General features: G+C 43.0%; 6 protein-coding genes and 1 pseudogene across 9 annotated transcripts; 3 read left to right on the forward strand and 4 right to left on the reverse strand.

Moving 5' to 3' along the window:
- Nucleotides 1-6767: 6767 nt before the first annotated feature.
- On the reverse strand, nt 6768-15281 carry WFDC8 (WAP four-disulfide core domain 8). The gene is made up of 6 exons (XM_061125713.1): nt 15262-15281; nt 14934-15043; nt 11152-11292; nt 9695-9862; nt 7939-8079; nt 6768-6907 (listed from the first exon to the last, which is right to left on the reverse strand). The coding sequence occupies exons 1-6, from the start codon at nt 15279-15281 to the stop codon at nt 6768-6770; spliced, it is 720 nt and encodes a 239-aa protein (XP_060981696.1).
- Nucleotides 15282-38564: 23283 nt separating this feature from the next.
- WFDC9 (WAP four-disulfide core domain 9) lies at nt 38565-39513 on the reverse strand. The gene is made up of 2 exons (XM_061125714.1): nt 39423-39513; nt 38565-38713 (listed from the first exon to the last, which is right to left on the reverse strand). The coding sequence occupies exons 1-2, from the start codon at nt 39511-39513 to the stop codon at nt 38565-38567; spliced, it is 240 nt and encodes a 79-aa protein (XP_060981697.1).
- A 5088-nt stretch (nt 39514-44601) lies between these two features.
- LOC133044528 (WAP four-disulfide core domain protein 10A-like) lies at nt 44602-45755 on the forward strand. Of its 2 annotated transcripts, none has more exons than XM_061125909.1 (2): nt 44602-44689; nt 45607-45755. In XM_061125909.1, the coding sequence occupies exons 1-2, from the start codon at nt 44602-44604 to the stop codon at nt 45753-45755; spliced, it is 237 nt and encodes a 78-aa protein (XP_060981892.1). The 2 variants fall into 2 exon arrangements, with proteins under 2 accessions (XP_060981892.1, XP_060981893.1); XM_061125910.1 differs by having other exon boundaries at nt 45625-45755.
- Nucleotides 45756-47518: 1763 nt separating this feature from the next.
- On the reverse strand, nt 47519-55943 carry WFDC11 (WAP four-disulfide core domain 11). Of its 3 annotated transcripts, none has more exons than XM_061125873.1 (4): nt 55804-55943; nt 50686-50835; nt 49246-49387; nt 47519-47665 (listed from the first exon to the last, which is right to left on the reverse strand). In XM_061125873.1, the coding sequence occupies exons 2-4, from the start codon at nt 50781-50783 to the stop codon at nt 47561-47563; spliced, it is 345 nt and encodes a 114-aa protein (XP_060981856.1). In that variant the 5' UTR covers nt 50784-50835; nt 55804-55943; the 3' UTR covers nt 47519-47560. The 3 variants fall into 3 exon arrangements, with proteins under 3 accessions (XP_060981856.1, XP_060981858.1, XP_060981859.1); XM_061125875.1 differs by having other exon boundaries at nt 50686-50832; nt 55804-55860; XM_061125876.1 differs by lacking the exon at nt 47519-47665 and adding an exon at nt 48626-48725.
- A 6634-nt stretch (nt 55944-62577) lies between these two features.
- Nucleotides 62578-69347, reverse strand: WFDC10B (WAP four-disulfide core domain 10B). Its single transcript, XM_061125877.1, has 3 exons — nt 69296-69347; nt 63634-63773; nt 62578-62714 (listed from the first exon to the last, which is right to left on the reverse strand). The coding sequence occupies exons 2-3, from the start codon at nt 63719-63721 to the stop codon at nt 62578-62580; spliced, it is 225 nt and encodes a 74-aa protein (XP_060981860.1). The 5' UTR covers nt 63722-63773; nt 69296-69347.
- On the forward strand, nt 65163-69557 carry WFDC13 (WAP four-disulfide core domain 13). The gene is made up of 3 exons (XM_061125715.1): nt 65163-65250; nt 67884-68034; nt 69515-69557. Exons 1-3 carry the CDS (start codon nt 65163-65165, stop codon nt 69555-69557), a joined length of 282 nt encoding a protein of 93 aa, XP_060981698.1.
- A 245-nt stretch (nt 69558-69802) lies between these two features.
- On the forward strand, nt 69803-103454 carry LOC133044322 (large ribosomal subunit protein eL18-like; annotated as a pseudogene).
- The last annotated feature ends 28792 nt before the right edge of the window (nt 103455-132246 follow it).

Raw genomic sequence — 132246 nt, forward strand, 5'->3', positions numbered from 1 at the left:
AGGCTAGCTTTGGAGTGAATGCCACCATCAGAGGTCTTCCTCTTGATAACTTTGAGAGATGTTGTAGGCGGACCTCATTCTCTATTCATTTTCCATTGTAACTGGCATACCCCTTCTTGTTTTGTTTGATCCATGTGCGTCTATTGAGCTCTTAGTATCTCTTTGTTTCTGCCGGTCTCCCATGGTCCCTATGTTTCTTTGTCTCCCTCTCCCACACTGGCCTCCCATCCTGCTTTATCTCTTTGGCTCACTCCACTCGAACTCTTTGACTAAGACCACAGAGGAAAGATGTTGCCCCAGAGGGATGTGGGGAGGAGGAAGCAGGCTGATAGCAGAGTTTGCAGATAACGTTCCTCAAGATTGCATTGTCCTGAGAGCAGGAGGGAAGGTCAGGAAGGTCGGAGCTTGTACAGAGCATCTACCACCTGGTGCAAACTCCCTGTTGTCTGATGGGGAACTGTGAAGGGAAGAGACCTGCCTGAGAGACCGCAACTCAGGAAAGGTCAGTAACACAGCAGAGTTTCTGGTTTCTAACTAACGGAGGGGCTGTGGGAGAGAGAGAGAGGGTGCTGTAGGACTTGTCAGCTTTCCTTCAGCTACAGAACCCAGAAGCCCAGCCCGTCAATCAGTCCTGGTAGAGGGAGAGACAAATGTCACCAGTAGGGTCCCTGGTTTCTTCCTTATATAGATGTTGCACATTTGGGCAAAGCTTTATTGTCCAATTGTCTTACCTGCTGGAGAAGCCAGACAAAAACCAACGTTATTATCAGTGACTGACTCTATAGACACAAAACCTAGGATCACGACAAAGTCCCTATGGAATCTATTGTGTGGGTCTGAGCCTACTGATACTGATGTTCTTGACCAGGACTGCCTGAGGCACTCAGACAGCCTGTATTTTCTCTTGTAGAGCCCCAGAGACATTCCTTCCATCATCATCGGGGCCAAGGTTGGGTCTGGACCAACCTTTGTAGTTCTTTGGGTGGTTGCAGGACACATCTCTGCAAAATCTTCAGGGAACTGTTAAAAACCATGGGCCACAAATGGCATCTTTTATGCTCAAGTCTATTATACCAAGCCTAGATTTAATACCTAACCTAACTGCGGTTTTGACCTTCACCAGAAATGTAGTATTAATCAGTCTGGAATTCCTGGGTCAGCACCAATGAGGCTATCTGTCACGTGGGCCGTCTCCATGCGTCCCACTCCCTAAGAACAGGCAATCTGTGTGATAAGGACCCTTGATTCTCTTTCCTCCAAAAGCACATCCCGGCCTAAAAGTAATCTTTTCTTTTCTTTTGCTTATAGCTCCCTTGCCTCATAGCTCTTCCAATAAAAACCCTCCATTTCGTACAACCCCTTGGAGCACCTTCTAGCACCACGGTGGATGCTACTCAATTCATCAGTCAGCTAAGAAAGCCAGTTTGACCTTCAAATTTACTCAGCTGAATTGTATTTTTATAATGGAACTTTGCAGAACAAGGTTTTTACTATTCACAAGTCCTGGAGGGTACATGACAGGCCCGAGGGTCACACAGTTAAGATCACAAGCAGAGAAAGATGAAGAACGTGTAGACCCGGGGATCTGCCTTTATTAGGGTTCAAGATGGAGTGTCTAAGGTTTCACTCTTTTTGTAAAAAAAAAAAAAAAAAACAATTTCTGCCCCTCTCCCCCCCTCCACCCCACTTTTTTTTCTGCATTGCATGGGCTCAGTAGCTGGGAATCTCTTGTGGAGCATGGATTCTAGAGCGAATGGGCTCTCTAGTTGCAGCATTGGGCTTAGTTGCCCCAGGGCATGTGGAATCTTAGCTCCCCAACCAGGGATTGAACCCACATCCCCTACATTGGAAGGTGGATTCTTAAAGACTGGACCACAGGGAAAATCCTAAGACTTCAATCTTTATTGGTGAGTTTAAAGCATGAAAGCATGCATGGAAGGGAGAAACCAGGTCACGCAGTGGTTAGTCATCTAGGTTATGTTGCCAAAACTCAGCCTCTGTTCACCTGTGCCGAATAGAAAGGCAGAGACAAGAGTTTTGGGTAAAATAGAAAAGAGTAGCTTTTATTGCTTTGCCAGGGGAAGGGGTCCACAGGGGGCTAATGCCCTCAAGACTGCGTAACCCACCCTGGGCGAGGTAGACAGGAGCTCTATAGTGTTCAAGGAGCAGGGCCTAATCAGCTTGTGGACCATTCTCAGATTGACTGGCATCCAGGTGAAGTTTCAAGCATCTTCAATGTCCTGATTTCAACCAGTCTAGGGTCTATGTTCTTGTGGTGAGCAGTTTTCATCTGCTTCCTGTAAAAACAACTTAGGAACTTGTGCCAGGCCTTCATCTGTATCTTTCAGGGAACTGGGAATTGGGGAGTTCTGCTATGTGACAGAATTATAGTCAGTAATGTTACCAGTTCCCCAGTCAATAGCTTCTTTGTTTCTGCATCTTCACATTTCCCAACTATTAACTCTTGAGTCAGTATTTCACTTCAAAAGACCAGGACACAGGGGCTTGAACACAGTTTCAGTACTTGGGCTTTCTAAGAGGGAAACTTCACAGAATGGGGCAGCCTGGCTCCTTGCCTAGTTATTTTGCTGTGTCAAATAACTGGCAACATGTTTATTCAAGAGGGATGTCGTCAAAATGGTTGCCTCAACAATCAAAATCTTAACGTCAGGCACTACAGTATACTTTCCCACCAACTACATGATCTCACTAGATCTCACAAAGAAACTAGGGAACAGAATTTTTAATGAACCGCCAAGATGTCTTAAGCAATAGTGTCCTTCTTATTCTACTACTTGCATTCTCCCAAACTCAGCCTGGGGGAATAGAAAGCTGAAATACTTAAGTGGAAAAACTCTGGGGGCCCATCAATTCCATTTCCTCAAATTACAGCTAGAGATCATATGGTCCAGAGAAGTGAAGATGCCGACTCAACGTCACCTAGAAAGTGAGTGTCAGAAATAAAGTTAGGAGGGAGTTGAGTTTCTAAGCCCTTGCTAGAGGTCATGAGAGAATCTTCTGCATTGGTGTGGATATACTGTTTTAGTAGAGAGTTGAAGGTAGAGAGGAATGGTGAGTCTAAAGAGGAGGAAAGTTAATATTTTAGTGGTGACACAGGCTAAAGACAAGGGCTTCCCAAGTAGTTCAACAGTAAAGAATCTGCCTGCCAATGTGGGAGGCGAGGGAGACGCCCGGTCGGGAAGATCCCCTGGAGAAGTGAAGGGCAACCCACTCCAGTATTCTTGCCTGGAGAATCCCATAGACAGAGGAGCTTGGTGGACTACAGTCCACGGGGTTGCAAAGAGTTGGACGAGACTGAGCGGCTGAGCAAACACAGAGAAACTAAAGGCCAGCAGAGTCTGTAAGTGTCCAAGCGGTTCCCAGGGTTCCCAAATAAGACTGAATTTTTCTCTAAATTTTCTTAAAAATAAATCTCAGAATTTCTGGTTGCTCTATCCCATTCTGTCTTGTTAAATTTTCAGCCTTATCCAAAAGTCTCACTTTAGAAGCAGGTGAGATGAAATTTACATTTTGGGGGCCTTGGATCAATGTTGCTTGGGGACCATTCCTTCATCTAATTTCTTGGAGAAGGCTGAGTAAGGATCCACCTGGATTTTTGTCCCTTCTTCCCTATGGCGTCTCACCAATGGGCAGCGTGCCCTACCTCTGCCTTAGCCACACTTCTGTCCTAGGGCCAATCTTGTGCTCGGAATGAGGGACTCCAAAGGACACCAAGGTAGATGGCCTCTACCTGGAAACTTCGGCTTCTCCACTAGACCAAGACTTATCACATGGTGACTTCCAGTCCCTGGCTTTCTATCTTGTTCCCTGTGCCTCTGACTTAATCACTGAGTGCCATGTTGGTTTCCCAAAGAAACTCTGAGCTCCTCTGAACAGGTCTGTGTCTAGATCCTAGTGCTTACATTTTTTTAATCTTATTTATTTAATTTATTTTATTTCCAGTTGCACTGGGTCTTCATTGCTGCTTGTGGGCTTTTCTCTAGTTGTGGTGAGCAGGGGCTACTCTTCATTGTGGTGTGCGGGCTTGTCACCGTGCTGGTTTTTCTTGTTGGGGATCGCAGGGTCTAGGCACATGGGGTTCAGTAGCTGCAGCTCAAGGGCTCGGTAGTTGTGGTACACAGACTTAGCTGCTTCACAACATGTGGAATCTTCCTGGACCAGGGATTAAACCATGTCCCCTGCGTCGATAGGCAGATTCTTATCCACTGTGCCTCCAGGGAAGTCTGGGATTTACATTTTTTTTTTTTTAAATTTACTTTATATCAGAGTACAGTTGATTAACAATGGTGTATCAATTTCAGGTGTATAGCAAAGTGATTCCTAGTACATATGCATGTATCTATTCTTTTTCAAATTTTTTTCCCATTTAGGTTATTAGAGTGTATTGAGCAGAGGTCTCTGTGCTGTACAGTATGTCTTTGTTGTAGAACCTCATATTTAGAACATGAATAGGCCCAGAATAAATATTCAGTACATTCTGTTGAATGAGCTATGTAGGTGCAGGATTGGTAAGTGGACATGTGGATGGATAGATGGACCATGGATAAATGGGAAGGTGGTTGGATTGGCAGGAAGAAGAAAGGGTGAGGGTAGCATGAATATTCAAGCGCATGAATGCATGGATATGGATGGGTCGATGGATGGCTGGGCCAAGAAGTAAATTGGATTGGATAAAAGAATGGATAGGTTAGTGATGCGATGAATGGGTCTATTGATGAAAGTTGTTTGAATGGAAAGCATATGAGTGATTGGTGGGTGTAAGGAAGAAAGATGGATGTAGAAATGATGGAGAAGTACCCTGATGAATATAAGAGAAATGTGTGAGTGTGAAAGATAAGTAGGTACATAAATAGGTAGATGGAAGAAAGATTGAATATAAATTGGGCAGCTGAACAGGTAGAAGGTAGACGAGTGAGAAGGGTAAGTTGGATGGATATATGGGTGAAAGAATGGGTGCAAAGATAAATTAGTTGAAACGTATGGCAACAGAGGGCAAAGTGAGAGGATGGTTGGGTGAATAAATGGACGGAATGGTTGGTGGATAGGTAGGTGGGGTGGAAACATGAATGAAAATATTAACTAAAGTTAAAGAAAAGAAAAGGACTGTATACAGAATAATTTATACTGCTACAAAGTCATACATTTATAAATAGGGAGAAAACTGATCAATTTTAGCAAAATAGACCAAAATTTACAGATGAGGTAGAAAGCCTGTACAAACTCTAGGATGAAGTATCAAAAAATAAGTAAAAATATACCATTATGATATTCACATATGTATGTATATATAACTGAATCACTGAAACTAACATTGTAAATCAATTACATACCTCAATTGAAAAAAATCCTATCTAACCTAAAATATATATATAATATGTACATATACTATTATAGAAGGAACCGAAAATAGGCAAGTTTCGCATAGTCTTCCATGCCAGTTTTCTGAGGTAATATGACTCAAATAGCAAAGCACACAAAAATCATAGACCTAGTTTTTTCTTTTAACTATAGATATGGGAATTCTAAATAAACTATTTGGTAAAAGAACCAACAATGTATTAATTCAATTATACCTTCAACATGATTAAGGTCATTCTAGGAATATGAGGATGGTTCAACATATGAAAATTTGTGTAAGTTTTTTTGTCTTTCTTTTTTATTTTCTAAATTATGAAAGTATGATAACACATTTACAGGAGACTTGGAAAATACAGAACAAAGTTACATATAATTCCACTATAATAATTGTTTGTTTTAAGTAGATAAATTAAGATTTTTAGTTGTGGTTTCAATATCAAACTCTTAGAAATTAATAGAATGAATGTACAGAGAAGTAGATGAAGATAGTAGACTTCTAGTTGAAAAGCATTATGAACCAACTTGATGTAATTAAGATTTATACAATTTTCACACAACAGTAGGATACAGATTCTATTTAAGTTCCCATAGACTATAGATAGGAGACACTGGAACATACCCAGAGGCATAAGACCAGGTGCAGAAATTTCATGGTTTAAAGGTGTTGAAAAAATTGTATAAGTTTTTATACCAACAAATTAGAAGAAAAAAATAATTGCATCACTAGATGCTGAAAAAATATATGACAAAATTTAGCAGTAATTTTCAACAGCAGCTTTAAATGGATTAAAGAGGAAATGACCCAAGGGTAATAAAACCTACTTGTCCCAAACCCAACAACAAATGTCATTTTATACAGCCAGAGCCACTGACTTTAAAATAAAGAACTGGACAGGGCTAGAGCTTATTGAATTTATTCTCAACATTATTTCAGAGGTTCTATATGATATAAAAAGCCCTGAAATTTTTTAAAAAGTAAGTCATGAAGTAGGAAAAAAAGAGTCAAATTTATCATCATTTTCAGATTATATGATTGTGTATAAAATCAAAGTAACCCCAATAAATATTGTTATGCTTAATAAGGCCATTTGGCAAACTAGTCGGATGCAAGACAAAATTGATAGCTTTTTATCGTAACGAAAGTGAAAGTCACTCAGTCGAGTCCAACTCTTTGCAACCCCATGGACTATACAGTCCATGGAATTCTCCAGGCCAGAATATTAAAGTGGGTAGCCTCTTCCTTCTCCAGGGGATCTTGCTCACCCAGGGATAGAACCCAGGTCTCCCAAGTTGCAGGCGGATTTTTTACCACATGAGCTGCAAGGGAAGCCCTTTTATTATACTACTCATCATGAATTACTTTGATGATAACATTTTAAACTTACTGTTCATTTCAGGGGTTCCACGCACTTCAGTCCACAGCGTGAACAGCACTTTGCCGTCAGTGGGCAATCATCATCCAGCAGGCACCTGGGTCTGTCAATCGTGGTACATACTGGCGGCTTGTTTGGGCAGAAACCTGCTTTGACTTTGTGGGGTAAAACAAAGACACTTGACCTTGAAATACTTGACTATACTTTGAGATAAATTAGGGGAACCTTGGGAACCTTAAATAAGATTTTCCTCTAATTAAGTCTCTTACCCTCCCCCCTAGAGTGACAATAAGGTGGAATAGGTGGAGTATCGACTTCTATTTGATAATTTTAATAATTATTTGAGGAGAATCAAAAAGTCTTGCCAAGAGGGAGGAAACATATGAGTACCTATGGCTGATTCATGTTAATGTTTGGCAGATATGAACACAATATTGTAAAGCAATTATCCTTCATTTAAAAATAAATAATTTTTTTTAATGGGCAGAAAAAAAAGTCTTGCCATCTCTGATTTATAAAATCTGATAGGATTCCTAATTGACTCTACAAAATTAATAGATTTGGGTTATCTAATCCCAGAGTACCAGAAGTAGGAGTATTAGAGAACACCAAGAACTTCCTTGTTTTATAAACTGTAGATACTAAGGACCATATAGGGGGAATTGAGTTGCCTAAGGTCACACAGAAAGCAAGCAGGAAAGTTGAAGTCAGCCATACCATGTTGTTCCTCAAAACACTGACAATTCCTGGGACAAGACCACAGTATCTTAGCACTACATGAGAGAATGAATAGCATCTATAGAGGAAGAGGTCACTTCTACTCAACAGCACTTTGCTACCCATCTTTTCCCCTGCACACTTTACATGAAGTTCTGTGCAGACATAGGAATTATACCTATGAATGGTTATGAATTTTCTATGTGAATAAGTGGATCCTGTCACCTTGTAGGACACTGAAGAATGAGACTTGAAATAAATACATTTTCATTGAGAAATATGACGAGGGTTACCATGCAAGATTGGCTTGGAAGAATAGCACAACAGTCTCCCAAGGTCAAGAGAGCAACATGAGAGCCCTGGTTGGCCATTAAGTGAGGAAAATTTCCCAGAGGACCCCTGAGCTAAACTAAGGGGCATTCTCAGGGTTTGCCCAGTAGACTTTGGGAAGTATATCCCCAGTCCTTACCTGTCCAGGCCATGGCACAAGCAAAGCCGCACATGGATTCGCAACATTTTTCATTTAAGGGGCAGTCGTAGTCACTCTTACATGAAGCTGAACACTCCATACGGTTCTTAAAAGGGAAGAGTGGGCACTGTCCATCCTTGACTGCAATGAAAGCAGGTGTGAGTTCCTGCAAACCCCATCCTCTCCCATCACCCTTCAAACAGCTTTTCCTTTTCTTCAAAACCAGTATCTCTTTCTGGGATGTGGTTCATTCTACCCTGTCCACAGGCACCTCTAGTAGGCTGTGGAGTGATGAAATGTCCCTCTGTATCAGGAGATGCAGTAGAAAGAGAGTTAAACGTGGTGTTTGAAGCCCCAAGGTAAAGTCCCGGTCCTGCTACTTAATAAACGATTTCGGTTTCCTTCTCTACAAGGTAGGATTAATTATGTGACATCCACACTAGATCATGTGAGCTATTTTAGGGGACATGCTTTACTTTGCAGGAGGAGTGACGTGATCCGACTCGAATTTTGAAAGAATCACTGTGGCTACTGTGTTCATAACAGACTTGTAAGAAGGGAAGGAGAGGAACAAGGAGATCTATTAGGAGGTCATTGCAATTAATCCAGATGAGAAGATGGCACGTCAGGTTAGGGTGGCAGCTGTGGACGCAGTAAGAACTGATCAGATTCTGGATCTATTTTCCAGATAAGTCTAAAATGACTTCTTAACAAAGGATGTTGGTTGAGAAAGACAGACATCAAGGATGCATGTACATGTCTCTGTTTGTCCTCATCTGATTGTAAATTCCCTGACAACAGGAAATGTTTTTTCTCCTTGTCCTCATCATTCTTCCTGCTCTCCTCCTCCTCCTCCTTAGTGAGCCCACGTAACCTTGTCAAATCTTTGTGTCCTTGATAATACATGATCCTGTCAACAATTCAATGAGGTACTATTCCAGTATTCCAATACTATTATTCCAGTATTACAAGGGGAGGAACTGAAACTCAAAGAGGTAAAGAAATTTGCAGTGAGAAAGACAGATTTCTAGCCAGTATTTTGACTCCTAAGCTCTGTATCACGCTGTCATCCAACATTACTGGTCATTGCACAAGAATTAATCCACAGACTTTACCTTTAGCCCACTCTGAAAGTGAAAGTCATGTCCACCTCTTTCTGACCCCATGAACCCCGGGGCTCCTCAGTCCATGGAATTCTCCAGGCAAGAATACCGGAGTAGGTTGCCATTCCCATCTCCAGCGGATCTTCCTGACCCAGGGATTGAATCTGGGTCCCCTGCACTGCAGGCAGATTCTTTACCATCTGAGTCACCAGGGACACCCTTGTCTTGCTCCACTCTTCACCTCCTCCCTGCTCCATCCCTATTTCATGGAATTCCAGAGCTGGCCTGTCTATGCTTCATTCTTGGGTGAGTCCTTAGGTAATATTCAGCAGGTCAATGTCATGAGAAAATAACCTGTTTCCAAAGTGTTGGCCTGACTCTCAGGTCCCACTGGCCAAAGTTTACCAACAGTTGATGTGCACTACCTCATTTTTTGGCACAACTCCATTAGGTAAAGACTACTATTATTTCCACTTTATAGACAGGAGAACTAAAACTCATGAAGACACAAAATTAAGACTACCCAGCCAGTGAATGACACAGCAGAGATTTGAACCAAGGCAGTTTCACTTCAAAGCCTGAATCTGCAACTGGGATGGTGTACTATTTCTCGTCAGGCTAGGCTCACAGATTGCCAAGGGTATGAGTCTTACCAACTGATGAGCAAGCCTTCATGCAGTCCTCCTTCTTGGAGAAGCTGTTGGCATTCCCAAGGCAACCTCCGTAAAAAAAGGGTTTGCATACACGCTGTTCGGTGTTAAAATACCACTGCTTGACTGTCTTCTTGCAGTGTCCTGTGTCTAAGGGTAACAAGCAGGGTTCTGAGACAGGAGACAGAGAGGGAAGAACATAAGGGTGGCAAAAAAGGAAGGGGTTAGGCCCTCAACTTTTGTATAGTTCAAGGTGTTATTATCCAAGTTATAGAAAGAGCCATGATCAATAAAAGTTCTGGTCCTAGCTCTATATGGTCACTCTTTAACATCTCTGAGTGTTCATCCTACCTTGCAAAGGAGGTCACAAAGAGCATATAAGAAAGATTCAGAGCTGATATTACTTCTTCACTGCTTTGAGTTTTGAGAGGGAAAGACTTGTTCAAGAACTATATTCAAAATTCAAAGCATCTGGCACATAGGAAGAATGAGGTACTGAGACAGAAAAAGAGCAGTCCCTCTCTGTCTGGAAATTGATCTGATGCTCACAGCTAAGCCATATTGTTCTCTTGTTGGACATAATCCCACAGGACATCCACATCAAACAAAGTTACTCTGAGGTGATAGAGTGGGACCAAAAAAAAAGAGATCACTGTGAAACCTACAAAATACCAAACACCTATGAGTGAAGTATGTTTCTCTGCCAATTACGGCTTTATCCTCATTCTAGTCTTCCCACTGTATTGAAGAGATTTACCAGGATAATTACACAACTTCCCCCACTTTCTGACAGCACCCAATCTAGGGTGAATTCCCACTTCCTTAGATCTTCCCCCAAATTTCCCAATCAAAGCCTTAGTCCTGTAGTAGATACTTCCTAACAGCTTCTTCTTGAGAAACCTCAAATTGTCTGTGGTGAACTTTCTCCCTCACTGCAGCAAGTAATTAGCTCAACTTGTTCAACTACAGGTCTGTTCCTGGTGGCCTTTAACCAAAGGGCATTGATACTACTTATTTGTTGAAGGAATGAATGAATGAATGAATGAATCTACACAAAATGCACAGTTCCTTATTATTAGATACTTTGAATTACCAGAAAACCTTGTCGAAGGGCAAAGAATCAGAAAATAACTCCGCCCTCTGAACTGACTGAGGCTGATACTTGCCACAGTACCAACAATAGTTTCTTGACACATAGTGAACAAGCAGCAAGCATTAGTTACTGGAAGTGATTGGACGTTGGACCAAAGAAGAATACCTTCAAGAGCATCAGTTGATGTCCACCATGCCTAGACTCATTGTTTGTGCTTGAGGTCTGGGAGTCTCATTAGAAAAGGCAAAAAGCTTGAACCCTGGCCTCCCTATCCCAACGTTCAAGGGAATCATTCCACCACGTCTTGACAGGGTAGGAAATAGGACACCTCACAAAACACCGTTGCTCTCAGCCTGGATGGCACTACCTTCAGATGGATCCATGCACTTCTTCCCACAGGCAAAAGAGCAGCACTTGAGGTGTTCATCGCAATTGAAATCTGTTTTGCATAAGTCTGGGGCTTTAGAATTACAGGTGATCCTTTCTTGGAGGCACGCTCCTGGCTTCTCTGTAAGAAAGAAATGTCCAAATTCACATCTTTTGAGAGTTTCAGCTCTTATTGGCCCATGGAAAAAAGTGGATAGTGAGACTCTTTCAGTCCTATACTCTACCTTCAATTCTTAGCTGTCACTCTGCTTGTATTCAGGGTCTGCCTCTCACCACTCTTCACACATTTAGGTAGATCTGAATCAGGAATTTGTGTCCAGGTAGAACCAAAGGGGAAGCACCTTTCAAAATCTGTAAGTCTGTCTCTGTTTCATGACTAAATTCATTACATTATTTTTAATTAGATTCTACATATAAGCAAAATCGCATCTGTCTTTCTCTGACTTACTTCACATAGCATGATCATCTCTAGGTCTATCCATGTTGCCACACATGGCATTATTTCAGTCTTTTAATGGCTGAGTAATAATAATACATATACATATATCACATTTTCTTTATCCATTCAGATTCCAGGGCAGGGGGTTTTATAGGGATCAAGACCCTAGTCTTAAATTCAGGATCTCCTTTCTCCTCTTAAAACCAATTATTTTAATGCCTAATTCCTCTGCCTCCTGTATCTTAGTTGATAAGGGAAGTTAATTGGTGAGGAGTGGTGAAAATACCATGGACGTAGGAGTCAGGAGCCCTGATTTTGGTTCCTGACTCCTTGTGAATTCAAGACCAATCTGAGTTCCACTATATGACTCTGCAGTTATCTCTAAGGGGAAAGAAATGGTGAAGTGGAAGAATCACTATAAATAAGACAACTCTGGCTTAGATGCTTGACTCTACACAACAGCTAAATAATCTTGGGGGAAATGTCTTCCTTTGTCTGAGTTACAAATTTCCCATCTATGAAAGGAGAATTACAATCTCTACTTTATAGGCTGTTCAGAAGGATTAAGATAGCAGAGTAGGAAGACTCTGAGCTTACCTCCTCCCATGGGCACACCAAAATTACAACTCTTCATGGAGCAACTCTGCATGGGAAAGACCAGAAGACTAACAGAAAAGATCATCTACAATGAAAGATACAAAGAAGGAACCACAACAAGATGGGTCGGAGGGACAGAGATGTCTACTCAAGACCTATACCCCAGGTGGGCAACCCACAAACAGAAGGATAATTACAATTTGCAGAGATTATCACCAGGAAGTGAGGGGATCTGAGTCCCACATTGGGCTCCCCAACACAGGAGTCCTATACCAGGAAGACAAGACCCAGAATGCTTGACTTCAAAGGCCAATGGGGCTTACTTTCAGGAGAAGCAGAGGGCTGTGAAAAAGATTCTACTGTTGAAGGGCACACACAAAATCTCACCTGCTCTGGGACCCAGGGCAGAAGCAGTGATTTGAAAGGAGGCAAGGTCAGAACCCCCTGCTGATTGTAGAGAGCCTCCCGGAGAGGCAAGGAGCAGCTAGAGTTCAGCCCAATCTGTTAAGTCTTTTAAAAAGAAGGTTTTTTCCTGATTGGTAGAGAAGAGATCAGAGGTATTCGAAGTATAAGAGGAATCTGGCCTGCTATTTGCAGCTTTGAAGATGGAAGAGGCTAATTGTCTAGGAATGAGGGTGGCTGCTAAAAGTTGACAACCAGTAAGGAAACCTCAGTGCTAAACAGTTGCCAGGAATGATTCTGCTAACAACCAACGAGATGGGAGGAGACCCTTGAGTCCCATATAAGAATGGCAGCCTTGATGGACACCTTGATTTCAGTCTGGTGAGAACCTGAGCAGAGAACCTCAACACTCCATGCCAGACTTCCAACGTACAGGTAATTTGTTAGGCAGCAAGATAACTGATAAAATATTTATTGTGGCTCCATGTCTCAAAACTGAGCATCTCTCTGGTGGAATCTGACCAGAGAGACATGACTGTTTTGAATACTACTGAATCTTGGAATTACAGAAGTTTAGAATTAGAAAAAACATATTTATCATTGATATCAACTTCCTAATCTAATAAGTTAAAATAAGAAAGAAAGAGGTCACATAGAATAATATAGTGAATTGGGGACAGATCTGGGACTTCCAATCCATGGTTTTTTCCAGAAGACCCACTTCTTTGGTGAGGACTGGCCACTGAGACTTCTAGTGCTTTCCAAATATATTTCTTGCCCTTCATACTACCCTTTTTAAAAAGATTTATTTATTTATTATTTTCTTGGCCAAGCCTCAAAGCATGTGGGATCTCAGCTGCCCTAACAGGGATCGAACCTGTGCCCCCTGCATCAGAAGTGCAGAGTCTTAACCACTGGACCACCAGGGATATCCCCCTTTCATGCTATCCTTAATGCACTCTCCAAGGATGGCCTGAAGCCAAGAAAAGAAGATGGTATCAGCCCTCTCCTGTCATTCCTTCACTCACACTTCCCAGGAGATCACATCCATTCCCACAATCCCAACTGTGGTTCCTATAGCTCCTAGACCTAGCCTCTCTTCCAAGCTAAGACACTTTATATCCAACAGCCTGAGGAAAACACCATTTGGGCATCTAATAAACACCTCTGTTCCAACATGTTTAAAATGGAACTAATCACTTACACACGGAATCTAAAATATGGCACAAATGAACTTATCTACAAAACAGAAACAGACTCATAGGCATAGAGAACAGACCCATGGTTGCTAAGGAAGAGGGGGAAAAGAGGGAGATGGAGTGGGAGTTTGGGGTTAGATGCAAACTATTACATTTAGAGTGGATAAACAACAAAATCCTAACATAGCACAGGGAACTATATTCAATACTCTGTAATAAACCATAATAGAAAAGAATATTAAAAAGAATGTATATATGTGTGTATATATATGAGTCATCTTTCTGTACAGCAGAGATCGGCACAACTTTGTAAATCAACTAAACTTCAGTTTAAAGAACAATAAGAAGACAAAATGGAATTAGTACCTCCCCATGTCCAAACAGCACCTTCTCTCTGTGTCCATCTTGATATTTGGCATCAACAGCCCCCTAATCTGTTATTAGAATCCTGAGATTCAGTTCCCTCACTCGCCATCACCCCCAGCATCCTACCAGTCATGGGCTTGGGTCAGTTCAACTTCCTAAATCCCGTCTCTTCTCCCTCTTTGCTCCACTTCCTCAGGTCAGCACCTGACCTCTCGCGTGCGCTTTATGTGTTTAGTCACCAAGTCACGTCCAACACGTTGTGACCCCGTGGACTATAGCCTGCCAGGCTCCTCCGCCCATGGGATTTTCCAGGCAAGAAAACTGAAGTGGACTGCCATTTCCTGTTCCAGGGCATCTTCCCAACCCAGGGATTGAACCTGTGTCTCTTGCACCTCCTGCTTTGGGAGGTGGATTCTTCACCACTCTCGCTACTAGGGAAGCCCAACCTTCTCCCATCTCCCCCTTCAACTACTGCACCAGCCTCCTCATCCATCTTCTGCCCTCAGAGTCCTGCCTAGCAACTGACAAGTTTTCAAAAATTAAACTTGGAAAAGACATGTATCAGGAAAAGTCAGGGAATAATTTGGGGGTAAGCAGGTGAGGGAAGGATTTAAAGGGCTCAGGACAGGTGAGTAAGGCTAGTTCTCTGAAGCCACCATCACAATGGCCTCCTCTGACACAAGTCCTTGCCTCATGTCTAATCCTCAGTCCCTAAGATTGCCTTCTAAAGAAGAGCAGCTGCAGCTTTTCCAAACCCACTTTTGGCTCTGTTGCTTGGTGAGGCAGATGTCTGCTCCAAAGAGAGGAAGAGAAGCAGCAGGAGGGCGACATTCCTCCAGGAGAAGGTGGAGCTGTGAAGAGGAAGATGCCTGTGGAAGGGGAAGAGAAGAGGGCAGGGATCAGGCACAAGCCAGAGAGACACAAGCATCTGCAGATGAACCTTGGAGCTGATCCACCAATTCCCTTAGTTCACAGAGGAGAAAACCAAGGTGCATCACGTGAGGTCGGTCACATGGCAAGCAGGGCAGGTCCCTCAGCCCCAACACCCTCCCAGGGGCCCCACGCTCTGCTGGGGGCTGTACATTACCTACCCAGACACTTGCCCATCGTCTTGCTCCCAGGTGATAGGCCACACATGAATGATCACAGGGATCTGTCTGGAACGCAAAGTTGATTTGCCCACAATCAGTCCTGGGGCAACCCAGACACTAGTGAGAATCTTTTCTTTGCTCCACTGAGCAAGAAACTGATGATGGTATGAGATTTGCAGGGAGGTCTGGGCTTATCCCACTGGGTTTTAGTGCCCAAAGAGCCAAAAAGATGCCAGTTGATCTGAGGTTAACAAAGTGAATTGAAAGTCGCTCAGTCATGTCTGACTCTTTGTGACCCCATGGACTATACAGTCCATGGAATTCTCCAGGCCAGAGTACTAGAGTGGTAGCCTTCCCCTTCTCCAGAGGATCTTCTCAACCCAGAGATCAAACCCAGGTCTCCTACACTGCAGGCGGATTCTTTACCAGCTGAGCCACAAAGGAAGCCCGGGGTTAACAAAGGGGTCCCTCTTATCCCTTCTGGTGTTATCCAAGCCTAGGAGAGCCTATGATATGCCCGGACAACCAGATAAATGGACATTTCCCCCACTTACTTAAGTCTCCATTTTCTATGTATTTTCCTGGCCTTTATCTATATTTTTTTAAATAATGTGAAGAACTGATAATGTCTTACTGTATTGCCTCTCTTAGAGTAAATTTCAAAAATAGCAAGAGAAGGAGGAAAGAAGGAAGGGAGGAAGACAGAAAGGAAGAGGGGAGGGAAGAGAGAAAGTTTTTATGCCAAAGTGTGCTGTTGTTGTTGTTGTTGTTGAGTTGCTAAGTCAGATCTGACTCTTTCGTGACTCCATGGACTGTAGCCTGCCATGTTCTATGTTCTTGAAATTTTCCAGGCAAGAATACTGGAGTGAGTTGCCATTTCCTTCTCCAGAGACTCTTCCCAACCCAGAGATCGAACCCAAGTCTCCTGCATTGGCAAGCGGATTCTTTACCACTGAGCCACCAGGGAAGTAACACCTATTAACTCTTGAAAGTTAGTTGATCGGATCAGCCTATAGTCAGTTAGTAGGAAGCAGAACTCCTGAAAAGGGGTAAAGGGAAGGATACAGATGAATAAGATTGCCAAATATAATATAGGATGTCCAATTATCATTTTTACTATAAGCACATCCCATGCAATGTAAGGACTGTAGTTACACCAAAAATTATTCGTTGCTTATCTGACATTCAAACTGAGTTAGTTGGGACTTCCCTGGAGGTCAAACGGCTAGGACTCTGCACTTCCACTGCAGAGGGCATGGGTTCCATCCCTGGTTGGGGATCTAAGATCTTGCATGCTGTGTCAATCTGTTCGGTTGCTCAGTCATGTCTGACTCTTCGCGACCCCATGGACTGCAGCACGCCAGGCTTCCCTGCCCATCACCAACTCCAAAGTTTACTCAAACTCATGTCCACTGAGTTGATGATGCCATCCAACTATCTCATCCTCTGTCGTCCCCTTCTCCTCCTGCCCTCAATCTTTCCCAGCATCAGGGTCTTTTCAAATGAGTCAGTTCTTCGCATCAGGTGGCCAAAGTACTGGAGTTTCAGCTTTAGCATCAGTCCTTCCAATGAATATTTTGGCATGATTTCCTTTAGGATGGACTGGTTGGATCTCCTTGTAGTCCAAGGGACTCTTCAAGAGTCTTCTCCAACACCACAGTTCAAAAGCATCAATTCTTCAGCCCTCAGCTGTATAACACAGCCAAAAGAATCCCCCAAATTGAACTGGCCATCATTTATTTGTACTTGTTAAATCTGGAAACTTTAAAACAGAATGAATTCATTTTGATTGGAAGGAGACTTGCTTGGACAATAGAATTAGAATTCAGAAGAATGATGGTTGCCAAAGGGATGTGTATTAAAACATTTCAATTGAAAAATTAATTCTATCTTTTAATAGAAAAAAGTCATTTGATTTGGTTGACTGAGGACTGACTTTGCCAATTAGACAATTTGGTTAACATTTTTCCACAAACATAGTGCATTAAATCTGTAGCATCAAAGATTTTTTTAAATGTACTTAAAGACTGCACTAAGATTAATGCATTTTATGAAAATATGCTATCAAAGTTCAATCAGGTTAATAGTATTCAAGCTTTCCAACATCTATAGAACGTATAAGATTATATAAGGTGTCTAAGAGGAATGGGTGTAATCAATAACATCTTTGATCATTTGGCAAATACTCTTAAAACCTTTTTGGTAAACTTTCCAGAAATTAAGAAAATCACTTGTGATTTGTGATCAGTATTCTAATTACCAGGAAACAAATTATTTTCAAGGGTAAGGTTTCCAGTTGTATGCCTAAATAAAAATTGAAAGAGGGCTTAATAAAACTTTCTTAAACATTTAACTAGATCATTAAAATAAATTTTTGTTACACAGTATTATGTGATTGGGGGGCAACTTGCTAGAAGTTCAAAGAACCAAGTGACATACCTATAACAAAACTCCATTTGATCCCATGTACTTACATATCATTGAGTTGCATTACCTATGGAATTTGTTTATCAATAAATTTTTATTTATCCATAATTTCAATGTATTTATTTATATATTCATTGCTATTATTATGTTATTTAAATAACAAATGGAGTGAAAAATCAATCCAAAAGAAAACATTTTACTCCTACAATCTTATGATCACAGTAAATAAAAAGGCTAAATTTTAATTTATACTCATGTTCTCATTGCATAGCAATATGAAAAAGTCATGAATAAAATGCTTTTGAGAATGAGATTATATTTCATCATATTAAAAGTCTGTGGGGTAAGAGCAATGGAAAGAGAAGTTCAAGGAGAGGTGTTTTAAATTTTCCAACTGTTCAAGTGTTTTTCACATATTTTTAAAATGAATGATGTTGTATATCAAGTTAGTATGGTATTTTGGCCCCAACTGATTCATTTGTTATGTAGCAGGGTTTTTGTAAAGTCTTAATATTTACAACAGAGAGGTTCCCTGGCAGTCCAGTGGTTGGTACACCATGCTCTCTCTGCTGAGGGATGGGGTCTAATCCCTCATCCACAAACTAAAATCCCACAAGCCTCATGGCATGGCCAAAAACAAGTTTACAACATGTTTGCATAATGCATTTGAGATTCATTCATGTTTCTATGTGTTGTTTGTACCATTTTATTGCTGAGTCCTAAGTCCACTATATGGATGTTTCACAGGTTGTTTATCCATTCACTAAAGGATATTTGGACTTTCCCAGTTTATTATGAATAAACTTCCTACAAACATTTGCATATAGGATTTTACATGAATGTAAGGTATCTTTTGACTTCCCTGGTGGCTTGTTGGTAAAGAATCCGCCTGCCAGTACTGAAGTTGATCTAACCTGCCAGATTCGATCCCTGGGTCTGGAAGACTCCCTGGAGTAGGAAATGGTAACCCAGTCCAGTATTTTTGCCTGAAAAATCCCATGGGTAGAAGAGCCTAGGGGGCTATCATCCATGGGTTCACAAAAGAGTCGGACACGACTAAGCAACATGCACACACATTTATAAGGAACTACCAAAATGTTTTACAAAGTGGCTGTACTATTTTGCATTTCCACAAGAAGTTGATGAGGGTTCCACCTGCTCCACATGATTGTTAGAACTTAGTATTGTAAATATTTTTTTGCTTTTTTAATTGAAGTATAGTTGATTTACAATGCCATGTCAGTTTCAGGTGTACAGTCAGTGATTCAGGTATATAGATATAGATATGTGGGTTAGGACACAATATTGAGTATCCTTCCCTATGCCATCTGTATCAGTTCAGTCGCTTAGTCGTGTCTGACTCTTTGCGACCCCATGAACCACAGCACGCCAGGCCTCCCTGTCTACCACCAACCCCGGAGTCCACCCAATCCCATGTCCATCGAGTCAGTGATGCCATCCAGCCACCTCATCCTCTGTCGTCCCATTCTCCTCCTGCCCCCAATCCCTCCCAGCATAAGGGTCTTTTCAAATGAGTCAGCTCTTCACATCAGGTGGCCAAAGTATTGGAGTTTCAGCTTCAACATTAGTCCTTCCAATGAACACCCAGGACTGATCTCCTTTAGGATGGACTGGTTGGATCTCCTTGCAGTCCAAGGGACTCTCAAGGGCCTTCTCCAACACCACAGTTCAAAAGCATCAATTCTTCAGCACTCAGCTTTCTTTATAGTCCAATTCTCACATCCATACATGACCACTGGAAAAATCATAGCTTTGACTAGATGGACCTTTGTTGGCAAAGTAATGTCTCTGCTTTTTAGTATGAAGAGGTTGGTCATAACTTTCCTTCCAAGGAGTAAGCGTCTTTTAATTTCATGGCTGCAGTCACCATCTGCAGTGATTTTGGAGCCCAGAAAAATAAAGTCAGCCGCTGTTTCCACTGTTTCCCCATCTATCTGCCATGAAGTGATGGGACCGGATGCCATGATCTTAGTGTTCTGAATGTTGAGCTTTAAGCCAACTTTTTCACTCTCCTCTTTCACTTTCATCAAGAGGCTCTTTAGTTCTTCACTTTCTGCCATAAGGGGGGGTGTCATCTGCATATCTGAGGTTATTGATATTTCTCCCGGCAATCTTGATTCCAGCTTGTACTTCCTCCAGCCCACCGTTTCTTATAATGTATTCTGCATATAAGTACAGTAGGTCTTTGTTGGGTATCTATTATATATATAGTAATGTATATGTGTTAATGTAAATGCTTTTATTTTAATCATTCTCATAGATGCACAGTGGTAAGATTGTAAAACATTTTAAGATATTAAAGTAGTTCACTTAATTCTAGAACCCTAAGAATCTAAGCCACCAAGAAGGATGACAGGGAGATTTCTCCTATTTTCCAACTTTCCTTAGGACTCTTTCAAGCCCAGCATCCTCCTTGGTCCCTGAGCCTGCTTGGTCAGGAGTTTCCCCAGAGCCTCATCATTGAACCTACCTCTTTGCCCAGCTTCCCTGTGTGGCTGAGGTTGCTCTCGGCAGTAGACTGAGGAGCATTTTGCAACTGAAAGGTCTACAGATGGCCAGGAGCTGCGGGAACATGTGAATTTCCAGGTTACAACCTTTGGAACCACAGGTAAAGGCTCCACCTTGTCTCCACTATGTCCCACTACACTCTAACTCCCCTACTGGGAGCAAACCCAGCCCTGTTTCCATGGCTGAGAGCTCCTTGCTCACATCTTCTTCATCCCAGTGGTGTAGTGTGTCTCCTGCACGGCTACTCAACCAGTAAAATGCCTTGAGCCTCTGTCCCTGGGCAGGAGACTTTGAGAAGGACAGTTAGCTCTGTGGATGGGCTTCCCAGGTGGTGCTGGAGGTAAAGAACCCACCTACCAATGCAGGAGATGTAAGACATGTGGGTTTGATCCCTGGATAGGGAAGATCCCCTAGAAAAGGGCATGGCAACACACTCCAGTATTCTTGCCTGGAGAATCCCCATGGACAGAGGAGCCTGGAGGGCTACAGTCCGTAGAATCGCAAAGTCGGACACGACTGAAGCAATTGAGCACACACACAACACACCCTAAGCTCAGGTAGAGTAAGTAGATGCCTCTTCCAAAGACACAGCCTTCTAAATAACTCCTGCTTAGCGATCTACACTGTGATACTGAGGGAAGGCAGTCTCTAGGGTGGAATGCAGAGCACTATGTATCTCCATACTGTGTTAAGGATCTTAAATCTTTCTAATTTTTTGTCTCTTTAACCTATCAGTAATTGAAAAAAATGTGTTGAGGGCTATCAATACAGCCATAAGCTTCTCAGTTTATGCCTGTAATTCCACTAATGTTTGTTTAATATATCCTGACTCTATTTACTTATTGTTGCTATTGCTATTTTAGTCGCTTAGTCATGTCCAACTCTTTGCAACCCCATGGACTGTAGCCCACAAGGCTCCTTTGTCCATGGCATTTTCCAGGCGAGAAAACTGGAGTCAGTTGCCATTCCCTTCTCCAGGGGATCTTCCTGACTCAAGGACTCCTCATCTCCTGCATTGGCAGGCAGATTCTTTACTTCTGACCCACCAGGGAAACAATGCATTCCTTGTGAATTGTATCTTCTGTCATTATATAGTGACCTACTCTCTATCTCTAAAATAAATATTCACCTTAGAATTTTTGATTGTCTGATATTAACCAAACTATACCGTTTCTTTTGTTTGCAAGTATCTAGACTTTGGGGCTTCTCTAGTAACTCAGTGGTAAAGAATCTGCTTGCCAATGCAGGAGCTGCAGGAAACTCGGGTTCAATCCCTGGGTCAGGAAGATACCCTGGATGAGGAAATGGCAACCCACTCCACTATTCTTGTCTGGAAAATTCCATGGACAGAGGAGCCTGGCAGGCTACAGTCTATGGGATTGCAAAGAGTTGGACACGCCTGAGCCACTGAGCCCAGACACACCTTGACTTTTTTTCATCTTCTTGCTTTCAACCTTTCAAGGCATTTATGTGTTTTTTAATTGAAGTATAGTTGATTTACTTATATGTTTTATATTAATTTCAAGTGTACAATACAGTGATTCAAATTTTTATTGATTATGCTCCATTTATAGTTATTATAAAATATTGGCTACACTCCCCGTGCTGCACAATATATCCTTGTAGCTTATTTATTTTATACCTATTAGTTTCTGACTCTGAATCCTCTACCCCTATTTTGCCTGCCCCCCCACCGCGCCCCCACCACTTTCCTCTCCTCACTGGTTGCCACTAGTTCTCTATATCAGTATTTTGTTGTTTGTTTTGGCCCAACCACACAGCTTATGGGACCTTAGTTCCCTGACCAGGGATCGAACCCTGGCCCACAGCAGTGAATGTGCTGAATCCTAACCAACTGGACCGCCAGGGAATTCCCCAAGTGAGTCTTTTTTGTGTGAGACTTACTAGTTTGACTTTTTAAAGATTCCACATAAGTGATATCATACAGTATTTGTCTTTCTCTGTCTGACTTACTTCACTGAACATAGTATTCTCTAGATCCATCCACGTTGCTGCAAATGGCAGAATTTCATTCTTTTTTATGGCATATATATATATATATATATAAATATATATCACATCTCTTTATCCATTCATCTGTTGATGGATATGGCTTGCTTCCACATCTTAGCAGTTATAAATAATACTTCTATGAACATTGGAGTGTGTGTCTCTTTTCAAATTAGTGTTTTCATTTTTTCCAGCTCTATGTCCAGGAGTGGGATTGCTGGATCATATGGTATGCTAATTTTAGTTTTTGAGGAACCTTCATACCGTTTTCCACAGTGGCTACACCAATGTACATTTCCACCAACAGCACACAGATGTTCCCTCTTCTCCACATTCTCTCCAACATTTGTGATTTGTATACTTCTTTATGAGAGCCTTTCTGACAGGTGTGAAGCGATACCTCATAGTTGTTTTAATCTGCACTTCTCTAATAATAGGCAATGCAAGCTTGTTTCTGTGTGCCTGTTGGCCATCTGTATTTCTTCTCTGGAAAAATGTCTATTCAGGCCTTGAACCCAATATTTTACTGGGTTGTCTATTTGTTTGTCTGACATTGAGTTGTGTGAGCTGTTTACTTATTTTTTATATTAACCTCTTGTTGCTCATATTATTTGCAAATATTTTCTCCCAGTCCATAGGTTGCCTTTTTATTTTGTTGCTGGTTTCCTTTGCTGTGCAAAATCTTTTAAGTTTAATTAGGTCCCATTTGTTTATTTTTGGTTCTATTTCTTATGTCCATAGGACACAGATCCAAAAAAAAAAAAGGCATTGCTATGAGTTATGCCAAAGCGTGTTCTGCCAACGTTCTCTTCTAGGAGCTTTATGCTTTCAGATCTTGCATTTAGATCTTTATTCCATTTTGAGTTTATTTTTGTATGTGGTGTGGAGAAATGTTCTAATCTCATTGTTTTTACATGTTCTCTGTTGTTTCTCTTTATTTTTTCCCCCATATTTTCTTGTTTTCTTAAACTGTGTGTGAATGTGTATGTCTATGTGTGTTTGTATGTGAGCTCTTATATTTAATGGAAGCTTACCTCTAATGGTACTTTATCTGTAGAATTTCTTGGAAGGCTGTATTTAAGTAAGCATTTTCAAAGTTCATTTATTGTCCATATTATCCAAACAACTCAAACTATTTTGAATTAGACCCATTGCTTCAGATTTTTCAGACTCTATATCACATGTACTAATTCCTGCTTCACTGTCACTAGGAAACTAGTTTGTAGAACTCTTGTAGGGGTCTTTTTTCCCCCACTCTACTGAATGGATAAATAAAATGTGGAATATATATATAATGGAAGGTTACTCAGCCTTTAAAAGGAAGGAAGATTTTGGCATATGCTATAATATGGATGATCTTCGAGGACAATATACCAAGTGAAACAAGCCAGTCACAAAAAGACAAATATTCTATGATTACACTTACAGGAACCACAAAGAACAGTCAAATTTATAGAGACAGAAGTAGAAGCATGATTTCCAGGAGCAGAAAGAGGGAGAAATGGGGAGTCACTGATTAATACATACAGAATTTCAGTTCTGCAAAATGAAAAGAGTAACAGAAGCTGCCCTCCAGCTACCAATTGCATTTCAGTGAAGAAACGTCCTTGCTGAAAGGGCCATTTCTTCCCTGCTTCAGAGATGACTGGGTCATGATGTTGCTGATATAGCCAGAAGAGTTAGCTATTTTCTGCCACAAAAAGTAGTGAGCGCTTGTAGTTGCCGAGGGGGAAGGGAGAGGGGGAGGAACGGGTTGGGAACTATATTCAATATCTTGTAATAAACCATAATGGAAAATAACAAAAAAAGTAGTAGATATGGGTGATGATGACAGTTGCACAACAAGATGAATGTATTTAAAACCACTAATCTGTGTAGTTGGGCTTCCCTGGTGGCTCAGATGGTGAAGAGTCTGCCTGCAATGTCTGAGACTGGGGTTCAGTCCCTGGGTTAGGAAGATCCTCTGAAGAAGGAACTGGCCACCCACTCCAGTATTCTTGCCTGGAGAATTCCACGGGCAGAGGAAGAACCTGGCGGGCCCCAGTCCATGGGGCCGCAGAGAGTCAGATAAGACTGAGCAACTAACACACAAGGGTGTGTCTACTTTATATATGTGTATTTTACCACAATTGCAAATAATTTTAATAATAAAAGGAAAGAGACTCTTGCTTTATGCTCAGAGATGCAGAGAGCTGAATAAACCTCTCACACTTACCTTGAAAAAAAGCTGGACAGCTTTTCTCGAACCCACCAATCAACCCGTCCAGGATCTAGAGAAACATGGGCACCTGTCAAGGGAGACACACAGTGAGCTGGATTACCTGGAGACAGGCAGCAGTCACCAGTAAGAACAGCATACCTCCAGGGGTGGCAAATGGCTGGAGGCTGAGTGGGCACTGGCAAGATAGCGCAGTCCCTGAGGCTGCAAATACAGGGGGGAGTCCACACCCTCTTTCTCTCCAGGAATCTCACAGGGCCCTCATAGAAAAAATATTAGAGTTCTGATAATGTCTCCTGATGGGGCAACACTGGGGAGGGGAGATGAGACAGCCCCCACTATGGAAGGGCAAGAAATTCCACCTGAAATCTTTCCTGTCCTTCCTCCAGAGGGACTTTTCATTTAGAGAGAATGAAACAATACTGTTACCCTAAGGGTACCAGTGAAATCACAAAGCAGCCGGCGGAGGGGCCGAAATACTGGCCAGATTCAGAACTTTGTCCCTGGGGGTGGGGGGAAGGGCAAGATCACTAAGACCACTCCCCTGAGACTCAGGACAGCGCATCTACTTAAGACTGAGGCTTCAACCAGAATGGCAGAGAATGGACCCCAATCACACCTCCTCCTGCCTCACCTGGCTAAAAACACTGAGCAATAAGCAACTTGCAAGAGTGTCATTCTCAGAGCCAGCACAAAGCTGAAATCAGAGCAGTTGTTGCGGGGGCGGAAACCACATAAGCCCAGCTCCACCCTAAACACAGACACTATTTCTGTTTTGAGGATGGAATTTAAAATTCGTGGTGCACTCAAGGGCAACCACAGTAACCATCAGCCAGTCACCCCAAACTCAGCCCTGCTCTGAAATAGATTCACACAAACTCAAAGCCTAGTAGAAGCAAAGGCGAGCCTATTTCCAGGGATGAAAAAGCTACTTACTGGTTCTGGTTCCTTGTGTCTCCCACTGAATAGAGCTATAAAAGCTGTAAAGTAAGTAATAGCCGGCAGACTGGGAAAGACTGCGAGGGCCATATTACCAATCATGAGTTTACTGGCATTTTTTCCCTCCATCAAATATTCCTGGTTAACCAGGAAATAAGCACTAAGGTGCAGAGAGACAGAGCTTCAGAAGAAATCTTCTAATTTTGGCTTGATGCATGTGAAAGGGAACTTGCAATGTTCAGAAGAGGTGCAGAAATGCCCAGGGTTTTTTGTTTTTATTTTTTTCCTTTCTCTTTTTTGTTCTTTTGCACCCTGGCCCCTAAGAAATTCTATGCTAGTGACAGCTGCAACTAGTACAGGAATTAGAAGGAGCCAAGACCCTGAAAGAAGGGAAATCTTCCTCGTGCGGTACAGCCGTACTTTTAAGAGAGTGGGTGGACCCCTGCTGTCCTCCATTTCTTTCTTTGTTCTTCTGCCACTTGGCCCCGAATATGGATGCAGTTGTGGAAGTGGCTAGAGGAGCAGGGTAACCAAAGCCCCAGCTTTTAGGTGTTTTGAAGAAACAGAAGATACTGGGGAGATCAAGGGAAAAGAACTCAGGAAAGAGAACCCATAAAGTTATTTGGTTACTCCTAGTCTCCCCTCTAAGCATGTATGGAATCCTATTTAACATACCTTGAGAAATGAACAAATACACCACTCCCTAGGTCCCAGACTAGCCACTAGGTGGTACATGGGCAGGGAAGTTACTGAATGAACTGCAAAGCTTTAGAAATTGTACTGACACTGGAACCACCACCCACAGAAGACAGATGGAACTTTTAAACCTGAACCTAACCATTTCAATGACTTTTAAAAACAAAATATCAGCCTTTTCCAGTGGATTTAAACAAGACCCAAGAGTCCCATAATACAATATTCAAAATGTCCAACATATAATCCAAAATTATTTAGCATCTCACATGCTAGCAAAGTAATGCTCAAAATTCTCCAAGCCAGGTTGCAACAGTACATGAACCGTGAACTTCCAGATGTTCAAGCTGGATTTAGAAAAGGCAGAGGAACCAGAGATCAAATTGCCAACATCTGTTGGATCATAGAAAAAGCAAGAAAATTCCAGAAAAACATCTGCTTCTACTTTATTGATTACACCAAAGCCTTTGACTGTGTAGATCACAAGAAACTGTGAAAAATTCTTCAACAAATGGGAATACCAGACCACCTTACCTGCATCCTGAGAAATCTGTATACAGGTCAAGAAGCAACAGTTAAACCAGGCATGGAACAAGGACTGGTTCTAAATTGGAAAAGGAGTATGTCAAGGCTGTTTATTGTCACCCTGCTTATCTAACTTCTATGCAGAGTACATCATGAGAAATGCCACGTTGGATGAAGCACAAGCTGGAATCAAGATTGCCAGGAGAAATATAAATAACCTCAGATACACAGATGACACCACCCTTATGGCAGAAAGTGAAGAGCAACTGAAAAGCCTCTTGATGAAAGTGAAAAAGCTGGCTTAAAACTCAACATTCAAAAAACAAAGATCATGGCATCCAGTCCCATCCTTTCGTGGCAAATAGTTGGGGAAACAATGGAAACAGTGGCAGACTTCGTTTTCTTGGGCTCCAAAATCACTGCAGATGGTGACTGTAGCCATGAAATTAAAAGATGTTTGCTTCTTGGAAAGAAAGTTATGACCAACCTAGACAGCATATTAAAAAGCAGAGACATTACTTGGCCAAAAGGTCCATCTAGTCAAAGCTATGATTTGTCCAGTATTCATGTATGGATGTGAGAATTGGACTATAAAGAAAGCTGAGCACCAAAGAATTGATGCTTTTGAACCGTGGTGTTGGAGAAGACTCTTGAGAATTCCTTGAACTGCAAGGGGATCAAACCAGCCCATCCTAAAGGAGATCAGTCCTGAGTGTTCATTGGAAGGACTGATGTTGAAGCTGAAACTCCAATACTTTGGCCATCTGATGCGAAGATATGACTCATTTGAAAAGACCCTGATGCTGGGAAAGATTGAAGGCGGGAGGAGAAGGGGACCACAGAGGATGAGATGGTTGGATGGCATCACCAATTCAATGGACATGCGTTTGAGTAAACTCCAGGAGTTGGTGATGGACAGGGAAGCCTGGCATGCTGTAGTCCATGGGATCACAAAGAGTCAGACATGACTGAGTGAGTGAACTAGAAACTGGATAAAGGAAAAGGAATATAACAACTCATAAGGGAAAAGACTATCCACAGACTCCAATGCTAAGATGAAATAAATGTTGGAATTATCTGACAAAGACTTTTTTTTTATATTTCTTTGGCATTTTTTCATAAGATAGCAAGTAATAAAAAAATAAAATATTTAGTATGCACATGTATACATGGATGTACCAGTGATATTTTCTCGACAAATTCACTGATATTCTTGAAGAAGAGCAAAAACATGAGTGGAAGTTCTCTTGCATTCTGTTGATTCACATAGTAAAGATCAAAGATTACTGTACGCATCTAAAAACTTCTCTCTGTAAATAAATCATTTAATATTTTTTCAAAATTTTTAAACCTTCACCACACCTTAACTGTTCCAAAAACATCTATTCTTAGTTGATGAACAGCTTGTAGCCTATTACAAGCTGTTCATCAACTAAGAATAGATGCTTTTGGAACATCCTAATCTTTCCTATTTCTGCAACTTACTTTGTATTGAATGACAAAAGTCTTACAATAAGAGTTGTTCCCTCTTCTATAAAGTTGGGAGAGGCAAGGTAATTATGATTGAGGAATTTTGTTGTTTTTTTTTAATATTTTTTCACTGGAGTATAGTTACTTTACAAAGTTGTGTTAGCTTCTTCTGTACAGCAAAGTGGATCAGTTATATACGTATGTATCCACTCCTTTTTAGATTTGCTTCCCATTTAGGTCACTGATGAAGACTTTAAAGCAGCTACTGTAGAAATTCTGCAGCAAGCAATTATGAACACCCTTGAAACTGATGGAAAAGTAGAAAGCCTCAGCAAAGAAATAGATGAGATAAAGAAGACTGAAATGGAAACTTTTTAAGAGAAGAATATGATAACCGAAATTAAAAAACTCACTAGATGGGCTTAATATCAGAATGTAAATGACAGAGAAAAGAGCAGTGAACTTGAAGACAGAACAATAGAAATTATCCAATTTGAACAACAGAGAAAAATATATTGAAAAAGGTATACAGAGCCTCAGGGACGATAATTGAAGTTCTGACATCTGTTGTCCTTTCTTTCCTAGGGAGGAGAACTCTTCTACCTGTGAAAATTTCTCTCAATGTTGGGTACTGAGCAATGCCTGAGCAATTATTGCTTCAGGGATGGGATGATGTAAGCAAAATACAGCCATTCTCCCTTCTCCTTTAAAAAAAAATTTTTTTTTTCTTTTTTTGTCAAAGTATTGGGCTCCCTTGATGACTCAGCGGTAAAAAAAATCTGCCTGCCAAGGCAGGAGACACAAGAGACTTGGGTTTGATCCCTGTTTGATCCCTGGGTCAGGAAGATACCCTGGAGAAGGAAATGGCAACCCACTACAGTATTCTTGCCTGGGAGATCCCACGGACAGAGAAGCCTGGCGGGCTAAGTCCATAGGGTCACAAAAAGTTGGACACAACTTAGAGACTAAACAACGAATAGTTGATTTACAATGTTATATTAGTTTCTGGTGTGCAGCAAAGTGAATCAGTTTATTTATATTTATGTGTATGATATCACTTATATATGGAATCTAAAATATGGCACAAATGAACTTATTTACAAAGCAGAAACGAACTCAAATACAGAAAACAAACTTACGGTTCTCTTCTCCTCTTAGGTGGTTCTCTCAGGTGGTGTTCCATTGTATTGCTCAAGTTTTCTTGCTCAGATTTTGTAAGTGGACTCCAAAGCTCCCCCAGAGCTGTTTTTGCTCACAGATAGCTGTCTAATTATTGTCCTTTGTAGGGGGACAGAGACGGGGGTCTCCTAGGTCATTGTTTTATTGACATCATTCTGTATCCATATGTTTTGATATGTCATATTTTTATTTTTCAGTTTAAAATATTTTCTATTCCCTATCATGATTTCATTTTGACCCATGGTTCCTTAGAATTGCCTTATTTTTAATTATATGGATAATTTTCTAGCTATTTCATTTTATTTTCCAAAATGTGGTCACTTTGAATTTCCACCATAGTCAGTTTGATTTCAATTTATTGACATTCACTGAGACATCCTTTAATGTTCCCATCTGGCTTTCCTGGTGGCTCAGTGGTAAATAACCTTGCCTGCAATGCTGGAGACACAGTAGATGCGGGTCCAGTCCCTGGGTTGGCAAGATCCCCTGGAGGAGGAGATGGCAACTCACTCCAGTATTCTTACCTGGAAAATCCCATGGACTGAGGAGCCTGGTGGGCTACAGTCCATGGGTCGCAAAGAGTTGGACATGCCTGAAGTGACTGAGCACACACGCACGTGCTCTGGGCGGGGGGGGGAGTATATTCCGCAGAAATGCTGAATTCTTTATTATCTACTTATTTATTTGGGGCTGCACTCAGTCTTTGTTGCCACACTTGGGCTTTCTCTAGCTGCGGAGAGTGAGGACTACTCTCTGGTTGTGTTGAACAGGCTTCTCGCTGTGGTGGCCTCTCTAGGTGCAGGGGCTTCAGTAGTTGTGGCACATGGACCTAATTACCCTGAGTCATGTGGAATCTTCCTAGACCAGGGACTGAACTCATGTCCCCGGCATTGGCAGGAGGATTCTTAACCACTGGACCACCAAGGAAGTCCTGAATTCTTTTTGATATAAGTTGAGTAGTCACTTTTTGTTTATGTATATATACAGACCCCATTCTCTCAAATATTCTGTCTCTTTGCTGATTTTGTGGGGGAGGGAGCAGACATATTGTCCTATTTTATCAGTTACAGAGAGAAGGATGTTAAAACTGTCTGCTGATCAATCTTGCTTCTGGCCATGGCAGGCCAGTTTACTTAGGACCAATCCTCTCAGTAAAGCCAAAATGAGATCCCCTGGGAGGCTCTCAGTACACATCTTTGGGTACCGATCACCACCCATTTCCAGAGTGGGTTGACTCCACTCTTTGAAGCTAGATAACCAGGTGCAAAGGCTGTTTCAGTGTGTTCCTAGCATACCCCAGGGGAAATGAGAGTGTTCTTTCTGACAAGTGATTCCAGAGATTTTTCTCAACTTTCTTTTTCTCTAATCACTCAACAGTGACTAGCTCATTGGTTTTGTCCTAAGGCAATCACCCCCTGCTTGTCCAGGAAAACATTAAGGACCTGTCCTCCATTATGCATCTCACTTAATGCTTTTTCTGCACAGTGCCCCTCTCTAACTCTATTCCCCACCAGACCCCTTCTTTGAAGCACATCTTTGTCCCCTGACACAGATATACTTCTGTAAACTCAAGTACAAAGGTGTTTGGAGAATGGGGTCTGTATATTCATTCATCATCAAGTTGCCCAGTGAATTTGGATAGGTTCAGTCACCTGTCAGAGCCTGTTTGTTCTCCTTTACTAATTTTGGCAAACAGGATGAGATGGTTGGATGGCGTCACCGATTTAATGCACATGAACTTGGGCCAACTCTGGAAGATGGTGAGGGACAGGGAGGTCTGGCTTGCTGCAATCCGTGGGGTCGCAAAGAGTTAGACACGACTTAGCAACTGAACAACAAAAACAACTTATTCTCTGCAGGCTTTATGGGGGTAACAGCACAGGTCAAAAAGGAAAAGTTGGCAAATCAGAAATGCTAGGGTCATAGAATTTAATACCAAATTCATGATCCAACCCTTTCGGCAAACTCGTCTGTTGCTATGGGAGGCAGGGGAAGGATAGGGTAGCAGGCTTTCAAGTCTTTCAAGCTCCCTTTCCTCTCCCCACCAAGTCTATATTTAATCTACTCAAGGAGGGAAAATAGCTATCATTTGGGGCATTCCAGTTCCTCTCTATCCTTCAAGATAGGACCAAGCATTTCTTCTTGAAGAAAGCCTGATTACATCTACCCATACCAGCTCCCCTGTCTTCTGTACTTTAATGCAGTGACTGTCTGTCCATTGGCCCCTTCTTGTCATGTCTCATTCTGGTTTCTACCTGTTTGGATCATACCTCCTTCCTTGGGTAAAATGCTAACAGATAGAGTTTGTGACACCCTCATTTGTGAAGCAGCCTTGCCACCATCTTGGGCACATGGTAGACTACCACCCTCCAAAGGTTGCTTACCATTTTGGGGAGTATTTACATATGAAAATATCCCTGTAGATGCCAAATGATTGAATAAGTAATGGTAACACATTAGGCATTGTTCAGGAAAAGAACTTGGGGAGGCCAGTGGTACTTCCTTTCATTCTAGACCATTGGTGCGATCCCCTTTAGGTAAGATTGTAATTTCATGTGTGTGCATGTGTGCTCAGCCATGGCCTACTCTTTTTGACTTCATGGACTGTCAGGAGCCCGTCAAATTCCTCTGTCCATGAAATTCTCCAGGCAATAATACTGGAGTGGGTTGCCATTTCCTATTCCAGGGGATCTTCCTGACCCAGGGATCAAACCCCAGTCTCTTGCATCTCCTGCCTTGGCAGGCAGATTCTTTACCAACCGTGCCACCTGGGAAGCTCATGAACTAATTAAATCACAGGCCTGAGATTATAGGAGAATGGCTACACCAAGTGATGGGAATTTCAGAGGAACAGTGTTTTCTATAGCCATAAGAACATCCACGGAGGTTGGTTCGTGGACAAAGAAGAGTAGAATCCAGAAATCTTGGCCAAGGACATCAAGTGCCTAAAGGGGGAGGAGGTAGGGGGATCCAAAGTGGGAGGCAGGGACTTCCCTGGTGGTCCAGTGGTTAGGCCTCTGTCCTTCCACTGCAGAAGATACAAGTTCCATCAGTGGTTGGGGAGCTGAGATTCCACATACTACAAGATGTGGTCAGAAGGAAAAAACCAAAACTGGGAGGCAGAAGTTGAGGACTTGTATAAAGTGGGGTGGGGATGGTCAGCGAATGATACGGACATTATGAAAGAAGAAAGAGATGTCTCCTTTACTGTCACAGCTTATTTGTCAAGGAATTAAAGCTGATAACATAATAGCTTAGGGAAGAGGGTTGGCAGGTGGACATTGCCCTAGGCCCACCCTCCTCACCCCCATCCAGAGCTGAGTCAGGAAGATGATCCTACTGGAGGTCACAGCACATTCTTCCAAGGCCTCCCAGGTATCCTCCGACTCTCACGGGTGCTTTGTGGGCTGAACGGTGGACAGGATGTTGCTGATTTTGTGGTCTGTATTGCTGCTTACTAGGAGAGAGTAGGGGTAGATACTCAGTCATCACACAATCCAGAGAAAACAGATCTTCCCAAGCCATAGGGGCAGGGATGTGTTCTGCGGTGTAGGGAAGGGCCACACAAGGCTTCTCCAGGGATGTTTTAAGTCAGCCATGAGCAAGGAGACATAAATATCAGACCTCCTGAAGTCTGGATGAATCAGGTAGGCCCACAAGCAGACAGTGGGGACTCAGATGAATGAAGAGGCAGGGGAACCCAGGTTTGATTAGTTATTGGAACTGGGAGGGGAGGGGAGGCTGAGTCTCCTGCTGTCTGTCTCCCCACAATTTGGAATCCATAGTCTTCTGGTTTTCCTTTTTTAAAAAATCTTTTGGCTGTATCTTGGGGCATGTGGGATCTTATTTCCCCAATCATGGATCAAACCCATGCCCCCTGTGTTGGAAGCGCAGAGTCTTAACTACTGGACTGCCAGGGAAGTCCCAGGAGTCCATAGCCCTTGAGAACCAAATGGCAAGGCAAGGAAGGGTGCTTCTTAGACCCTACCGTTCAGCTTTAGAAGCATGCAGACACCTCCGCAGAAGGCACCGCAGCAGTAATGACCGAGCTGACACTCCGTGTGAAGCTTGCACTTGATGGTACACTGCTCATTAGTGGGGCTCTTGTTGCAGGGTTTCAGTTTCAGCTTTGGCTCAACTTAGAAGAAGTACATGAGGACTGAGTCCCAGAAGGAGAGTGTTCTCAGGATTATCAGCCCCTCCAAGACCCCAGGACCTACTCCACTCATTTCTCTTCTTCCTTTCCCTGCCCTGGGGTCTAGGTGGGCTTCCTAGTGCCCAGACCCAAGATCCTGCTCCCACCCCTTCCCCCAACAAACCCAGCCACCCTGAAGTCACCTCTGTGGAATTTAAACTCACAGAACCTGGGTCCTGAAACCCAAGTTTCAAAACAAAGAATCCCAAGAGATCTCCTAGTCTCCCACTCTCGTTTTACAGAGGGAGGGGAACAGGGTCCCAGAGCAGAGACTCCACTGTTCCACCTCTGGTGGAAATGGCCCTCCACACCCGTTCTTCCCTGGAAACATCTATCACTAGTTATTCACCACTCTTCTCCCCTCAATTCTATTGATTTCAATTTTTTTTATACCAGTGGTTCTAAATTTCTCTTCATGGAACAGAATATTTTTTACTGGCCTTTAGTCTTGGAATATCTAGGCTTGTTTTCCTCTCAATCTATCTTTTATATATTTTTTCATTGGAGTGTAATTGCTTTACAGTCTCATGTCATTTTCTGCCGTATAACAGTGTGAATCAGTTATATGTGAACATATATCTCCTCCCTCTTGAGCCTTCCTGTCACTTCCCCCCGGTTGCACGCCTCTGGGTCATCACAGAGCACCACCTTGAACTGTCTGTGCTATTCAGCAGCTTCACACTAGGTATCTGTTCTACACATGGTACTATGTTTATGTCAATGCTATTCTTTCAGTTCATCCCACATTCTCATTCCCCTGCTGTGTCCACAAGTTCCTTCTCTATGTCTGCATCCCTATTCCTGCCTTGCAACTAGGATCATCCGTACCACTTTTCTAGATGAGCTTGTGTTTTATTTCTCCTCTCCATACCCAATGTTCTGAAATACTCAGATCTGTAAACAAAGGGCATATTTCAAGAAATTATTACCAGTCCTTTTCCAGTTTGCTGCTCATCCTTGAAACTCCTGAGAACATGAACTCCTGGTAGCTCAAGCTAAGCTCTAGACCTCGTGGAGCTTTTCACTGCTAAGTGCCCTCCTGGACAAAAACTCTATGTACACACGTTTTTTTTTTTTTAAATCGCATTACTTGTAGCACCAGAAGACACTCAAGATGAGAACAAAACATTCAGCCTTCCTCTAGTATCCTGACTTTAAAAAAGAACCAGTGCTTCTATTACAGACCCTAGTTCTTCTCTACAATTGGACCAAGAAAGGCCCTTTTGTTTCCTATTCCTTCTTCATCTTGAAGCCCAGCCCGAATACCTACTGTAAGGTGGAAGTTCAAAGGAAGAATCTACTTTTTCTTTCCAGCTTCCTGAAACTGGCAGGATTGCCCCGCAGGAGAGCATCAGCAGCTGGAAACCCAACAACTTCATGATGCTGAGCCTGGACATGCGAAGGTGAGCCTGGCAGAAGAGCCAGCACTTGGGCCAGGTTCTGCAGGGGCTCAAGAAGGGTTTCAGGGTGGGGAGTTGGGAGACCACGTGACTGTCTCTCAGTGCCCCGTCTGGTTCTTCCTCCTCTCTGTCTTCAGCCACCACTCCTGGGCTGGGCATTGATGTCTCATGAAGCTCTTGCCTTCTCTTATACATTATGTACTCCTCTCATTGTAGAAATGGATTCTTTGTACTTTATTAATTTTTATTTTAGCAATTTTAAAAACACAGAAAAGTATGAAGAAGAGTAACAAGGTATTATCAGTTGGTTATCCATTACCTAGATATAGATAGATACTAGGGCTTTTTGTCTTTCATAAAAGAGAGCTGTAAACTCCCAAATTTTAAAAATTGTAATCCTATGATAAACTTTAATGGAAAAGAATATTTTTTAAATGTATGTCTGTATAACTGAATCACTTTGCTTTACAGTGATTTACAGCATTGTAAATCAACTATGAAGTGAAGCGAAGTGAAGTGAAGTGAAAGTTGCTCAGTCATGTCCGACTCTTTGAGATATAGTCCATGGAATTCTCCAGGCCAGAATACTGGAGTGAAAAGCCTTTCCCTTCTCCAGGGGATCTTCCCAGCCCAGGGATCAAACCCAGGTCTTCCACATTGCAGGTGGATTCTTTACCAGCTGAGCCACAAGAGATTTTAAATAAAACTTAGTTCATTAATCCCCAAAACACTTGCACCTGTTTATAAGTATTTTACTGACAAAAATCAGGCCCTAGTTTCATGGTGAGAGAGTCTGATAAAAAATAAGGAATTGCAGAAATAATGATTGAAATAGGGATCTCCCTGGTGGTCCAGTGGCTGAGACTTCATGCTCCCAATGCGGGGGGACCCATGTTCAATCCCTGGTCAGGGAACTACATTTCACATGCTGAAACTAAAGATCTTGCATGCTGCAACTAAGACCAGGTGCAGCCAAATAAATATATTTTTAAAATATAGTAGTGATTGAAATAATTATTAATATTTCAAAAATAAGACAACCACAGTGCTATTTTTACTATTAAGGCCTTGCAGTTATTCCTCCTCAAATTTTAAGGCATAGCCTATTCCATTCTCCTCTAGTTTTGCTATGCTTTGAATTTTCTTACTCTGGCTTAACTTTTTAATCTGCCTGAATTTTATACTTGGTTGAGGGGGATATCTGATATCTTGCTCAGTCCTTGTGGATCATGAGGCGACCTTAAAAATGGAAGCATCACGACAAGGACAGTGGACCAAAATGAGCCTGGATCTTCTAAAGTGTTGTGGTAGAGGATCTTGTTCTGGATACCTAAATCCTGAATCTTGTGCCTGAAAAACAATTAACATCTCTTATTTTTTTTTTTTCTTAACATTTCCCTCCCTCTTCTCAAACCCCTGTCCACCACCATTCTCCTTTCTCGATAAAGTTGTCTAAACTGTATACCTCATATAAATTTAAATATACAGTATTTGTGTTGTATAACTGGCTTATTTCTTAACATCTCTTATTTAAGTCACCATTTTCTTCCAGGTCACTATTAACCTGTAGTTGAAAATCCAAAATGATACCCAAGCCAAACTATGTATTAAGATAAAGGTAGAACGAAGGCATGAAAGCTCTCAAATTTTTTCATTTACTTCGTTTAATTAGTTCTCAAACAATCTCTCTGAGGAAGCCCCTGTCGGGTATATATATTACCAAAATGAGGTTGTTAAGAAAGAGAAGTGGGGTCTAGGAAACAGGATCTCTAAGCCAGGAGAAAGTAAAATACTACTATGATGATGAAGGGAAATCCCCAGGGGCGCTCCACAGTGGGGACCCTAGCACCCCGCTCCTGAAGGATGTTTGCCCAAGCCCCTGGCCCATTACCCCTTTTCATTGTTCTGAGTTTTAAGGCACTAGCCAGTGTGCTAAGTCGCCTCAGTCGTGTCCGACTCTTTGCAACCCTACAGACTACAACCTGCCAGGCTTCTCTGTCCATGGGATTCTCCAGGCAAGAGTGCTACAGTTGGTTGCCATTTCCTTCTCCGGGGATCTTCCTGACTGAGGGATTGACCTCAGGTCTCTTGAATTGCAGGTGGATCCTTTACCGTCTGAGCCTCCAGGGAAGTCCAACAACAGAGGTTATCAAGGGTGCTTGCTCCTGGGACCAGAATGATATGGAGGCCAGGGTCTTAGGTCTTACTTCAGGAGTCTGGCTTTTCATAAATAGGCAGGTGAGAGTCTGTCGTGTGTTCACTAAATCCATTTTCCTATTCTTATTGGGCATACAGCTAGACTATAATTCTTAGTCTTTTTTGCCAATAGGTGGGACCACAGTATGGCGAATAGAATATTGGAGAGAAATAATAAGCTTCACTTCTAGGCCTGGCCCTTAAAAGCCTTCCATGTGAGCCTCCATCCTAGCTTTCTTCTCCCACCTGCTGGCTGGATGCAGAAGCAGCCCTAGGAGATGATGGAGCTATAGATGGGAGGGGCCAGGGTCAAAGATTCTTGACATGGGTCATTCATTGATCACCCTGATGTATTATGAATAAGGATAAACTTTACTGTGCTGACCACACAAGTTTCTTTAATCATTTTTTAAACTTATTTGTTTATTTGTTTATTTATTTCTGACTGAGCTGGGTCTTCATTGCTGCAAACGGGGGCTACTCTCTAGTTGCACTGTGCAGGCTTCTCATTGTGGTGGTTCCCCTTGTTGCAGAGCACACGCTCTAAGGCCTGCAGGCTTCAGTATTTGCAGCATGCAAGGTCTAGAGCACGTGGCCCCACAAGATTTTTATAAACTCTGTATTTTTGCTACAACCATGAGCATGCCGGACTAACACATGGGTCTAATTGAAAGGCAGAGTTGAGTGCCTGTGCCCATGATGGGATGGGAACACCTTTGGGGGCTGTTGAGGGTTATAAGGAAAGAAATGAAGTCACAGGGATAAAGTACCAACAAACACAGAACACTCAAGTTGGTGGATCAGTTTATTTGGCAAAGACATGAGCCTTCTCAAGATTGAAAGGTCAAGGAAGAACAGAGATCCTCAGATGGAGCCAGTGGGTATCCCAACAGAGAACCAGGCAGCCCTCTTCTTGACCACATAGCCTCCAGCCCACACTAGTTTGGAGGAGGTCAGCTAGAAACTAGGATTTTATCATGAATTTAAAAGGTTCCCTGGAAGAGAAAAGTTAAGTGGTTAAAAGTCACAGAATTATGAGGGGCATCCATTCCCAAACTTAACTGCACCCTTAGTCCCAGTTAATGGAACCAGGAAGTCTTCCTAGAAGATCAGGAGTTACCTGCTTTTAGTCAATTTTCTCAAGAGATTTGCCAGTTGAGCAGACAAGTAAAGACCTGGTCTCCTTGGGCCTGGCTAAGAAAAGGGGCCAATGGAGAGGCCAGATTGAGGCAATAATTGGAATCTTGGACAAGGGAAGGATGAACAAATTGATGGGTGATGTTGCGGGGAATTGAATGAGAGTGAAAAAATGTGTGGTTGGCCCCCATGCTGGTATCTTGGTTTACTTTGCAGTGAGTGGCAGCATAGGTGTGGAGGCAGGAGGACGTTGCCTTATGCTGCTTGTTTCTTTGACCAGGGTTTGGGTGATGATGTCTTCTGTCCCAGGTCACACCTTCTGAACTAGGGCTAGCAGCAGTAAGGAAGCATCCCCACGCCAACCATCCCACCCCAAGCAACTCACTCATTGTCCAGGCAGATGTTTCCGCAGTAGGTCCAGCAGCATGTGTGATTTGGAAAGGAACATTCCCTTAATTTAGTGCATCTTTTTACACAATACCTTAATGATGGAGGCTGTACCCAGCACTGATCAGTATCTCTTATTTCATCTGGAATCAAGAGGGTAGAAGTTGGCAGTGTCTATCCACCCACCACTTGGACAAGAAACCCTTTCTCAAGTTGAAATATCCCTGAGCTCTAAGCCACAAAGTATTTTTCTGCCCTTGAAGAGAATCCCTCTGTGAATCCTAGCCAGTGGCTTTTTACAGAAGACCATCCTTATATGGCATGACTTCCCTCTTACCACATGTTCCCACAGCATTGCAGGGCTTCGGGTTCTGTCCAGGTTGCCTAAAGATGGGATCATCCTTCACTAGGACAACCCCAATACAGATAACACCACCTCACCAAGTCTGTTCCCATATAACTTTAGATTGCAAGGTCTGCAATAGTCTCTAGCTCAGATTTCCATACCCGATTTTCAGATTGGAAAACTGTGGGTTCAGACGGAAGCTGTGTTGGTCTTTCCTCCACCCAAGGTGGTCTGACATTGGCCACTATTGTAACCTGCTAGGTTATGGACTGTGGGCAAAGCTACATTCCCTTTCCATGTACCCACTATGGCTTTCAGAGCTGGGGAAGGAAGCTTGAGGAGATGCCAGTTTGGAAACAGCCAACCTAATCTTTCTTGGACGTCTCTTGCTTGAAGGAGGACTATTTTCATTTAAAGGGTGATCCTAGAAATGTGGGCTCTGAATCAGTTATACCAGACACCCCAGACCTGGGCAAAGCACCCTCCTCCCTGGCCGCACCACCTACAGGGAATTTTGTCCTTGAGGCCTCCCAGCACAGGCAGAAACATCACAAGCTCAGAGGTGAGAAGCTCGAGGAGAAGAATCCAGGGCTTCATGGTCGTTTCTACGTGTGTTTGGGTTAGGTTTTGGCAGAAGGCAGGTCTTTTCCCGATGCTACTAGAAATAGACAGGAATTAAGGGGACAGGATAGGAAAGAAAGAGAAATGCTTGTGAATATTTTATTGTTCTTCTCCTACTTTTCCTTTCCACCCGCTGGCATCCAACAACACAGCAAACTAGCCAATGACGTCCCCAGACTTCTTCCCCATTCACATTAGGTACCCCTTCCTTTATGAAATTACTTTTTTTTTTAATGCGTTGTTTTTTTCTGATCAAAAAGCGATCTATCTTCAGGTTGTATTGTTAAAACAAAAAGCTACAAACAGGAGGGCTTCCCTGGTGGCTCAGGGGTATAAGGAATCCGCCTGCCAATGTGGGAAACACGAGTGTGATCTCTGGTCTGGGAAGACCCCACGTGCCACAACTACTGAACCTGTGCTCTGGAGCCTGGAAGCTGAAACTACCGAGCCCCCGAGCTGCCACTGCTGAAGCCCGAGCACTAGAGCCTGTGCTCGGCAACAAGAGGAGCCGCTGGAACGAGACGCTCATGCACTGCAGCTAGAGAGTGGCCCCCACTCACCAAAACAAGACAAAAGCCAGCAGAGCAACCAAGACCCAACACGGCAAATTAAAAAAAAAGAGAGAGGAAATGGGTAAGCGCTATCCATTATTCCACCATCCAGCGACAACTGCATAATGTGTATGCTTTTATGTTGTGGTCATTATTTTACAAAACTGGAAAAATAAGAATGCTTGAAATAATCTGATCTGTTGGTTAAGAACACAGGTAACAGGATGATAGAGTGGAAGTTCTAGTTGCGACCTTAAGACAGAGTGGATGAGCTAGATGACTCAGCAGGACTTGAGAAGAGTTGCTGACCAAACTTAGAAGCAAGACTTTCACACAATGCTGTGAAGCAGCTATACTCCAATAAAAATTAATAAAATTGCTAAAAACTGAAAAAAAATTTTTCATCTGCATAGATGATCCAAAGTTGAAGGAGTTATAAGAGAGGGTGTTGTAGGAGATCTCATTGGTCAAAAGCTTTGCCCAGAGAAGTAGACATGCTGTCTTCTAATTCCCAGTTGGGAGCATAAGCTCTGTGGATGCCGCTCCGAGTCTCCAGTATGTCCCCAACATTGGAGACTTGTATTCCAGTCATGACTGAGGACTCTGAAGAGCCAGGAATTTGTCTAAAGTGACCTGTAGTAGCAGAGAAGAGGGCTACAGTTTGACAAGTGTCTGAATTGTAAATGGCCTGATGCCATTTTGTGTCTCCAATGAACTCTTGAAATCACCCATAAAAGGGGACCAAAAGCCCAATGCCAGCCAGTGATCACAGCTACTGTGTAAGAACTTTCCCAATCTCTCCTAGTGGTCCTTCCTCCCCCTACTACTCAGGAGCCAGAAACTTTTTTAAACCAACTGGGGACGGAGGAACAGAATCACAAAGAACCCAAGAGAAAGATGTTGGCCACATCCTTTTCCACAGCTGGAGCCTCTGAGAAAAAGGAGGATCCACAGTTCTAAACAATTTAGGAAGTTGTGGCTAATTTTGTGGGCCTGCACATTTTAATGATTAGGTTGAGAAAATGTTTTGTGACTAAAGTCACAGAAGTTGTGGGCAGCTACCAAAGTTTTCCTGAAGAAGCAAGGAAAAAACTAGCTGTTTCCTGAATAGAATAAAATCTATTCTGAATAAATAGATTCTGAATAAAATATAACGGAACGGGGTGGGGGGAACAAAAATAATATGACCACATCACACAAGTCATGCCAACAATACAATGATAAATATTATGATCATTCCCTGTGTCATGAAGAAAACAGGCAAAAATTCATTCATTTGTAGAGTTGCCATTCTAGTTAAGTAAGAGAATAAGGAAATACATATTTGATAGTAAGCACTCAGGAGAAAACAAAGAAGCAGAAAAAAGATGAAATGGCCTGCTGACAACTGGCAGCTGAGGGGTGAAGGGAGTTGGGAGGTAGGCGGAGGAGACTTAATTAGAAGTCCCCGCCCTCTCCCATCTGCTTCCTTCACCCTTTATCTGCTATCTTGCTCTCTTAAAACCAAACAGGAAGGAAAATGAAATAATCTAAGAAAAGGATAAAATTCTGATATCATGAATTACATAGTAACAAGGTAGAGGTTAGAGGTTGTTTCTCTCCCTGAAAGTCTTTGTTTAGACATTTTCAATCCAGCAGGAGACTACACTGTCCAATATGGTAGCTACTGGCACCTATGACTATATAAATTAATTAAAGTGCAAGATAAACAACAAAGTTTTACTGTATAGCTCAGGGAATTATACCCAGTATCTTGATGGAATATAACCATAAAAAACAAAACCTATGCAGTTCACCTGAAACTAACACACTGTTATCAATCAACTATACGTCAATTAAAAATTAAACTTAAGTTTAGTTTCCAGGCATTTCAGGCTTCAATATCCACACGAAGCTAGTGGCTATTCTATCGGATAAGTTAGATGTAGAATATCTCCATCATCACAGAAAATTCTATGAAACCACACTCCTCGGAATGAAACAAAATGCCTTTGCTTAAAAGCAAGGCTAGTACTAGAGATCATTTAAAAGGTGTGGAATTTTTCAAAGGGATCTTTGAAAACTCATTGTCCACTCAGAATATATGAAATTTGGAAGTTGCAAAAATGTATATTTGAGGCATGTGAATCCCTAGATGCATTGACTCAGAGGCAAACTGCATTTAGGAGATGAGGAGAGACAGTAAGAGAAGGAGATTAATGAAAGAAGAGGAAAGAAAAAGCCCTTAAAAGGTAAAAGAGCTACTCCATTGGTGGTCCAGGGGTTAAGACACCACGCTTACAATACAGGGAGCATGGGTTCGATCCTGGTTGGGGAACTAAGATCTCACATGCCCCATGGCACAATCAAAAAACTGAAAAGGTAAAAGATCAGATGTCTGGGGGCTTCCACTCAGATGCTTATATATGCTCTCCAACCATGTCCATTCAGAACCCACATTCTTGCCAGCCTGCTTCAGCAGGATATGGGGAAGGCAAATTGTGAAGTTCACCTACTGACGCATTGAGCATTGGGCAATATTTATAACAAAGCATACAACCTAACTGGTGAAGCTCCAAGCCAAAGGAGAACTCTCTTTAAGCACAGTGGGCTTCCAGAAATCCTGTAAATCACTCACATTTTTTTTTTGCACTGGAAAGCCAGCTAAGAGCGGTAAGATTCCCAGTCCTTGGGCCGGGCTCAGTGTTCTGCTGATCCTCCAAAGGGAGCGGCATATAGCAAGACAGATATGCAATGAGGATGCTCTGTTAACCACTCATAGGCAGGGGTGAGGCATAAGAGGACTGGGTGGAGTTGGGCATGGATGGGACAGGCCTCTGGATTCTTGACACCCCTGCCTTTTGCACACAGAAGGAGGAAGACAGACACAATAAATTCAAAGCAATGGGTTCTATGAAGCTGTTTATTTGTATTCAAAAATAGCATTCTAGACGCAAGTTTGCCAGAGCTTTGAGATCTGTTCATTTAAAGAGCCTCATTCTTCGTCCTGTTCTCTGAGCTTCTCACTTGTCCCTAGAGGGCTTGTTCAGGATCCTGGGGATGCCCAGTCCCCTTCTTTGCACACCACAGGTGTACTAAATGATCCCAGGGAGGGAAAATATCATCCCGTCCAGGCTGGATACCAACTCACATACGGAGATCTGGGTGAATCTTTTGGTCCTGATGACATAAGGTGTGTGGCAATGAAACGATCTCTAGGCATCACAAAGACACAACACTACTGCCCGCTCCTCCAAATTCAGGGTCCTGGGCTTTCTAGATGTTAAAGGACAGAAGAGGGGCTTTCTAGTCAGGGATACTGTCATCTTGTTTAATCTCTGCTCCTTTTACCGAGAGCACTTCAGACAGTCCCCATGCCCTCTCTATCAACTGTCTTATTTGTACCTCAGGCAATAATCCCCATTTAACAGGAAGAGTGTTGACATTACTGGGCAGGAAACTCACCTGAGCAAGCCACAAACAAGAGCTCACGCCTCAAAACCCTTACCTCCACCTACCTCTGAAGGTATCTGAGTGGAGTGTCTGCAGTAACAGGCTTTTTTTTATCTGGCTTATTCCTACTGGGAGAGTTGTGGGGTGGGGTAGGGGGTGGTGGCAGGGGGTTGTGGTCTGGAACAGGGGGCAGAAGAGGAGAAAAATCAGTTCAAAGGCTGGGAACTTAAAGGTGATTTTGGTTGCAGCCCATCTTTCCTTCCCACTCAGGAACATATAGGTCACATCACAGCCTCTTTGATATTCACCCATCGAGAAGTCCTGGATTTCCTTTGATATGAGAAGTGTCTCCTGCTAAGCCAGGAAGAACACTATGTACCTACTCACTTTCTCACCCACAAATTCCAGCTGCCTTACTTTAAAAGAAAAGGGAAAAAAAACAGGACTTTTGAATAAAAGTGTTCAACAGGATATTGTCCAGATAATCAGTAATTAATGTCATACAGATGCTTGACAACAGGCATTTATGTTAAGAGAGGGCTGTGCAATTATGCGAAACCACGTTTTATGAAATATTTACATGATTCATTGAGAGTGGAGAGGATGGGTAACAAAAGCTACCCATGATGATTCAAAATGTGAGAAGACAAAGAATTGTACATAGTAAATACGCAAAGAAACTAGAAAGACAGTATAACAGGGCTTATGTTAATTCCAGGCAGTGAGATGATCATCTTTTTTAACACTTTTTGTCTCTTTTCTTATAAATTACTTTGTAATTAGAAAATAGAAATAGATTACATCTTCCAGAAAAAAAAAAACAAAAGACTTGTGTTCACAAAAGAGGAAGATTAGCTATGAGAGGAGGACCTTCCCTGTAGGAGCCCCACGGTCACAAGAGTGGGCCGTGGTGAGGGGCAGGCCAGGGGAGGAAACAAGGGCTCCTTGCTCTGCCCCGGCTTGGCCAGGAGAGGCAGCCAGGAGCCCAGGATCACCTCTCCTTCCTTCCCTTCCCCTCTCCCCACTCAGCTGTCCAGGGGAGTCCGGGCCAGACGGAGCGCTCACCACTCCGGCCAGAGTCATGAGAACCCAGGGTCTGCTGTCCATCTTGCTTCTCTGCGTCCTGCTGCTGCAGGCCCGGGGAGGGCAACGCAGCCAGAGGATGAACCGTAGGTGATGGGGCAGGGGCGGGGTGGGAGGGGGGGGTGACGTGTCCAGTCTAAGGAGAACCTGGGAATTAGAACTTTCTGAAACATCCTATTCGGACCACAGCACTATGAAGACTCTGGTTCTTCCCAAACCACGGTCCTCCAGTCTCTTTATCTGGCTCTGGGAAGAGTGATGGGGGTGGAGGGGGAACCTGCATCTTTTCATTCCCCATCTCCCAAATCCAGAAACACGTGGTACCTACAACGGGGAAAGATACACCTGAGAATCAGGTGGGAAAACAAACAACTGTTCTTTGGTTTATGCACACAGGTAACGGCTAAATATACCAAGACGTTCAAGGGAGTAGATGTAGAGTGAAAAACCTCCAGAGGGCAACATTTGGGATGTACAGGTCAAGTTACAGTTACCTCCCAGGGAGCAGGATGGAGAGAGTGGAAGGGAAACCCTGAGGGTGCTGTGTGGCTGGGAAGCGGCAGGGATCGTGCAGACAGTGGCCGCATGAGAGGAGAGAGGATGAAGGGGCAAGTTCACCTCCCTCTCTGGTCCCCGCAGATCGTGGAGAGTAGGGGGGAGTTAGCAGGTCACCCTCGCCTTTGTGGAGTTCTCAGGGTTCGGGTGCAGGTTCTGTGGAGGTGATTTGGCCAAGGCCATGACTAGTATGGGAGACGGAGTCCTGTTGCAGGATTATGGAGAGAGTCCAGAAGTCCAGGCATCGAGGTCTATTGGGGAAGAGGAGGAGGAGTGGGGTTTAAGATACTACCCATCACCAGGATCTGGTGAAGGGCAGAGGTGAGTTCCCTGAAAAGTTCAAGAGTCATGAGTGGGCCTGTGTCTGGGGTCTTGGAGGAGGCTTTAAGCTTTCGAGAGGTATTCTTGGGGGCCTGGTTCCACTGACCTTTCCTCCACTCTGTTTCAGAAAAGCAGCCACCCTCAGAAATCAAGCAGTGTGAGAAAAGACCCAAAATATATCTGTGCACAATCCCCTGCACAGATCACCTAGAATGTCAAGCAAATAACATATGCTGCTCAACCTTCTGCGGGAATGTTTGTATGAATATCCTGTGAGTCAGAGAGCAGGGGGCCAGGCATCCTGCCCCCGCCAACCGTCTCCGCAGACACTGTGCCTGCGGCTGAAGACAAGGACCTGACCCTGGACACAAGGATGTAACAGGAATGCCACCCTGTCCAGCCAGTATCTGAACAACCTGTCCCTGTCAAATAAACCAGAACAAATGTGGGAGGACCTGCCTGGCTCACTCCCGGTGCCTGTGATCATGGAGGACCCGGCGCAGACCCCACAGGGCCCCCCCTTTCTGGGTTCAGGTCTCTGATCTCTCTCCCCTTGTCAAGCTTCTCTGCTCCCCCTCGCCGCCTCCCTCCTGCCTCCCTGCCAGGCCCCTGCGAGCCCAGCCCCCCTGTTCCTCTGCTCACTGAACCAGGACTCCCAGGGGGAGGACCCGCTCATGTGCGGCACCTCCTGGTCCTCAGGAGAACATGCCTCGCCCGGAGCCACAAAGGGCCAAGTTCAACATGAGATGCCGGGAGGCTAGACCCTGGGGCACAGAGGGGGAGGTCCCCGAGAAGGACTCTTCGTAAACTTGGTCCACCCCCATCCCATCCTGCTCATCGTCCTTGAGAGGTTCAGGTCACTGTCTCTTTGCAACGAAGAAAATGAATCCCAAGGAAGCGAGAGGACATGTCCAAGGTCAAAGCAGAGGGAGAAGTTGTGGGCTGCTTTGAGGAGGAGGTTTCCTCCGTGCTCCCTTCTGCACCTCCCAGTGAGACGGTCCACAGGGACTGAGTCCTGTGCTGTCCCCGCTCCAGCACCAGCGACAGGCTGCTCGTGTAGTGGGGCCCGGCCTGCAACCCCTGAGACCCCAGGCCCTTCCTTTAACTGCGTGAGCCCAACCTTTCCTTGTGGCCTCATCTTCCTTCTTTTTTTAACCTGGAGGGAGGAACAGTTGGTTCAGGGTGATGTGACTAGGCTTAACTGGCACAGGATGCCTTGGGTCTTGCCCCTGATTTCATGGTGAGTCAGCAGAAATTCATCCCTGGGGTCCAGAGTCCCCGCTACCCTGCGCAGTCACCCCTCCTCTGATGTGGTCCTGGGCTAGGTCCAGAGACCCGGGCACGTGTGTCCAGCTGGGACATGGGGTCAGTTGTGAAGCACTCGGGAGGGCAGGCCCTGCTGGAGGCGGGGATGTGGTGTTATGCTCCAGGCCAGTGGTTCCTGCTGAGCATCAATGAAGGAGACAGGACATGCCTCCATCAGCCCAGAGCCTCTGACCCATCTCAGGAGCATCACAGGGCTTCTGGTACTGGAGGGTGTCCTCCACTTCCGCTAAGAGCTGCCCTCGGACAAGGGGCCTTAGGAAAGAGATCGTGATCATAGGTGCCAGGCTGACCTATTCCTTTCCACAGTTTACCCTGCCCTAGAGAACTCAGAGGCTATACCTAGAATGTTATAGGTAGGAGGAGTGCTTGCCTGGACACCAGTGCTTTTTCTGGTTTTATTGAAATAATTGCGTGCATCTTTATTACATAAAAAGGGAGAGTGGGGGGTCCCTTGGAAGACCTTGAAATTTATGGAGGCAAAGGAAGAAACAAATGCAGATTCTGCTTTGATTTGGGTCTCTAAAAGGTCAAGTCCCAGCCTGCAGAGAATTGCAAGTCAGAGCTGATCTGTTTTGAGCCAACCCATCGCCTCATGGTTGCAACGACTTTTGCATGACTTGTTCTCGTCTCCTGCTCTTCTCTATGTCAAGCATATGAAAGGACTCTAGAAGTATCCTCCTCATCTCATACATCATAATGGTGGTCAGCTCCTGCTTGCTCCATGCTTTGACTGCCCCCAGTGTTCACAGGTGGGTTCATAATGATGCCTTCATCAGCAAGTGTACTCCATCCCACGTCTCATAGCTCTCTGTGTCATAAGCAGACTCAGAATGCCTAATTAAGAAGCTCCAGGAAGATATCTGGAATGCAGATGTTGGGGTTAGGTGCTGGGTGCAAGATTTACCACCAAGAAATGCTCATCAGCCCAAGTATATTGGTTCCTTGAACCATTCCAGGAAGATTTTCTTTCCAGAAGGAGATGTTCTTAAGTCTAAAATAACATTATCTAGGAGTGTGCGTGCATGCATGCTTGGTCACTTCAGTTGTGTCTGACTCTTTGAGACCATATCTACTGTAGTCCACCAGGCTCCTCTGTCCCTGGGATTCTCCAGGCAAGAATACTGGAGTGGGTTGTCATTTCCTTCTCCAGGGGATCTTTCCGACTCAGGGACTAAAGCCGTGTCTCCTGCATTGGCAGGCAAGTTCTTTACCACTGCGCCACCAGGGAAGCCCCTGTGTGTGTATATATAGGGTTGACCAAAAAGTTCATTTGGGTTTGTCCATAAGATCTTACAGAAAAACCCAAGTGAACTTTTTGACCAACTATATATATATATATATATATATATATATATATATATAGCTGAACATGAGTTCATATTGATATCTCTGATTTTAATCCAGTAACCCAGGGTTCATCCTAGCATTTTCCTTTTGCTTATTTCCAACTTCTCTCACAGAAACCTGGCTCTTATCTACCAGTTACTTACCTGTTCAATCTTTCATACCTGTAAAATAGTTTTAGAATTGTTTACCCATACCCTGTGAAAAACAAATTCACCAGAGGCCTGCTCTCTGAAAAATGGAAAGAAACGGCTGCTTGTCAGTTTCCCTCATTAAAATGGCATGCGAGAAATAAACCTCTATTCTTGAAGTCCATGATTTAGCCTGTTAGTTCTAAGGTAATTAAATGGGGAAGCAAGATTTGGAAGCAAGAGTTGGAAACTTATGTACACACTATAACAATAGAGGGGAGTGTAATAATGGCATTCAAGGGTAGTGGAATGGAGTGGAAAAAAAGTCAAGGACCGCTGCTGGCGTATGAGTTTATTTGCCAAGGAGTTACTCCTTCCCACCCCTCAGTCCGAATGAACTGGTGTCTCGGTGGGAGGGTAGAGTTTTAGCTTCTTCAGTGATTAGCTGCAAGAGAAAAAGGTTAGATGCTTAGAGGCTCTGGAAATTTGGGAAGCAAGAATTCATTCCCAAGCTTAATATTATTCATCTTCACCAGACCTTGGAACAAGAATACTTCATGTAACAACAGGAATTGTCCACTTCTGATTTGGAGGAGGGGATGGTATTAGTTCACTGAATAGATGAAGGTAGAAATATGGGACCTGGATAAGCTAAAATGGTTCATGGAGAAGTCTGACTATGGATGCTATGGCTAGAAATCTGGACTGAAAAATAGAAAAACACCAAGCTGTTGAAATACAGAATGAAGACATCACAGGCATTGATTATATATTGAAGAAACAAGGTTCCCCAAGCTGGTATCTCGGTCTATTTGCCAGTGAATTGGCTTTCAGGTTTAGGGGACATGGTCTTCTGCTACATTTGTGCCTAGGATTTGGGATCCCTCTGTTTAGGGATAACAGCATCTGAGAAGAAGGTGAGAATCAGTGATGACACACACCCAAGTGTGCACCTCCAAACTCACTGTATTTTCCCAGCAGATGTTTCCACAGTAGGTCCAGCAGCATGTGTGATTTATTTTTACACATCTAAAGCTTCTAGAACACCTCTTGCTACAGTCTCGGATGGTTGGCTCTCCCCAGCACTCATCAAGGAACAATTCCCCCCTGAAAATGAGATGAGATGGTAAGACATTGATGGGGCCATATAGACAAGTGTGGGGAGAAAAGTCCTTCATAAGCTTAACAGCTTAAGTTAAGCTAGAGGGCCCCTCTAGGGGCCCCTCCTAGAATCCTGGCCCCAAGTCCCCACCAAAGTACCTATCTTCTAAGAAAAATCCCCTTCGTTAGCCTCCTCATTGTATTTTCACTGACCCCATCGCATCTTCACTAACCTCTTAGACTTCTCTGCTCCCCAACTCCTATAGTGTTGCAGACTTCTGGGTCCTCTTTGAGCATCCTAGAGATAGGACTCCGTATACTCCCAGCATTCATATGCCCTCCTATAAAAGTTGCATCTTTATAATGGGATATCTCAGAGTCTGAGATAACCTCTACCCTCGTTATCACACCTATTTCATAGCATGGGAAACTAGACCAGGCAGAGTAAGGAATAGATTTTCCTCTTTCTTCCCCTCCTTGCTGACCCTGCCTTTAACGTAACTCAGCCTCAGGACTTCTCTGGTGGTCCAGTGGTTAAGAATCTGCCTTCCAATGGAGGGGACATGGGTTTGATCCCTGGTTGGGGAACTAAGATCCCACATACTTCAGGGCAACTAAATCTGCATGCCACAACTCGAGAAAAAAAATCATCCTATTAAAAAAAAAAAAAGTAAAGTAATTCAGCCTCTCTCCAAACTCTTCTCTCTCTCATCTCATTTTCTGGGCCCCCTCCATTGATTTCATTTTCTCATCATGTGGCCCCCAACATTGCTCCACTAAAGACCCATCTCATGTCTCTTTTCCATCTTTTTACATTCTGAAATATCCTACCAATGGGTCGGCTTTATCTCAGGCAGTCATTCCATTGCATTGGACTTCTGAAATATCCTTCCACTAAATTAAGGGTATATATCAAGAAATGCCATTTGGTAATCATCAATGTGCACAGTTAGAACACAGAGCTGGAAAAATGGGAAAATATGGTAGCTCTGGACTGGTGCCCCCTCTCCTCTAAGATAGCCTGACACGGGAAAATATCATATCCTTATAATTATGGAATGTATCTAAAAGCTGACAGATGCTCATTGATACTTTTAAGGTTGGAAGAAGAAACATTGAAGGATCTCAGCTTGGGAATTTCTTGGGTCACTGTCTATTGAAAAGTATCTATACACAAATGCTCCAACAGGTGATCCAGGGCAGTGAGTCCTGGGTCATATGTATTAGGCACGATACTTCTTCATTTGTTCAGAAATAAGCACAGCCCCGTCATGCCCTTTTGATCCTCAATCCAGCCTCATCACCTGTTATATCTTTCCTTCACTCCTCCCAGCACAGACAGTAGAACCATACAGAGGAACATCACGGGGAGAGGTGTCCAGAACTTCATGATGTTGACCATATATATATGTCTGAATAGGTGTCGTCAGGAGTTCTTTCCGTCCCAGTTGCTGCTAGAGATCAAAAGACACAAATAAAGAGAGCTGGGAAGCAAGAGGAAATTCTCATGGAATTTCTTTACACTCTGCCCTCTAATTATTCTTCCTTGCCTTCCACCACCCAACCACAGGTACAAACCAATTCTGGATGTTGACTTTGCTAAAAGGTCTCTCTCCGTCTCAAGTTTCATGCCTTCCTTTTGCAGGAAAATCTTTTTTTTTTTTTTTTAATGTGCTATCTTCCCTTGATTAAAAAACAGCTCAAGGGATTCCTGGTAGTCCAGTGGTTACGAACCTGCCTGCCAACACAGGGGACATGGGTTCGATTCCTGCTCTGGGGAGATCCCACATGCTGCAGGGCAGTTAAGCCCATGTGCCACAACTACTGACCCACCACTCTGGAGCTTGAGTGCCCCAACTACTGAAGTCTACATGCCCAGAGCAAGTGCTCCCCAACAAGAGAAGCCACCACGCTGAGAAGCCCACACACTGCAACTAGAGAAAGCCAGCACACAGCAACGAAGACCAAATGCAGTGAGATAAATAAATAAATCTTTAAAATAATGATAATTCAAATTTAGCTTACAAAACAAGCTTCATTCCTTACTTTTGCAGGAAAATCTCTTTTTTTTTTTTTTGCACGTGTGTGTTATTTTCCCTTGATTAAAAAAATGACTCAGGGTCTTCCCCGGTGGTCCAGTGGTTAGGAATCAGCCTTCCAATGCAGGGAACTTGGGTTTGATCCCTGGTCAGGAAACCAACTCACATAGCACAACTAGAGAGCCCATAAACTGCAACAAAAGATGAGTGTGGTGCAACTGAGACCCAACGCCAAATAAATAAATAGAATATTTTTTAAAAGAAAAAAAAAAAAAAAAGAAAGCGAGTGGTCAGGGAAAGGTATCACAGTAAACTAGCTGGAAAAGAGATGGATTCAGCCAGATCAAGACAACTACAAGTGAGCAACTCCCATCAGCTGGGTGGGGGAAAACTCAAGCCATGAAACCACCCGGGACAGAGTCAACTTGAAGCAGTACTAAGTCCAGAAAGTACAAACTTCAAGAGTGCAACACTGCCCGCCAGAAAGAGCTGTCCTGATTCCGTTATTCTTGCTCCCACCTCCAAAATGGCTCTTAGCTACCTAAAGGAGGAGAGGAAATACAGAGGAAACTGCCAACTCTCTTTCTAGGTGTGGAGGGAACAACCATTATAATTCAAGCTTAGTGTTTCAGCTGTTGCAATGTGAGCAACAAATGTTTCAACCCAAGCCCAACTATTGCTTGGACTTAGACTTTTTTCTAAATTTATTATATTATATTTTGAAAAATCTAATAATATATTATTATATTTTAAGTTTAGGCAGTGACTAGAAAAGTCTAGTTCTATACCCAAGCTCTCATACAGAACCAGGAAATGAAGTAGCTCTTCTGGATATATTTAAATGGGACTAAGGACAGACTTTCAACATATTACTAGTAACATTCCCAATGAATATTGATGTTTTGTGTACCAGTAACACAGATCACTGGAGAAGGCAATGGCAACCCACTCCAGTACTCTTGCCTGGAAAATCCCACGGATGGAGGAGCCTGGTGGGCTGCAGTCCATGGGGTCGCAAAGAGTTGGACACGACTGAGCGACTTCACTTTCACTTTTCACTTTCATGCGCTGGCGAAGGAAATGGCAACCCACTCCAGGGTTCTTGTCTGGAGAATCCCAGGGACGGCGGAGCCTGGTGGACTGCCTGCCGTCTATGGGGTCGCACAGAGTCGGACACGACTGAAGCGACTTAGCAGAAACACAGATCATTAATATTTTCCCATGGATCATAAGACATCTGAAAATTTGTGACTTCTCTTCCTTAGGGGGTAAAAATATCATTGGAAACCCCCTTGCAACTGAAATTTGGTTAAATGCATTTGTAGATGTGGAGGTCCTTGGACAAAGGATACTGCCTGTTCGTGTGATTCTCAAACACAGACTCACAGACTTAGAGAAGGAACTTATGGTTACCGGGGGAGGGAAAGGCGGTCTGGAGTGATAGAGAGGGAGTTTGGGATTGACAGATACACACTGCTATATTTAAAGTGGAAGGACTTCCCTGGCGGTCCAGTGTTTAAGATTCCTCGATTCCAGTGCAGAGGGTCACAGGTTGGATCCCCAGTCAGGGAACTAAGATCCCGTTTGCCCCACGCGCCTCATGCTGTGGCCAGAGATTGCTTTTTTAATTTTTAAAAATTAAAACTGATAACCAACAAGGACCTTCTGTATAGCACAGGGAACTCTGCTCAATATTATGCAACAATGGGAAAAGAATTTGAAAAAACGTTTTTAAAAAATAAAAGAAAATAGGATGAATTGGGAGATTGGGATTGATAAATGTACAGATATATATACAGATACATGTATAAATGTATAAAACAGATGACTAAAGAGAACCTACTGTAAAATATGAGGAACTCTACTCCAGGCTCTGTGGTGACCTAAATGGAAAGGTGACCTAAAAGATCTAAATGGAATAAAGAGCTGTACATATATATATATATATATATATATATATATTTAGAGGTGATGTACTTTGATGAACAGAAGAAACTAACGCAACATTGTAAAGCAACTATACCTCAAATTTTTTTAAGTACAATTTAATTTTATCAATAACGGCTGCAGTTTCTCATAGCCTTAAAGAGTTAGACATAAAGGAACCTAGAGACACATAACTCTAAAATGTTTAATTATAAAAAAAATTGGTTTATTTTACCAACAGGATATACATCCTGTCTTATCACTAGGAGGGAAATTCTCTCCCACTTGACACCACACTGAAAACTGTCAGTGTGGTATAGACAGTAAATTCCTGTGACTCTCTGGAGTCAGAGATTCAAATTCCTGTGAATTCCCAACCCCAACATGCCTCATTTAATATAAGCAATGTGTTTGGCTAACCACCTAATTTCTCAAAGACTCAGTTTCCCTGAATGTATTATTCTTGGGCTCCAAAATCACTATAGATGGTGACTGCAGCCATGAAGTTAAAAGATGCTTGCTCCTTGGAGGAAAAGCCATGACAAACCTAGACAGCATATTAAAAAGCAGAGACATCACTTTGCTGACAAAGGTCCATATAGTCACAGCTATGGCTTTTCCAGTAAATGGATGTGAGAGTTGGACCATAAAGAAGGCTGAGTGTGAAAAAGTGATGCTTTTGAACTGTGGTGTTGGGGAAGACTCTTGAGAGTCCCTTGGACTGACAAAAAGATCAAATGAGTTAATCCTAAAGGAAATCAATCCTAAATATTAATTGGAAGGACTCATGCTGAAGTTGAAGCTTCAATAGTTTGGCCACCTGATGCAAAGAGCTGACTCATCGGAAAAGATCCTGATGCTGGAAAAGATCCAAGGCAGGAGGAGACTGGGATGACAGAGGATGAGATGGTTGGATGGCATCACCGACTCAGTGGACATGAGTTTGAGCAAGCTCCGGGAGATGGTGAAGGACCAGGAAGCCTGGCATGCTTCTGTGGGGTTGCAAAGAGTCTGACATGACTGAGCGACTGAACGATATGCGGATGATATATCCACATAGCAAACGTGGACTGTATGAAGCACTAGCAAAAAAATTTAAGTTTTAAGTTTTAAAAATTAAAAAATAAAGCCTCTTGGCATATGTTACAAATTATAAAATAGGAAACTATAGAAAATTTGAGGGATTTCCCTGGTGATCTAGTGGCAGGCTTTGCCTTCTGATGCAAAGGGGTTTGGATTCAGTCCCTGGTTGTGGAGCTAGATCCCACAGGCCTTGTGGTCAAAAAATCAAAACATAAATAAAAGAAACAATATTGTAACAAATTCAATAAAAAGACTTTTAAAAAATGGTCCACATAAAAAAAATCTGTTAAAAAATAATAAAATAAAAATTGAGGCACATAGACTGTTAGCTGGGTTGCCTTTAACTTCTAAAAAACTGTTATTTGGAAATGATTTCAAAATTACAAGAGTAAGGCTAGTCAAAGAACTTCTACATACTATTTACTCAGATTCACCTATTTTAAGAATTTACCCCTAATTGCTTTCTCTCTCTCTAGCATGTGTGTGTGTGTGTGTGTGTATAAATATATATATATATATATATATATATATATATGCCTGAACCATTTGAGGGTAAGTAGATACATCATTGGAGAAGGCAATGGCACCCCACTCCAGTACTCTTGCCTGGAAAATCCCATGGACAGAGAAGCCTGGTAGGCTGCAGTCCATGAGGTCGCTAAGAGTTGGACACGACTGAGCGACTTCACTTTCACTTTTTTCTTTCATGCACTGGAGAAGGAAATGGCAACCCACTCCAGTGTTCTTGCCTGGAGAATCCCAGGGACGGGGGAGCCTGGTGGGCTGCCGTCTATAGGGTTGCACAGAGTCGGACATGATTGAAGTGACTTAGCAGCAGCAGCAGATAAATAATGGTCCTTTTTTAGGAATAATACTTCAATGAGTATTAACAATAGGAACATTCTCTTCTGTGATCACAGTACAACTATCAGCTTCATTAAATTTAACATTTCTAAAATCTTTTAATCGAATCTACCATCAGTATCCCACTGTGTAAATTCACCCAACAATGCCCTTTGTCTTTTATGAGGTTGAAATTTTTGATGACGCTAAATAATTTTTTCTTTTAATTAAACATTCCTCATGTGGGGTTTGTTTGCAATTTCTTCATGATTAGCTGTAGGTCATACGTTCTCCCTGAGACTACTCTGAAGACAATACATAATGGCCTATGTATTGTAGACAGTACATAGTGACACGGTGTCCATCTGTCTCATCTTTCTCTCACTTTCCCCATTTGAACATCAAGGACGATTACTTCTTTTCTAGAGGGATAGTGTTGTTTTAATCTGGGAGCATGATTTGGACACAAGCCACAAATGAAAGCATTTTCAGGCTCACATTTCCAGCCCCAAAACTCTGATCTTCACTTACCTCTGAAATTGTACAAGTTGCAAATGCTCGTATTTATATGACTGACGGCTCTTCTTCCTGGTCTCTGCAAACTGCCAAGCCCTTGCACAGGGGGAATCTGATGAGCAGAACAGAGCTCAAAGGTTCAGAATGTAATCATGGTTCTGGTTGTGGCAGATCTGGGAGTTCTGCCAGTAAGTTGGGTACATATAGAACATTGTCCCCAAATTCCTATAAAAAGTACTCAAGGAGTACTTTTTTTTTTTTTGTCTCTTTGTGCTGCAGGTAATACAGGTAAAAGTCAAACACTGGAGAACTGCAGGAGTCTCCCCTCCCCCAACACACACATTTCCTGGATGTCTGGGTGATTGTAAGGGTAGTGAAGATCTGCGTATCTCTTTTTTGCTAACATTTGTGTAGTGACTTTTGTAACATCCTATCCGTCTCTATGTTAACTTCTCCATGGTTAGCATTAGCCTAACACTACCTGAGCACAATATCCTGTGGGTTTTGAGCTACTGAAAAAACAGACCTCTGCCAAGAGAGCTTGGAAAGGCCACCTAATATGGAGATTTACAACACAGATTTAACCTGGATTCAAATTCTAGTTCCCACTTACTTTGGGTGAGTCACTAATCTCCGTGCATCAATTTCCTCATTGACAAAGTGGATTAATAGCGGTGCTTTCCTCATAGGGTTATTGTGAGGGTTCCATGAATGATTATCTGTTAAGCACTTAGAACCAATGTCTGAAATACAGGCAGTGATTGTAGGTTAGTCACATCAACAAATGAGAGTGTTACCCAATGAAGTGTCAAGCACCACCCAATTTAATACCAAATTTACTGTCAGATATTTAACATGTATTAGCTGGTACTCTCAATGACACTATGAGTTTAGTACTCTCATTCCTATTTTACAGATACAGAAATTGAGACACAGAGGAGTTAAGCAACACCTTGAAGTTCTTAAGGGCAAGATATAAATAAATAAATAAGAAACTAAGTAAATAGACACAGCGTAATTGTGGCTATCTAATTTTAGCTGTTTTCAGAAAATCCATACAGATCAATAAGGAGCAAATAAATCACTCCACACATAACCGTCAGCCTAGTGAGGAAATAGAGAATGTTACAAATTTCAATCTGTCAGGAGAGAAATAAACAATTTAGCAGATGCGGTGTCAGAGTCCATGTCTGTGCATGCATGCTTAGTCACTCGGTCACGTCCAACTCTTAGTGACCCCATGGACTGTAGCCCACCAGGATCTTCTGTCGATGGGATTTTTCAAGCAAGATTACTGGACTAGGTTGCCATCTCCTTCTCCAGGAGATCTTCCCGACCCAGAGATCGAACCTGCGTCTCTTGTGTCACAGGCGGATTCTTTACCCGCTGAGCCATCAAGGAAGCGGAGACATACGAAGGTCACAGAGACTGAATGCCTGGAAATGAGGCAGGGGCACTGAGCTTAACACAGGACACGGGTAAAATAACCCTCAGAAAATGGAAGTCTGAACGCAAACGGAGGAATACTGAGAACAAGGCTGACATCTACAGTAGATCCCTGGATCCTGAGAAATCAAAAGGAGAGGTGCAAGTGCAAGAAACCCTAAATAGGAAAACACAGGAAGACAGCATTTCTCAGAGTGCCAACAGTGACACAGAAATGGCAGGACCTCTTGTAGACTTAGAGGCCGTGGGAAAGAAGGAAGCTAGAGAGGAAGTCAGTGGGTCCTCAGAGTGCAAACACCTGGTTATACAGGTGACTCATTTCCTCTGGAGCCGATCAAGCCCAGTCTCATTTATACCATTTCCATTTGACAGGGAGCCGCCTCTATGCACTACCCCCCATTTTGAGACTTCATAGATCAGATAACCCCCAAGTTGTGATGGAAACTTCCAGTTGCAGAGTGGTTTGATGTTCCCTGGTTAGACATGGGTCTTTACCAGGGTTTGCTAGCAAGGAAAAAGCTGCTTCGAAAATGGAAACCATCTGACAACAGAAGAGAAAGTCTGACCTCAATACAGGTGTGTATTCTTTGATTCTCCTGCTGGAACTTGCAAAGAGACCAGTCAGCATCTTAACCAACCACAGATACTTTGTATAATGCATGTGCTAGCAGCTAAGACCCAAGGGGCAGGCAACTTGCAAAATATCCTGGCCCTGTTGCAGAAATATTCCTTAATCTGGATTCCACTCAAAACTAGCAGCCTTGGACTCCTCTGGTGGTCCAGTGGATGAGAATCTGCCTGTCAGTGCAGGGGACATGGGTTCAATCCCCTGTCTGGGAAGGTTCCACATGCTGCGGAGCAATTAAGCCCATGTTCTAGAGCCCAAGAGCCACAACCACTGAGCCGGCATGCTGCAAGTACTGAAGCCCATGCGCCTACAACCAGTGCTCTGCAACAAGAGAAGTCACTGCAATGAGAAGCCCATGCACAGCAACAAAGAGTAGCCCCCAATCGCTGCAACTAGAGAAAGCCCATGTGTGGCTCTGAAGACCCAGTGCAACCAAAAATAAAAATTAATGAATTAATTATTTTAAAAAACTATCAAACTTATGTTCCCCCAGAAAGTCAAAAAGAGCAGAGTGCCCCCAAAGTGGCCTTTATTGTCTCCAAAATCCAAACAGCTCCACCAAGGGAGATCCCTGGTGGCTCAGTAGTTAGGACTCGGTGCTTCCATTGTTGTGGTCTGGGTTCAGTCCCTAGTTAGGGAACTAAGATCCTGCAAGCTGTGTGTCATGGCCAAAAACCAAAACAACAACAACAACAAAGCAAAGAGCCCCACCACGCATTGTGTCTTTCTTCACGGTGGGCAGCAGAAGGTGCAGCAGCTTGTCTGCTGCCTCAGAGAGACTTTCCTATACGTCTGGACAGCTGGATCTCTGGAAATGTTACCAGCAGAGCAAGTCCTGGACTCTTGTCAGGTGTCAGGCTACTGTCAGTCTGGACTATTGCCCCACCCTCTGGCATGCAAGTGCTAAAGCACCTAGGACGCCTGCTATTTCCATTCTCTATGGCCAGTGAGCAGAGTGTCATATGTGTGATGAATCCCACGTGATGGTCCATGGAACACCAAGGGATCAAAGTCTTTTCAGACTATGAAGTCAAAAGCCCAAAGACAAACACATGAAAAGATGCTCAACATCACTCATTATCAGAGAAATGCAAATCAAAACCTCAATGAGGTACCATTACATGCCAGTCAGAATGGCTGCTATCCAAAAGTCTATAAGCAATAAATGCTGGAGAGGGTGTGGAGAAAAGGGAACCCTCTTACACTGTTGGTCCTTTGTCCCATTTAAATATATCCAGAAGAGCTACTTCATTTCCTGGTTCTGTATGAGAGCTTGGGTATAGAACTAGACTTTTCTAGTCACTGCCTAAACTTAAAATATAATAATATATTATATCCAATAATATATTATTAGATTATTCAAAATATAATATAGTAAATTTAGAAAAAAGTCTAAACCCAAGCAACAGTGGGCTTGAGTTGAAACATTTGTTGCTTGGGTTGCAACAGCTGAAACACTAAGTTTGAATTAAAATGGTTGTTCCTTCCACACCTAGAAAGAGAGTAGGCAGTTTCCTCTCTCTTTCCTCTCCTCCTGCAGGTAGCTAAGCGCCATTTTGGAGGTAGGAGCAAGAATAACGGAGTCAAAGAAGACATACAGATGGCTAAAAAACACATGAAAAGATGCTCAACATCACTCATTATCAGAGAAATGCAAATCAAAACCACAATGAGGTACCACTACACGCCAGTCAGGATGGCTGCTGTCCAAAAGTCTACAAGCAATAAATGCTGGAGAGGGTGTGGAGAAAAGGGAACCCTCTTACACTGTTGGTGGGAATGCAAACTAGTACAGCCGCTATGGAGAACAGTGTGGAGATTTCTTAAAAAACTGGAAATAGAACTGCCATATGACCCAGCAATTCCACTTCTAGGCATACACACTGAGGAAACCAGATCTGAAAGAGACACGTGCACCCCAATGTTCATTGCAGCACTATTTATAATAGCCAGGACATGGAAGCAACCTAGATGCCCATCAGCAGACAAATGGATAAGGAAGCTGTGGTACATATAGACTATGGAATATTACTCAGCCATTAAAAAGAATTCATTTGAATCAGTTCTAATGAGATGGATGAAACTGGAGCCCATTATACAGAGTGAAGTAAGCCAGAAAGATAAATACCAATACAGTATACTAACACATAAATATGGAATTTAAAAAGATGGTAACAATAACGCTATATGCAAGACAGAAAAAGAGACACACATGTACGGAACAGACTTTTAGACTCTGTGGGAAAAGGCAAGGGTGGGATGTTCTGAAAGAATAGCATTGAAACAAGTATACTATCAAGGGTGAAACAGATCACCAGCCCAGGTTGGATGCATGAGACAAGTGCTCAGGGCTGGTGCACTGGGAAGACCCAGAGGGATGGGATAGAGAGGGAGGCGGGAGGGGGAATCGGGATGGGGAACAAAAGTAAATCTATGGCTGATTCATGTCACTGTATAGCAAAAACTACTACAATATTGTAAAGTAATTAGCCTCCAAATAATAAAAATAAATGGGGGGAAAAAAACCATAAAAAAAAAAGCCCAAAGAGATGAATTAGTCATGAAGTAAGACACAGAGGGTCTATTGCTAGGTCTGTACATGGGAGAAAGCTACTTCCGATTATCTTGGTTGATAGGAACGAGAGGTAAAAATTTGCTAGGGGAAGCTCTGGAACTTGAGAGGAGAACAAATCATATAATAAATAAATATATAGAGAGACAGACAGACAATAGATAAATGAATGAATGAATAAACCACGAGCCCATGTGTTTGTCACAAACAGATCAGTCCTGATCTGCGATTTTCTGTAGGCAGGGACTTGACGTTTTGGAGACCCAGATCATGGCAAAGTCTGCATTGGTTTCCTCCTTTGTCTCCATAGATTTCAATGTCTTCCAAGGGACCCCCCACTCCTCCCTTTTATGTAATAGAGAGGCCATTGTTTATTCTAATAAAAACAGAACATGAAGTGGTATCCGGGCAAGCACTCCTCTTTCCTAGCCATAGCATTCTAGGTGTGGCCTCTGAGTTCTCTAGAGCAGGGTGGACTATCCAGAGGGGGTCAGGGTACCAGTCACCACAGGGAGAACAGCAGTTGCTTCCAGTAAAATTCATGGTGCATGGTGTTCACCAGTGGTAAGGAATAGGTCAGCCTGGTACCTGTGATACATCAATGAAGTAGGACACAATGTCCACGGGAGGTCATTCACCATGTGGCCCTGGGCAGGTGATTTTACCTCTCTTAACAGTCTGTCCCAGGGTGTTTGAGGGGATAGTCAAACATTGGGAAAATGCTTGTAGAGTGAGGTTATCTGAGGAAGGACCACATAAGAACTCCTATAGAGCATGCCCTTAGCACCCAACTACCTCCAAAGATGTCTGAGTTGCTAGTGGATCATGATCTCTTTCCTAAGGCCCCCCTGTCCGAGGGCAGCTCTTAGCAGAAGTGGAAGACACCCTCCAGTACCAGAAGCCCTGTGATGCTCCTGAGATGGGTCAGAAGCTCTGGGCTGATGGAGGCATGTCCTGTCTCCTTCATTGATGCTCAGCAGGAACCACTGGCCTGGAGCATAACACCACATCCCCGCCTCCAGCAGGGCCTGCCCTCCCGAGTGCTTCACAACTGACCCCATGTCCCAGCTGGACACACGTGCCCGGGTCTCTGGACCTAGCCCAGGACCACATCAGAGGAGGGGTGACTGCACAGAGTAGCGGGGACTCTGGACCCCAGGGATGAATTTCTGCTGACTCACCATGAAATCAGGGGCAAGACCCAAGGCATCCTGTGCCAGTTAAGCCTAGTCACATCACCCTGAACCAACTGTTCCTCCCTCCAGGTTAAAAAAAGAAGGAAGATGAGGCCACAAGGAAAGGTTGGGCTCACGCAGTTAAAGGAAGGGCCTGGGGTCTCAGGGGTTGCAGGCCGGGCCCCACTACACGAGCAGCCTGTCGCTGGTGCTGGAGCGGGGACAGCACAGGACTCAGTCCCTGTGGACCGTCTCACTGGGAGGTGCAGAAGGGAGCACGGAGGAAACCTCCTCCTCAAAGCAGCCCACAACTTCTCCCTCTGCTTTGACCTTGGACATGTCCTCTCGCTTCCTTGGGATTCATTTTCTTCGTTGCAAAGAGACAGTGACCTGAACCTCTCAAGGACGATGAGCAGGATGGGATGGGGGTGGACCAAGTTTACGAAGAGTCCTTCTCGGGGACCTCCCCCTCTGTGCCCCAGGGTCTAGCCTCCCGGCATCTCATGTTGAACTTGGCCCTTTGTGACTCCGGGCGAGGCATGTTCTCCTGAGGACCAGGAGGTGCCGCACATGAGCGGGTCCTCCCCTGGGAGTCCTGGTTCAGTGAGCAGAGGAACAGGGGGGCTGGCTCGCAAGGGCCTGGCAGAGAGGCAGGAGGGAGGCGGCGAGGGGGAGCAGAGAAGCTTGACAAGGGGAGAGAGATCAGAGACCTGAACCCAGAAAGGGGGGGCCCTGTGGGGTCTGCGCCGGGTCCTCCATGATCACAGGCACCGGGAGTGAGCCAGGCAGGTCCTCCCACATTTGTTCTGGTTTATTTGACAGGGACAGGTTGTTCAGATACTGGCTGGACAGGGTGGCGTTCCTGTTACATCCTTGTGTCCAGGGTCAGGTCCTTGTCTTCAGCCGCAGGCACAGTGTCTGCGGAGACGGTTGGCGGGGGCAGGATGCCTGGCCCCCTGCTCTCTGACTCACAGGATGTTCATACAAACATTCCCGCAGAAGGCTGAGCAGCATACGGTATTTTGTGGACAGTGCTGGAAGTATGAACAGTGGTTCTCACAAGTAAACTCCTTGGGTCGCTTCGTACAGGCTTTAGCTTTGAGATCTAAAAAGAGCAGGAGGAGAAGCAGGGTCAATGGAACCAGCCTCCACAGAGCACTCCTCTCGAGTTGAAAGCCACCCCAGAGAACTGAGACCTCAAAATTTACTCAGGAGAAACTTGGATTTTTCAGGGAACTCACATCCGCCCTTCACCAGATCCTGGTGATGGGTAGTATCTTAAATCCCACTCCTCCTCCTCTTCCCCAATAGACCTCGATGCCTGGACTTCTGGACTCTCTCCATAATCCTGCAACAGGACTCCGTCTCCCATACTAGTCATGGCCTTGGCCAAATCACCTCCACAGAACCTGCACCAGAACCCTGAGAACTCCACAAAGGCGAGGGTGACCTGCCAACTCTCCCCTACTCTCCACGATCTGCGGGGACCAGAGAGGGAGGTGAACTTGCCCCTTCATCCTCTCTCCTCTCATGCGGCCACTGTCTGCATGATCCCTGCTGCTTCCCAGCCACACAGCACCCTCAGGGTTTCCCTTCCACTCTCTCCATCCTGCTCCCTCTGAGATAAATTTATCCTGACCCTTGCACCCCAAACGTTTCTCTCCCATGTACTTTCATTCTACACCTACTCCCCTGACAGTCTCGGGATGTTTACCTGTCACCTGTGTGCATAAACCAAAGAACAGTTGTTTGTTTTCCCACCTGATTCTCAGGTGTATCTTTCCCCGTTGTAGGTACCATGTGTCTCTGGATTTGGGGGATGGGGAATGAAAAGATGCAGGTTCCCCCTTCACCCCCATCACTCTTCCCAGAGCCAGATAGCCTGGAGGACCGTGGTTTGGGAAGAATCAGAGTCTTCATAGTGCCATGGTCCGAATAGGATGTGTCGGAAAGTTCTAATTCCCAGGTTCTCCTTAGACTGGACGCGTCACCCCCCACCCCGCACCCCCTGCCCCATCACCTACGGTTCATCCTCTGGCTGCGTTGCCCTCCCCAGGCCTGCAGCAGCAGGACGCAGAGAAGCAAGATGGACAGCAGACCCTGGGTTCTCATGACTCTGACCGGAGTGGTGAGCGCTCCGTCTGGCCCGGACTCCCCTGGACAGCTGAGTGGGGAGAGGGGAAGGGAAGGAAGGAGAGGTGATCCTGGGCTCCTGGCTGCCTCTCCTGGCCAAGCCGGGGCAGAGCAAGGAGTCCTTGTTTTCTCCCCTGGCCTGCCCCTCACCACGGCCCACTCCTGTGACCCTGGGGCTCCTACAGGGACGGTCCTCCTCTCATAGCTAATCTTCTCCTTTTGCAAGCAAACTATTTTTTCTGCAAAAAAACAGTAGCTCTATATTTTGTTTATAAAATAATTTACAGAAGGAATATAGTTTAAAAGATATAGAAACAACCAAAGTCCAACCATAGATGCCTGGATAAAGAAGATGTGATATATACACATAATGGAATATTATTCAGCCATGAGAAAGAAGGAAGTCCTGGCACTGATGACAACTTGGATGAAACTTGAAGCATTAGGATAAGTGAAAAAAGCCAGACAGGAAAAGATAAATGATATCATACGTGTGTTATCTAAAAAACTGAACTCATAGAAACAAAGAGTAGTATTGTGATTCATAGGAGCTGGAGGTTGGGGGACAAGAGGAGGTTTGGGGAAATGGTCCAAACTTTCAGTTATAAAATTAATAAATTCTGGGAATGGAATGTACAGCCTAGTGGTTACAACTAATCTTAGTGTATTATATACCTGAAAGTTCCTAACAGAATAAATCTTAAATACTATCGTCATTAAAAAGAAATGATGGGGACTTCCCTGATGGTCCAGTGGTTAAGAATCCACCTTCCAATCCAAAGGACGAGGTTCAATCCTTGGCTGGGGAAATAAGACCCTGCATGCCACAGAGTGTAACCAAAAAAAAAAATGGCAATAAAGTTCCAAGAGGAAAAATACAACTGATACAACTGTCATTATTTGCAGATGTTGTTGAATACTTTGAACACTGAAAAGAACACATCGCGATATTACAGTCAACAATGGGCGAGTTTAGCAAGATAACTGGCTACAAATCAATACGCAAAAGTCCGTTTATCTACATTAGCAACAAATGAAAAGGAATAATTAAAAAGCTAGGATGTTGTTTACAATTTTAACAGTTCAAACCTCTAGGAATAAATATAACAAAGACAAGCCAGAACTCTACGTGGAAGAACTTATTAAAACTTTGTGAAAGGATATTAACAAGACAGAAATAGATGAGAGACCTAACAAGGTCAGGATGAGGGGGGTGATGAGAGTGTGGACAACTCATTGAAAATGCTTCCTGACCCTGCAGTAGGCGTGGTTGGGAGGTGCTCAGATTTCTGCCAAAGCCTCCTGATTGGTGGACATGGTGTAAGGCAGTCACAGCTCCTCGCCTTCACTTTGCCTTCTGTTCTAAGCTGTGCCTGGTCACAACTTCGACCAGGACTTGCCCACCCATTCTACCAGCAGCATGAAGCCTGCGTTGTTTCTCCAGCTCCTGCTGTTGACTCACTTAGCATCGCAGCTGATGTCTGGGAGTCCCAAGCAACATTTTAGGAGTAGGTGCTGGGTCTGGGCCCAGGGGAGGGAAGAAGCATCTGGAGAGATGAGAGGATGCGAGGGACGGGTACATCTCATGAAAAAATACAGTTTCGTGTTCAAAAGTCCGAGTTTTATTGTCATCAAGATCTAGGTTTGAATCCCCGCTCTGTTTCACACTGAGTGAGCTTAAGTAGAGTGTCTGAGCTTTGGATTTTATCTTTGTGATGGATAGAATGAGAGTGGGGTAGCTGGGAGATGAAATGGAGATGATGCATGTAAACATAGAGTGCCCCTACTGAACCAGGGTAAGTGCTCGATAAGTATTAACTACTGTAAATGTTATCAGCTCCATCATCAGCTTCTTCACGGATGCTTGGGCTAACTTTTCAAGCATTGAAACAGAGAGGAAAATTAAATTGGCAGAATTCAACCTGCGACCTACATAATCTCAGCCTCAGGATTTTTTGCGAGGAAAGGAAACAAAGTGTTGCATTTCATTTCCCATGTTAAATGCTCAGAGGTGCCTGCACAGTCATCAGAGATTAGCACCCATGGGAAGGTGTGGAGTTCATCTCTGCAGCCACTGTTGCCTAGCTCCAACCAAATAAGAGCTCTGGCCACAGTTACTTTGATGACCAAAACCAAATGGAAAATGAGTTGTCATTCATTATCTCTGCACTTCTCCATAGGAGATGTATCTTCAGAATATTGCAGGCTCAGGAGAGGATTATGTGTACTATCTCATGTATCTAGGGAGGCAAGGTTCTATGTTAGGGTTCTCAGAGAGAGAGTGCAGGTTTAACCAAGGAAGGCTAAACTAGCTGCAAGAGAATGGGGTTATCCAGGATAGGGGCTAGCTGGAGAACCAGAGACTAAAATTTGAGGAGAGAGAGACACAGAGGCTTTATGAAAGATTGGTAAGTACCATAGTGAGATTAGGACCAGATACCCTGTAAAGGAAGCAAAACTTGAGAAGGTCAACCTCTCTGAGATTCCTGGCTCATGGACTCTTTTTCCAGAGTGTTCCACTGAGCCCCAAGCTCTCCAAAGTAAGGATCAGCTCCAATTTCTTTTTTTAAATTTTTGGTTGCGTTGGTCTTCATTGCTGCGCAAGGGTTTTTTCCAGTTTCAGCAAGCAAAGGCTGCTCTTCATTGCAGTGCACCGGTTACCTGTCACGGTGGTTTCTCTTGTTGTGGAGCACAGGCTTAGGCACACGGGCGTCAGTAGTTGTAGCATATAGGCTCGGTAGTCATGGCGCTAGGGCCTAGTGGCTCCACGGCATGTGGAATCTTCCCAGACCAGGGACTGAACCCGTGTCCCCTGCATTAGCAGGCAGATTCTTAATCACTGAACCACCAGGGAAGCCCAAATTCTTGCATGGATCCAGTGAGCTAAGGAATGACAGGCTGAGTACAGAGTACGGTGTGTTAGTTGCTCAGTCATGTCCAACTCTTTGTGACCCCATGGACTGTACAGCCCATCAATCTCTTTTGTCCATGAGATTTTCCAGGTAAGGATACTGGAGTGGGTTGCCATATCCTTCTCCAGGGGATCTTCCTGACCCAGGGATCGAACCCAGGTCTCCTGCACAGCAGTCGGGTGCTTTACTGTCTGAGCTACTAGGGAAGCCCTGGTTTCTGCCAAATTGTCATCAGCCTGGTTCTTGGCTTCTTACCCACCATCTCCGGTATCATTTGCTATTACTGTTATAGCCCCAGCTTCATTAATCACTTACTCCTTTTAGATCAGCATGATATCCTACAGATCCCCTTGTAATTGCAAATACCTGCAGAGCAGTAAACCAACAAAGGCTTACAGAATGCTCTTCTTATGACATTTGCCCCAAAGAAAAGACAAGTCAAAAGGAACGAAAATTAAGATCTGGCAGGTCTTGACTAAAGGAGTTAATGGGTTTGTTCTTAATGGCTTAGAGTTCAGGAACAGAGAGAATATTGTGAGCTGGAGCCTTGGGGCAGGATCCCCTGGTAGAGGTGCTCTTGGCTTTGATCTGATTTCTGGTAGGTGGGGTAAAGGAATGCCTAAGTAAAATACTTATTCTTCTCCAACAATAGAAAGTGAGGGACCCTGGAACTCTGACCTCACAATTGCTAGAGACCTGGGAAGATGAAACAGCTGATCTTTGCACCCTGTTCTGAAATACCCATCCTTCTTCCCATGAAAGAAGTCACCGCCAGAACTCATTTGAGATTTGGGTTCTAGCATTCTGATGAAATAACTTGAGTGTGCTACGCGGTCTTTATCCATTTCAAAAATCTTCCCTTTTACTCATTCTTCCTATGCACAAATAACATGTTAGGCCAAACCCTAGGATAAACTATTGTTTGTTTGAGTCTGCACAATGAATCAGAACAAATGGACCGGCACACGTATGCCATTCATTCCCTTGAACCAGACTCAACCAGGGCCGATGGGGACTTAGCATTTGATCTGCCAGGGTGATGAGTGACCCCTGCGTGCAGGATTCTCCCAAACTCCGTCTTTGATGGAAAGAGTTCTCAGCCCAAAAATCTTACTCTACCTCCCTGTGACCACACTAGGGGATCAGCGTGCCTGGTTCCCCGGCAGTTCCTTGGACTTGTAGAGTTCTAAACGTCACTCCAGGCTTCTCTTTTCTACTCTGTGTTCCAGGGTATATCTTGGAACCTCCACCCTGCCGATCAGACCCGGAAAACTGTACCGATTTCTGCACATTGCAGGAAGATTGTCAACCAGGATTTCAGTGCTGTTCTGCCTTCTGTGGTATAGTTTGTACATTAAACAAATATGTAAACCGCGAAAGGTAAGGGCCTCTCCTGCCCAGCCCTGACCGTAGCACTGCTGGTGAGAGCTCAATAAAAGAGTCTCTCTTACCAGTCACGATGATGGATCTCTTTCTCTCTAACATTTTCTTTCTCTTTACCAAGAATAATTACCATAAATGTCCTGATGGCAGGAGCCTTCCTCCACTCAAGAACTACATAATCATTCTCTCCCTACCATCATATCTGTCAATCTCTGTACCTGTCTCTCTGAACACACTGATAAACTTCTCCATTCACTGACCTGTCTCTGAATCCATGCTCTGGGACCTTGCATCTGGAGCTGCATCACCAGAATCCCAAAGCAACTCTTTTCTCTGGTTTTGCTCACCCTCTTTTACCAAACACCACATTTCCGCCCCCCCTCCACCCCCAGTGTTCCTGGTTTCTGCAGATGCTCCGGTAGAAGGGATGCTCTGATCACTTGGCCAGGCATCAGCACCGGCCCCAATTCTGCTGAACAGGGAGAACTCCCAGAAGAGAGAAAGGGTATTACAGGCCCGATGAAATGTCTGGTTTCTAATCCTATCTTGCAACCATCTCTTTCTGTGACCTTGAGTAGGACAATTCCCTATTTTTGCCTTTCATTTTCTCATGCAGAAAATGGAGACTCTTTTTTTTCCAGCCTTGCAAGATGGTTATGGAGGTATAGACAAGATCTCAAGAGACCCACAAGACAGGAGACGTAAGCAGTGAGCTTCTGAACTATCTTACTCTCTGCTACACTTCCTGCCTTGAGCATTATAGCCCACAGAGGACCTCGGTCCAGAGTGATCAAATACGAGCCCAGAACTAGATCTCTGGACCCAAATCCTGGCTTCACCACTTCTTGGCTGAGTGATCTGGGCCACAGCTTCCCCATTTTTAAAACTGAAACAGCAAAAGTGAAATTAAAGTAGAAAACCCAGACAATCTCTAAAAACATTGCTTGCCACATAATTCTATCTTCTTTCCTTTCTGTATAAGTGTTAGTCGCTCAGTCATGCCCAACTCTTTGTGACCCCAAGGACTATAGGCTGCCAGGCTCCTCTGTCCTTGAAATTCTCCAGGCCAGAATACTGGAGTGGGTAGCCATTCCCCTCTCAAGGAGATCTCCCCAGCCCAGGGATCGAACCCAGGTGTCCCACATTGTAGGCAGATTCTTTACTGTCTGAGCCACTAGGGAAGCCCTTTGCCACATAATAATTACTCAGGAAATTTTAGTGATGAGACAACCACTTCTCTCTCAGGATTGGCTCTTACCATTCAGCTCGACATCTTTCAAAGCTCCACCTTGGAAGGCACAAGCCTAAGTCTGAACCTCTGTGTTCTCTGGGTTCTCTGAGGTTCCGCTTTCCCTATGACATGAGGACTTGGCTTCACGGTTTTGTTGCAATCATGGAAGTAGTGGAAATTTTTAAAATGATATCTCTAAGAAAAAAACCTCATCAGGTAACATTTGAAAATGTTTTTCTTCTACAGACCCAAAAGCAAAACCTTGAGAAACAACGGGGTTGGCGAGTGAGGCATTTTTTCCAGAGCATTTTGTAAGTATCATGGTTGGACCTGGGCTTCCCCAGACAAGTTTTCTCCAGTTTTCCTTCTCCAGCCTCTCCAGAGACTCACAGATTCCCAAAAGGTCAGAATAGCCTTTTGTCACTGATGGCCCTGCCTCCATTGTTCCCCTCCTGAGGCTATGTCCTCACTCCCTGGGGCAGGATGTGGTCTAGAGTCAGTTCAGCAACACAGAACAGCGAAGGAGGTTGGGTCATGGCCCAAGGTGAACTCAGGACACTCAGATCTGAATCTATGCCAGGGACCAGGGTCTGACAGCCTCAGGTTGACAATGCCTTGGGCAGGGAGTAGAGCTGAGCCCTTCACACTGTGTGGCCTTGGTCAGCTCACCTTATGTCTCTGAGACCACCAACTTCCCCATGGGAAAGACAAGAGAACATCTGTCCCTCAGGTTCTGTGAGGATTACACGAGGCCATGTGGAATGGAAGAATGTGGTCATTGCAAAGACGCTGCATAGGTTAGAAGTTGCCAGCAACTCACACTTTCTGGGTTCCAGGCTTTTCCTCTTTAAAAAAAAAATAATAGGGGGAGGACTTCCCTGGCATTCCAGTTGTTAATATGCCACGCTTCTGTTGCAAGAGGCACGGGTTCTACCCCTGGTCAGAGAACTAAGATCCCACATGTTTGGCAGCTTGGCCAAAGCAAAAGGTGTGTGGGGGGTGGGGGGGGGGTGGAATTATCTTTATTGTTTTACCAATATTACAAGAAAGGGGAGAAAAATGGAGTCTTCTGTAACTCCACCATCAAAAGAAAGCTACTCTTCATATCTTGGGAGCATCCCTTGTGGCTCAGCTGGTGAAGAAATCTGCCTGCAATGCAGGAGACCTGGGTTCTATCCCTGGGTTGGGAAGATCCCCTGGAGAAGGGAACGGCTACCCACAAAGAGTCAGACACGACTGAGCGACTTTCACTTCACTTCACATCTTGGTAGCATTTTTTTTCAGGCTGTCTGGGGGGAAATGAGGAACTTAGGGTCTTCTAACAGCCCTTCTGAAGTCAACAGTTTCCAAGTTAGAACCTTGATATTTCAGCTTAGAAACTCTGTACTCATTAGATAAATGGTAGCGAGCAGAGGCCGGTGAAGGTGTTGAAGTGCATGTGGACCACAGTTGCTCAGGTCCTGAGGAGCCAGCCATGCTAACTTCCTCTGCACCTTATAATAATTAACTTCCCGAGTCACACACTGGCCAGCAACCAATGCATCAACACTGTAGCCTAGTCCAGGACCCGTGCAGCATTCACTGTCAGATCTGTTAGATCCTTGTGTCACCGTGTTTGCTGTCCCCAACCCTGCAGCCTGTCCTTTGCAGAATGGTTCCCCTCAACTGACAGTTCCTACCGTGAAGACTCCGGTGTTGGCTGGGAAGTTCAGGCAAGGTAGGAGATGGTAGTACCAGTGAGAGCCTGAAAAATAATACTGATCTTATTCCCAGAAAAGGCAGTGTTGAGCTTCCTGTGGAGACAGGGAATGGAGGATAGCATAGACCAGGCAGATCCCGTCACAGTCTCCCAGGAAACCTGGGCTCCGCTGGGTGTTGTCAAGGGCTTCCAACTTTGTCAATGAGAACTAACATTTTTAGCCATGATGTCCTTCATCTCACAGGATCCTCACAGCAACAATATTACCCAGTTTACAGACAAAGAAACCGAGAATTGTGGAGTTAAAGTAATAATCTCAGCATTAGCCAACCGGTCAGTGGTGGAGCTGGATTACAAACCCGAGGCTTGGGGTGACAAGCCCAGAGGATTGTCGCTGTGGGCGATTTAGTTCATTTCTGCTGAGTAGATTCTCACACTTCCTATTTCCACTGAATGTTTCCACTGATGCTTTCATCCAGCTGTCAACTAGGGCTCATAACGCCTTTCTAAGCCCTTTCAGGCTTAGAAACCTGCCTCACTAAACTTGATCTTTTGCCAATGCCCCAGCCACTCTCTCTCCAGCTATCCTCTAACTCAAGCTCTTCTTTCTGCCCAGAATGTCTTTCTCCCACTTTTTCAACAAACTCCCACTCATGTTTCAAGTTTCATATTAAGAAAAAGATCTCCATGGAAGCTTCACCAATTCACCCCAGGCAGAATGGTTCTCTTGTCTTTTCACAGAAACTTATCGTGGCCCTACCTTCTACTTTATCACACTGTACTGTAATTGTTTACCTTGGTATTTTCTTTGTCTAGAATATGAGTTTCCTAAAAGTAGAAACTGTGTCTGATTTCTATGCCACAGTACCCTTTAACCCAACACCATGCCTTGCACATAGTGAAAAGTGAAAGTGTTAGTTGCTCAGTCATGTCCAACTCTTTGCCACCCTGTGAATTGTAACCCACCAGGCTCTTCTGTCCATGGAATTCTCCAAGCAAGAATACTAGAGTGGGTAGCCATTTCCTTCTCCAGAGGATCTTCCCGACCCAGGGATTGAACCCAGGTCTCTCACATTGCAGGCAGATTCTTTACCATCTGAGCCACCAGGGAAGCCCGTAGTAAGGACATAATTCTGACTTCAAATGAGGATGAGAAGCAGGCTGGCAAGGTGTAGTCTAATCCTAACATTTCATCAATTCCTCTCCCAAAGAAAATCTTCACTGGCTAGCCCAGAAGCATTCAAATGGAGCTGTCTGTTTCAATTTTTGTCTGCTGGACTCAGGTGTTTTGCAAATTCTTTTACTTAAAGACTCATTTATACTTGATTTTGAAGATAGAAATAGAATGAAAAACAAGCAAAAAAGAAGTGTGGAAATATCCCGTTCATAAGGGGGACTAGGAGGGAGTAAAGGCTAGAGGTCCTGGCTGCTGTGGAACTCAGCCCAGCTCTGCGCTTGCTGACCTGGTGACACTGGATATCTCCAAGTTTTCAGGGTTCCAATCTCTTCATCAGTAAATGGATGAATTGTGTCATGAGACAAAATGAGATGAGACAGGTAACAGCATATGCCACAGTGCCTGGCAGAGAGTCTAAGGAAAATGTGACTATTATTATTCAGTAATCCCAATTCCTTGTTTGTCCAAAACTCTTGTTTTATAAAGGATTCAAAGTGTACATTCTACCTTAAACTTTATGTTTCTTAAAAAATTTTTCTCTAGGTTCCATATACGTTAGCTCTCAAAGACAAGTATCGTGTGTCTGATGTTTGAAATAGCTTCTAAGATGGATCAAGGCATATTTATGAAAAGCACTCCATCCCTGAAAGACTGTGTGATTAAACCAAATAAAACTCAGCTAATTTAACAATGATCTCGATTTCTCTACTAAACCTCCAGCAACTAAGAAAGATGTTGCTTCTCTCTGCAAGTCCCATGTAAATGTTACCAACTTGGAAATTTGTGGTCACCTAGTCCCACCATTCAATGTTGCCCCAATCACATCTCCTCCAAATGAACTTTTCCCAAGATAAATGTATCACAATTCCATATCCTACCCCTCTCTTATATGACACCCTTCTTTACTTGCGGATCCCTGACAAACCCTGCCTAAGAGCTGGAAACTGTTCAGAAAACTCTGCAGTCTCCTTTAGCACCGTGAGTTGACCAGGTGTGTTCAAGTTGACCTAGTGAGCTGCTCCTCTCACATTAAGGTTGACCCATTCAAGCGACAGCTATCAAACTTCCCTGGTGAACCAGTGATTAAGAATTTGCCTGCCAATGCAGGGGACATGGGTTTGATCCCTGGTTTGGGAAGATTCCACATATCTTGGGGCGGTTAAGCTGGCAAACCACAACTACTGAGCCCATGAATCCTAGAGCCCTCATACCACCACTAGAGAGTAGCCCCCACACACGGCAACTAGAGAAAGCCCTTGCACAGCAACAAAGACCCAGCACAGCCAAATACATATATAAAGTCAAAATGTACAAACTTCCAGCTACAAGATAAATAATTACTAGGGGTATAATGTACAATGCGATAAATATAATTAACACTGTTTATGTTATATATGAAAGTTGTTGAGAGTAAATCAAGAGTTCTCATTATAAGAAAAAATCTTTTTTCTGTTCATTTAATTTAGTATCTATATGAGATGATGGATCATCACCAAGCTTACTGTACTAATCATTTCATGATGTATGTAAGTCAAATCATTCTGCTGTACCCCTTAAACTTATACAGTGATGCATGTCAATTATAACTTGACAAAACTGGAAGAAGAAATAATAAAATTAAACTAAAAACAAATGAAGCAATGAAACAAGGCAGAAACAGACTCATAGATACACAGAACAAACAAGTGGTTGCCAGCAGGGAGGGCAGTGGGGGAATGAGTGGAATAGATGAAGAAGATAAAAGGTATAAATTTCCAGTTACAAAATAAATGAATCTCAAAGATAAAATGTAAAGCATGGAATATACTCAATGGTTTGGTAAAAACTTTGTATGTGACAGACGGTAACTAGACTGATGACTTTGTGATGTATAGAAATATTGAGGCACTATGTTGTACACCTGGAACTAACACAGTTTTGTAGGTCAATTATGTTGTTGTTGCTATTTAGTCACTCAGTTGTGTCCAACTCTTCACGACCCCATGGAAGCACACCAGGCTTCCCTGTCCTTGACCATCTCCCAGAGGTTGCTCAAATCCAACCATCTCTTGTCCTCTATCATCCCCTTCTCCTGCCTTCAATCTTTCCCAGCATCAGGGTCTTTTCAAATGAGTCAGCTCTTCACATCAGGTGTCCAAAGTATTGAAATTTCACCTTTAACATCAGTCCTTCCCATGAACAGCTAGGACTGATCTCCTTGAGGAGGGACTGGTTGGATCTCCTGGCAGTCCAAGGGACTCTCAAGAATCTTCTCCAACACCACAGTTCAAAAGCATCAATTCTTCAGTGCTCAGCTTTCTTTATAGTCCAACTCTCACATCCATACTCGACTACTGGAAAAACCATAGTCTTGACTAGACGGACCTTTGCTGGCAAAGTAATGTCTCTGCTTTTTAATATGTTGTCTAGGTTTGTCATAGCTTTTCTTCCAAGGAGCAAGCATCTTTTAATTTCATGACTGCAGTCACCATCTGAGTGATTTTGGAGGCCAAGCAAAGAAAGTCTGTCACTGTTTCCATTTTTTCCCCATCTATTTGCCATGAAGTGATGGGACCAGATGCCATGATCTTAGTTTTTTGAATGTTGAATTTTGAGCCAACTTTTTCACTCTCCTCTTTCACTTTCATCAAGAAACTCTTTAGTTCCTCTTCTTTTCTGCCATAAGGGTAGTGTCATCTGCATATCTGAGGTTATTAATATTTCCTCTGGCAATCTTGATTCCAGCTTGTGCTTCATCCAGCCCAGCATTTTGCATGATGTACTCTGCATATAAGTTAAATAGCAGGGTGACAATATATAGCCTTGACGTATTCCTCTCCCAATTTGAAACCAGTCCATTGTTCCATGTCCGGTCCTGACTGTTGTTTCTTGACCTGCATACAGGTCAATTATACTTCAATTTTTCAAAAAAGACAATCATTGAAGAGTGCCCATTCATTCTAAAGAGAATTATTAAATACCTAAAGAGGAAGCCATTTAGAAGTGGTCAGATGGTCCAATGACCATCACTCAACTTCAGCCATCAGAGAGAAGTTTAGAGCCTCAATATAGACAGGGTTGATGAATATGTTTTTGGAAGGGATGTCATAGATCTAGCATGCTGTGTTTCCCTCCAGCACACCAAATCAGAGACTTTTTTAAAAACTAACCATTCATAGATGTATTAAGACTTGTGCTAGAAAGGAAGAGATTCCAGCCCCACGCTGACCTGCAGAGACATGAGACTCCCTACCACTGTTGCTATCCAAGCAGAGCACGGAAGAATGCTTGGAAGAGATTGAGATGTGTTCCCTGAAGTTGGGAGGCATTAGGCTCTCGCCTATGTTACTAAAAGGCGTGTGGTCCAGCTGCTTGCTGCTCAAAAGCCAATAAACAGGCCAGGTTGGTGGAAAAGGAAGTTTGCTTTATTTCAGATGCTGACAACTCAGGGGGAGGGTGGGCATCTCCAAAGGCTGACTTCCCCCCTGCCACTGGCAACCAGTGGAGTAAGAACTTTTACAGACAGAAGTTGGCGGGGGGGTGGGGTGGTCGGGGCGGGCCTACATGCAGAAACAGCACAGTGATCTCTGACAGTCATCTTCAAACTGGTCATCAGCAGTCTGACCAGTGTCATTCTTGATTGTTTTAGGTGCAGTTAATCTTCAGTTCCAGGGCTTCCCCAATGGTGCTAGTGGTCAAGAATCTGCCTGCCAATGCTGGAGACACAGGTTCAATCCCTGGATAGGGAAGATCCCCTGGAGGAGAGCATGGCAAACCACTTCAGTATCCTTGCCTGGAGAATCCCATGGACAGAGGCGCTTGCAGGGGGACTACAGTCCAGGTCGCAGAAAGTCGGACACGACTGAAGCGACTTAGCAGCAGCAGCAATCTTCAGTTCCAGGGTCCATTTGTTCCCATTTCTTTGAGGCCAGTTCTCAGAACTGTGGCAGCTGATGTCGTGGGTACAGTCTGTTATCATGTGGTTAATTTCTTCCACCTGCTGTTTTAGTGAGCTGTCTTGTAGATAGCTCACAGGACATGGCTCAGAATATTATCTATATCCTTTGAGAAGGAACTAAAGGTCCTTGACTATGCTTAATGAGTACATTTTCATTATTTGGTCTCATTGGACTGTTTTACTTCGCTTCCACATGCTCTCATTTCTCTGATTAAACTTATTCTTTGACTAAAGTTTTCTGCAGACAAAAGGCAGGCAGAGGACCCTGGTGGAAGGACCATAGGGTCCTGCTCTGTTTCACCTAGACAGTGAGAAGCAATGGAAGAAGACTGCCTTCCAGAGTCTGAAAGGACTTGGAAGCCCCAGATTTCTTGTGAGCCAAGGAAATAACAGAGAAGTAGCCAGGCTTGAGACATTTAGGAAGAACTTCAGCAAGAAGACTTCCAGCTCTGGACTCCTTGTGTGTGTTGCCAGGGGCAATTACAGAAGGACTTAGACCCTTAACCACCTCATTAGAGAAGGCTGCAGTCTGGAAACGAAAAACACCCCTTTGACCTGGTGCACCCGGTGTTTGTGGACATACCTTGAGGAAAGATAGACTGAATGGCTTCCAAAGACTCATCAATCCAGGATTCCCAGTTCTCCTTTGATTTTCTGTTTTTAGGTAAAGAGTGGGTTTATTTAGAGGGACACACATTCCACAAACAGAATGTGGGTCACCTTAAAAGGCAAGAATGGCTCTGGGAGAAACATGATCCACAGACAGAGGGCAGCCCATCTCAGAAGGCGAGAGCCTTCCCTTGTGTCTTAACACAGATCTTTCTTCTAAGGATCCAAGAATGTCTCCAGCAATAGCCACTGTGATCTACCAACTTGGGTGTTGTGCGGTTTTGTTTTTTTTTTAACATCCCAGGATGGAATTCCTCCACCAAGGCTCACAAAACTGTACTTGGAAGAAGGGGTAAGATTGCCAAGTGGCCATTTCATGCTCTTCATTTCACTAAACGAATCAAGAGGGGTTTCCCTGTTGACTGTAGTGGCCAATCACTATTATAAAAAAGAAATAGGACTGCTATGCTAACTTGTTCAGTCATGTCCAACTCTTTGTGACTCCATGGGCTATAGCCCACCAGGCTCCTCTGTCCCTGGAAATCTCCAGGCAAGAATACTGGAGTGGGTAGCCTACTGCTGCTAAACTACAAAGGTAAGAATTAGACCTTGAACATAGGAAACTTCTAAGTCTAATGTAATAGAAGATTACAGCAACCAATCAAGACAGAGCCATGAAAGTCTCGCAAGCTTCAGATATGAGAATTTGGAGTGAGAATTCTACCAGGTTTAAAAAAAGAACACACAAACCCACCGATACATTGCTGGATGAAAGCAAAGGGAATGTGCATGAATAGCAGGAGGAAAAAATAAAAAATATCAGCCACAACATTCTGGTCAGAAAAGTGAACCATAACATTCTCCTTCTTGCTGTATCATGGATGTTTATAAATATAAATATCATTAATATTATATATGGGTCTATGTATGTTAGTTCTTTCCCATCTCCTACTATCTTATACTGTGTGTGTATGTAATGTTTAAATCATAATTTTTTGCATGAGTGGTTTAGTCAACATTGCTGAGCAACATCATCCCTCACCAAGAAAATCTCAGTGGCAAGCAACAATAGAAGTTTCTCACATATCGGCAGAAACACAGACATCTGACTACCTAAACTGGGTTTAGCTGAGCTTGAATCCAGGCTGAGGGGAGGGTCCACTTTGATCTATACATTTCTCATTCTTCTGGGACCAGTGGTTTCTCAAGAAACATTCTTCTCATGGAAAAAAGCAGAAGTCAAAGGAGGAATTTTCAATTCTACAAGCACATTTCAAACTTGACCAAAGCAAATAACAAACCAAGTCCACAGTCAAGGAGATAGGAAGTACAGAGAGAGTAGTCTGTTCACCTAAGTCTTTGTACCAAAATAGAGGTATAATAAAAAGCCTATATTTGATAAGGCTTACAAGAAAGAGAGTAACTTAAACACTACAGAAGGATAATGCATCCAGTGTACTCATACTTTGCATTTCAAAAGTGAGAAATGTTCCTTTTCAGTGATTCAGAAAATTTTAGAAAAGCATGATAGTATGAACAGTGTTTATGAACATTGTAATAGAAGCAATGGGCAAGACGGAGGGAAGCTAGAAAGATCAAAGCTGGAGAACAACGAAGAAGGCTGTACTTCTCAGATCCCCGTCATTTAAATAATGTGAAAGAATGCTAACAAGGTATTCTCCATGGAGATGGTAATGATTGAATACCAAAGAAATTACAGTCCAAAAGAGCAAAACTAAGACTAAAGAGAATGTAGGGTGAGGAAGGGATAGAGTGAGAGTTTGAAGGTAGCAGATGCAAACTATTATGTACAAAATGGATACACAACAATGTCCTAATGTAGTTACGTGAAAGTCGCTCAGTCACGTCTGACTCTTTGCAACCCCATAGTCTATACAGTCCATGGAATTCTCCAGGCCAGGACACTGAAGTGGATAACCCATCCCTTCTCCATCGACTCTTCCCAACCCAGGAATCAAACTGGGGTGTGCTGCATTACAGGCGGATTCTTAGCCAACTGAGCTATCAGGGAAGCCATCCTACTATAGAGCACAGAGAGCTATATTCACTATCCTGTGATAAGCCACAATGAAAAAGAATGTGTGTGTGTGTGTGTGTGTGTGTGTGTGTGTGTGTGTGTGTTTTATATACATAAACATGGGTTTCCCTGATGGCTTAGACTCCAGGCCAGAATTCTGGAGTGGGTAGCCTCTCCCTTCTCCAGGGGATCGTCCCAACCCAAGAATCAAACCCAGGTCTCCCGCATTGCAGCTGAGCCACAAGGGAAGCCCCAACATATATAAGAAATTTAGAATTGGAAGGACTGATGCTGAAGCTGAAACTCCAACACTTTGTCCACCTGATGTGAAGAACTGACTCACCGGAAAAGACCCTGATGCTGGGAAAGACTGAAGGCGGGAGGAGAAGCGGATGACAGAGGATGAGATGGTTGGATGGCATCACCAACTCGATGGACATGAGTTTGTGTAAGCTCCGGGAGTTGGTGATGGACAGGGAAGCCTGGCATGCTGCAGTCCATGGGGTTGCAAAGAGTCAGACATGACTGAGTGACTGAACTGAACTGAGAAATTAGAAGTTTTATATATATATATATAACTCAATCACTCCTAAGTTTATTTCAGGGTACAGGCTAAGGCATGAATATAGCTTCTCCTGGGGATCTCACTACTGCTCTTACCATCTTTTCTAGTCATCTGGAGAAGCAAGTAAAGCTCAAAGAAGGGTTCAGATGAACCTCCTCCTTGATGCTATTAGGAGAAAGAGGGAGATGGCTTCTCTGAGATGAGACTATTCTTTTAAGTAAATTCTTGGCAGCTCTACTTGCATTTACTTCCCACTCATCCCACTTCACTACCTTTCAGCCACGGGGGCAGAACAGGATGTGCCAGGTCCCCAGCCATGAAGCTAATGAACGAAGGAGGTGACCTTGAGTCTCCAAAGCCCCTTTTCACACTTTCCACATTCCAAGCAGCATGTTACCCTATTAAAAAAATAATTTAGGGGACTTCCCTGGTGGTCCAGTGGTTAAGGATCCAGCTGCCAATGCAAGGGACACAGGTTCTATCCCTGGTCCTCGAAGATCCCCCATAGCCTGGGACAACAAAGCCCGTGCTCCACAACAACAGAAGTCACAGCAATGAGAACTCCATGCACCGTAACTAGAGAAAACCTTCGTGCAGCAACAAAGACCTAGTGCAGACAAAAATAAAAATATAAAATAAATAATATTAAAAATAATTTTATTATGAAGACTGAGTTCAAGCTAGCTTATGGGTTTACTCATTTATTTATTCCTATTCAACCTAGTTTCAGAAGGGTTTAAGGCAGCTTACCAAGACTCATAACACATTGTATTTTTAAAAATAAATTTAGCTGATATAAGGAAGACAGAGCATAGAAGATATAAGGGTAATAAAGTATGACAGAACCATGAGGGAGACTACGAGACATCATAAAATTGACTGTCAAAGAAAAAAAGAATCCAGAAGGAAAAAAGGATATGTTACCCTTCCCTTTTCCCCATAAGACTCCACACTATTGTTTTTCTGAGTCCACTTTTAGAAAGATATTGGGTAGCAATAGATTTTTTTTTTTCCTTTGGGCCACATTTTATGGCTTATAGGATCCTAGTTCCCTGACCAGGGAATGAACCCAAGCCCTCCACAATGAGAGCACCGAGTCCCAATCACTGGACCAACAGGGAATTCCAGAGAAGCAATAAATTTGAGACCACTCTCCCCAACATGATCTGACTTGCAAATAGAGTTTGAGCTTGGCTGCAAAGGCTAATTTACCATGAAACTCATGCAGCTTAAGCTTCAGGCCACTTGTGTGCTCTTCTCAAGGCTCACTGCCTGCCAGGATGAATCAGGAAGGAGTAACCTCATCCAAGCATGGAGGCAGGCAGAGTTGTCCCTACCCGGGGTGAAGGGGTGGAGGCTGAGGGGGCACGGAATACAATACTACATGCCCTAATGAAGGCCTTAAGGTAGTACTGTGTTCACATCTGGACAATCCCTACTGACAGTCTGTTGTACTCACCAGGCAAACTGATCCCATATTTGAGCTCAAGGAGAAATCTCAATCAGGTGTTGCACTGCAAGTAACCTGCTTGCAGCCAGCCTTCAAGGCTTCATGACCATATCATGAACCAAGGACACGCACAGTGGGGGGTGGGGAGGACTTGGGAGAGATGGATCAGAGGCTACTGAGCTGCAATGAGAGCCTATTAAGTTAAGACCAAAGAGCTAGGGTCTTCCCTGTGGTCCGGTGGTTAAGAATCCACCTTTCAACACAGGGTGTATGGGTTCAATCCCTGGTCGGGGAACTAAGATCCCACATGCTGTGGAGCAACTAAGCCCATGAGCAACTAGAGAGTCCATGTGCTGAAACAAAGATCCTGCATGCCACAACTAAGACCAAAGCAGCCAAATAAAGAAATTTTTAAAAAGAAAGAAGGGAAATGGATTATCACCCCCTTCCTCAACTAATACATTCTAAGCACCTTGACTTGCTTGGAGGGAGACAAGGCTGAACTGAAAACAACCTGGCACATATACCACACAAAAGGGACTGATCTTCCAGGATGGAATTTCTTTTTTTCTTTACCTTTCCTTTTTTTTTATTTTATTGAAGTATAGTTGATTTATAGTAAATATTGTTAATATAGCAATATAGTGTTAATTTCTTCTGTACAGCAAAGCGACTCAGATACTTGTATATATAGATATATATGTATAGATACAGATATCCCCTACCCTGTCTCCCCCTAGGCAGCCACAAGTCAATTCTCTGTGTCTGTCTGTTTCTGTTTTGTAGATTTGTTCATTTGTGTTGTATTTTAGATTCCACATATAAACAATATCATACAGTATTTGTCCTTCTCTTTCTGACTTACTTTCCTTGGTGTGATAACCTCTAGGTTCATCTATGTTGCTGCAAATGACATTATTTCATTCTTTTTGATAGCTGAGTAATATTCCAGGATGGAATCTCCTGAAAGGATATTTCACCCCAGCCTGAGTTTTAGTTCAGTTTGGTCACTCAGTCATGTCTGACTCTTTGCAACCCCATGGACTGCAGCACCCCAGGCTTCCCTGCTCATCACCAACTCCCAGAGCTTGCTCAAACTTACTTCCATCAAGTTGATGATATCATCCAACCAACTCATCCTCTGTCGTCCCCTTCTGCTTCTGCCTTCAATCTTTCCCAGCATCAGGGTCTTTTCCAATGAGTCGGTTCTTTGCATCAGGTGGACAAAGTATTGGAGCTTCAGCTTCAGAATCAGTCCTTCCAAGGAATATTCAGGACTGATTTCCCTGAGTTGATTGAATGTATTAAAGAAGTGACGAGAATGGGGAATTTGGGAGATGCTCTCATAGATTGGTCCAGCTTTTCCTGGGGAGGGAGTAAAGGTTGGGAAGCTGGGGGACAAGGGTTTGGGTACAATAATGGCCAAAATAAAATGGGCCAAGAAAGACAATGACACTTATGAATATACTGTTGACAACTACTGGAAATTCTCTTTCCAGTCCACCCCCAGCAGAGACTGTGACAGATCAACAGGCCCTCAATTCCTGGGGGGCAGCAGGGAGAGGCTACATCAAGTTAATAATGATACTTGGGGGACAGAATGAAAGACAAGTGTTTTTTTACTTTCTACTTTCTGTCCCCCTGGAGAAGACTGAATATGAATACATGAAGACTATAATCCCTTGGAGAGCACCCTTGTCATTCCGTCATGATGTCTCCAAGAATTACAATTTATATAAAAGTATAATTAAATAGAGGCTAAAGGTTTACCTCAAGGGTTGGCAAACTTTTTCTGGAAAGGATCAGCCAGTAAATATTTTTGACTTTTCAGGCTATCTGATCTCTGTCACAAGTACTCAAGCCTGCCATTTAGCACACACACAAAAAAATAGACAATATATAAATGAATGAGTGGAGGTGTGTTCCAGCAAAGCCTCATTTACAATCACAAATGACATGGCAGATTTGGCCTACTCGTCATGTTTGTCGATACCTGCCTGCTAAGGTGGGAAGAGGAGGCTCTAGGGAACACCAAAGTTTTTGAAATGAACATCAAAATCCTTTTATCCTAAAAGTAAGATGAAATAGAAATAGATACTCTTTTACAGGGCATATTAACTTAGGTTTGAACCATCACAATGACTCATTGGATTAAGGTGATCTGGAAATCAGTGTCTCTGGACAAGACACTCAACCAGGGCAGTTTTCCCCGAAAGGAACATTCTAGTCAAGGCTATGGTTTTTCCAGTGGTCATGGATGGTTGTGAGAGCTGGACTGTGAGGAAAGCTGAGCAGCGAAAAATTGATGCTTTTGAACTATGGTGTTGGAGAAGACTCTTGAGAGTCCCTTGGACTGCAATGAGATCCAACCAGTCCATCCTAAAGGAGATCAGTCCTGGGTGTTCATTGGATGGACTGATGCTGAAGCTGGAACTCCAATACTTTGGCCACCCCATGTGAAGAGTTGACTCACTGGAAAAGACCCTGATGCTGGGAGGGATTGGGGGAAGGAGGAGAAGGGGACGACAGAGGATGAGATGGCTGGATGGCATCACCGACTCAATGGGCATGAGTTTGAGCAGACTCCGGGAGGTGGTGATGGACAGGGAGGCCTGGCGTGCTGCGATTCATGGGGTCGCAAAGAGTAGGACACGACTGAGCGACTGAACTGAACTGAACTGAGAGAAATTTGGGATTAGCAAAATTGAGCAGGAGATGGTTTCTACTAAAATGCAGTGAAGAGAGAGAAGGGACGCTGCCAAACATCCCACAAACAGAGCAGACTAAGAGCAGATTAAGGACTTCCCTGGTTGTTCAGTGGTTAAGACTCTGAACTTCCATGGTAAGGGGCACAGGTTCCATCCCAGGTTGGGAAACTAAGATCCCATAGGCCATGCAGTGTGGCCCAAAAAGAGAGAGAATGAATTAAGTTATAATATAACTGTTATGATATAACTGACTCCTTTAAAAAAAAAAGTGTTTCATCATCCTTTACCCTGAAAGGATTATTGGACTCAGGATTTCTCTAGTTGCGGCGAGCCGGGTGTTGAGCAGGGGGGTACTCTTCACTGCAGGGCGCAGGCTTCTCATCGCAATTCAACTCTTGTTGAAGAGCGCAGGCCACAGGCTTGAGGTGCGCAGCTTCCGTACTTGGGGCACACAGGCTCAGGGGCTGCTGTTGGCTTGCAGGCTTCGTTGCTCCAGGACACATGGGATCTTCTTGGGCCAGGGATAGAACCCATGTCCCCTGCACTGACAGGGGGATTCTTATCCACTGTGCCAACCAGAGAAGTCCAGAAATAGAGTACTTATTAAATCTCATGTCTAGTCCCTCAAATTGGCATCTGATAATGTACATTCTGGATAATGTATATAATGGACAGATAATCGTATGACAGTACAAAAACTTTTACATTTCTAAGAAGTTAAAATGACCTGGATGTCCTATGAATGATTTTAAGAGCAAGTTTTAAAACTTGAATTGTGGTGTGTTTGGGTTTTTTTTTTTTCAGTCCTTCTATACTTGCTCCAAGTTGTGGTCTTTGAAACTGTGTTCCGTCACTGCACGTTGGATGAGCCAGGGGAATTATTACATTAACACAGAGACCTTTCATTACGTGTATGTAACTGTTGCTTTATACTGAGAGAAAACTGAAACTGCGGGGAAAGATTAGATAGTAAGCTCTACAATTTTATTTCGGGAAATAAGAGAAGGTGCATTTTGTCTCTGGGAAAAACAGAACATGGGGCTTCCCACATGGCTCAGCGGTGAAGAATCTGCCTGCCAATGCAGGAGACACTGTTCAATCCCTTGTCCAGGAAGATCCCACATGCTACAGAGCAACTAAACCTGTGAGCTGCAACTACTGAGTCTGTGCACTATAGCCCGGGAACCACAACTACTGAGCACCCACACCCTAGAACCTTGCTCCACAGCAAGAGAAGCCACTTCAATGAGAAGCCCCCACACTGCAACTAAAGGATAGCCTTCGCTCCCCACAACTAGAGAAAAGCCCTCACAGCAATGAAGAGTCAACACAGCCAAAAAGAAAGCAAGAAATAAATGAAACTGAGCGTGATTTTTCAGCATTTACCCTTGATTCAAATTACAGTTTCAAAATATGTAGACTAACCTTATCTTTTGTCCAGTGTAGATTTTTTTCCCCTGATACTATGGTTCGTTGATGCCTTTTGCATTTGGACACATAGCATATGCTTTCTAGATTGGTATCTTGACAAAATAAGTGTTAACTATGTCTCAAACTTCACCCCATACCACCGCCAAAATGTCTTATTTAAAAAAAAAAAAAAAACTAAAACCATACTTCTAAGTCAGAGTCTATATTTTGGTATAAGACTTGGGATGGTTTTTTTTAGTTTGTTTGGAGTTTCTTTGGGATTTTTTTAATTAATTTGTATTAGAGTTGATTTACAATCCTGTATTAGTGTCTGTTGTATAGCAAAGTGTATCAGTTATACATACATATATACACATAGATATCCACTTCTTTATGTATATGTATATATGTCTCCACTCATATATATACATATATATATAATCCATATAGATAGATAGATAGATATCCAGTAGTCGTGTATGGATGTGAGAGTTGAACCATAAAGAAGGCTGAGGGCCAAAGAATTGTTGCTTTTTAACTGTGGTGCTGGAAAACACTCTTAAGAGTCCCCTGAACCCTCTTACACTGTTGGTGGGAATGCAAACTAGTACAGCCGCTATGGAAAACAGTGTGGAGATTTCTTAAAAAACTGGAAATAGAACTGCCATATGACCCAGCAATCCCACTTCTGGGCATACACACTGAGGAAACCAGATCTGAAAGAGACACGTGCACCCCAATGTTCATCGCAGCACTGTTTATAATAGCCAGGACATGGAAGCAACCTAGATGCCCATCAGCAGATGAATGGATAAGGAAGCTGTGGTACATATACACCATGGAATATTACTCAGCCGTTAAAAAGAATTCATTTGAACCAGTCCTAATGAGATGGATGAAACTGGAGCCCCTTATACAGAGTGAAGTAAGCCAGAAAGATAAAGAACATTACAGCATACTAACACATATATATGGAATTTAGAAAGATGGTAATGATAACCCTATATGCAAAACAGAAAAAGAGACACAGAAATACAGAACAGACTTTTGAACTCTGTGGGAGAATGTGAGGGTGGGATATTTCAAAAGAACAGCATGTATACTATCTATGGTGAAACAGATCACCAGCCCAGGTGGGATGCATGAGACAAGTGCTCGGACCTGGTGCACTGGGAAGACCCAGAGGAATCGGGTGGAGAGGGAGGTGGGAGGGGGGATCGGGATGGGGAATACGTGTAAATCTATGGCTGATTCATATCAATGTATGACCAAAAAATAATAATAATAATATATATATATATAAAGAGTCCCCTGGACAGCAAGGAGATCAAACCAGTCAATCCTAAAGGAAATCAACCCTGAGTATTCACTAGAAGGACTGATGCTGAAGCTGAAGCTCCAATACTGTGGTCATCTGATGCGAAGAGCTGACTCATTGGAAAAGATCCTGACACTGGGAAAGATTGAGTGCAGAAGGAGAAGGGGACGACAGAGGATGAGATGGTTGGATGGCATCACAACTCAATGGACATGAGTTTGAGCAAACTCAGGGAGACAGTGAAGGACAGGGAAGCCTGGTATGCTGCAGTCCACAGGGTCACAAAGAGTCGACACAACTGTGCAACTGAAAAACAACAATACTGTTTTTTAGATTCCTTTCCCATATAGGTCATCACAGAGTATTGAGCAGAGTTCCCTGTGCTATGTAATAGGTTACCAGTTATCTATTTTATATATAGCTGTGTGTATATGTCAGTCCCAATCTACCAGTTTATTCCTACCTCTACCTTGGTAACCATAAGTTTGTTTTCTATGTCAAGTGACTCTATTTCTGTTTTGTAAACAAGTTCATCTGTACTATTATTTTAGATTCCACATATAAGTGATATCATATATCTTTTTTTCTCTGTGTGACTTATTTCACTCAGTATGACAGTCTCTAGGTTCATCCATGTTACTGCAAATGGCATTATTTCATTCTTTTTTATAGCTGCTGGGTTCTTCTTTGTTTTGTTTATTTCACATTGAATATACTGAGATACCCAAGAAGTCTGAAAGCTGCAAACAGGTGACTACGGCCTGACCTAGCCCATCCTGGGCTTTAAATTTGGAAATAACTTCTTTCTGTGAATTCCTTGCCCAGTTTACTGATCTGAAAACTCATCTGATAGAAGGGTTTATGACTACATCTGAGAAATCATCTTCAATGTAAAACTTACACAAAAATCACACTGTAGGAATCAAAAATTTGTGGGAAGAACTTTGTTTGGAGCACTAGCTTATATCATTCACTTTTTTATTTTATTTTTTGGCTGGGCCAAAGGTGTGTGGGATCTTAGTACCCCAACCAGGTTTCAAACTTGCACCCCCTGCCTTGGAGCACGGAGGCTTAACCACTGGACTGCCAGCAAAGTCCCTCACCTCTTTCTCTGTGATCCATCTCACTGATTATAGCATATGTAAGTTTTTTTCACACTGAAATTATACAGGACTTCCCTGGTGGACCAATGGCTGGGACCACCATGCTCCCAAAATAGGGAACCTGGTGTTTGACCCGTGGTCAGGGAACTAGATCCCACATACCACAACTAAAGATCCTACATGCTGCAACTGAAAGAGATCCCATCTGCTTCAACGAAATAATGAAGAATCTTTTATTCTTTAGTTGAGCCAAATAAATAATCTTTTTAAAAGAAATCATATAAACATTTGGTATAATAAACCTTGTTACCTTGATATTTTAAGAAATGAAACCCTAGCGGGAGAGGATATTGGTCTCCAGTTTTGTTTTGTTTTTTTAACTTATATTGATGAGACTGAAGGAGAGCCATATATCTACCAGGAAGGAGTGTGCTTTGCCACACCAAACAGAAGAGATTTTTGCAAATTCAATTTCAAATTCTCACCTAGGTTTTAAATTTTTTTCAGATACTCCTGAGTAATAACTTCTCCAAGGAGGTGAAGGGAGGAGTTCTGCAACATAGGGCCGGTAGCTGGGGACACCAAAAGATCACAGATAATTAAAGAAACCAAACATGTCAAGTTAAGGAATTCCTTGCTTTTCTATGTTTGGGAAGATGCATGAGTCTGGGCTCATTAAAATCATTCCTTTGATATGCACTTCACCTATCTGGGGCCAGTGTCCTGTGTTTTCACACATGAGTTTCCTCAGGGCTTGCTGCGGGGAATGGCTGTAGTCTGATGGCTCCTAGATGGCAGGTGTTCTTTCCTACCTGAGTCCCTTCAGGGTTCACTAGTTCACCATCCGTGGTGGCTGCAACTGCTGGTTCCTGTGACATCCTTGTTTACCAATATGGCAGGAAATACTCCATTTCTCAAACTTGAGAGTGTAAAACTCCTAGAAGAAGGCATAAAAAGAAACCTCCTTGATAATAGTTTTTGGCAATCATATTTTGGGTATAACATCAAAATTACAAGCAACAAAACCAAAAATAAGCAAGTGGGACTACACCATATTAAAGAGCTCTGCACAACAAAGGAAACAATCAACAAAATTGTTACCAACTCCAAGCTCACGCTATTGGCCCCACAATAGGCCAACTAACTGATGGAGGAGGTGTTAAGGCAAGGAACATGACTTTATCCAGAAAGTCAGCAGACTCGTGTATCAAAATAACCATCTTGTCTTGGTCTGGAGGCTGCTTTCTTTTATAAAACAGAGAGTGAAAGGGAGGGAGGAAGGGAAGTAAAAAAACCCATTTATCCTGCAAAATAGGAGGGTATGTGTTAATGTCTTCTTTTCTGCAGCCTGTCACGGGTGGGCTGGCTCAGGTTGTCTATCTGTGAGCTGAATAAAGGCACTTTAGTTTAATAGTCAAGCAGAGGGGCTAGGTTCCCTGAGACAGGCCATTATGTATGAATATAATAACAAAAGCAAAGGTTAAAGTCAAAGAAACAGATCCAACATGGAGTAAGAATTGGCTCTTCCCTGCAACAAAATGAAAAGTCAACCTGTGGAATGAGAGAAAATATTTGAAAACCATATATCTGGTAAAGAGTTTATATTCAAAATATATAAGGAAATCCTACAATTCATTAGGGAGGAAAAGCCAAAACATCTTATTTTAAAAAGGACAAAGTCCTGACTAGGCATTCATCCAAGAAGACATAAGAATGAACATAAGTATATGACGTAAGTATATGAAAAGATCACCAACATCACCAACATGTTTATGCTGGACACAAGATTAATGTATAATATGAATAACTTTTTGTACATCAGAAAGAGGAAAAATGCATCATTTAAAGGTAACTTTTACAATAATATCAAAAATATAGTTAAGACTGCAAGACCTGTATGGTAAATACCATAAACTGTTCTTGGCAGGTAATAATGAAAACCTGTATAGATGAACTGTATACTGAAGACTATATTGTAAGGATATCATTCTCTTCAAACTGGTCTGTAAATTCGATGCAATTCAGAACAATATCCAAGATGGGTCTTTTGAAGTACTTAACAGACTCTAAAATGTATGAGTAAATGCATTTTATGAGTAAATGAGTAAATCCACCTGCCAATGCAGCAGACACATCCTGGTCCTGGAAGATGCCACATGCCACAAAAACAGCTGAAACCTGTGTGCTGAAACTACTAAACCCATGCTCTAAAGCTCACGAACCACAACTACTGAGCCCATATGCTGCAACTACTGAAGCCCTTGCAACTACTGAAGCCCTTGCAACTACACCTGTACCCCACAACAAGAGAAGCCACTACAATAAGGAGTAGCCCCCACTTACCACAACTATAGAAAGCCCATGCATAGCAACAAAGACTTAGTGCAATCAAAAATTTAAAAAATAAAATAAAATGTATACGAACAGATTCAAACATGTGCTAATCAGGGAAGGGAAGGGATGCAGAAACAAGGTAGGAGCAGTCAAGAAAAATAGTGCAAACTTGGGACAGAGTCCTGGTTCCTCCTTGAGGAATATATACAATATCTTTGAGTTCTTCTTTCGGAACTAAGGCCTACACTCAGGCAGATGATGGTAACTTCAGGATGAACACAAGATTCCTGGAGGACAACCCACATAACCTCACCACCAACCAATCAGAAGGAAGTCACATACCCTGCAGCCCTCACCCCAAATGCTGCCTATGAAAACTTCTCCTCTCCTCAGAACCTTTGGGGAGTTTGGGGTTTTTGAGCATGAGCTACCAGTTCTCCTTGTTTGGCCCCACAATAAACCTTTCTCTAATCCAAAATAAATAAATAAAATGTATATGAAAATGCAAAACCCTAAAATAATACAAAATGCAAGCAATTAAGCGTGATTTTGGAGCAGGAATATACAGCAGAGTAAAATAAATAGTTCAGGAACTGGACAAAAGAGGAAGTCACCAATAAACGGATCTAGAGGCACTGAAAAAAAAGAAATTGTACCTTTACTTTATACTTTACCAAAAATAATCAACTTTAGGTAAAATGAAGATCATGGCATCCAGTCCTATCATTTCATGGCAAATCAGTTCAGTTCAGTTCACTCAGTTTTGTCCGACTCTTTGTGACCCCATGGACCAGAGCATACCAGGCTTCCCTGTCCATCACCAACTCCCAGAGCTTACACAAACTTTGAGTTTGCTCAAATGCATGTCCATTAAGTTCTTGATGCCATCCAACCATCTCATCCTCTGTCATCCCCTTCTCCTCCTGCCCTCAATCTTTCCCAGCATCAGGGTCTTTTCAAATGAGTCAGCTCTTTGCATCAGGTGGCCAAAGTATTGAAGTTCCAGCTGCAATTATCAGTCCTTCCATTGAACACCCAGGACTGATCTCCTTGAGGATGGACTGGTTGGATCTCCTTGCAGTCCAAGGGACTCTCAAGAGTCTTCTCCAACACCACAATTCAAAAACATCAATTCTTTGGTGCTCAGCTTTCTTTATGGTCCAACTCTCACATCCGTACATGACTACTAGAAAAACCATAGCCTTGACTAGACGGACCTTTGTTGGCAAAGTAATGTCTTTGCTTTTTAATAAGCTGTCTAAGTTGGTCATAACTTTCCTTCCAAGGAGTAAGTGCTTTTTAATTTCATGGCTGCAATCACCATCTGCAGTGATTTTGGAGCCCAAAAAAATAAAGTCTGACACTGTTTCCACTGTTTCCCCATCTATTTCCCATGAAGTGATGGGACCAGATGCCATGATCTTAGTTTTCTGAATGTTGAGCATTAAGCCAACTTTTTCACTCTCCTCTTTCACTTTCATCAAGAGGCTTTTTAGTTCTTCTTTACTTTCTGCCATAAGGGTGATGTCATCTGCACATCTGAGGTTATTGATATTTCCTCTGGAGACCTTGATTCCAGCTTGTGCTTCTTCCAGCCCAGCATTTCTCATGATGCACTCTGCATATAAGTTAAATAAGCAGGGTGACAAAATACAGCCTTGATGTACTCCTTTTCCTATTTGGAACCAGTCTGCTGTTCCATATCCAGTTTTAACTGTTGCTTCCTGACCTGCATACAGGTTTCTCAAGAGGCAGGTCAGGTGGTCTGGTATTCCCACCTCTTTCATAATTTTCCAGTTTATTGTGATCCACACAGTCAAAGGTTTTGGCATAGTCAATAAAGCAGAAATAGATGTTTTTCTGGAACTCTCTTGCTTTTTCAATGATCCAGCGGATATTGGCAATTTGATCTCTGGTTCCTCTGCCTTTTCTAAAACCAGCTTGAACATCTGGAAGTTCATGGTTCACGTATTGCTGAAGCCTGGCTTGGAGAATTTTGAGCATTACTTCTATTGTTTTCCTCTATTTCTTTGCACTGATCACTGAGAAAGGCTTTCTTATCTCTCCTTGCTATTATTTGGAACTCAGCATTCAAATGGGTATATGTTTCCTTTTCTCCCTTGCTTTTCACTTCTCTTCTTTTCACAGCTATTTGTAAGGCCTCCTCAGACAGCCATTTTACTTTTTTGCATTTCTTTTTCTTGGGGATGGTCTTGATCCCTGTCTCCTGTACAATGTCACGAACCACCGTCCATAGTTCATCAGGCACTCTGTCTATCAGATCTAGTCCCTTAAGTCTATTTCTCACTTTCACTGTATAATCATAAGGGATTTGATTTAGGTCATACCTGAATGGTCTAGTGGTTTTCCCTACTTTCTTCAATTCAAGTCTGAATTTGGCAATAAGGAGTTCATGATCTGAGCCAGTCAGCTCCCGGTCTTGTTTTTGCTGACTGTATAGAGTTTCTCCATCTTTGGCTGCAAAAAATATAATCAATCTGATTTTGGCGTTGACCATCTAGTGATGTCCATGTGTAGAGTCTTCTCTTGTGTTGTTGGAAGAGGGTGTTTGCTATGACCAGTGCATTCTCTTGGCAAAACTCTTTGCTCAGCGCTGGAGTGGCAAGCAGCCGAGAGGAGATACCCCATGTCTAAGGTCATGGCAAATAGGTGGAGATAAAGTGGAAACAATGACAGATTTTATTTTCTCAGGTTCCAAAATCACCTTGTACTGTGACTGCAGCCATGAAATCAAAAGACGCTTGCTCCTTGGAAGAAAAACTATGACAAACTTAGAGTAATTTTGCCATCAAAGGTCTGTAAAGTCAAAGCTATGGTTTTTCCAGTAGTCACGTATGGATGTGAGAGTTGGGCCATAAAGAAGGTTGAGCGCTAAAGAATTGATGCTTTTGAACTGTGGTGCTGAAGAAGACTCTTGAGAGTCCCTTGGACAGCAAGGAGATCCAACCAGTCCATCCTACAGGAGATCAGTCCTGAATATTCACTGGCAGGATTGATGATGAAGCTGAAGCTCCAATACTTTGGCCACCTGATTCGAAGGGCTGACTCATTGGAAGAGACCCTGATGCTGAAAACGGTTGAGGGCAAGAGGAGAGGGGAACAACAGAGGAGGAGATGGCTGGATGGCATCACTGATTTAATGGACATGAGTTTGAGAGAGATAGTGAAGGACAGGGAAGGCTTGTATGCTGCAGCTCAGGGGGTCACAAAGAGTCAGACACAACTTAGCAACTGAACAACAACAACAGGTGGCTTAGAGGTGCAAATGCGAAAGTCAAAATTTCAAAAGTCTTACAAGAAAACAAAACCAATATGTCCCACATTCCTAGGTAATAGAGTGTTGTGAGTTCAAATCTTGTGTTCACTACATAATGGCCATGTGACTTTGTACATATAACTTAACCTCAGCCTGTATCTTCACCTGTAAAGGATGATCACAAGTGCACCTAATTCATGGGGTTCATGTGATTATTTAGTGAGATAGAAATAGATGTAGATATAGACTTAGATATAAGGTTTCAATTAAACAGTGCTTTTCTTGAAGAAATTGCTATAGGGTTTAGCTACTGTTGGGTTGCACCCAGCAGGCCTGCAAGGCCTGTACTTGTCCAGCTTCAAGACCAAAAAAGAGCCCAAAGTCATCAACAGAGACATCAAAGGTTTAATGGATGGGAGAATCTGTAGGACACTCCACTGTGTGCAGCAGACAGTGGACAGGACACGGCAGCAGACTTCATTCTGGAGGCCAGCAAGATTGAGGGGGCAGAGGTCAGTAGTTAAAGGGGAACTTGACATCAGGTTGTCTCATCAGTCACCAGGGAAACTAGTAAAAGGGCATGCCTCTCACCACCCTTTTGATAACAATCACTAGCTGAATACTGAGGCAAGTACATAGGAAAGTAGCAGGAGAAGGAGTTGAGTAGGAGGGTTGAGTAGGAGAAGCAGCACTGGTCCAATGGGGGATGTACAGAGAACAATAGAACAGCCATCTTGAGTAACCTGATCATACAGCTACTGTCATTACTGTTGTATTTATTACATTCTTTCTGCTGCACCAGGATAAGTCTCTTCTTTGCTGTAGAAGGTTAAGGTGAGGAAAGGAAGTAATCTCTTTAATTCAATGTTCTGATGGTTCTACCCTCCATGGTTAAACATACATAGAAGCCCTGCATTCTAGATAAACTCGTGACTCACTATCAGGGGTCTAAATCAGCTTGGGACCTTCAGCTTCACGGCTGGATACCCAAGCACTCACTGTCCAACTCATCACTAGGAAATGCCCAGTCCTGGCCCTTGGGGTAAGTGGGCCCAGCCCTCTCAAGTATCAGGCCCAGAATATAACATTAGTTGATACCAAAACTCTCCTACTTGCTACTGGCTGCACCATGAAATTGATCGAGCTGGGATTTCTTCTGGGGCTCTTCACCTTCTCCTTGCTGACTACTCCATTAATGGGTGGTATGACTAGGATTACTGACATGATATGTGGACAATTCAAAGGTATGAAACTGAAGCAGAAAATAAATCCAAGGACCAATTAAGAATGAGGAAGAAAGAATTAGAAAAAAATTGATATGCAGATGGTCCAAGAAGGTCCTCCTTTAGTATCAATACCCATAAATGCTGACTACCTTGAGTTGAGGCATCTACTCTAGGCATCCTGTGGATGTCTGATGAGAAAAAAAAAAAAAAACTGATGCGAATAAGTCCTTTCCAAATGAGATTCTCTTTTGTAGGAAGTGCAAAGGACTAAAAGTATTCTGAATTATGGGTTTCACGGTAAATTTCAAAAATTCCAGACCATTCAAGGGCACGTGGGGGGGAAGAAGTGGAGGAAGGGATAGTTAGGAAGTTTGGGATAGACATGTCCACACTGCTATATTTAAAATGAATGACCAACAAGGACCTACAGTCCAGCACAGGGAACTCTGCTCAATGTTATGTGGCAGCCTGGATGGGTGGGGAGCTGGGGGGAGAATGGATACATGTGTGTGTATGGCTGAGTTCCTTCGCTGTTCGCCTGAAATCACAACACTGTTAATCAGCTATCTGTGCTGTGCCTAGTTGCTCAGTCATGTCCAACTCTTTGCGATCCCATGGACTGTAGCCTGCCAGGCTCCTCTGTCCATCGGATTCTCCAGGCAAGAATACTAGAGTGGGTTGCCATGCCCTCCTCCAAGGGATCTTCCCCATCCAGGGATCGAACCCAGGTCTTCTGACTTGCAGGCAGATTATTTACCATCTGAGCTACCAGGGAAGCCCAAGAATACTGGAGTGGGTAGCCTATCCCTTGTCCCGGGGAACTTCCCAACCCAGGAATCGAACCTGGGTCTCCTGCATTGCACCAGGAATCAAACCAGGCTTCCCCGGTGGCTCAGATGGTAAGGAATCCGCCTGCAATGCAGGAGACCTGGGTTCAATCCCTGGATTGGGAAGAGCCCGTGGAGAAGGGAAAGGCTACCCACTCTAGTATTCTGGCCTGGAGAATTCCATGTACAGTGGAGCCTGGTAGGCTACAGCTCATGGGGTAACAAAGAGTTGGACATGACTGAAGCGACTTAGCACTACCACAGGCTCTGGGGAAGTAGAGAATACTTGAACATATGGTTACTGTTTAGAGAAGCTTACAATGTAGACATAAAGGACAATGAAGTTTTCTTTCACAGGTACTATGTACAGGCTCAAGTGCTTCCAGAACATAGGGAAAAAGTAACACAGTCTACACTGTAAGTCACACACCCCAAATTCCAGCTTTGTCATTTAACAAATGTGCACACTAGTCCAAGTCACTCAATCCCATACCATCCCTTACTTCAGTTTCACTTGTATAAAATGTGGATCAAAAGAATGCCTGTATCAGAGGATGTATGTATAAAATAAGCTTGTGCATGTCACTGTATTTAAATAGGTACTTTTACCAAGGAATAAATTCCAGTCTGGCTGCTTGAGTAGGATGAACAACAATCTCTGGGTTGCCAGTACAACCATGTTGTAGCTGCTTGGATCACTTACTATGTGATTCTTTTTTTTTTTTTTTTGGTATTTTTGTATTAAATTAATTTATTTCTAATTGGAGGATAATTGCTTTAAAATGTTGTGTTGGCTTCTGCCATACATCTACATGAATGAACCATAGTATACGTATGTCCCCTCCCTCTTGAACCTCCCTCCCACCTCCTACCCCATCCCACCCCTCTAGTTTGTCACAGAGCACCTAGCTGAGCTCCCTATGCGATACAGCAACTTCCCATTGGCTATCTGTTTTACCTACGGTAATGTATATGTTTCAGTGCTACTCTCTCAATTCATCCCACCCTCTCCTTCCCCTGCTGTGGCCATAAGTGCTTTCTTATCACTAAGAGCAGAAGGTTTGCCTCTGGGAAGCGGACAGCGGGAGAGATGACAGGGTGTGGGGGTGAAAGAGTATTACCTCCAGGTTATGCATCTTGGTATGCATCCTGTTTGAGAAGCAAGCACAGTTAACTTAAATTGGGGACATGGTTAGTATAGTGAGTCTATGAAAACTGGAAGGTAAGCATTGTATGTCCTGTCCAGGCAGTTAACAGGTGAGAAAGATGAGAAGGAGATTGAGCTTTAATATAATGTAAGATGTGAAAGGTGAACATCATTACTTTGCACAAGATACTGGTAAAGGGTTTCACAGGAGGTTCAGTGTTATAGAATCCACCTGCCAAGCAGGAGATGCATGTTCAACCCCTGGGTTGGGAAGATCCCGTGGAGAAGGAAATGGCAACCCACTCCAGTATTCTTGCCTGAGAAATCGCATGAACAGAGGAGCCTAGCAGGCTACAGTCCATGAGGTTGCAAAGAGTCAGACAGACTTATTGACTAAGTCACCACTACCACCACTGATAGAACCTCCTTTTTCATGGCTCACCATCTCTTCAAATCACTGCTGAAGACCAGAAACTGGAGTTTTAATCAATTTGCATGCCCAAGGGCAAACTTGCCAAGTGATCTTAATTCCAAGAGAAAACCAAATGTCTTTCAGTGACCTTGAATAGGGTATTTCCAGACTACCGTGGCAAATGTGTAAAGGCCTGTGAAGACAAGTTCTTTAATTCCCCCTAATTCAATGTGAACCTCTCACGCAGATCCCTGCTCGCTGTCGATCAAATTTGGCAGCTGCTATGAAGTTCACTTCAGATATTTCTACAACCGAACCTCCAAATTATGTGAAAGTTTTGTCTACTCTGGCTGTGATGGCAATCTTAACAACTACAAGCTTAAAATAGAATGTCAACTAGCCTGTGAGAAAGATTTCAAAAAGTAAGGAATTTAATGTTATCCTTGGTTATTGGGGAGTGGAAAAGGAGAGGCTCTGAGATCCCAGGACAAATCCTGGCTGGGGAGGGGAAGTGGCATGATTGTCATAATCAAAACATTTAACAGTTGGGTTGGATCTCATAATCACTTGTCAGTTTGCAGTTAGGAAATCAAAAGTCCAGAGAGAAAGTTACAGCCATCATTTACCACCAGTTCTGGGTACTACACTAAGTAATTACATATATTGATAGAATTTAAAATTAAAATCACCCTAAGATAGGTGTGTATCATTATTTTTATATGGCAGATGAGGAAACAAAGCCCAACAGAGGTAACTAACTGGCCCAAGATCACATTAATAAATGGCATGGCAAGGTTTCTAACCAAATCTGGTCATCCAGGGCTGAATCATCTTACATACACAGGATCACCCAGACCCAAACCTTGAACTCCAAGACCTGTGAACTTCTCATAGCAACATGCTGTTTTATAGAGCTAAGCTCCCAGCCCACACCTCACCATTGCCCACTCATAAAACTAGAAGGAGGTCCACAGAGCTAACAGGGCTATGGTGTGGGTGATCTCTAGGAAAGTGAGATGGAACATGGCCTTATGAATACTGCAAAAGCAGAAAATTTGTTTTATTTATTTATTTAATATCCCTAGTGACTCTTTGTAGCACCTGGCACATAGAAGACAATGGCTAAGTTTTGAGGGAATGAAAGAGAGATTAACGAAGAATGAAAGTTTAATCAATGGAAGTAGAGGGACACTGAAAGAGATGCAACCCTCTGGGCTTTCCCTGAAATAAAAATGACCTAACGTAGTCCAGGGAGACTTTACAAAACCTATAACCTGTTTCTTTTGTTTCTTTGTTTGTTTTGCTTAAACAGGTCATCTGATGAAGCATAAAAAATGCTGGAGCTTATTGATACACTGTCTGAAGCAAAGCTGTGGGGAAAATCAGACCAGTTTTAAGATCTTTGTAAACCCCATAATCCTTGAAATGTGCATCCATTTACTGTTTTCCTAATGTTAGTGTTGTGTTTCCTGAGAAATAACTGTATGATCATTAAAATGAAAGAATGTTGTGTGTGAGCCCTTCTTCCTCTCTGCATATCCCACCCCACCCCCCACCCCTTTATCCAGAGCTGGAATGTGAGCTGGTCCTAATCCATTACTCCCTACTCCTTCCTGAACCATTCCTCATGCATATAGTCAATGCTCACACTGTTGGAGATGTGATGAGCCAAATCCGGATGGGTTTGCATCACTTCACCTCTCAGGCTGAGTAGATAGTAGAACCAAAGTACCAAATCTACACTACTCTTTGTCCTTGAAATCAAACCAAGCAGTGACCCTGAAACTCAAATGAAATGTTCTTGCACTCATAACAAATTTTTCTTCACAGTGTCTTCTGATTCATATTCACCAAGCCAGGAGTCCCAATTTGTTTAACTATCTTCCTGATATCATCTCTATTTATCACAGTTATTGAATACTTGCACATTTTTCAGTGCCTCCATCACTGACATTTGACTTGGCTATTCTCAGTGCTGAGAAAAGAACTCTCAGCTTCAGTTCAGTGAGTGTGCTTTAGCTCCCAAGAGAGTGCCCATCCTGACACTGTTTGCCAAGTCTTCTGATCACAATGCTCCAAGGTTCCACATGACCATGATCTTCCCAGCTGCAGGACACTCAGCTTAGCCATCTCATTTCTGAATTTCTTTAGGCATCCCTTCCGTGAACCCCTTCCCTGTCTGTCTTTTTGATGGAGTCCAATCCTTCAACTGTGAATCACATCCTGCAGCACCAGTTGCTTCGGCCAATGTCAGGGGCATTATGAACAAGTGAAATCTTGTCACTAGACATGCAAGTTTGGGTCTCTGCTCAGTCTTAAGAATAAGAAAACAAGTCCGCTAAACTGAGACAATTTTCTACAAAACTTCTGATTACTTCAAGATGAGACTCTCATCCAGACAGGGTTTACTCTGAATATATGTACATTCCAACTTAGGTGAAGACTCTAGAATTACAAATCATTCTTGAACCCCATCAGCCATAGGAGACATGCTATGGAGCCTGAAATATAGGCACTGGGCTACTCTGATTGGTCCGCAGAAATGAAAGTTCTGAGATTTTCCTATTGTGAGACATGAAACTGGGTGTCCCAGAGTAGAAGGTTTGTTGGGTACAAAAATGCATAACATATTCCCTTAGACTGTCTGCTTTCTCTTCCAGTCAACTCCTGGAAAAGCCAGAGAAGTGAAAAAAAAGTGTTTAAATATTAGTAACTAAACTCAAGACTAAGAATCCTTTGAGGAAAGAGGGCAGTTATACCTTGGAGAGGAAAGGATATTTTGATGCCCAAGACAGTTGGGCACCAAAAGTGGAAGAATGACTTGGATGACGGCTTTTAACTTGTGTTATTCTCTTCAACACAAAAATCTGAGTCTGTCAGTGCTTCCCTTGTCTCCTTGGCAAAGCAGTAACAGCCCCAAGATACCACAAGGGCAACTGAGATAACATGTGTGGCCCCAGCGCCCAGCTAGAGTAAGGTGTGCATAAAAACAAGTGCAATTGGGCTTCCCTGGTGGTCCAGCGGTTAAGAATCTGCCTGCCAGTGCAAAGGACACAGGCTCAGGTCCCTGGTCCAGGAAGAGCTCACATGCTAGAGAGCAGCAAAGCCTGTGTCGCCGCAACTGCTGAGCCCATGCACCCTAGAGCCAACGTTCCACAAGAGAAATCACTGCAGAGAGGCCCACACACCACAACTAGAGAATAGCCCCAGCTTGCTTCAACTAGAGAAAGTCCTCATGCAGCAACGAGGAACAAGTGCAGCCATAAATAAATAAATGAAATAAAAAACTGATGCAATTGGACTAACCAGACACAGAGTTTATTGTTTTGTCTTCTTCCTATATGCACCAAAGGTCCAACTGTCACATCCATATGTGACTACTGGAACAACTATAGCTTTGACTAGACAGACCTTTGTTGGCAAAGTGATGTCTCTGCTTTTTAATACACTGTCTAGGTCAAAGTCTTTCTTCCAAGGAGCAAGTGTCTTTTGATTTCATGGCTGCAGTCACCATCCAAAGTGATTTGGGAGCCCAAGAAAAGAATATCTGTCACCACTTCCACTTTTTCCCCATCTATTTTCCATGAAGTGATGAGACCAGAAGCCATGATCTTAGTGTTTCTTTTTTCTTTCTTTTCTTTTTTTTTTTTTTTTTAGATGTTCCTTCCAAGTATCACCACACCAGTATAATAAGAGCCTCCTCTGGTCCACTAAGAGCCAGTGTTACCAAAGGAAAAAAACCATTGCAGTTCCAATCCGAGTGACCTTTAACCTCAGAGATGCTCTTGGAGTTAGAGCTCCAACGAGTTTCCAAACTTTCGATTCCTAGCAAGGCTAGGCGCTTCCTGACTACCAATCCCAGTTTGAGACCTAGACCACAGAAGAGTAGCAACATAGATCACAAGCCCCTTGAAAGCCTATGATCCGATAGATTAGGTTAGTACTTCTAGTTCCCAAGGAGTTATGAAATGGTCAAAGAGACCGAAAAGTTTGACCGGGAAAGGAGGGTTCGGTGCACACGCTTTGCCCGTTTCTGGTCGGTTCCCGAAGGAGACATTGGTTGCCTCTTGGCATTGGCAGGTCGGTATAAACCCCCGACAGGTTTCTGCCATAAGCCTTATGAGGTCGCCACGGAACCGCAGAGCAGGGCTCCTCACTTGCTTTGCACAGGACGTTTCATTCATTCACACAAGCACACCGTAGAGTTAGTAAAGTACAGCGGAAAACGTGTTCGCTAGGAGAACAAAGAACTAGAGCTCCAAGCATCCTTACCTTGTCCTGAAGGATCCCAGACGAGCCCCCAAGATGAAAGGTTGTTGCTGAACAATAAGACGTGGGATTCTTGGCCTCTGGAGGAGACGAATTCAATCCGGGGCCAGAGACAAGGCTGGATCTCTCAGAGCTTTTGTGTAATAAAGTTTTATTAAAGTATAAAGGAGATAGAGAAAGCTTCTGACATAGGCATCAGAAGGGGGCAAAAGAGTACCCCCGATCTTAGTGTTTTGAATGTTGAGTTTTAAGCCAGCTTTTTCACTCTCCTCTTTCACTTTCATCAAGAGGCTCTTTAGTTCCTCTTCACTTTCTGCCATAAAGGTGGTGTCATCTACATATCTGAGGTTATTGATGTTTCTCCTGGCAATCTTGAGTCCAGCATGTGGTTCATCCAGTCCAGCATTTCACATGATGTACTCTGCATATAAGTTAAATAAGCAGGGTGACAATATACAGCCTTGATGTACTTCTTTCTCAATTTTGAACCAATTTTCTGTTCCATGTGGAGGCTGAGCCAAAGTGGAAACAACACCCAGTTGTGGATGTGTCTGGTGGTGAAAGTAAAGTCCAATGTTGTAAAGAGCAATATTGCATAGGAACCTGGATTGTTAGGTCCATGAATCAAGGCAAATTGGATGTAGTCAAATAGAAGATGGCAAGAGCTAACATTGACATTTCAGGAATCAGTGAACTAAAATGGACAGGAATGGGTGAATTTAACTCCGATGACCATTATATCTACTACTGTGGGTAAGAATCCCTTAGAAGAAATGAAGCAGCCTTCATAGTCAACAAAAGAGTCTGAAATACAGTATTTGGGTGCAGTCTCAAAAATGACAGAATGATCTCAGTTTGTTTCCAAGACAAACCATTCAGCCTCACAGTAATCCAAGTCTATGCCCCAACCACTAATGCCAAAGAAACTGAAGTCGAATGGTTCTATGAAGAACTTCAAGTCTTTCTAGAACTAAAATAAAAAAAAAAAAAGATGTTTTTCTCATCACAGAGGACTGGAATGCAAAAATAGGAAATCAAGAGATACCTGGAGTAACAGGCAAGTTTGGCATTGGAGTACTAAATAAAGCAGGGCAAAAAACAGGGGAGGATAATAGTTGTAATTAATTTCAGTCAATTTCAGCTCTTAGGGGAGCAGCAGCTATGTATTCCCCACCCCCACCCACATGACAGACAACTGTGCATGTATTCCTGGGGAAGTTTAAACACAGCTGTGGCAGCCAACTTGGGCGAAAAGAATTCTATTCTCTAAATATCAGGGATCTATGCTCTGCCTGGCGATTGCCGCTTCTGATCTTGTAAAGAAGCACCTCCTCTCATTGTCACAAGCCCTTCCCCCTCTGGTCAAAGTGACTTCCAGGGCCAGTGCCCGTTTCCCTACACTTCATTTCTCTCTTTCTGGGAGCCAGACATTTAAAAAATAACTACGTATATAGGAGAAGTTAGAAAGTGAGAATGTATGTCCTGGAAAGGGCTCAGAAAAAATGTGAAAATATTGTAAGTTTTCATTTCAGACTGATCCTCAACATAGGGACAGACTAAAGCAATCAAAAACAAACAAAAACAAAACAGCACTCACAAAAACAGTAACAAAATAAAATCACTCCCTAGGGAAGGGATAGATATGGATTTCCAGAGTTACCACATTATTAGATTCAAATGCCCGATTTTTGTAAAAAAAAGAAAAAAGTCACAAGGCATACAAAGAAATATGAAAGCTTTCTTAATAAATCAATAATAATTGTCGCTGAAGAAGATCTGATGGAAGATCTGCTAGAGAAAGATTTTTTAAGACAACTGTCTTAAAGATGCTCAAAGAGCTTTCTGGACCTGGCTAAGGAGGAGGCGCCATCTTGGGAGTTGACATTCACCACAACAAGGACCAAACGGTTCCACGCAAGGAACCCAAGAGCCAGGACATTTGCCTGGGGCTGTTGGTCAAACTCTACGGGTTTCTGGCCGGAGGAACCAACTCCACCTTCAATTAGGTCGTCCTGAAGAGATTGCTTATGAGCCACACCAACTAGCCACCATGGTCCCTTTCCCGGATGATGCGGAAGATGAAGCTTCCTGGCCGGGAAGGCAAAACAGCTGTGGCCGTGGGGACTGTAACCGATGATGTTCATGTCCAGTTCAGCCCAGTTCAGTTCAGTCACTCAGTCGTGTCCTACTCTTTGCGACCCCATGAACCGCAGCACGCCAGGCCTCCCTGTCCATCACTAACTCCCGGAGTCCACCCAAACCCATGTCCATTGAGTCGGTGATGCCATCCAGCCATCTCATCCTCTGTCGGCCCCTTCTCCAGCCCTCAGTCTTTCCCAGTATCAGGGTCTTTTCATTGAGTCAGCTCTTCGCATCAGGTTCGTGTCCGGGAGGTGCCCAAACTGAAGGTTGTGTGCTCTGCGAGTGAGCAGCCGCGCCCAGAGTCACAGCCTCAAGGCAGGGGACAAGATCCTCACCTTTGACCAGCTGGCCCTGGCCTCTCCCAAGGGCTGTGGCACTGTCCTCCTCGCTGGTCCTCACGAGGGCTGAGAGGTGTACAAGGCATTTTGGCAAGGCCCCAGTAACCCGGCATAGCCACCCCAAACCCTATGTCCGCTCCGAGGGCCGGAAGATCGAGCGCGCCAGAGGCCGACGAGCCAGCCTTGGCTGCAAAAACTAACCCAAGAGTCTACCTTGTTATTAAAAAGATTTTGGATGCAAAAAAAAAAAAAAAAGTTCAAGGAACTAACTTAAAGAAAGTCAATACAATGAATGAATAAAATGGAAATATCAATAAAGAGGTTTTTTTAACTAAAAACAAACAGAAAAGAAATTCTGGAACTGAAAAATACAGGAACTGAAATTAAAAAGTCATTAGAGGGATTCAAAGGCAGATTTAAGCAGGCAGAACAAAAAAGCAGTGAACTTGAATGATGATAGAAATTATCAAGTCTGAAGAACAGAAACAAAAAAATGTCTGTGGTACATTATAAAAATATATCAAAATACTCATTGTGGGAGTCCCAGAAGGAGAAGTGAGAGAGAAAAGGGAGAGAGAGTTTTTGAAGAAATATGACAGAAAACTTACAAAATTTGGTGAAAGATATGAATATAAATATCCAAAAAGTACAATAAACTGCAAGATGAACAAGATACATATCTCTTATAGATAAACAGATTTTCTTCTCTTAGCCAAATTTTGAGTTCATGAGTGATGAGACCATGTCATCTGAGTCTTCTGTGTCTCTCTACCCTTTCTCTTTTCCTCTAGACCTAGGACATACATAGCCCGTTGAGATTAAATCATAACAAGCAGCATGTCTGGAAGGAATTCCTCCATGTTCTGAGGTTGATAAAAAAAAAAAAAAAAACAAGGAAATATATCCTAAATTGCAAAGACTTTCAGCTAGTGAAACCATCATCATTTCTCAAAGTTCCATTCTAGTAGATGAGATTGAATCAAATAATTAGTTAGTGATATTAGTCATACTACTAACTATAGTGTTACGGTATATTATAGGATTATAACTATAGTTACAATAGTATAACAATCAAGTAGTATATAAATAAATGCAACATAAATAAAAGTACCGCTTTTATAAGTGTTACCAATGGCAGGTACATATTGCTATAAAATTATAGAAAAGAGGGCTTGCCCTGATCAGGGAAGCCCTGGAAAGGTTAACAGAAGGAATCACAACTGAGCCAAAACCTAATGGATGACACAGAGGAATGATGAGATAATAGAAGAACAGGCAGAGACAATACCATCTCTAAAACTGTCATGGTTGAGAAAGTGATGGGTTTAACAGACTAAAAAATAAATTCCATAAGTTAGGGGAAGAAAGAGTAGGAGGAAACTTTAAGAAGACAAGATGCCTCTAGAGATGGGAAAACATAAAGTAAATTAACTGACAGGCATTATTATATTTTATTACTTCTTGTATTGGGATATAAATTCCTAAAATAGTCAGGAACAATATAATACTACTTACTAGGAAAACTATAAAGCTTTCACTAAGTCCATTAAGGTTGGTATTGACAAAAATATAATGGACAAAAAAAAATCAAATCTAACGGGATGATGAAACAGTTTTGGAGATGGATAGTAAGGATAACTGCACAGCAACATGAGGGTACTTAATTCACAAAACTGTACACTTAAAAGTGGTTAGAATGGTAAATTTTATGATATGTATGTTTTACCATAATTAAAAAATCTAAGTTCATTATAGCAGTATACTTATGTCCCAAAATGATCTAGTATTTGATCCTATTGTAAGAATCATAAGAAATTAATATCATAGCAAATGGGACACAGGGAAGTTGGATATCTCTTTGGTTAAATTTATGCATGGCTTCTATATCTATTCACTGGAAAAGACCCTGATGGTGAAAAAGATTGAAGGCAAAAGGAGAAGTGGGCAGCAGAGAATGAGATGGTTAGATGGCATCACTAATTCAATGGACATTAATTTGAGCAAACTCTAGAAGATAGTGATGGACAGAGGAACCTGGTGTGCTGTAGTCCATGGTATCACAAAGAGTAGGATGCAACTTAGCAACTGAACAACAACAAAGCTTCTACATCTAAAATTACAGCTGTGCTTATTGTGAGTCTATTAACCAAGTGATGGGCTACTCAAGCAAGAGGATCATGATATTTACAAAGTGACATATCTGGTCCACTTGACTATTAGGAATCTCTTCCATATTGATGATCTGTAATGAATGTGGATGGTCTCACATTATGGGTTCATTTATTTCATAAGTTACTCTTGAGCAACAATTATGTGTCATAATAAAATTGCTGTTCACATTTCCTTCTCTAAAATTTGTTCTTAGATTTTTCGCCACTGTGCCATGAGGTATGTGAGATCTCAGTTGCCCAACCAGGGACCAAATCTGTGCCCTTGCGTTGAGAACACGGAGTTCCTCTGCCAGGGAAGTCCCAGTTCTCACCAACTTTTAATCTTACTTATTCCACTACCCTTGCAATAAAGACAGACCATTATAATTTCCCATAAATCCATGAATTAGGTTGTCTTTGCTTCCAGGTAAAGTGAACAAGGACAGATATTTCCTCAAGATCTGCCCACTCAGAAAATTTTCGTTCCTCACTGTTCTTCAGGGTAATGAAGCTATAAATGCTGAAACAGTTGTTTTCAATCAGTCCTAACCCACATACATGGAAGGATTGTGCAAATCAGACAATTTTTTCACCATTAGTCATCCCTGAAGAAACCTCAAGTGTGGATTTCAAATACTGTAACAGCACAACACAACAGGAAGAGCATATTCCATAGGTTAAGAGTGTAAATTGCTTGCTCATAAAATTTACTTGTGCCTTTGGGGCCATGTCATAATTGGTCTAATATAGACTCCTTCCTTATTTAAAAGGACTTTCATTGGGTTTACCAAGTACTCCAAGCTTTTCTCAAACACCCTTCTCTTGCAAGCTTTTTTCCAGGCAAAGCAAGGAGTTAATGACCCTCACTGTTTTCCACCCTATAAATTTATACCCACTATCTTAGATCCCCACACACTGAAATGGAAAGTTTCATCTTCCCTCCCTGAGGACCTAAAGTTCAGAACATTCACACTTGCACATGACCATATGGGAACTTTCTGTTCAGTTCAGTTCAGTTCAGTCACTCAGTCATGTCCGATTCTTTGCAACCCCATGAATCGCAGCATGCCAGGCCTCCCTGTCTATCACCAACTCCCAGAGTTTACACAAAGTCATGTCCATTGAGTTGGTGATGCCATCCAACCATCTCATCTTCTGTTGTTCCTTTCTCCTCCCGACTTCGATCTTTCCCAGCATTAGGGTCTTTTCCAATGAGTCAGCTCTTCACATCAGGTGGCCAGAGTACTGGAGTTTCCGCTTCAACATCAGTCCTTCCAGTGAACACTCAGGACTGATCTCTTTTAGGATGGACTGGTTGGATCTCCTTGCAGTCCAAGGGACTCTCAAGAGTCTTCAACACCACAGTTCAAAAGCATCAATTTTTCGGCGTTCAGCTTTCTTCACAGTCCAACTCTCACATCCATACATGACCACTGGAAAAACCATAGCCTTGACTAGATGGACCTTTGTTGGCAAAGTAACGTTTCTGCTTTTTAATATGCTATCTAGGTTGGTCATAACTTTCCTTCCAAGGGAGTAAACGTCTTTTAATTTCATGGCTGCAATCACCATCTGCAGTGATTTAGGAACCCAATATTTAAATAACAGTGCCATCACGTAGCCTGTCTGCTGAGCACATTGCGGGGAAATACAAGGCATTCAGCACTCTGGAACATATTTATTCCTTCATCATAGCCTAGGGCCTCTCCTTCCCAGCCCAGCCACTATTCAGCCTTGTCCTACTAAGGACAATAGAGCTGGTGACCAGGCCAAGCAAAGATGTTGGTCTTGTTGAAACTATAGAACCAAAGCTTTCACATTCCTTTTACTGCAGCTGCTGGCCCTGATCTTACTCCATGCTGTGGAGAATGTACTCCAGCCAACACAAGACACTTAGCCTCTACCCACGGACTATTAAATCAGATTCCAAGTCTTTTATACAATTTAATTGTGCATGCTCAGTCGCTCAGTTGTGTCCCCTTTGCGACCCCCCCCCCTTTTTTTGCGACTCTTTGTGACCCCATGAACTGCAATCTACCAGGCTCCTCTGTCTAAGGAATTTTCCAGGCAAGAATACTGGCGTGGGTTGCCATTTCCTACTCTAGAGGATCTTCCTCATCCAAGGATAGAACCTGAGTCCCTTGTGTCTCCTGCACTGGCAAGAGGATTCTTTACCACTTCATCACCTGGGCAGCCCCATACAATTTAGTTATGAAAGCCCTAAAGAAAGGAATTTTGTCTCATTTGGCTTCCTCAAACAGTATGTGACCTAGAAGAGCAGAGAAACTATGTAATTGTATATTGATTACATTATCAACACAGGGCTGGATTATAATGACACTCTAGAACTCAAGTATGCAAAAATATTTAAAGGCTACCAAAAAATTTAAAATGTAAGTTTAACATTTTTCAAAAATAGCATCCCACCTAGATCTAAATCAAGGTTGCTTATATTTGTTGCCACACAAAATATATATTATTAATCACATGGAGATAATATGTAACAGAATTTATATAGTCTATGCATTATAAGCTAAAACATTTTAATCCTTTCTTACTCAAGTCCAAGTCCAAAAAAAAATGTTAATGCCCTTAGCAAAAAGAAAAATTCTGGCACCAGTAAGATTATAGATAAAGATTTGCCCAGTATGAACAAAAATCCCTGAACATTAAAAGCTTGGATTCTCTAGTGGTGATGGTTTAGTCACTAAGTCGTGTTTGACTCTTGCAACCCCATGGACTGTAATCCCCAGGTTCCTCTGTCCATGGGATTTCCCAGGCAAGAATACTGACATGGGTTGCCATTTCCTTCTACAGTGGATCTTCCTGACCCAGGGATCAAACCTGGGTCTCCTGCACTGAAGATTCTTTACCACTGAGCCACCAGGGAAGCTTTGACTCTTAACCAGATACTCACAGATCCCAATCCTCCCAATTCATGAGCTGCTTCTGCCCACACTTTTAGAAAAGAAAAGACATCATGACTGAGAGTCCAGTATGTGGGGGGAAAGTTCTGCAAAGAAAACTTGGGATGCTGTTACCAAGTGGAGAATAGCAAGCAAAACCAAAAATATTCACTACATCCCATCCCTTGACTTTTCAACTTATATGTACTATTTTCTAATCATAAACTTTTTAAGGCTTATGATTAACATAGCCAAAAACATTTAACAAAACCCAAAAAGAGACTTTTGGCAGTCCCATTCCCTACCTCAACTAGCTTCAGGGCTAGGGTTTTACAGGTAAAGTCCCTTATCTTTTAGCACGACCTGAATCCTGCCAGGAAATTCTGCAACCAGTGTATCAAATGGCAAGTTTCAACATCAACCAACAAACCTTAAATAAAATAGTAGGTAAAATGGAAAAGAGACCATGTTTGTGCTATGTGTATGCTCAATCGTGTCCAAATCTTTGCAACCTTGTGGACTAAAACTCGCCAGGCTTCTCTGTCCGTGGGAGTTTCCAGGCAAGAATACTGGAGTGGGTTGCCATTTCCTCCTCCCGGGGATCTTCCCGATCCAGGGATCGAACCCTCTTCCGTCTCCTGCATTGGCAGGTGGATTCTTTACCACTGTGCCACCTGGGAAGCCTGTTTGTACTGTAGCTAGTTTTTTATATATATGTAATTTCATTTATTTTATTTTTGGCTGTGCTGGGTCTTTATCGCTACATGGGTTTTTCTCTAGATGCAGCGAGCAGGGGCTCCTCTCTAGTTGTGGTGCATGGGCGTCTCACTGCAGTGGCTTCTCTTCTTCCAGGACACAGGCTCTAGGGCACATGAGCTCAATAGTTGCGGTTCCCAAACTCTAGAGCACAGGCTCAGTAGCTGTGGCTCACAGATTTAGCAGCTTCACAGCGCGTTGGATCTTCCTGGGCCAGGGATCGAACTCATGTCCCCTGCATGGGCAGTCAGATTCTTTACCACTTTACCATCACACTCTTGCTGTAGCTAGTTTTAATAATATTCTTCCTCCAAATATGTTCCATATTGCCCCACCTTTGTCCAGAACCTCTGTTTAACTGCGCTCTTTACAAATTGGGTAGCCCAAATTAACATTCTAGACAGAAGAAATGTGAGCTCATGGTGGGACTTCCTGGACAGTTTTTAATCTTTCCCTCTTTCAGGCTTTCAGGCTTTCTAATTTCATGATCACCTCAATACAATAATGCTCTAGGGCTTCAGAGTCCCTTCGGTGAAGCATTAACCATATCCCCCCTTGATAGTCAGGCTCATTCACTTAGGTAAAAATATAATCCTCCTTTTCTTGCTTTGCCAAGTGCAAGAGAATTGCAATTGAAGCCATAAATGTGGGTTAAGGAAGCTGTTAGACCACAGAAAAAAGAGGCATAGCCAGAAGTGAAATATACATCCAATGAAATTGTCTGGCCAAATACAAACTCTTTCTTCTCTCTAATGGAATGCTACTGGATGCGTGAGTCCCTCAGGCATTTCTCAAGAAACTTCCATTATTATTTTTCCACTAGACAGAGCAGAAAATGAAATGCCAAAAAATAAATACAGGAAATTTAATGACCCCTCTTGTTTTCTGCCTCTTATCTCTTTCATCTGAAATGTTGCACTATATGACTTCCACTGAAATGGAACATCTCACTTTCTTCCCCCCAGTGACATGCAGTACATGATGTTCACCACACATGACTAGAGAGATACTTCATGCAAAACACCAAGTTATCCAGCATCCTGGAGATATTTTTTCAACTCATTATAGCCTAGTGAAAGTGAAAGTCGCTCAGTCATGTCCAACTCTTTTCGACCCCATGGACTATACAGTTCATGGAATTCTCTAGGCCAGAATGCTGGAGTGGGTAGCCATTCCCTTCTCCAGGGGATCTTCACAAGCCAGGGACTGAACCCAGGTCTCCCACATTGCAGGCATATTCTTTACCAACTGAGCCACCAGGGGTCCTATTCCAATTAGTTTTGCCATCACCCAGGCTTCTTTTTATTGAAAGCTGGGTTAGTTAGCAAGTTAAGCAAAAATGTTGACTCTGTTGCAATCATGGAGCAAGGCACCTTCGGACTCCTGACCCAACAGTGAGGGACAGACATCAAGAATTTAGCTTTGGTAACTCCCCTGGTGCCCAGTGAAGGGGCTTCACCTTCCAATGAAGGGGGTGGAGGTTAGATCCCTGGTCGGGGACCTTGGATCCCACATGCTTCCTGGCCAAAAAAAACCAAAACACAAAACAAAAATAATATTGTAGAAAATTCAGAAAAGTTTTTAAAAATGGTTCATACCAAAAAAAAAAAAAATAGAATCTAGCTTCCACTAGGTAGATCTTAGCTGGAGAAGGAAATGGCGACCCGCTCCAGTATTCTTGCCTGGAGAATCCCAGGGACAGGGGAGCCTGGCAGGCTGCTGTCTATGGGGTCGCAGAGTCGGACATGACTGAAGCAACTTAGCAGCAGCAGCAGGTAGATCTTAAATGTTCTCACCACACACACATACATGGTAGTTATATGAAGTGATCAATATATTAATTTGTTATCGCTTTGAAGTGAAAGTGAAAGTCCCTCAGTTGTGTCCAATTCTTTGCGACCCGATGGGATGTAGCCCACCAAGCTCCTCTGGGATTCTCCAGGCAAGAATACTGGAGTGAGTTGCGATGTCCTCCTCCAGGGGATCTTTCCAACCCAGAGTATACGTATATCAAAACATCATGTTGTGCACCTTAAATATAATTTTTAATTATCAACTGAACTTTGATAAAGCTGAAGGGTGGGATAGGCCTGACTAATTACCTCGTATTTCTATATTTCCAGTTTTTTATCTTCTATTAAACTTTACTGCATAATACAGTGCTACAATTCAGTGTTTCAGGAACCCCATTCTTATGCTTCACTCTCCCTATTGTGACAACATTAACTCTATTTTCTCCTGATTGAGTCAGTTGAATGAAATTGAGAATCCAGAAATAAATTCTTACATTTTTGATCAACTGATTTCCAACAAAGGGGCCAAGACAGTTTAATGGGGAATTCAATAGTTTTTTTCAACAAGTGGTGGTGGAACAATTGGACATACACATGCAAAAGAGGGACATTGGACCCCTGCCTCACTTCATATACAATAACTATCGCAAAATGGATCAAAGACCTAAATGTAAGAGTTAAAACTGTACAACTCTTAGAAGAAAACAGAGGCAAATTTTAGTCACCTTGGATTAGGCAATGGCTCCGTAGACTGACACTAAAAGCACAAGTAACAAAAGAAAACACTGAAGAACTTGCCTGGTGGTTCAGGCAATTCAGGTAATTCAGTTAAGAATCATCTTAACTTGCCTGGTTAAGATTCTACACTTCCAAAGGATGGGGCACAGATTCGATCCCTAGTCAAGGAACTAAGGTCCTACCAGCTATGTGGCCATAAAATAAATAAAATAAAACATTTTTTAAAGTTTTGTGAAATAAAACAAATAGATACATTCAGTTCAGTTCAGTTCAGTTCAGTCGCTCAGTTGTGTCTGACTCTTTGCAATCCTATGGCCAGCACACCAGGCCTCCCTGTTCATCACCAACTCCTGGAGTTTACACAAAATCATGTCCACTGAGTCAGTGATGCCATCCAACCATCTCATCTTCTGTTTCCCTTTCTCCTCCCGACTTCAATCTTTCCCAGCATTAGGGTCTTTTCCAATAAGTCAGCTCTTCACATCAGGTGGCCAAAGTATTGGAGTTTCAGCTTCAACATCAGTCCTTCCAATGAACACTCAGGACTGATCTCCTTTAGGATGGACTGGTTGGATCTCCTTGCAGCCCAAGGAACTCTCAGAGTCTTCTCGAACACCACAGTTCAAAAGCATCAATTCTTTGGTGCTCAGCTTTCTTTATAGTCCAACTCTCACATCCATACATGACTACTGGAAAAACCATAGTCTTGACTAGATGGACCTTTGTTGACAAAGTAATGTCTTTGCTTTTCAATATGCTGTCTAGGTTGGTCATAACTTTCCTTCCAAGGAGTAAGCGTCTTTTAATTTCATGGCTGCAATCACCATCTGCAGTGATTTTGGAGCCCAGAAAAATAAAGTCTGACACTGTTTCCTCTGTTTTACCATCCATTTGCCATGAAGTGATGGGACCAGTTGCCATGATCTTAGTTTTCTGAATGTTGAGCTTTAAGCCAACTTTTTCACTCTCCTCTTTCACTTTCATCAAGAGGCTCTTCAGTTCTTCTTCACTTTCTGCCATAAGGATGGTGTCATCTGCATATCTGAGGTTATTGATATTTCTCCCGGCAATCTTGATTCCAGCTTGTGCTTCATCCAGCCCAGCATTTCTCACGATGTACTCTGCATATAAGTTAAATAAGCAGAGTAACAACATACAGCCTTGACATACTCCTTTTCCTATTTGGAACCAGTCTGTTGTTCCATATCCAGTTCTAACTGTTGCTTCCTGACCTGCATACAGGTTTCTCAAGAGGCAGATCAGGTGGTCTGGTATTCTCATCTCTTTCAGAATTTTCCACGGTCTATTGTTTTTTTGTTTTTTTTTTTTTTTTTTTTTAGACCCCGCCCCTCCACGGTCTATTGTGATCCACACAGTCAAAGGCTTTGGCATAGTCAATAAAGCAGAAATAGGTGTTTTTCTGGAACACTCTGACTTTTTCGATGATCCAGCAGATGTTTGGTAATTTGATATCTGGTTCCTCTGCCTTTTCTAAAACCAGCTTGGGCGGGAGGGGGGATCGGGATGGGGAACACATGTAAATCCACGGCTGATTCATGTCAATGTATGGCAAAAACCACTACAATGTTGTAAAGCAATTAGCTTCCAACTAATAAAAATAAATGAAAAAAATAAATAAATAAAACCAGCTTGAACATCTGGAAGTTCATGGTTCACATATTGTTGAAGCCTGGCTTGGAGAATTTTGAGCATTACTTTGCTAGAGTGTTAGGTGAGTGCAACTGTGCAGTAGTTTGAGCATTCTTTGGCATTGCCTTTCTTAGGGATTGGAATGAAAACTGACATTTTCCAGTCCTGTGGCCACTGCTGAGTTTTCCAAATTTGCTGGCATATTGAGTGAAGCACTTTCACAGCATCATCTTTTAGGATTTGAAGTAGCTCAACTGGAATTCCATCACCTCCACTAGCTTATATTTCATCAAAGCTTTAAAAATTGAACTTTGAAGGGCACTCTCAAGAATGTTGAGAGAATTTCCTAGTGGTCCAAAGATTAGGAGCTCTATGTTTCACTGCAGGGGGCACAGGTTCGATCCCTAGCCAGGGAACTAAGATCCCACAGGTCACACAGTGTGGCCAAAAAAAAAAAAAAAAGAAAGTGGAAAGACAACCCACAGAATGGGAGAAAACTTTGCAAATCACATATCTGATAAAGGACTAGTAGCCAGAATACAGGCTTCCTGGTGGCTCAAACAGTAAAGAAACTGTCTGCAATGTGGGAGACCCAGGTTTGATCCCTGGGTTGGGAAGATACCCTGGAGGAGGGCATGACTACCTATTCTGTATTCTTGCCTGGAGAATTCCATGGACAGAAGAGCCTGGTGGGCTACAGCTGATGGGGTCACAACTGAGCAACTGACACTTTCAATTTTTTTTCAGCCAGAATGTATACAGAATTCTTATAACTCAAAAGTAAAAATGAAAAGACAATAATTAAAACAACCTAATCTTAAAATGCATATAAATTAAATAAGCAGAAGAACTAAAAAGCCTCTTGATGAAAGTGAAAGAGGAGAGTGAAAAAGTTGGCTTAAAGCTCAACATTCAGAAAACTAAGATCATGGCATCCGGTCCCGTCATTTCATGGCAAATGGATGGTAGAACAGTGGAAATAGTGGCTGACTTTATTTTTCTGGGCTCCAAAATCACTGCAGATGGTGATTGCAGCCATGAAATTAAAAGACGCTTACTCCTTGGAAGGAAAGTTATGACCAACCTAGACAGCATATTGAAAAGCAAAGACATTACTTTGTCAACAAAGGTCCATCTAGTCAAGACTATGGTTTTTCCAGTAGTCATGTATGGATGTGAGAGTTGGACTATAAAGAAAGCTGAGCACCAAAGAATTGATGCTTTTGAACTGTGGTGTTCGAGAAGACTCTGAGAGTTCCTTGGGCTGCAAGGAGATCCAACCAGTCCATCCTAAAGGAGATCAGTCCTGAGTGTTCATTGGAAGGACTGATGTTGAAGCTGAAACTCCAATACTTTGGCCACGATGCAAAGAGCTGACTCATTGGAAAAGACCCTGATGTTGGGAAAGATTGAGGGCAGGAGGAGAAGGGGATGGCAGAGGATGAGATGGTTGTATGGCATCACTGACACAATGGACATGGGTTTGGGTGGACTCTGGGAGTTGGTGATGGACAGGGAGGCCTGGCGTGCTGCGGTTCATGGGGTTGCAAAGAGTCAGACATGACTGAGTGACTGAACTGAACTGGACTGAACTTATATGCAGAGTACATCATGAGAAATGCTGGGCTGGATGAAGCACAAGCTGGAATCAAGATTGCTGGGAGAAATATCAATAACCTCAGATATGCAGATGACACCACTCTTATGGCAGAAAGTGAAGAAGAACTGAAGAGCCTCTTGATGAAAGTGAAAGAAGAGAGTGAAAAAGTTGGCTAAAGCTCAACATTCAGAAAACAAACATCATGGCATCTGGTCCCATCACTTCATGGAAAATAGATGGAGAAACATTGAAAACATTTTTTAGTGTTGACTGACTTCATTTTGGGGGGCTCCAAAATCACTGCAGATGGTGACTGAAGCCATCAAATTAAAAGACACTTACTCCTTGGAAGGAAAGTTATGACCAACCTAGACAGCATATTAAAAAGCTGCAGCCCATGGGGTCACAGAGAGTCAGACACGACTGAGCGACTGAACTGAACTGAATCTTAAAATTGGCAAAGGGTTTCAGTAAACATTTCCTCAAAGATATATAGACAATCAACACATGAAAAGATGCCCAACACCCTTGGTCATTACAGAAATGCAAATCAAAATCACAATGAGGGCTTTCCTGGTGGCCCAGTAGTAAAGAATCTGCCTCCCAATGCAGGAGACACGGGTTGAATTCCTGGTCCAGGAAGGGAGCAACTAAACCCACATGCCACAGCTGCTGAAGCCCTCACGCTCTAGAGCCTGTACTCTGCAATAAGAGAAGCCACCACAATGAGAAGCCTGCACACCACAACAAAGAGAAAGCCCCACTTGCCACAAGTAGAGAGAAGAAAAAGACCAAGCAGCAACAAAAACCCAGAACAGCCATAAATAAATAAATAAAATTATTTTTTCAAAAAATCACAATGACATACCATTTCACATCCACTAGGATGGCTATAATTTTTTAAAAAGTTAGACAATAACAAGGGTTGAAAGAATGGAGAAACTGGAGCCTTCATATGTTGCTGACGGGATTGTCAAGTGGAGAAACTGCTCTAGAGAGCAATTTGACATTTCCTTAAAAACTTAAACACGCAGTTACTATGCTGTTGTAATTCAGTCGCTAAGTCATGTCTGACTCTTTGCAGCCTCACGAACTGCAGCACACCAGGCTTCCCTGTCTTTCACCATATCCCGGAGTTTACTCAAACTCATGTCCATTGACTCAGTGATGCGATCCAACCATCTTATCTTCTGTTGCCCCATTCTCCTGCCTTCAGTCTTTCCCAGCATCAGGGTCTTTTCCAATGAGTTGGTTGTTTGCATCAGGTGGCCAAATTATTGGAGCCTCAGCTTCAACATCAGTCCTTCCAATGAATATTCAGGGTTGATTTCCTCTACAATCCAGCAATTCCACTCCGTAGTGTACATTCAAAAGAAATGAAAACATGTGTCTACACAAAGACTTATATATAAATTGTTCAAATAAGTATTATTCAGGGAATTTCCTGGCAATTCAATTCAGTGGTTAAGACTCCATGCTTCCACTGCCTGGGGGCAAGGGTTTGATTCCTCTTTGGGGAACTAAGATCCCACAAACTGTGTGGCCAAGTCAAAAAGAAAAAAAGGATTATTCATAATAGCAAAAAAATGGAAGTAACCCAGATGTTCATCAGTTGATGAATGGGTAAACAAATGTGCTGTATTCATATATTAGAATATTATTTAGCATAGAAAACAGTGAAGTATTGATACATGCTACAACATGGATGAACCTTTAAAATGTTGAGGGGGAAGAAATATATATATTCTGGAAGAATTCTTCTGGAAGAAATATATATATTCTTTTATATTTATGTATATTTTAAAAACTGAGTCACTTTGTTGTACAACAGAAATTAACACAACTTTGAAAATCAACTGTATTTCAATAAAATTAAAAAACTATTTAATTGGCCATTAATACCAAAAATTTAAGTAAATTATGATACTTTAATGATGTAATTATTTTGTAAATGTTACCATAAATGTAATATATAAATACATATGTAAATACATAATTATGTAAATTATGATGCTTAAATGATATAAATTATGATGTAATCCGTGTAGTTATTTTTAAAGCTCAGCAATATGTTAAGGATAAAAGTAAGTCCCAGATGCATCTGTGTAGTATGATTTCAATTATGTCTTTGTTTTTCTTTTAAATAAGATAGAAGCTCTCTTAATGAAACACACTTAATTAATTAAGTGGCATTCTATTTCCTATATAAAGTAAACTGAATAATTTGTTCCCACTTTGGGAGGCACAAGTAGTAGAAGGTTAAAAATATAATTTACCCTCAGAAGGATGATTCTGGCATTTGGAGGAGCAAAGAATGCTGAAACCAAGTAATAGGTTTCTAAGCATATGAGGAAAAGTTGGAGATCAGATGGAGGGGGGGAGAGAAGTGACTTTCTTACTTTCTTCAGTTCAGTAAAGAAATTGATCGGGATAGAAATCTTTTCATTTCTTCTGTAAATTTTAAATATTCTTCCATTAATGTTGTTTAAATTTTATATATATGTATATATATATATATATATATATTTTTTTTTTTTTTTGGCTGTACGAGATCGTCATTGCTCAGCAGGCTTTTCTCTAGTTTCGGCAAGCAGGGGCTACTCTCTAGTTGTGGTGCACGAGTTTCTCACTGCAGGGACTTCTCTCATATTGGAGGCTCTAGGGTGTATGGGCTTCAGTAGTTGTGGCACATGGACTCGGTAGCTGTGTTTCTCATTCTCTAGAGCACAAGCTCAATAGTTGTGGTGCACAGGCTTAGCTGTCCTGCAGCACGTGGGATCCTCCCAGACCAGGGATCAAACCTGTGTCTCCTGCATTGGCAGGTGGACTCTTTACCACTGAGCCGCCAGGGAAGCCCCTCTAGTAAGGTTTAAAAGGCATGGAAAATGATCAACAGATGTTTAACCAAACTTACCAGTATAATCATCTCACCAGTTAAGCCAGCATTTATTTAAATTGCGTGTATGTTTATTAATGACCTCAGGCATGTTGCAATATAGAGTCTGTTTAATATTTCCATTCTGTGGAGATTTTTATACTTTTAACCATAAAAATGAGGCTTCCCTGGTGGCTCAGTGATAAAGAATGCACCTGCCAATGCAGGAGACAGGGGTTTGATCTCTGAATTGGGAAAATTCCCTGGAGAAGGAAATAACAACCCACTCCAGTATTCTTACCTGGGAAATCCCTGGCAGGCTACAGTCCACGGGGTCACAAGGAGTCAGACACAGCTGAGTGACTAAGCAACAACAAACCATAAAAACACATACAAACTTTTCCTAGTGAATTTTCATCTCCTCCATGTTTGAGTTCTATACTTTTCACATTCTCTTTTATTGAAGACACTTATTTATTCTGTTTTTCTTAACCATGCTTGCCAAAGTTTTGTCATCTTAATGGCGTTTTAGAGTAGAAACTTCTCATGTTATTTGGCAGTTTTAGTGATTCCTTTTTTAATTTGTTCTTTTCCATCACTACCCTCATCAACATATTTTGTCTACTTTATTTTATATTTATTTTGCTATTTTGGTTCCAGTTTAAGTCCAGGGCTACATTAACTGATTTCTCCAATGTTTGTGTGTGTTAGTCACTCAGTTGTGTCTGATTCTTTGTGACCGCATGGACTGCAGCCTGCCAAGCTCCTCTGTCCATAGAATTCTCCAGGCAAGAAAACTGGAGTGGGTTGCCATTTCTCCCTCCAGGGGATCTCTGGACCCAGGGATCAAACCTAGGTCTCCGGCATTGTGGGCAGATTCTTTACCATCCGAGCCACCAGGGAAGATTTCCAATGTTTACATTTATATATTAAAGCACTGATAACAATTCATTTACAGCTGTTCATTATGAAGATGTTGATGTGATGCCAATATCCTGAAATAGTCATGACCTCTAGACGTGGATGAGAAATGGTTAAGCTGGGGTTCACCACGAGGCTTTGACAAAACAGGACCTTGCAAGCTTCATGGCTGGGTAGCCAAGAATCTACTGTCCTACACACTAGGCTGATTCTTGTTGCACCAAAACCCTGCCCTGACATGGGCCCTAGGGAGATGGAATCAGAGAGATGGATCAACTCCCCTTAAGAGAAGGAGTTTCACCCCCAGTATATAACACCAGCCCCATCCAGGACTCTTCCTATCTGCTATCTGCAGCACCATGAAGTCTGGATGGATTCACTTTTTTCTGGGCCTTATCTTTTCCATGCCCCTCCATACACGTTCCGGTTTCATATTTTCTCCAGCTCTCAAAAGAACCTTGTGTGAAACCGGATATCTTGGAAGTAAGGCAAAATAGAAGGGGTAACCTAGGAGGGCACTGTGAAAAGGGGATCTAGGCAGCATCCAGGAAGACATTGCTGCCAATAAGCAGGAATCAAGCCCTCCTTCCGTCTCAAACAGCATGGCTCTTAGAGTATCGAAGGTTGGGGTTTCCATTAAGTTCTGCCTAAGGATGAGAGAAGGAGGGAGACAAAAAGTACAGTCGAGTTAAGTTTTTTCCAAGAGATTTCAGTGTAAGAAGAGTGGGGACTGTGAACATCAGATCGATGTCAGGAGTGTCCAGGAAATTCTTTTACTGGTGTGAATATATGTGTGCATGAATGTGTGTGTGTCAGGTGAACTCAATTCTATGTAACACATATGTCCAGGACCACTGTGTTACATTCCACACATACAGGGAAGCAGAAGTCATCATTCACAGACTTAGGGCACTCACATTCTACTTATTTAAATTAATTTGCTCAAAAAAACATTAATTTGCTCAATTCACATTCCTTTTTTTTTTAATTTTTTTGGCTGTTCTAAGTCTTTTGGTTGGGGCATTCAACCCATTTACATTTAGGGTAATTATTGATAGGTGTGGTCCTGTTGCCATTTACTTTGTTGTTTTGGGTTCACGTTTATACAACCTTTCTGCATTTCCTGTCTAGAGAAGATCCTTTAGCATTTGTTGAAGAGCTGGTTTGGTGGTGCTGAATTCTCTCAGCTTTTGCTTATCTGTAAAGCTTTTGAATTCTCCTTCATATCTGAATGAGATCCTTGCTGGATACAGTAATCTAGGTTGTAGGTTATTCTCTTTCATTAGTTTCAGTACGTCCTGCCATTCCCTTCTGGCCTGGAGGGTTTCTATTGATAGATCAGCTGTTATCCTTATGGGAATCCCTTTGTGTGTTATTTGTTGTTCTAAGTCTTCATTGCTGCATGTGGGCTCTTTTCTAGCTGTGGCAAGCAGGGGCTACTCCGTGGCGCCGCGCGCGCGGGCTTCTCATTGCAGCGGCTTCTCTGGTTGTGGAGCCTGGGCTCTAGGTGCACCGGCTTCAGTAGTTGCAGCAGATGGGCTTGGTGGTCGTGGCACACAGGCTTAGTGGCTTCACAGCATGTGGGATCTTCCCGGGCCAGGGATCGAACTCATATCCCCTGCTTTGGAAGGCAGATTAACTATACCACCAGGGAAGCCCTCGATTCACATTCTAATGGACGTGTATTAAAAATACTTTGAGTAAACAGAGCAAATTCCCCATTGTGGGTAAAGGCTGTGGTTGAAGACTTCTTGAAGACTGACATTAACTCCTCCTTTGTCTCCAATATGGTCATCATTTCTCCTGCTCTAACCACCAATCTCCATGGTCTCAGTGAGGCCAGGTAAGTCTGAATGGCTAGGCCCAAAGGCGGGTGGCAGGGGTGGGTGGGGGAGTGGGGAGGGTTGGGGGGGTGAGGGGGTGGGGTGGAGGGATGAGGGGGTGGGGTGGGGGGTGAGGGATGGGGAGCGGGGGGTGCAGGATGGGAGAGGACACAGACTCTGGTGAGGGTGCCAGTTGGAGCACTTTAAGCCTATCCTTCAGGAGGAGATGTAGAGAGCCAAAGGCCTTTTTATCTTATGTGTCTGCACTCTATGGAGGGGATACTCAGTGCTCTGACCCGTGTGCCTGGGCGAACAGATGAGATGTTGACCTCTGGTGACGTGGAGAGTCAGGAAATGGGATAGATTTAAAATCTGGAAGGAGTACTGGGGTAAATTCAGGGAGCCTCAGGTCTCTCCTGCTTTCCTCTCTAAGGTAGCAGAACTCCCTTACTGTCCTTCTCCAGCTGTGGATCTGAGTCACAGACCCAGGCTACAGACTAGAATCCTTGCTCTGTATCAATACATAGTGAAATTCAGGCTCAAGGGACTCTCCCAGTGTTACAGGGTCAGGCAGATTCACACGGGCTAATGGGCATCAGTAGGCTGAGTCTGTGAGGAGGGGGATGCCAACTTGGCCCCGGAAAAGAAAACCTGACTCCCAGACTCTCCCTCAGACTACTGCAACTACCCTCCTGTGTCGGGCACCTGTAAATTAGCTTTGACCAGATACTACTACAACACTTTGACCTTTAACTGTGAGCCCTTCATCTTCAGTGGCTGCGGAAGCAACAGAAACAACTTTAAACAAAAATATATCTGTGAAAAATTCTGTCTTCCTGAAAGGTAAATCTCTCAGCCCCCGCTCCTCCACTTTCAATGACGCCAAATATTAGTGAACCATGGTTTTTCCAGAAAAATCAAGGAAGAGGTCAGGAGAAACGGAGCAAGGGTGACAAGATATTTTACTTGGGTTGGGAAAAGTCAGTCACAGGCACCAATTTCCAACATCTCAAGTCATTTAGTCCTGATGAAACTCTTTCAAAATTGTGAAAATTGAGGGACTTTCCTGGTGGTCCAGTGGTTAAGAATCTATGCCCCCACTGGAGGGGGCCTGGTTTCCATCCCCACTCGGGGAATTAAGATTCTGCACGCCACTTGGTATGGCCAAAAAACAAAACTGTGAAAATTGATGCCCAGGGAGGCTAACAACTTGGAAGAAGGACATAGATCCAGACCCTCTGACTTCCAGCCCCAGTGTGTCTCTACTACCATGATGGCCTCAGATCTTGGAGATTCTGTCCAACTCCTTATGTTTGCACAGCTAGAAGAGAAGTTAATGGGAGTGTCAGAAGAGTAGGTGGTTCAGTATCCATAGTGAATGTCCAAACATTAGACTTGTGCTCAAGAACAGAGCCATCACTTCATTAATTTGTCTATCCTCAGGGTCTAGCACTTTAGTTGCTCATTAATATTTTATGAATAGATACATGGATCAGGAGAGATAGGAGCATTTTAAGAATAGCTATGAAGTTCTGCTAACATTTGAAAGATTCATGGATTCTTCCAATGTCTGTATGAATCACTAAATCTCTTAATTTTTTTTAACAGAGACAGAGACAAAGAAACAACTAATGAGGAGCAAGCAAGTTAACACAACAGAAGGCAGAAACAAGGGAAAAGAAATATTCCTTATGAAGAATTATGCCCAAGTTTTTCTGAGTAAATAAATCAGGCTATATTGCAAGGTTTTCAGATTTCTTACTAATTTCTTTGCCCAGATTTGCCCTTCACACTGATTATATATGTAAAATTTTAACTGAAAAACTTCTATATGGCAAGCCCTGATCTAAATTAATTCACCTCTCCCACCCTAGATTTCTCCAACATCAACTACAAATGATCTCTCTGAGGTACCAACCTACACATATAATGAGTCAATCTGTATTAAAGCAATCATTGTTGCCATCTCCTTGGTGTGCCCTTCCAAAACTGAGTTTGCTTTCGTATTTTGTCACTGACACCAGTGGACTTCCATGTAAGTGGCACAAAAAGAACCATCATAAAATTATTTTCTCTGCTCCAATCAACAAGTATCCAACCCCCAACAATGCTTGTATGCTAGAAAAATGTCTCTGGTGCTCCCAAGTGCCTGAAATACAGAAATTGTGACTTTGCAGCTGGGAACTGAAAATCTTAAACCAAGCTGAACCTCTACAGTCAGAGTATAGAGTATCATTCCCCTTTGCCCTAACTGCCTTATCCATAGTCTCATCAAAACCAGACTCACAAATGGGTTCAAAGATCCGAGTGTGTGCACATACATACTCAGCTGTGTCCAACTCTTTGTGACCCCATGGACTGTAGCCCGCCAGGCTCCTCTGTCCACAGGATTTCCCAGACAAGAATACTGGAGTGTGTTGTCATGCCCTTTTCCAGGGGAATCTTCCTGACCCAAGAAAGGAACCAGCATCTCCTGTGATTCCTGCATTAGCAGGCAGGTTCTTTACCAGCTGAGCCACCAGGGGAAGCCCCTAAAGGTATGTGTAGAGTAGGCCAATATGCGAAGGACTATAAACAGTAAGGGGAGCCATAGCTTAGAGCAAAGCCACATGTGAATGTGCTAAACATTCCAGCTTAATTCCATCAATGGCAACCCCTGCCTTTGGGCTGTGGAAACAGCCTTGGAGATATCTCTGCAACTGGCAGAAAGCATAGGTTAGGGATGTCACCCCAGCCCCTCACCCAGGAACTACTCCTGTGTAAGTGTTGAGTCAGAGTGCAGTATCTTGCCCCTTCTGAGTCCAGATCAGATTGTTCTAGGCCTCACGTCATGGGTATAACCTACCTGGTGCCCATTCATGGGTTCTCAAGAGTTTCTTGCCTCTGACTATTTTGAAACACAATGTTATGAAACAAGACTCGTGTCATTTCCATGGAAGTCTTTCAAAACTATATTCTGGTATTCCAAAGAAGGACTTTTGTGAATTTTTTTTAATTAAACATGGTGGGGGGAAAGAAGAATGTAACATAAGAAGGATAATTAAAAAAAAAAAAAAACAGTAGCTTCGGCACTCCCTAGGAGCTTAGTAGAGATGCAGCTCTTGAGCCCACCTGAGAAGGTTGAGAAGACCCACTTGGAGGAATTCCCTGGCGGTCCAGTGGCTAGGACTTTGTGCTTTTACTGGAGGAAGAGTGGGTTCAATCCCTGATTGAGAAACTAAGATCCTGTCGGGGGGGAGGGGGGGACAGGAGGGAAGACTGCCTGTTGATGGGCATTCTCATTTCACAAGTTGTTGTTTGTTGTTCAGTTGCTAAGTCGTGTCTGACTCTTTGTGACTCCATGGACTGCAGCCCACCAGGCTCCTCTGTCCTTCACTATTTCCTAGAGTTTACTCAAATTCATGTCCATTGATTCAGTGATGCCATCCAACCATCTCATCCTCTGCCACCCCCTTCTCCTCTTGCCCTCAGTCTTTCCCAGCATCAAGGTCTTTTCCAGTGAGTCAACTTTTCACATCAAGTGGCCAAAGGATTGGAGCTCCACCATCAGTCCTTCCAATGAATATTCAGGGATGATTTCCTTTAGGATTGACTGGTTTGATCACCTTGCAGTCCAGAAACTCTCAAGAATCTTCTCCAGCACCACAATTTGAAAGCATCAATTCTTTAGCGTTCAAACTTCTTTATGGTCCAACTCTCACATCAGTACATGACTACGGGAAAAATGATAGCTTTGATTAGGTGGACTTTTGTCAGCAAAGTGATGTCTCTGCTTTTTAATACGCTGTCTAGGTTTGTTATATCTCCTCTTCCAAGGAGAAAGCATCTTTTAATCTTAAGGCTGCGGCCACTGTCTGCAGTAACTTCAGAGCCCAAGAAAATAAAATCTAGCACTGCTTCTACTTTTTCCTCTTCTATTTGCCATGAAGTGAGGGGATCAGATGCCATGATCTTAGTTTTTTGAATGTTGAGTTTCAAGACAGCTTTTTCACTATCCTCTTGCACTCTCATCAAAAGGCTCCCTAAGTTCCTCTTCATTTTCTGCCATTAGAGTGGTATCATCTGTATATCTGAGGTTGTTGATATTTCCCCTCGCAATCTTGATTCCAGCCTGTGATTCATCCAGTCTGACATTTCACAGGATGTAATCTACATTTAAGGTAAAGAAGCAGGGTGACAACATACAGCCTTGTCATGTTCCTTTTCTGGTTTTGAACTAGTCAGTTGTCTGGTTCTAACTGTTCTGGTTCTAACCATGTCTGGTTCTAACTGTTGCTTCCTGCTCCCCATACAGGTTTCTCAGGAGGCAGATAAGGTGATCTGGTATTCCCATCTTTTTAAGAATTTTCCAGTTTGTTGTGATCCACACAGTCAAAGGCTTAAGCATAGTCAATGAAGCAGAATTGACTTTTTTTTAAGGGACCTTTTTTAAATTGTTTTAAAGAGTGACTTCCCCAGCAGTCCAGTGGTTGGGACTCTGCCTTCCAATGCGGGGGATGTGGGTTCAATCCTCGATTGGGGACTTAGGCTACCACATGCCATGGCGTGCAACCAAACATTTTTTTAAAAAAGAGATAAGTAGTAGATGGCTAATTATTTTTTAATTTAAAAAGAAAAGTAAAAATTTAAACTGGGAGAACAGTAAAAATGGAAACACATAAACTCCATATCAAATGGATCATGATAGAGCAAAAGAACCTTAACACTGAAACCACAAACACTCAGTATCGAGAAAAATCAATAGCAATCTATCTGAAAGCTCAAGAAGCATTGAAAAAAGATAGAGGCTTTGTCATCTAAAACACCTGCTGGCTTTGTTGAAATAAAATTGAAAGTAAAAGACTTTGAAGCCATTGGAAATTGAACAAAAGCCTTGCTAAATAAAAAAAAATTAATTTATTATTTAAAAAACAGAATAACAATTAAAAAAACATATGTATCTGTAACACACTGTTGAATGACAAAAGAATCACAGGCACTTTGGCTGATTGCTCCCCATATCAACATCAGCAAAGATTATCTACCGGCCAGGAGAGATTCCTCTTTGAACTTTTCGATATGTTTGGGTATCTCGACAGTGATTATGCAGCCTTTTTAAGAGATAACAACCTGGAGATGTGGTACATATATACAAAGGAGTATCACCCGGCCATTAAAAAGAATGAAATAATGCCATTTGCAGCAACATGGATGGACTGTCATACTGAGTGAAGTAAGTCAGACAGAGGAGAAATATCATATGACAGCCCTTACCTGTGGACTCTAAAGAGACATGATACAAATGAACTTACTTACAAAACAGAAAGAGACTCACAGACTTAGAAAATAAACTTAAGGTTGCCAATGGGAGGAGATAGAGAGTTTGGGAAGGTCACGTACATACTGCTGTATTCAAAATGAATAACCAACAAGGACCTATTGTATAGCACATGGAACTCTATGCAGTGTTATTGTTGCAGGAAAGGGGACCCCTTCCAGGGCCCAAAACTGGGCTCTTGTCTAACACTCAGAAATGAATTGTCCGAGGAGACATATGCTGACAAAGCAAGAGATTTTATCGGGAAAGGGCACCCGGGTGGAGAGCAGGAGGGTAAGGGGACCCAGGAGAACAGCTCTGTCACACTGCTCGCAGTCTCGGGTTTTATGGTGATGGGATTAGTTTCCGGGTCGTCTTTAGCCAATCATTCTGACTCAGAGTCCTTCCTGGTGGTGCACGCCTTGTTCAGCCAAGATGGATGCCAGAGAGAAGGATTCTGGGAGGTGGTCGGACAGGTGGTGTCTCCTTTTGACCTTTCCTGAACTCTTCCGGTTGGTGGAGGCTTATTAGTTCCCTGTTCCTTACCAGGACCTCCTGTCATAAAACAACTCATGCAGATGGTTACTATGGTGCCTGGCCAGGGTGGGCGGTTTCAATCAGCGTGCTTCCCCTAACATTACATGACAGACTGGAAGGGAGCGGGGCCTAGGGGAGAATGGATACATGTATATGCGTGGCTGAGTTCTTTCACTGTTCACCTAAAACTATCACAACATGGTTAAGAGGCTATATCCCAATATAAAATAAGAAGTTTAAAGTTTGAAGAAAATAAAAAGATAATAAACCAGGAAAGGAAGAGGAGATGGAAGAAGGGGAGGAGGGAAAGGAGAAAAGTAAAAACAGAAAGACTGGGTGATCCCAAGTATATAAACAGCTCTGAACGTATGGGCAAGCTGAAGAAGAAAAACAAGAGAGGGACTTCCCTGACGGTCCAATGGTGAAGACTGAACTCTCAATGCAGGGAATGTTGCTGGCCAAAACCTTGGCCTTCCCTGCCCACCAAAGTCGAATGAAAAATACGGAGACAAAGTGTTGAGGAAATAGATAGATGACCTTTATTCTCAGCCCGAGGAGAGAGGCACACTGTAGGCTCACACCTCAAGGACTGTGCTCCGCCCCCCACCTCCATGAGGAACCTAGGGGCTTATATAAGTCACCAGCTCGCTGATGAGGAGCAAAGGTGATAGGATCTTGATTTCTTCCTCTTGCATTGTTTCAAAGACAGTCATCAACTGGCATCCGTAACCCAGTCATTGAGTCTGGCAGTTCGAGGGGCTCTGCAGCCTCCTTTCTGATATGTTAACTACAAGGGAAAGAGTATTGTAAGGGTGAGCATCAGATAAGGGATGTATTTAGCGTGGAGTCAAAGGAAAATAAGTGTGAAGTGTGGCTCCTGCAAAGTGAGTGGACAGAAAGGCAAATTTAGTTACAGACATGCAGAGTTAAGAGCAGTTAAAGTAAAAAAAAAAAAAAAAAAAACAAGGGATGTTCAGGCCTGCTCACTGTTCTCTTTAAATTCTTTGTTCTTAAGAAAGGGAAACAGAAAAACTCATTCCTCTTTTTTCCTTTTCACTGCAACAGGGACACGGGTTCGATCCCTGATGGGAAACTAAGATCCCACATGCTGCACTCTGAGTGGCCAAAAAACAAAGAAAGAAAAGAAAAACAAGAGAATGGTAAAGGCCAGATGAACATTTAGGATTACTGAATTAGGCTCACAGACCCTTGAGGCTGAGAGGGGATTTCGATGCTGACAACTCAGCCCTGTGCTAAATGGAAATGCAAGATAAGAGTTTTGGGGGAAGTAGAAAAGAACAGCTTTAGGGAATTCTGGGGTGGTCCAGTGGTTAGGACTCTTTGGTTTCACTGCCGAGAGTACAAGTTTTATCCCTGGTTGGAGAACTAAGATCCTGCAAGTCATGTGACACTGCCAAGAAAAAAAAAAAAAAGGAATAGCTTTATTATTTTGCCAGCGGAGTTTTATAGCAATGGTTCAAGGGTCAGGATTCTGATAAGGGTCAGGTTTTACAGAGGTCCTGCCTTCCTTTAATCCAGCCTCAAGTGGTTTCCTGATGAACTTTTGTAGTTGTCAAAGTTATCAAACTATGACCTTCTCTCTGGAATGAAGAATGCTTCATTAAATAGTTCGTCTTCCATTTCCTGGAGATTTTAGTTCTGCAGAAGAGCTCTCAGTTCAGTTCAGTTCAATCGCTCAGTCGTGTCCGACTCTTTGCAACCCCATGTACCGCAGCACACCAGGCTTCCCTGTCCATCACCAACTCCCCGAGCTCACCCAAACCCATGTCCATTGAGTCGGTGATGCCATCCAACCATCTCATCCTCTGTCGTCCCCTTCTCCTCCTGCCCCCAATCTTTTCCAGCATCAGGGTCTTTTCAAATGAGTCAGCTCTTCACATCAGGTGGCCAAAGTATTGGAGTTTCAGCTTCAACACCAGTCCCAATGAACATCCAGGACTGATCTCCTTTAGGATGGACTGGTTGGATCTCCTTACAGTCCAAGGGACTCTCAAGAGTCTTCTCCAACACCACAGTTCAAAAGCATCAACTCTTCGGTGCTCAGCTTTCTTTATAGTCCAACTCTCACATCCATACATGACCACTGGAAAAACCATAGCCTTGACTAGACAGACCTTTGTTGACAAAGTAATGTCTCTGCTTTTCAATATGCTGTCTAGGTTGGTCATAACTTTCCTTCCAAGGAGTAAGCAGAAGAGCTCTCAGATAATGTTATATGTGTCCCTTGAGGCAGAACCAGAAAACTGCCCCAAGGCTACACTATTGTTTATTGATGCTTCTCCCTTGTTTCTGCATCCCCTCCTTCCTTGATTCAGTTCAGTTCAGTTGCTCAGTCTTGTTCAACTCTTTGCAACCCCATGGGCTGCAGCACACCAGGCTTCCCTGTCCATCACCAACTCCCAGAGCTTGCTCAAACTCATGTCCATCGAGTCGGTGATGCCATCAAACCATCTCTTCCTCTGTTCTCCCCTTCTCCTCCTGACTTCAATCTTTTCCAGCATCAGGATCTTTTCCAATGAATGGGATCTTCACATCAGGTGGCCAAAATATTGGAGCTTCAGCTTCAGCATCAGTCCTTCCAATGAATATTCAGGGCTGATTTCCTTTAGAATGGACTGGTTGGATCTCCTTGCAGTCCAAGGGACTCTCAAGAGTCTTCTCCAATACCACAGTTCAAAAGCATCAATTCTTCAGTGCCCAGTTTTATTTTTTTTAACAATATTCTTTTAACTTTAATTGGAGGCGAATTACTTTACAATATTGTGGTGGTTTGGCCATACATTCACATGAATCAGCCATGAGCGTACATGTGTTCCCCAGCCTGAACCCCCCTCCCACCTCCCTACCCCTCCCATCCCTCAGGGTCATCCCAGTGCACCAGCCCTGATCACCCTGTCTCATGCATCAAACCTGGACTAGCAATCTATTTCACATATGATAATATACATGTTTCAATGCTATTCTCTCAAATCATCCCACCCTCGCCTTCTCCCACAGAGTCCAAAAGTCTGTTCTTTGCATCTGTGTCTCTGTTGCTGTCTCTCATATAGGGTCATCATTACCATCTTTCTAAATTCCATATATATGCATTAATATACTCTATTGGTGTTTTTCTTTCTGACTTACTTCACTCTGTATAATAGGCTCCAATTTCATCCACCTCATTAGAACTGATTCAAATGCATTCTTTTTAATGGCTGAATAATATTCCATTGTGTATATGTACTACAGCTTTCTTATCTATTCATCTGCTGATGGACATCTAGGTTGCTTCCATGTCCTGGCTATTGTAAACAGTGCTGTGATGAACATTGGGGTGCACGTGTCTCTTTCAATTCTGGTTTCCTTGGTGTGTATGCCCAGCAGTGGGATTGCTGGGTCGTATGGCAGTTCTATTTCCAGATCTTTAAGGAATCTCCACATTGTTCTCCATAGTGGTTGTACTAGTTCGCATTCCCACCAACAGTGTAAGAGGGTTCCCTTTTCTCTGCACCCTCTCCAGCATTTATTGTTTGTAGACTTTTTGATAGCAGCCATTCTGACTGGAGTGAGATGGTACCTCATTGTGGTTTTGATTTGCATTTCTCTGATGAGTAGTGATGTTGAGCATCTTTTCAAGTGTTAGTTAGTCATCTGTATGTCTTCTTTGGAGAAATGTCTGTTTAGTTCTTTGGCCCATTTTCTTTATAGTCCAATTCTCATATCTATACATAACTAGTGAAAAAACCATAGCTTTGACTAGATGGACCTTTGTCAGCAAAGTAATGTCTCTGCTTTTTAATATGCTGTCTAGGTTGGTCATAGCTTTTTGTCCAAGGAGCAAGTGTCTTTTAATTTCATGGCTGCAGTCACCATCTGCAGTGATTTTGGAGCCCAAGAAAATAAATTCTGTCACTGTTTCCACTGTTTCCCCATCTATTTGCCATGAAGGGATGGGACCACATGCCATGATCTTAGTTTTCTGAATGTTGAGTTTTAAGCCAACTTTTTCACGCTCCTCTTTCACTTTTGCCAAGAAGCTCTTTAGTTCCTCTTCACTTAGCAACTGTTTGAATCTGCCCTTTGGAACTCAGGGAAGGTCTCGGAGGCAGGAGCCAACTCCCAAGAAACACTTCTGTGCCCGAAGCCCCACATGGTCCTGCTTGGTTTCATTTTCACAAAATTCTAATTCAGAGATCCCCAAACTAGATCACCTATTAGAATCCCCTGGGGAGCTTTTTTAAAATACCTCCGAATAAATACGGGCCTCTCTGGTGGTTCAGTGGTAAAGAACCCACCTGCCAACACAGGAGACGTAGGTTGGATCCCCGGGTCAAGAAGATCTTCTAGAACAGGAAATGGCAACCCACTCCAGTATTCTTGACTGGAAAATCCCAAGGACAGAGAAGCCTAGTGGGCTACAGTCCACAGGGTCACAAACAACAACAGCAACTAACAAACAAGCAGCTTCTTCACGTCTGCCCTGGCTTTGACCTACTGAATAAAATATCTGGGATGAGATCTGGAAATCTGCACATTAGAAAGCTCACCTGAGTACCGATGACCCTAGAATCAGGCCAGTGTTAGGAGAACCAACCCTCCACACAGTTGAAAATTCGAGTATAACTTATAGTCGGCCTTCCCTATCCTTGGATCCTCTGTATCCACATTTCCTCTCAATCCATAGGACAATATCCTTTGATTCAACCAACCAGCAATGTAGTATTTCGTATCGGAAAAAAATCCAGGGAAACTTCCCTGGCGGTCTAGTAGTTAAGACTCCATCTTCCAATGCAGGGGGTGCAGGTTTGACCTGCTGGTCAGAGAGCAGAGATCCCACATGCCTCACAGCCAAAAAACAAAACACAGAACAGAAACAGTGTTGTAACAAGTTCAAGACTGTGAAAATAGTCCACACCCAAGAAAAAAAGAAAGAGGAAACATCAATACAACATAACGGATAATGTCCCCAAGATAAATGTTACCAGAAGTGTAGAAGCATTCCGTATCATATGAAAAGGAAATTCATAAGATTAAGTCTTACTTTATTACGTGTAATTCAGTAAGGATCTGGAGTATAGATCCAGCTATGTAACTTTTCTCAAAGTCAGTTGAAAAAGGTGGGACTGACTCTGACTTTAGTCTTAACTAGGCTTCAGAAGCTGATGCTGAAGCTGAAGCTACAATATTTTGGTCATCTGAAGTGGACAGACAACTCATTGGAAAAGTCCCTGATGCTGGGAAAGATTGAGGGCAGAAGGAGAAGAGGCTGTCAGAGGATGAGATGGCTGGATGGCATCACCGATACAATGAACATGAACTTGGGCAAACTCTGGGAGGTGATGAAGGACAGGGAGGCCTAAGGTGCTGCAGTCCTTGGAGTCCCAAGGAGTCAAACACTACGGGAGATTGAACAGGGCTTCAGAAGTGGTCTATGGCAGACCTCTGCTGCCCTCTGGTGGCCTTGAGCATAAAAGTACCAGCAAAGAATTCTTAGCACTCAAAACTTCCACACCCCAAAGCACAGCTAAGCCTGGGGTCCCAGGGGAGGAGCGTCTGAACCTCACCACCGCTCTAAATAGGTTTTGACCCCTCACTGAACACACCCTCTTCATCTCCAGTCTGGATAATCACCCTCACAAACTGTGCTTCATTTCCCTGTGCTGGATGGGCTGATGTACTGGTCCAGACCGGAGGTAGGGGTCCAGGTTGTGTTGTTGTTGTTGAGTCTTATCTGACTCTCTTGGACCCCATGCACTGAAGCACAGCAAGCTCCTCTGTCCGCCACTATCTTCCAGAGTTTACTCGAATTCCTGTCCTTTGAGTCAGTAATGCTTTCCAACCATCTCACCCTCTGCCGCCCCTGTTCTCCTTTTGCCCTCAATCTTTCCCAGCATCAGGGTCTTTTCCAATGAGCCAGACTGGTCACATCAGGTGACCAAAGCAT

Source organism: Dama dama, chromosome 23 (assembly GCF_033118175.1).
Source record: "Dama dama isolate Ldn47 chromosome 23, ASM3311817v1, whole genome shotgun sequence".
Lineage (NCBI taxonomy): Eukaryota > Metazoa > Chordata > Mammalia > Artiodactyla > Cervidae > Dama > Dama dama.

What these genes read in the sequence shown, in the direction of transcription:
- WFDC8 (XM_061125713.1), bottom strand. Translation starts at nt 15,281, where the DNA reads ATGGGCAAGTGTCTGGGTAG. An exon ending in ACCAAGCAACAGAGCCAAAA is followed by an intron (nt 11,293 to 14,933) that starts GTGGGTTTGGAA and finishes TCTTTCTTACAG; the next exon opens with AGAAGCCAGGAGCGTGCCTC. An exon ending in GAAGGCTTGCTCATCAGTTG is followed by an intron (nt 8,080 to 9,694) that starts GTAAGACTCATA and finishes CTTTCATTGCAG; the next exon opens with TCAAGGATGGACAGTGCCCA.
- WFDC9 (XM_061125714.1), bottom strand. Translation starts at nt 39,513, where the DNA reads ATGAAGCCCTGGATTCTTCTCCTCGAGCTTCTCACCTCTGAGCTTGTG. An exon ending in CCTCAAGGACAAAATTCCCT is followed by an intron (nt 38,714 to 39,422) that starts GTAGGTGGTGCG and finishes TCTTGATTCCAG; the next exon opens with ATGAAATAAGAGATACTGAT.
- LOC133044528 (XM_061125909.1), top strand. Translation starts at nt 44,602, where the DNA reads ATGAGAACCCAGGGTCTGCTGTCCATCTTGCTTCTCTGCGTCCTGCTG. An exon ending in ACGCAGCCAGAGGATGAACC is followed by an intron (nt 44,690 to 45,606) that starts GTAGGTGATGGG and finishes ACTCTGTTTCAG; the next exon opens with AAAAGCAGCCACCCTCAGAA.
- WFDC11 (XM_061125873.1), bottom strand. Translation starts at nt 50,783, where the DNA reads ATGGTCAACATCATGAAGTTCTGGACACCTCTCCCCGTGATGTTCCTC. An exon ending in GTGAAGGAAAGATATAACAG is followed by an intron (nt 49,388 to 50,685) that starts GTGATGAGGCTG and finishes TCTCATTTTCAG; the next exon opens with GGGGGAATTGTTCCTTGATG. An exon ending in ACATCTGCTGGGAAAATACA is followed by an intron (nt 47,666 to 49,245) that starts GTGAGTTTGGAG and finishes TCTGCATTCCAG; the next exon opens with ATATCTTCCTGGAGCTTCTT.
- WFDC10B (XM_061125877.1), bottom strand. Translation starts at nt 63,721, where the DNA reads ATGAGAACCCAGGGTCTGCTGTCCATCTTGCTTCTCTGCGTCCTGCTG. An exon ending in ACGCAGCCAGAGGATGAACC is followed by an intron (nt 62,715 to 63,633) that starts GTAGGTGATGGG and finishes TGCTCTTTTTAG; the next exon opens with ATCTCAAAGCTAAAGCCTGT.
- WFDC13 (XM_061125715.1), top strand. Translation starts at nt 65,163, where the DNA reads ATGAAGCCTGCGTTGTTTCTCCAGCTCCTGCTGTTGACTCACTTAGCA. An exon ending in TCCCAAGCAACATTTTAGGA is followed by an intron (nt 65,251 to 67,883) that starts GTAGGTGCTGGG and finishes TCTGTGTTCCAG; the next exon opens with GGTATATCTTGGAACCTCCA. An exon ending in AAATATGTAAACCGCGAAAG is followed by an intron (nt 68,035 to 69,514) that starts GTAAGGGCCTCT and finishes TTTCTTCTACAG; the next exon opens with ACCCAAAAGCAAAACCTTGA.